Source organism: Mytilus californianus, unplaced genomic scaffold (genome assembly GCF_021869535.1).
Source record: "Mytilus californianus isolate M0D057914Y unplaced genomic scaffold, xbMytCali1.0.p SCAF_7, whole genome shotgun sequence".
Lineage (NCBI taxonomy): Eukaryota > Metazoa > Mollusca > Bivalvia > Mytilida > Mytilidae > Mytilus > Mytilus californianus.
This window is the reverse complement of record NW_026262723.1, coordinates 22,215,095-22,347,845: the sequence shown is the minus strand read 5'-3', so window position 1 is coordinate 22,347,845 and position 132,751 is coordinate 22,215,095. Positions and strand designations below refer to the sequence as shown.

The 132,751-nt window shown below is 31.8% G+C and overlaps 5 protein-coding genes across 5 annotated transcripts; 3 read left to right on the top strand and 2 right to left on the bottom strand.

Annotated features, from left to right (window-relative positions):
- The first annotated feature begins 37,921 nt into the window (after window positions 1-37,921).
- Window positions 37,922-39,017, top strand: LOC127708286 (protein CLN8-like). Its single transcript, XM_052213130.1, has one exon. It carries the CDS (start codon window positions 37,922-37,924, stop codon window positions 38,759-38,761), a length of 840 nt encoding a protein of 279 aa, XP_052069090.1. The 3' UTR covers window positions 38,762-39,017.
- An 8,822-nt stretch (window positions 39,018-47,839) lies between these two features.
- LOC127710226 (uncharacterized) lies at window positions 47,840-63,617 on the top strand. Its single transcript, XM_052215990.1, has 4 exons — window positions 47,840-48,021; window positions 50,037-50,291; window positions 51,758-52,705; window positions 54,035-63,617. Exons 1-4 carry the CDS (start codon window positions 47,949-47,951, stop codon window positions 54,262-54,264), a joined length of 1,506 nt encoding a protein of 501 aa, XP_052071950.1. The 5' UTR covers window positions 47,840-47,948; the 3' UTR covers window positions 54,265-63,617.
- A 3,186-nt stretch (window positions 63,618-66,803) lies between these two features.
- LOC127707688 (cubilin-like) lies at window positions 66,804-78,043 on the bottom strand. Its single transcript, XM_052212352.1, has 8 exons — window positions 77,879-78,043; window positions 77,455-77,624; window positions 75,082-75,232; window positions 72,923-73,107; window positions 71,435-71,591; window positions 70,944-71,027; window positions 69,908-69,983; window positions 66,804-69,626 (listed from the first exon to the last, which is right to left on the bottom strand). The coding sequence occupies exons 1-8, from the start codon at window positions 77,946-77,948 to the stop codon at window positions 69,137-69,139; spliced, it is 1,383 nt and encodes a 460-aa protein (XP_052068312.1). The 5' UTR covers window positions 77,949-78,043; the 3' UTR covers window positions 66,804-69,136.
- A 2,396-nt stretch (window positions 78,044-80,439) lies between these two features.
- LOC127707664 (4-aminobutyrate aminotransferase, mitochondrial-like) lies at window positions 80,440-94,931 on the top strand. Its single transcript, XM_052212315.1, has 13 exons — window positions 80,440-80,725; window positions 81,338-81,462; window positions 83,434-83,551; window positions 83,811-83,860; window positions 85,414-85,494; window positions 86,578-86,670; window positions 86,893-87,019; window positions 87,331-87,479; window positions 88,326-88,463; window positions 90,302-90,469; window positions 91,492-91,638; window positions 92,213-92,324; window positions 93,485-94,931. The coding sequence occupies exons 1-13, from the start codon at window positions 80,629-80,631 to the stop codon at window positions 93,604-93,606; spliced, it is 1,527 nt and encodes a 508-aa protein (XP_052068275.1). The 5' UTR covers window positions 80,440-80,628; the 3' UTR covers window positions 93,607-94,931.
- A 4,000-nt stretch (window positions 94,932-98,931) lies between these two features.
- Window positions 98,932-123,886, bottom strand: LOC127707671 (uncharacterized). Its single transcript, XM_052212325.1, has 7 exons — window positions 123,793-123,886; window positions 118,962-119,049; window positions 117,818-117,949; window positions 111,313-111,435; window positions 109,463-109,570; window positions 102,380-102,476; window positions 98,932-101,582 (listed from the first exon to the last, which is right to left on the bottom strand). Exons 1-7 carry the CDS (start codon window positions 123,799-123,801, stop codon window positions 101,147-101,149), a joined length of 993 nt encoding a protein of 330 aa, XP_052068285.1. The 5' UTR covers window positions 123,802-123,886; the 3' UTR covers window positions 98,932-101,146.
- Between the last annotated feature and the right edge of the window lie 8,865 nt (window positions 123,887-132,751).

The following is a 132,751-nucleotide window of genomic DNA, read 5'->3' as shown; positions in this document are numbered from 1 at the left end:
GAAGTTAATTCATAATGCCAACATGTAGGTACAAAGTATCATGGCATTATTTGGAATAAATAGAAATGTCAGCATTACAAATCTTGTTATCGTTATAGAGAAGTACCATAATTTTCATTGCTGTTCACTGTCATCATGAACATTATTGATGCATTTAGATAAAGCTGCATTGCATTTAAATGTCTCATCGAACTTTATTACTTTAATCTAACTTTTAGTCAAAGATCGATGTAAAAACTAGTTTAAAAAAATGACCGCCTTGAAATTATACCATGCTAACAGAAATTCAGCTGAAATCCGAAAGAATTACGTCATATGTCAGAACGTTTGTAAATTATATTTCATTAATAAGAAATTTCACACACACAAAAATATTCACATAGATGCAACACCTTTTGGTTGAGTTGAGTTGGTCTATCATTGTAAAAGACGTTGCGTATGATAATCAAAGCCCAGTGCTTCCTCAGGCAAAGTGACCTTAGATGGATCTGGCTATAAATTTTAGGTCCCTTTTAGTAATAAAGCTCTTCACTTGTTCCAGTATTTTTATATACTTGGCTTTCAAATATTTGGCTTAGAGCATTCCCGATGAAGATAAGTCCAGAAAAGCGCTTCGGACGCAAAATATTTTCAAAGTGTTATTTTCATTTTATTAAAAGTACCGTATTGACATGCGTTGCATGGTTATAAGCTTAGGATAAGTTTTGCGTCATGAATAAATACCATATCAGCACTTTTCCATTATATAAATAAAATAAAATTAATGACATAGATATAAGTTGTTATATCAGCATCATCTATCAACAAGTGGACTAGATCAGGATATTGTACGTTTATGGAATCAATATGTTGAGATTCTGACATTCTTTAATTCACAAAAGGTTAGCGTCGAATATACTCCTAGACTGGAATTGTTACATTGTGTAATGCATATTTTTGCAGTCTACTTTGTAAATCGCAAAAATAAAAAACAATCATTATAATCAACACACTGAAGGAATGGCAGTTTAAAAAAAAAACTAAGTTGATGTTATTTAAGGGGTATCTGTTAGAATATTCGGCTAAACATTGACTTCCTTAAACAGACAAAAGTAAAACTTATAGAATGTTGAACTTTAGCTGAAAACCTTGTAGAAACCAAATACAGCAATATTTGCCAGAAAGAATATATAAATATTTTTTTCGGAAGAATTTTGGTTCCTTTTTTTTTTATTAATTTTTTTTATCTATTTTCTGTTGCGTTATTACTCGCACAGTATATTTTATGCAGTTTTCATCAATCTTAAAGTATTTATAATTTGGTAACATAATCAGATATGCGATATGATATGGTTATATCCTCAATATGTATATATTCATGCTGAAAGCCATAACACAGTGAATTTAAAAAAAAATATTAAAATTTGGTCTTGCGGTTAAAGTCAGTAAATAAAAGCAACAGTAGTATACCACTTTTCGAAATTCATAAATCGATTGAGAAAAAAAAAAAAATCCGGGTTACAAACTTAAACTGAGGGAAACACATCAAATATAAGAGGAGAACAACGACACAACACTAAAATGCAACACACACAGAAACGAACTATAATATAACAATGGCCATTTTCCTGACTTGGTAAAATTGTCTCTTTTTCGTGCAAAGAAATTCTCTTGATACAAACTAGGATACACAATATGTACATATGACTAAAAATTTACGTAGTTTCATATTTGTCCCAAAAATATTATTTGATTAGTTGATGATCATTGCTAATTTCGCGTCCTAAGAGAAAAAAAAAATGAGATAACATTAGTAGTTGAATAATTACTGAATGCTAAACAAGATTTCTAACAGTACATGTAAATAACAACTTTCTTACTATCTAAACGCTTTGAGAATTGTAATTTTGTTTAAAGAGATTTAAAAAACCCCTAAGATCTATTTGTAAGCGATTTGTTGTGATTAACCTCTTACTGTTTGTTTTAAACGTTCTAATGACTAATTACTGGTACTAATCATACCTTCAGGAGAATTTAGATGCTTATCTTGTATCTGTAAATAATATTTTCAGATCATAATCAATAAAAAGTAATGAATATGGTTCCAGTCAATCACTATGACATTTTTCTGTGTACATGAATATTCATTTTTTATTTTCAATTATGGAATTGTCACCCAGCTAGTCTGTGTAAATCATTTTCTGACATTGTAATTAACAATATAATGTGTGTTTCGTGCATATTATTTTTCAGAACTGCCAGGAAGATAAGTATTGGAATTAAACTGCACAGTTATTAATGGTTCATTCAAAAGTAGACCTTTATTCATTTTATCTAAAAAAAAAAACCGTAATGTCAAGATCTGTTAATGCACCTTAGTAACCAAAGTGATCATTTTATAATAGAAACAGAACAGCCTACAATAGCCTACAATAGTGAGACAACATCCTTTAAGGGGTCAATACAGTGATTGGTGACAACATTATCAGAATGTATAATTTTAAAAAATACATTGTGGTAACATTTTGTTTGACTTAGTAGTTCACTAATCTCTAGCAATATAATTGATTGGTTTGTCCTAAACAGGATTGTCTGGCTTGCCTTGAACCTTATTTCAAGGTTGAATTGGACATACTTGTCACGTTTGTCTCTTACATAATTTTCTGGAATGTCTTGGACAGAATTTCTGGAAAACTTATGACAGGGTTTATATTCGGCCTTGGCAGGATTTAGTGGTTTGCCTAAAATAGAGATTTTTTTGGATGCTCGGACATGATTTTCATATTTGCCCTTAACATGGTTTTATTGTTTTCCTTTGAAAGGAGTTTCTGGTTTCCACCAAACATAATTTTCTGGTTCATAATCAAACCGTTTACTTGAAATAGTATATATAGAAATACTATAGAAATAAACAAAAGTATTCGACACTTGTAGCTATTACTGACTACTGGCAACAAAGTCACTGGAAAAGTATATGTACAAAAATAAACAATGAAGAAGAGTATATGATGTAGATGGTTTGAAACAGAAACCAATTTATACTTACATCTTTGCTTTTACAACGTATTGCAAGAAGATAAATTGATTTTGTTCATGTTAGTTTTAACATTAATGATTTCAAAATAGTATTATTACTTCATTGTTTAGAGAAATGTCCATCACCCTCGTGATAACACGTAACAATGTAGAAATAATCGGTAAAAAGGATGAAATGTTGATCTTCGCTAATATCTTTCCTGTTTTAGACCTAAATATAAATGACCTAAGCATAAATGCAAGAATTAAATATATCTTTTAGTAGTTTGCTTGGGTTATAAATATAAAAGAAATGAATTTTCCAAATGAAACATTCTAAATACAATTTTTGTGATAAACACGCAAATTTCACAACATTTAAAGCTGTTAGTAAGCCATTATACTACATGTTCTCGTCCTTTTATTTCAATAATACGAAATTTCATGTTTTAGAGGCATTTTTCTGTCATCCATTTCCGTAGGGAAATTTTTCAACAAAATTCAACACGAGATTGATAACTTAAAGACGTTTTCTTCAACTCTCTTTTGTATTGCTTTTTTATCGCTCATCTTGTTTAACTTATACTACCTTCTTTTTGCCTGTTTGCTAACACTAAGATTGCAACTTCATAAGGCTAAGTTGACCTTAGACTGTTTGCCCTGTTTTGTTTTGAGTCTAGTTGGTTTTAATGTTTCAAAACGATATATATGTTCAGTTCCCCCTCGTTTCTGTCACGGTCCAGTAACCCGTGTCATGCATCCTTAAATTGGTAACAATAGCAGATAGTAGTTTTCGTCCGAAAAATATGTTTTATTACTGTGCATAAGAACATTATTAACAAGGAAATTTCAGGAAATTCAAAATGTATTTTTGTCTAGACTCAGGGACACCAGTCCTGTCTATCATTGAAGACCAGTAGATGTCTTTGGATGGATTTGTGTTGAAGGCTGCTATCTAAAAAGTAAAAAAAACGAAAATACCGAACTCCAAGGAAAATTCAAAACGGAAAGTTCCTTATCAAATGGCAAAATCAAAAGCTCAAACACAACAAACAAATGGAAGACAACTGTCATATTACTGAATTTGTACAGGCATTTTCTCATGTAGAAAATGGTGGATTAAACCTGGTTTTATAGTTAGCTAAACCTCTGACTTGTATGACAGTCGCATAAATCTCCATGATATTTACAATAATGTGTCAACAAAGCAAACAGACATAATAGGAAAAATGTCAAAATTAGGTGTACAACAGTCAACATTGTGTTATTATCTTAATCTCTATAAAAACAATCAAATATGTCAACAAAGAAAAACAAAATGGCATATAGACAATTCGCATAAGCAAAAATGAAAAACAAGAATACAAAAAATGACCATAGCACAATAACACAATGGCGGGATGTATAAGTACCGAGCCACGACAAAAGGATATTACCAAAAATGGACTGAACAGTAAAGGTTAATAATTTACAAAGACAAATAAAAGAACACTATAACACAGTACCTAGAATCTATTCTTAAAGACCATCATGTATTATTTGTGAAGTTGATGCGGAATATTTATCAACAAGGTCTTAGTATCTTCCTATGAACTTTTTTTAGAAAAAGGACGAGACGTTCTTTGACATAACCCTGGTTCATCAACTTTCTGCTGAGATACTGGTGACGTTTTATAATGTCTGAGTAGCAACTGCAAGCATTTGAATACCGAATGAGTTGGAAAATGTATATCCCATATGCAGGTAAAGTTGTTATATTGCTACTACGGTGGGGGGAATCGTCTCATTTGTCATAGATTCTGGTACTAAGATGATCGCTTATGTCAAGTTCGAGGTATAAGTCTAAAAATGAGGAGGAGGAAGCCGTGTCTGTTGTTTCTTTAAATGCTATTTCTGGAGGATATATTAATGGCATACGACATATGCCCACGTCTCATTTTATTTATATTCAAGCAGCCTTTTTCATCTCACATAGGTTGAGAATCATCAGTTCAGGCTAGCAGAGTAAACACAAAGTTGCACGCGTCGTCGTGCTAAGCTTACATCATCTCTTAATTTAAAGATTTAAAGTATCGGCAAACTGGAAGTAGTTGTCTGATAAATCTGACAAGTGTTCATCTGTTACAACTCATAGATGTTAAGGTGCCGGTCAAGTACTGAGTAAGGATAAATGAAATACAAAACAAGCCAAGAATGATACATCAATAATCAAAATTGAAGTTTATACTCATAAAATTAAAATGTTTTTTTCCACACCATGGTTTTAAAATATTTTAAATTTAATTTGACTTTATTAAATGAAATGATGCTTAAAATTCTTGCTAATTAAAATATTGAGCTTTCATCCAGAAAAGCTTTTTGAACGCATTAAAGTTATAAAGTGCTATTTTCATTTTTTAGCACATGGTCGATACCGCGGCTGGGGTACTGTTAGTTCCCGAAGGTATAACCAGCACAGTAGTCAGTGCTTCGGGACTGACATGATTTATATATGTTACATACCTTTCTAAAATTCGCCTTTAGTAAATTTAAAATCTTTAAAAAACTTAAGTACTAGCTACTTTAGAAAAAAATGACCTGTTGTGGATTTAGCCAATATGTGTACGACCCTTTTGGTCATATAACTCAAGTATTTGCACATGCTTTGCTTCTTTTATGTTTTTTTATTCCTGGTGATGGTAATGCCAGTAAAGCGCTACGGAGTCACATAATTCATAAATTATTATTTTCATTTATAAGTTGAAATTAGTTAAACAATTGCGTCGTCTCTTACATTTTAATACTCGAAAATAGACAGCAACTTTTGTGTAAGTAAGCATAAACTGTCATACATTAATCAGTAGTGCTTGCTATGTATGCATCAACAGTTTCATTAACAATTAGAGGAAAAAGCCTGTGTTGCTCACCTAGGTCTATGTGCATCTTCAGCAATGGACACTCAATAACTTTGTAGACTGCAATAGAATTCACGACAAAAATATTTTTTTTTTGTTGATCTTGTATTGCTGATATTTTTTTCTGTTCACAGCTTCTCTCTGTCTTCTTTGATTTTGGCAATCACTGATCATTAAATCTACTAACTACTAGATATTGTTATTCTGATCATTTTTGCTTTTTAAAGTGTCTATCTATCTGTTATAGTTTTCAAGAAAATGAAAAACACTAAAAAATCGTAAAAATCGTCTTTAAAGAGCAATTACTCCAATAAAGAGTTGAATGGTGATTTTGGCGATTATACTCAACTGTAGATCTTGTCTTGCTGCTCATTTTTTCTATGTAAAGTGTCCATCTATCTATCATAGGTTTCAAGATATCAGGCAAAGACAGAAAAATTAGAAAAAACGATATTAAAGGGTTACAACTCCAATAAGGAGTCGTCTGACTATTTCGACCACGTTGATTCATATGAAGAGAACCACCTTAACCCAAAACCGTACTACTGTACAGCGTGGTCCATGCTAATAGAATCCGAACATTGATTGTCGGTCTGTTAAATCTTCACTATAACAGACACAAGAACCCGTTCATCTACCCTTACTTCATAATAAAGTAAAATAATTATCTATACCATATTCCTGATAAACAGTTATTAGCAACTTTTATCCCGTAACTGGTTGTATGTAGCGGTATATATGGTACACATTATTGCCATTTGATTAAGTTTTAGCTTTCCAATCGACCAATAATTAACCTACAAATCAAGTAAACGTCAAATTAGTGCAATGCACGCATGTTTACACTGCTTACAGGAAAGTGAAAATGTTCATTACAACGCTTATGGTGAAAGATAAAATATAGAATATCACCAAAGATATGCTATATACTAGAATTTATTTCCAAAATATTCATACACATTTATATAATACAAGTTATACTATGCAAACAAACATTATTCACAGGGCCTGTCTAAATACGTGATATCCATGAAATACTTAGGGCGAACAAATAATTATCCATTTTCTCCATTGCGTTTGGTATATGTGCATATCACTACTACAGAAGTAATAATATAAACAGACAAAAGAAGAATATGCTATGTTGTCCTTCAAACTTTACACGTCGAAGTAAAGAAGACGTTGCCATCACAAAAACACCAAAAAGAATTAAATTTTGAGCAATACAGCCAGCCAAAATCCGTGGTTTCACACACTCTGGAAGAGTGAGTAGTTGCTGTTTCACTTGTTCATACATAACAGGAAGATACCAAACCGTTAATGTTGATTGAGAGATGAAAACGTGATATCAGGAGAATAATACAAGAAATAGACAAATCAAAACGTGATATCAGGAGGATAATACGAGAAATAGACCAATCAAAACGTGATATCAGGAGGATAATACAAGAAATTGACAAATCAAAACGTGATATCAGGAGGATAATACGAGAAATAGACCAATCAAAACGTGATATCAGGAGGATAATACAAGAAATAGACAAATCAAAACGTGATATCAGGAGGATAATACAAGAAATAGACAAATCAAAACGTGATATCAGGAGGATAATACGAGAAATAGACCAATCAAAACGAGATATCAGGAGGATAATACAAGAAATAGACCAATCAAAACGTGATATTAGAAGGATAATACAAGAAATAGACCAATAAAAACGTGATATCAGGAGGATAATACAAGAAATAGACAAATCAAAACGTGATATCAGGAGGTCAATACAAGAAATAGACAAATCAAAACGTGATATCAGGAGGTTAATACAAGAAATAGACAAATCAAAGGCGAAGACAAACAACTCAAAGGGCAATAATAATTCCTGTAAAAAAAACTTAAAAGGCAATTCTAACTCCCGTTTCAAACACGAATGGCAATCTTACCTCCTGTTAGGAACACAAAAGCTATACTTCCTCCCGTAAAAAAAACATTAAAGGGCAATAATAAACTCGTAAAAAAACTCAAAAGATAAGACTAATTATCGTGAAAATACCTGAAAGGTCTATACTAGCGCCCGTCAAAACAGAGAGTGACATATAATGCTCCGAAAAAAGTAAAAACCGCGATTAGTGGGTGAAAATAGAAATACCCATGGTCGTCTTTTTGTAATTCCGTGCTTCTTGAAAAGAAATGAACAGTTGTCCAGACCTTTTTTCCTTAAAATATAATACTAAACTATGCATTTGTTTCACATGTTGTACAAAAAACACTTTGAAATGTAAAAGAAAATACTAAACAATACAAAACCTGATGATGTTAATTTCACATGTATGTATGTATCCTAAATTCAAAAGGAAACAAAGTGTTAGACAGCATTTTCTAAAACGAGTGTAATGGATTGTGTTTAGTGATATATAGAAAGTTAACAAACTAAAAGCATTTCTTCATGACGCATTACATTAATGATTAAAGTTTTATGATAAGAAGTGTCGATTCGGCAGATCTTTAGCTGAATTAAAAATCAAACAACTTAATTTACAGTTTAACTTCCAGACATAAGAAAAAAATAAATCTTTAATTATACATTTCTGGCGCTTTTATTGTCAAACAGCATACACTGTAAAAGTAAGTAATAATCTGATATTATTACATGGTTATTTCTGTACTGGCCATCGTATTGGTTCGAGGCTTGCTGTATTGGCCGGAGCCGAAGACGAGAACCAATAACAAAGCCAATGCAGATATAACCCTGTCATAAGATCTTTATTAATTACCTATTGTATTTATTTTTTTAGAATTTATGTTCACAAGATTTTAAAGTATTTTTTCTGAATTTTTTGCCACTTTTCAAATAAAAGTTCTAAGCGGGAGGTTTGGCTAGTCATAAAAAGTAAAATCACAAAAATACTGAACTCCGAGGAAAATTCAATCGGAAAGTCCCTAATCACATGGCAAAATCAAATGACAAAACACATCAAACGAATGGACAACAACTGTCATATTCCTGACTTGGTACAGGCATTTTCAAATGTAGAAAATGGTGGATTGAACCTGGTTTTATAGCGCTAAACCTCTCACTTGTACGACAGTCTTATCAAATTTCGTTATATTTACAACGATGCGTGAACAAAACAGACATTATAAATAAAATAGTCAAAATATGGGTACAGCAGTAGCAGATAAAACCAGGTTCAACCCACCATTTTTTTTTTAAATGTCCTATACTTATTCAGGAATATGGCAGTTGTTATCAAATAGTCCGTTTCTATGTTAGCGTTTGTTTTTGTTGCAGGTCAGTGTTTCTGTTGTTCCGTTGTTTTCCTCTTATAGTTGATGTGTTTCCCTCTGTTTTAGTTTGTAACCCGGATTTGTTTTCTCTTAATCGATTTATGACTTTTAAACAGCGATATACTACTGTTGCCTTTATCTATATCTTGAACTGGAACTATCCCAATCTGCGTTTCTTTTATAAGCTGCAATGTCAAATGATCTGGTATTGTTTACAGGTGTATTTCTTCATTTTCTGTTTATTTCGACAGGGAATTTGATCAGCCTTTTCGTTACAATTTATATTAAACCACACCACACAAATATTAACTGGAAAGGAATTGCCATTTAATGAGAGATGTAGAAGCAAAAAATAAAGAAAACTATGAGATGTCCTATGATTGCTAATGAGACACCTATCCATAGACCGACTGTCGAAAGAACACAGAATTGAAAAATTACAGGCAATCGTGTTGCTTCCAACAATTCATATGCCTGGTCTGGGTTGAAAAATAAATGACACGAATTTTCAAGAACATTAGAAGCGAAAGTAGACAAAAATCAAAGTCGAGTTAACGTTGCATCCATTATCTGTTTAAACTGTTGAAATAATTATGGGGTCGACATGAAATGAGCTTTGTGATAAACTGCAGACTACTTGTTGCCGATGTCTGAAAAAAAATTAATTTATCTGCTCACAAAAGGCTTTTGAATGAATGTGATCGTCTTTAGCCACAATAAACGCTTTGACATGATTCTGGTGTATAAATGAAAAAGCAAGACTTTTTTAATTGCCTTTAATATGGCTTTACAGTTTTCCATTTAAATGAGTTTCAGGTACTGTAAACCAACTTATTTTCGCGGATACTTTATTTCGCGTTTAGCCTTTTCTATCTCAATTCGCGGCGAATTAATTTCGCGATTTTCAAATTTACTTGATGTAGTTAGACAAGGAAAGATCCAGGTTTTTATATTTTTGCGACGATTTATATTCGCGTTATTTTTCTTCTCGCGAAAGTCGCGAAAATAAATCGCTCGCGAAAATTAATTGGTTTACAGTATCCATCTGTCAGTACTTTCTGACTTTCTTCCTACAGAACTTTCTTTTTCACAATCACACCGTTTACTTGATAATTAAAAAATATTTGACTATTACTAACAACCACGACCATTTGCTTTATTTGAATCATTTTATATTTACATTTGCTGTTACAACGTACAGCTGAAAGATAAATTGGCATAAGGTTAGTTTCAACATTAATGATTTCAAAGGTATAAGGATGTTCGCTACTCTGTTTAAAAATAAAAAGCTTTTTAAAAGACTGTAACAAATTGATAGTATATAAATACCGGAACTAAATAAAAAAGCAGAAAAACAACTTCAATGGAAGCTACTTCATAATATAATTTACACAGAAGAACAATTACAAAAAATGAATCGGTCAAACGGAAAGTGTCACTTTTGTAATGAAAAAGAATCACTTTTTCATCTTTTTATTTACTGTAAACTGCTGGAAGACGTTTGGAGGGAAATTTTTGTGAAAATATGGGAACTTTGTTCAAAATTGAGTATCGAAAAATTACAACAATCAGAAACGAGTATCATTTTGGGTGTCATAAATGCAGATACATCATATTCTCAAATTTTAGATACGGTGCTTCTTATCACGAAATGGGTTATTTGGAAAACTAGAAACATCGCAAAATATCAAAAGAAAGGGATAAGTAAATCGATGATTTTCAATATGATAAAACATGAAATGCAATTTTTGTTCAAATCCCTTAAACCAAATACGAACAATGAAGCCTTTTCTACTATGTGCGACACTTTTTGTATATAAATATATATTTTTGCGTGGTCAGGCCAGTGTAATGACCTCTTCAATACTGAATAAATTATCATGCATTACTCTCAACTCTCTTTATATACTATGTATTTTCTATTGTGTATGTAAATTGTGTATGATTATGTATATTATATACTTGTAACAAGGACAGGTTGTATCAACAGGTACATATTATAAGCAAATATTTACTTACCATATTTTTGAAATAAATCATTTTTGGGAAACAAAATCTTAAATCCAACTTTTATGAAAGAACTACTGTAACACATTAATCTTCCTTTAAGTTATTTTTTAACGAGTAGCACGTGGCAAAAGATCACTCGACCAGAAATGTAAAGTAATAGAAATTAACATAACAAAAGAACGGAGTGAAGTGCTATAAAATTGAAACTGCATAATAAATACAGGTAGCTCTTTTTTGAGAAAAAAACCCCGATAGAATGAATACTTTATTCAAGCGATTATATTTGGTGTGATATTAAAAATGTATAGATAGATTATACTACATGTACATTTGTACAAAGATAGATGATATATATAAAGATAGATGTTAATTATTAATAATGTGAGTTTTTTTTTCTCATTTGCTTTTTCCCCGACAAATGAGCCTGTAAAAATCGGGGACCCCATTGTTGCTTCCCTGGGAAACTAAGGGTTGATGTAACAGGTGATTATTAATAAAATATGTTTAAAATTTAAAAAAAAAAAAAAAAAAAAAAGCAGAAAAAATGAAGGATCGTGACTTTGTTTTCGAGATATAAGCCATTGAGAAATTGGCGGGAAATGATTCTCTCATACATTTAACAATGGCAGCTTTTTTCTTTTAAAAACTATGAAATAATAACAAGGATTTTATGAGATTTCCAAACTATTTAAACTATTTGTAATAAACTTATGAAAAGAAAAGTAGGGGTTAGCGGGCAATATATTTTTTAGTACTACATGGATAAAACCAGAGAATTCCGAATATGTGACAAAAATTCGAAAACAAGAGGAGCGAACATCCTTAACTAATATCTTCTTCGGTATGAAATATTGACCCTATCAAATATCTTCTTCATCTTCGGTATGAAATATTGACACTATCAAATATCTTCTTCGGTATGAAATATTGACCCTTTCAAATATCTTCTTCGGTATGAAATATTGACCCTATCAAATACCTTCTTCATCTTCCGTATGAAATATTGAAACTATCAAATATCTTCTTCGGTATGAAATATTGACCTTATCTTCTTCGTCTTCGGTATGAAATATTGACCCTATCAAATATCTTCTTCGTCTTCGGTATGAAATATTGACCTTATCAAATATCTTGTTCGTTTTCGGTATGAAATATTGACCTTATCAAATAACTTCTACATCTTCGGTATGAAATATTGACCCTATCAAATATCTTCTTCGGTATGAAATATTGACACTATCAAATATCTTCTTCGGTATGAAATATTGACCCTATCAAATATCTTTTTCGGTATGAAATATTGACCCTATGAAATACCTTCCTCGTCTTTGGTATGAAATATTGATCTTATCAAATATCTGCTTCGTCTTCCGTATAACATATTGACCCTATCAAATATCTTCTTTGGTATGAAATATTGACCCTATCAAATATCTGATTCGGTATGAAATATTGATCCTATCAAATATTTTCTTCGTCTTCGGTATGAAATATTAACCTGAACACGAAATTGATAACTTTCTTTTGCATTGCTTTTTTTTTTTTATCGCGTATCTTGTTTAACGTATATCACCTTCTTTTTGATCGTTTGCTAACACTAAAATTGCCACTCCCTAAGGCCAAATTTATATAAGACTGTTTACGCTATTTGTTCAGGTTTAGTTGATTTTAATGCTCCACGACGATATATCTGTTTAGTTTTCCCGCGTTACGGTCAAGGTCCAGAAACCGGTCTGGACAAGTTGAATGCACTATAGCCCCACTCCTAAAGTAGTGATATAATCATATTGAGTTGTTGAAATAAATTTGTCGCATGCTATATTTTTTATGTGTTTTTTTTTAGGAATTGTGTATATCTCACACTGAATAGAACAAGAGAATAAGTCGGACATATATATTATTTATATTTGTATTTTCAATTTTCTTCGCTTATTTCAAGCTAAGTTCATGTGCATCCTTTCGCTAAGGTATTATACTTACAGATTATCATGTATGAACTTAGTTAAGACATGGCTTTGTATTCACTCGTTACAAAATTTGCAAATTGACTGCCAAAGACGGCTATATAACGGGAAACACTTCCTAGTGCATATAATGTGTAATTCCACAAGCTTTTGCTTAAAACTTGTTTATCCTTTCAAATCTTATACAATGATAATTGTTATTTATTTCTTTAAGATTGTTTTTCTATCAGTTAAATGTGTTTTAGTGATTTCTCATCTGATCCTTCAATTTACCGTTTCCGATGTTCATCTAATTGACATTTAGAATTGTTTAAAAAAAAAAAGATTAAATACGCTTAGAGACGTCGTGTTTACACCTATTGTTGATCCATAATACAGAAACCCAACAAACTCTTGCATATATTGTATTTGATCCCCTATAATTAGAATGGATATGTCAGAATTATCTGATGTGAATGTGTTGCGTAACAAAGACAATTTTTTTCACATAAAATATTTATGATGTCATCAATTAATACTAATGGCTGTATTAACGATATAACGATACATTATTTCCAATACAACACAAAACATACATGTTAGATGTAGAATATAATGCAACAGTGAATAATAAATCAGTTATAGAAAGTACTAGATTATCAGAGTCAAACCCATAGAATTTGCAATCTGACTAAAACCAGCTGTCTTCTGATTGCTAGTCTAAAGTAAGATACTTTATTTCCAAAAGCAAAAATAGCCTATAGGATTATATGTAGTTAAAATGACAGAAGTCTAAATGCACCAAAAGTATGAACTTTAAAAAATATCATATGAATTAAACACTTTATATACTCAGTAATTACGTGTAAAACAAGCCAAAAAAGATACATCAATAAATGAAAATGAAGCTTATACTCATACAATTAAAATGTATTATTTTCAACACCATGATTTTGAAAATATATTGAAATTAATTTGATTTTATTAAATGATATGCTGCATAGAATCTGTTAATTCCAATGCTGAGCTTTCATCCAGAACAGCTATTTGGATGCACCAAATTTCTAAAGTGTTATTTTCATTTTTTTAGCACATGGTCGATACTGCACATGCGGCTGGTGAACTTCTAGTTCCCTTAGGTATCACCAGCTCAGTAGTCAGTTCTTCAGTACCGACATGATTTATGCATGTAACATACCTTTCTAAAATTCTCCATTAATATTTTTAGAAATCATTAACAAACTAAGGTTCTAACTCTCTCAGAAAAATGTGGCCTTTTATGGATTTAGCTAATCTTTGTATGTCCCTTTTGGTCATATAGCTCAAATATTTGCACCAGCATTGCTTATTTTTGTCTTTTTAAAAAAAATTATTTGAGATTACCTGGTGAAGGTAATTCTAGTAAAGCGCTACGGAGGCACATAATTCAAAAGTTGTTATTATTATATTTTAATCTTCGAAAATAGTCAGCAACTTTTATGCGCAAGTAAGGATAAAATGTCATACATTAATCAGTCGTTAATCTGCCAACAATCTGATTACATGTAATATAATTCATTCAATTACTTTTCAAAATACCTTGTAATCCTGATTACTTTTTAATTACCTTCTGATTAAAATGAGAAACAAAAATCTCAAACTGTGTTTATGGTCAATATATCATGTCTTAAATGAACATTTTTATTATTCATATTTAATAAATATATAACTTTTTAATAGTTTTGTTTACTCTAAGAATGTTAAGATATTATGAAATATGGATTTATTTTGATACCAACAAAATGTTATTTTAATGATTTGTTTAACCTTTAATCATAAACATCATTCAAATGGGTTATTTGAAATTCATTGTAATCAATTGCAACCATGATTACTTACCAAAGTAATCATTAATTTAATAAGTTACTTTGAGAAATGATGTAATTATTAATTTAATTTAATCGTACAATTGACAAAGTAATTGTAATGTAATCAATTACATTGAAAGTTATCAGACCCATCATTTTTTTCTTTTGTTTTATTCATGTTCAAAATACTCTTAAATAATTGTTATTAGTTTTAAAAATAGAATTTCTAAGTAGCGTTGGATTTTTAAGAATATGTATATATTTTGTGCAATGTGTCTCATAAGCCAAATTGATATTGCTGTGTATTGATTGTTCTATGTATGTTTTAATATTATTGTATTATATGTAAGTCAATCAATATGAGATACAATAATAAAACAGAGTTGACTGATTATTTTGGCCATTAGACTTAATTGAAGACCTTGTCTTGCTGATATTTTTCGCTATTAAAAGTGTCTATCTATCTGTTATAAAAACACAAAAATTGGCAAAAATCGTCATTAAAGTCCAATGAGGAGTCGTCTGACGATTTCGATCATGTTGATTTATATTTAGATTCTGTTGTGCTGATCATATTTTGTCTATCATTGTTTTCAAGATAATAGGCAAAAACAAAAAATGGTAAAATTCTTCATTTAAGGCCAATAACTCTTATGAGCAGTCGTCTGAGAGTTTTGATGTCACAGATAGTAGGTAGATCTCAACATTCTGAACAATTCTGCCTCTATCAGATTTTCTCTATCACTAATAGTTTTCAATATACAAATAATAGACAAAACTTGCCTTTTATCCCTTTGTTCTATTTTTAACCATATCGGCAATGTTTTTGGCAGGTAGGTTCAACCGACAAATTTTCAAAACCTGGATACTGCAATGATGATTGACCGCCTCGATTGTCTTGAAAATTGGTATTTCCTGCTTCTCCGCTTATGACGCGACATCAAAGACTGGTCTGCTCGGAGTCAGAATAATGTGTCTGGGTAGTGTGACATGCTTCCTGTTACCGTGAGAACTAGCACGTTAAAAATCCGTAAACAGGAGCTTTGTTGCCGCCAAAAAATATGGAAATCTAACCTTAATTTGCTTTTATCATCTTAAATTTGAAAGAAACAATTAATTTGCGCATACGTCTACATGAAAGATTTAAATACAATTTTCGTCTTATTGCAATTTGTGTTCTTTTAAAAGTAAGGTTTGTGACACAGCTGTGTTCAATGTAAATTCTGACAAAGTATCTAAAAAAAATCACGATTAATCGACACTTGATGTATTTTAAATTTTGAATTTCTGATTGAAAATGAATCTTCGCACTATTGTGATTTACCAACCAGTTAACCCCAAACCGTACTTCTGTACAGCTTGTTCATGCTGAAAACAAGAATCGAAACATTGATTTTTGGTCTGTTTGAACTTCACTTTAAACAACACAATATCACACAAGGGACTCGTTCTACTATCCTTACTTCATAATATAGTCAAATAATTATGTATACCATATTCCTAACAAACAGTTATTAGCAATATTTATCCCGTAACTGGTTGTATGTAGCGGTATATATGGTACGCATTATTGCCATTTGATTAAGTTACAGGTTTTCAATCGTCCAATAATTATAATAACCTTCTAATCAAGAAAACGTCAAATTATTGCATTGCATGCATTTTCCCACTGCTAGGAAGAAAGTTGGAAATGGAAATGGAAGCACGTATGCTGAAAAATAAAATATAGAATAGCACCAAAGATACACTTAATGCCCGAATTTATTTCCAAAATACTCATACTAATTTATATAGTACATGTTATAATATGCGAACAAACATTACTGAAAGGGTCAATTGAAATTTATGATAGCCATGAAATAATTAGAACGGACAAATGATTATATTCATTTTCTCCATTGCATTTGGTATTTGTGCATATCACTACTACAGGCTCAATAATATACCAACACATAAAACAGACAAAACGAAAGATTATACATTTCGGGCCTTCAAACATTACACGTCGAAGAAAGGCAGACGTTGCCATTACAAAAAGAAAATGCTAAAAAAATTAAGGTTTGAGCAATTTTTCGTAAAAAAAATTATTAAACTATGCATTTGTTAAAGTTTCAGAAGTTGTAAAAAACCTCTAAAATGAAAAAAAAATACTCGAAATTACAAAAGCTATAGATGATGTTAATTTTACATTTATGTATATGTATCTTAAATCTTCCAGGGGAAACAAAGTGTTAGATATGATTGTCTATGGATAATGGATTTTATTACGTGATATATAGAAAGTTATCTAGCTAATAGCATTTCTTCATCACGTACCTCCATTAATAATTAAAGTTTTGTGATAAGAAGCGTTGATTCGGAAGACGCTTAGCTGAATTAAAAATCAAACAACTTAATTTACAGTTTAACTTCCAGACATAAGAAAAATAAATCTAAAATAACATTTTACTGGTGCTTTTATTGTTAAATCGCCTGCACTGAAAAAGTACATAATTATTATATATTATACTGCATTTAGTTTGCAAGCAGTGTTGCCAATAACACGTGGTAAGCATACTTTTCGGTGAACATATTCTGTAAAATTGTAACTTTTTCCAGCTCTATGCCAAGCCTTGATCATTTTCATCATATTTTAGATAGTGTCACTGGCAGCTTCAAAACTGTCAACAAAAGACAGTTCACTTAGCTAATTCTCATTGAAATTAAAATGATTTAAATAGCCCGTTGATAGTTCCATTGAACTGTTTCATCGTGGTCATCCTAAATGTTATAAGATGGTTCACGCTTATCGTCCAAGGTTACATAGTAATCTATAAATGATTATTGTATCGTCTCCTTGGTCTCTAGAGTCTTTGGATGTACGTGTTATGGATAATTGAACCCATAAAGATCATTAATTCCATAATTTCTAAATTTTATAAGTTGTCCCCAATATCTTAAATTGTGAAAGTCTAGTGGGGTTTTTCGTATCATATATCTTTATCATTTAAACAACGGATCTGTATTTTTCCTTCTAAGGAACTATAAATCTTGGTATATTATAAAAAAAATAAAACAGATAGGGGTTGAGATGTATTTCTGAAAAACTAAGAAAAAAAAACTATGTTAAAATATGGGAATGTAAATTACACTCTTGCTTGCCTTTTGTATTAAAATTACAAAAAAGAGATAAAAGCGGAAATCTTAAACTCTAAACTCGTAAATACATTAGGGATATACCAATAATATAGAAGATAAAAATCTTAAGGAATCCGATAAACTCCAAAACATAGCGAAACAAGTTGTATTGATGGGGTAAGCGTCTCTTGATATGCATGTTTCACGCGCTATGGGATTTATGCATGGCAGGATAATATAGATGATAAATTAGCAGACAGCACAAACACGTGAGAAAATGCATGATTCAAGCAGTAATGTCTGAAATAAATAATGGTGTTGTTTGTATTTTTACAGATTTCACATAGGAGAGTAAATCAGTTTTAGAAAGAACATTTCTATCTGAACTTGATCTGAAACATCTAAACGACTGGAAATATGTTTCGGGTTTTAACAGGGGTTCACAAACCCCGCTTATCACCAATTCAGACCTGTTCAGACTAGTTTATTGTTTCAGGAAATGTTATACAAATACATAGTTGATTGGGTACATTAAACTCTATCTGTAAATATTTGGTGGGTGTATGCCAGGATCTGCCTATGGACATTCATTTGGTTTAAACATATTTTATTCTTGCGAAAAGAAACGCATTATATTTAAATACAATTAACAATATTATAAACATATCATGAAGTGTAACAATGAATAGAAAAAATAACAATACTGTCGAAATGTTAAGATGAAATACATTTGTCAAAGAGTGAATATTGTAAATCTCTTTATCATCGGTGAGCATCCGTTTGACTGAGTGAGGTTTATAAATATGCAATCAGTCACATCCACGTCCGATCAGACTAAATGACATAGACCCAGTGGTTGTAAAACAGAAGCGAGAGATACCAAAGGGATATTTAAACTCATACATGTATGTCGAAAAACAAACTGACAATGCCATGGCAAAAAAAACGAAGAATTACCAAAACACAACAATTATATACAAAACACAACATAAAAAACTGAGCAACACGAACCCCAACTTCGGGTGATCTCAGGTGCTCCGGAAGGGTAAGCAAATTAAGTCAGGAATACTTTTCAATTTGTAAAATTTATTGTTTTTCGAGATTGTTCAAAGAATAAGCCATCATAAGAATATTGTCATTGATTTTTTAATATGCCTCCATGTGAAGTACATAGGATATTCTCTATTCGTACCTGTCGTCGTAAAGATAATGATATTTACATGTCTGAAAGCGATTATATCTGACAAAACATAATTTACAGCAGTGCAAACATCCTGAATCACATTAGGAATAAAGCCTAAAACATGTTTTCAGACTTTTAAATCTTGTTCAGCTGCGTGTTTTCAGTTGCACTGTAACAATTTATATGATCACTCAGTGCGACCAAGAATCTACCAAGATGTCCATCACTGCATAAGTTATTGCAAAAAAACAACATTTTTAGTTCTACAGATAGCATCGGATATCATTTGATTCTATGATATGACATGATCACCAAAAGCATGAATAAATTCACAAGCAAGAGTGGGTTTGATATCAAAAGATCCGTATGTTTAAATATTTGGGAAACGTTACAAACATTATTTTTTGATAATTGATTTGAAAAATTTAAAAACAGATTTAGCAGAATATAGTTCACAGGTGTCTCCCTTTTTCAATTATTTGGCCTTTCCTAGGATTTAAAGCTATACCAACCACGTTTTTAAGTCTTTATAAGAATCTGTACTTTTGATTTGCTGAAAGCAATTGCTAGGCATTTCAATATCAAATTTAATTTCTCAGTAAAATTCAACATTCAAGGACTCGTGGATTTAACTTGATGAATTAAAACCTTACTGGATTTTTTAAAACCGTTCTAAGTATTACGAAACATTTGCCACTGGACGTCCAGCACAAAAAAAATCAATCCATATATTTTTGGCGGTGAATTTTATGATCCGCGTTTCACAAAAAATCTTACGATTGTTCAAGACTTTTCTATTTTTGTCGTCAGATATTTTTGTAAAATGAAATCCAGTACTACTATTTTTATTGATGAAGGAAGTCATGCAAGCAATTGTCATACTCTGTTTCATATATTTTTTATGCAAAGGTATAACAAATGCACCTTGCCATTTTTAAATGATAAAAACGAGTTTCGAAAACAAAACGTAGTAGAGACTAGTAATCTGTGAAGCTTGATATCGACCAACTATAAGTGTAACATTATACTGAGAATGAAAAATAAAACTACGTTGCATGCAACATTTAATGCCTTTTATAAGATTTAATGATACATTGGGCAAAATGCATTATGATTTGACGATAAAATTTCTAATTTGTAAAATTTTTATTGTATTCAATGAGGACCATGATGAAATTAAAAAGAATGTCTGATCAGAATTATAACTTTACAATAAAGCATCAATTGTTTTGCAATCTTTTTAATATACTTTACGTGTTATTTGATTCAATATACATTTAAATTTGCTTGAGTTTTTTATTGGTCTTTAATTTACAATCTGATCTTTTAAATGAAACGCATGTACAGGCAGATGATAAATTGCTTGCTTTGATTGCTTAATAAATTAAATCTCTATCAGAATTGAAATTTATTCGATAAATGTATTATTACTGAATTGTAAAAGTTGTTGATTGAACACGGATTTAAAGAGGTTTCTTTCAACTATGGAATGAACAGTGCATACAATATAGTCATAAAGGATTCATTAAGTCACTAGCAGATAGTCACGTTTAGAGATCTTATTAAGTTTTAATACACTTTTAGATGTTTGATTTTTTTTTTAAATTTCTGCATTCATTATTTTTTCATATGCAAAAAAAGTTCTATCTTTTTACACTTCTATTTTTAAGAATTTTCGCTACTCTTGTTTTTTGACTTTTTGTCCGATATTCCAAATCCACTAGTTTTATCCAGGTAGTGTTAACAACAAAAATTGCCCGCTTAAACCTATTTTTCTTTTCATAATTTTGTAACATTTAGTTTAAAATGCTATTTTTGAAAATTTTATAAAATCCTTGTTATTTTTTCATAGTTTTTGGAAGATACCAATGTTAAATGTATGAAAAATCTAGTGAAATTTTATTTCCCGCCAAGTTTTCAATTGCTTATATCTCAAAAACATGAACACGGAACTTTATTATTTTTCTGCTTTTTAAGTTCCATTATGTATATACTATCAATTCATTACAGTCTTTTTAAAAGCATGTTATTTTGAAACAGAGGAGCGAACATCCTTTACTGAAATATTGAATTACAAAACCAAAAAGTTAAAACAAACCTATTTAAACATTTTATGGTTTTCACTGTTCGACCTTTTTACTAAATGAAAAATAAAACCATCATGAAATTCTGAAGATTAGGTTATCTGTTTAAAATTTGAAATTTTTACTACTTTGCATTTTCGAGCTATTGAACGTTACATATAGCATCCGCAAATTTATAAATCGTAGAATATGAAACCAACCATTATGAAAATATCTCAATTTACCTAAAAATATATGTGGTATGGTTGCCAATGAGACAAGTCTCCACCAAAGACCAAATGAAGTATAATTCAACAACTACATGTATATGTCACCATACAACCTTCAACAATGAGCAAACCCCATAAAACATAGTAAGCTTTAAAAGGCGCCGAAATGTGTAAATGTAAAACAATTCAAACGAGAAAAATAACGGCCTAATTCATGCACAAAACAATAGATAAAAAACAAATATGATATACAGCAAAAGTGTTGATCTAAATATGCCCTTTTTGTTTTATCCTCTCAAATATGTATCAAAAATGTTGGTCTCGAACACATCTAATGAGGACTATTAGGAATTATCGTCGTGATTACAGCAATCAGTACCAAATGAACTTAGGTAATGATTCACGTCATGCAAAACGTCTATCAGCAAACTTTGCATGTAAGAAAGTCGGTAAATTCTTTACTATATACCAACACGAAAAAGGCAAGTGTAACTTGAAAATATTTCTCCGGTATCTTCTCATTAGTATAGGAACAATAATTTCGGGTCAGCAGAGGATATCTTTGTTATTGTTATGGATATTTTTTGAATACATAATTGACAGCACATATATCATATATTGCAAAGAGTTTCTTGTCTTCATATTCGGCTATAACCCTCCTTAAAAGTATACTTGTCTGATGTATTCGTATTTTATGCCTTTATAGTATACATCAGCAAGCATCTAATTGAGCATGACATGATATAATTCCTTTCCTAGAGATATTAGTATTGCCTCACAATTTCCATCGTCCTTTCTTTAATATATCGGAAAAATGTCTGATTTTCTAAGAGTTTTTTCTCTTTTTTTTGCTTCCTTTCATTTTGTTATCCGTTCTTTATCTTTTTAACTAATTTTCTAGATGGTTTTCGCTGACGTTTAAAGTCCTTATTACAAACAATCGAATACTGTCAGTCTTTTATACAACAATTTCATATATCAAAAATTTATTCATAATTCAGACGAATGCAGTCAGCCGATATTCCAATTTCTAATGAAGCATACATTTTCTACTCGACTGTTAAATAGAAGCCTGATTCAGACTCATTACAAATAATCATGCCTATTTACGATGCTTTAAATCAAACAGAACAATACATACTATTTTCATGTTGCAAATTATATTTAGTTGGACAACAAGGAGTAAAATATTACATCCGTTGTTTTTTTTTTACGTCGTGTTTATCAATTACATGGCATACTTTATCATAATGAGTAAAGACAAGCAAACTTGTTATAAATAGAATAGTAAATCAAATTCCTTTTACGCTTTAGCTTTATAAATCATTGTATGTACTTTAGTTTCTTTTTTGTTTCTTTTCGATGTTGCTGTTTTTCTTCTTTTCTATTCGAAAAAAATGTTCAAAATCATCAGTCAAGTACAATCTTTGGCGCACCACTTTCACTCTGATGAAGAGTCTCTTCACAAAGTCAGGACTATACATGGCAATCAGTCGCCAGTTCTTCTCATTAGCTTCATTAATCTGCTCACCTTCGTATAAAGTTTCATTATTGTGACTCGCAGTATTTGGTAAACCTTTCGGAATGTTTGGTCCTCAATGCTCATCAACTACGTACGTTATTTGGCTTTTTAATCTTTTTTTATTAGAGAGTTACTGATGAGTCTTTTGTAGACGTAACGGGCGTCTGGCGTGCAAAAATGTAAGCCTTGTATTTTTGGTGAGTTTATTGATGTTTTACGATATCTATAAGAAACTCTAATTATTTTTATTATAATAAGGACATTTTGTAAATTTAACTCCCCTTCTCTTATATGACAAAAATCAAGTTATAAAATTGAGATTGGAAACGGGGAATGTGTCAAAAATACAACAACCCGACCAAAGAGCAAAAAAAAAAAAAACAGTCCTAGGTCACCAATGGGTCTTCAATACAGCGAGAAAATCCCACACCCGGAGGCGGGCTTAAGTTGGCTCCTAAACAAAAATGAAGGTTTCATTTGCAGATTGGAAAAATTTCAAACCAAAATCTATAGCTTTAAAGTTCTATTGTAAAAAGCCAAAATTTATCAAATATCATTGATCCAAATAAAAATCTTAAAAGTTCTTAATTTTCCTGCCACTAATGGCCGTCAAATGATCAAAGATAGCATTCTTATAATCATATATATAATCTCTATCACATGAATTGTTATCTCTGACCATTATATGGTCATTGGATCGACTTCGATGGTCGAAATAAGTAAAAAGGTACCCTGGTTTAAATTTATTACAATCGAATGAATATTCTCTTTCATATCAAGAATATTTAAGCGATAACTGGAATATATAAGCAAAAGTGTATATTTGTTTTTCGTTTTTTTGTTTTGTCATAAATCATACTTTTATTTTCGTTTACATTGTTTCGCATTTTGTCATGTCGGGGCCATTTATAGCTGACTGAAATACGGTTTTGTGTTTGCTCTTTGTGGAAGGCAGTACGGTGCCTTTTTGACGAGAAAATCAACGTCATTTGGACTATGGTGGATAGTTATCTTATTTGAAATCAGACCACATATTCTTATTTTTATATAATACATTGAATAACATGAACATTTATCTGTAGTAGAAGTTAAAAAGATTTTATTCTCTAAAATATGATAATACTGTTTTGAAGCGTGATTATGATGTTTACCAAAAATAGCGTCCCACGAGCAATAGTTTATTTCACAATGGAACTGATTGACAACAATTCACACATTTTACAAATGACTTTACATGGAGCAATAAATCACTAGCCGTCATTCTATAATTGTTCAATTAAACAGTCCTTAAGATAGCGCTATAAGTGGTAATGATTACGCTCCTAAAGACTTTCTAATTGTCAATTTTACGGATTTACTGCATCATTCTTTAAACTGAAGAGAATTTAAGGAAACATTCTCATTTATTTAACTAACAGCTAGGTTAACATTAAGCGTATGAAGTTGACATGTACCCTTATAGGAAACTGCACTGATTGCCAATCAATGTTCTAACTCATTTGTTCTCCAAAGTTTGTAAATTGTCAGCTGGTGTTTTGACATCGTTTTCATTTTACAATCCTTTAAATTCTAAAAGCAGAAAACAAATCCTGAAAATCAGGATGTTTTCAATCCTTTAAATTTTGAAAGCAGAAAACATATATCCTAAAAAGCAGGTGACCTCTAGTTGCTAACTTCTACGTCATTTGGTGTCTGATGGACAGTTGTAGTATTAACAATCATACCACATCTTCTTATTTTATTTTTACACGAGTTCATGTAAAAATACCAGGCATTGATATAAATACAATAATTTTCAGTTAGGAGCTATTCTAAAGGAAGCAGGTAAAATTTCATAGACCTTATTTTCAAGGTGAAACTTTACATATTTTACCAAACACGTTAAAAAAAACCGATGATTTGGATATATGAATTATAGATAATTTGATTGCTCCAATTTTTGCTCCAAGATATAACTGTATTATTATCCCCTGGCAAGAAATTTGAGGATTAGATAATAGTTAACTGTTTTTTTTCGTCATTTTTTCACAGTGTTTATTCCGTTGTTATGTCAATAATTCCCAGTAGTTATTCCTTTTCTATGTTAGTTATTTCCGTTTGTTATTCCGTTTGTCTGTCAGTTATTCCAATTGTTATTCCGTATGTCTCCCAGTTTCTTCGGGGTTGTAATTCCTTTTTCAATTATTCCTAGTGGTTATCCCGTTTGTCCGTCAGTAATTCTAAGTTGTTGTTCCATATGTCCATCAATTATTGTCAGTGGTTATCCCGTTTGTCCGTCAGTAATTCTAAGTTGTTGTTCCATATGTCCATCAATTATTGTCAGTGGTTATCTCGTTTGTCCGTCAGTAATTCCAAGTTGTTGTTCCATATGTCCATCAATTATTGTCAGTGTTTATTTGTTTATCTGTTAGTTTTCCCTGGGACTAATATACTAAGACGTTACGCACGTTATTGCGTTAATGCATCGATATCGTACACACCACAATTATAAGCAACCCTTATAAAAAAAATCATAACAGATAAGCTACATAATATTCATATCTATAGACTCAGTAGGTATTGCCGTTTCTAAAAATCTATAAAACTAGATACTAGTATCATATGTTATTACTGGTTACCAATACATCAAAATCATCAAAACGTCAAATTTTGGCATGTCAGACGTAACAGACTATATGCATAATAACGTACAGGCATGCTTGCGCTCTTTTAAGGAGAAAGTAAGATTCGCGAAAATATGCAGGAATGTTCTTTGGAATATTTCATTTATGATTTCATTAGCAAATTCTTGCTGACTGAACATCGTGGTTACGGTTTTAGCAGAGGATCCAGGCTTTAAAAAGTAACAGCAAGACCATACTATCGACGAAAGTGTTTATATGATTTGTGCTGTTCGTTCGACAGAGTTTCGAAAGTTGGCGAAGGGCTCTATAACATTATGATCGAATTGAAATATGCCATTTCTTTATTAAATCTTCCGACCCGACATAAAATTGCATTTTGTTATTGTGCTGCAATATGTTTCATGTATGTATGTGTAGATCTTGAAAGTGACAACACAACTGTTGCTCCTGAAGAGTTTGATTTTGATATTATATAAGTCTGTAACTATATTAGAACAATACAATTATATTTCCCATAATTCTTTTCTTTTAAAATTTAATTTACAAAATATCAAAATTGGTAGAGTATTGATTATTTAATCGTGTTCACCTTTTAAGTATGACTCTATTCATTTGTAACAAAATCTCCGCTGCTTCATTTAAATCAAAATTGGGGGACGCTTCCTTCTTTCCGCAAAAAACAGGGAAATCATCGAGTTTTATTACATGATATGCCTTATTATCTTACTCTTACACTTAGAAGTATCAAAATTGACTACACACAACTTTGCCAATGAAAAAGGAAAAGAAAAAGAATAAACGTCCCCGATTATTGGTTGAAAACGTCAAATTACGTCGTTACCAATTGAGACGCAATACCGTGCATAACGTCTAAACGTTAATATAATAGTCCCAGGTTTTCACCAGTAGTTATTTTGTTTGTCTGTCAGTCATTCCCAGTGTTAACTAACTTTATTCCATTTGTCTGTTTTACCCCATGATTATTTTGTTTGTCGTTAATTCCACATGATTATTCCATTTTTAAGTCAGTTATTCCCAGCAGTTATTCCATTTGTCAGATATTCCCAACGGTGATAACATTTGTTTGTTTTTCCCATTGGTGATTCCATGTGTCTGTCAGTTATTCCCATTGGTAATTCCGTTTTGTCTCTGTTCTATGTTCATCAGTTATTACCAGTGGTTATTCGGTTTGTTCCTCAGTTTTCCTACTGAATGTTCCATTTGTCTATTGGTTATTCCGTTAACTGTCAGATACTTCCAGTAGTTATTCCGTTTTTCCGTCAGATATTCCAAGTGTTTATTCCGATGGTCTGTCAGTTATTCCCAGTGGTTATTCCGATTGTCTGTCAGTTATACACTGTGATTATTCCGATTTTTTGCCAGTTATTTCCAGTGGTTATTCCGATTGTCTGTCAGTTAATCCTAGTGGTTAATCCGTTTGTTCATCAGTTTTCCTACTGAATATTCCATTTGTCTATCGGTTATTCCGTTAGCTGTCAGATATTCCCAGTAGTAATTCGGTTTTTTCATCAGATATTCCCAGTGGTTATTCCGATTGTCTGTCAGTTATTTCCAGTGATTATTCCGATTGTCTGTCAGTTATTCCGTTTTTCAATTAGTCATTCCCAGTGGTTATTAAGATTGTCTGTCAGTTATTCCCAGTGGTAATTCCGATTGTCTGTCAGTTATTCCCAGTGGTAATTCCGATTGTCTATCAGTTATTCCCAGTGGTAATTCCGATTGTCTGTCAGTTATACCCAGTGGTAATTCCGATTGTCTGTCAGTTATTTCCAGTGATTATTCCGATTGTCTGTCAGTTATTCTTTTTTTCAATTAGTCATTCGCAGTGGTTATTAAGATTGTCTGTCAGCTATTCCCAGTGGTAATTCCGATTGTCTGTCAGTTATTCCGTTTTTTAATTAGTTATTCGCAGTGGTTATTAAGATTGTCTGTCAGCTATTCCCAGTGGTAATTCCGATTGTCTGTCAGTTATTCCGTTTTTTTAATTAGTCATGCGCAGTGGTTATTAAGATTGTCTGTCAGCTATTCCAAGTGATTATTCCGATTGTCTGTCAGTTATTCCGTTTTTCAAATAGTCATTCGCAGTGGTTATTCAGATTGTCTGTCAGTTATTCCCAGTGATAATTCCGATTGTCTGTCAGTTTTCCCCAGTGGTTATTAAGATTGTCTGTCAGTTATTCCGTTTTTAATTAGTCATTCGCAGTGGTTATTAAGATTGTCTGTCAGTTATTCCGTTTTTCAATTAGTCATTCGCAGTGGTTATTAAGATTGTCTGTCAGTTATTCCCAGTGGTTATTCCGATTGTCTGTCAGTTTTCCCCAGTGTTTATTCTATTTGCACTTAGTTATTCCCCGTTTGTATGTCAGTTATTATGAGTTATCATCATGCCGTTACACATAATAAGACTGAGGTTATATAGTATGTAATGATTTTCGGATACGCAACTGTCCGAATAAGTCTCTTTTGTCAATTGGGATTTACTAAAGCCTCACCTTCAGTTTCTATTGTAGTAATATCCAAAACCCACCGGCTTTACTTATTTAAGTGGCCATCACATGTAATAAAAAATAGATGTTATATTGAGATGTCATGATATCATAACTTAGTCATTTGTCTCAGGCAGTTCATCTACCATAAAACAGATTGTATTAAGATTAAATGTCAAATATTAAAGAACAAAACGTTTCGATGTATTTGTTTTCCCTGTATATGATAATAGTACATTTATTAATGATTGTAACATTAATAATCTCACCTTGGATGTCATCTTCTATACAGATTGAACATGCTAAAGTAACATTATAGTTATCTCTCAAAAGAAAATTAGGAAGTTTTTATATGTTTCATATATCGATAAAATAAATACAATGACATTTTAGACATGAATCAAACCGATGGTTTATACCCTTTTTATTATCTTAGATTCAATCATAAATATACTCGATGGCATATTATCAAGATATCAAACTTCTTACAAATAAAAAAGAGAATTACAGTTTCATAATTGTAATAAAATGTTCTTACAAAAGTCCATGTTGAAAATCTAGTTTATCTTCGAAGAATGTGTGGTTTATTGGATTCTGTTAAAGCACTGAATGAATGGTTAAAAAAAGTCTTGATCCAACTTTCCTTTTTTAGTTTGTTGTATATGAATATTAATTTTTAGCTCCCATAATTAGAAAATTGACCAAAGCTTGCATTTCTTGGAATTTGTGACATTATATAATTCATGAATTTTTATCGCAATATTGCTGATACAAACACAGAGAAGCTTCTTTCTTATAAAAGTTTCGCTGCTAGATTGACATGTTTCATTATTAAATTCACCCTAGTTTGACTTCTTGGTCTTCATCATAGATGTATATGCTGTAATTAATACTGACAACACCGTTTAGATCCAGTAGTAAGTTTTAACTATTGAGTCTGACATACTTTTTCATAGAAACGAAAGCTCTGGTATATCGATTCAACTTTAATATACATAATATTATACTGTTCTAAATATGGAAGGTGCATATTCGAATTAAATCATTTCCTTTGACGTAATTTTTAGTCCTCAAACGACTCGGTTGATTTCTATTCATTTAAGTCAAGATATGAAGGGAGCCTTAATATGATGCAGGTGTTCCTGTAAAAGAGGACGAAATCCGTTTTATGAATTTCATGTTCATTGTACTGTTGTCGTTATTATTTTTGGTAATCACATATACAATTTTTCGCGGGAAATCGCATGACTTAACAATATGACAGGGTCCTTCAACAGAACAGGAACAGGGTTAGCGCAACGGTTAGGGAAAAAAATTGAGTTCATTAGTATACAGTATTGATTTTTTTATTGACATTTCTACTGTTATTGGGGTCTCCCCATATTACTCATGATTACCTCATAACTTCAGTTTCAATGGGATAATTGTGATTAACAAGTACTCAAATTTGAATTATTGTTTTATAAATATTGAAGGGGGGTCATCTATACAGCGGAATGTGAAGTTAAAGGATAGGTCTAGCAACCTTTCCTTCTACATGAGAAGTCCCTGAATGCAGCATGCCTCATTTATATTAATTGAAATCATCCGTTCGAACATTTTACGGACACCTTCACGAGTCGGTTGACCTTTTTGATCTTTTTCACAGATGACGACGGATATGTTTCAATTATCGTTACCGTAATCTCGTCCTCTTTTCCTCGAATGTGACATACCGAATTAGACATATCACCGGGTTTGTACTTACATGATCGACCACATGCGGAGCAGGATCTGCTTACGCTTCCGGAGCACCTAAGATCGCCGACGGTTTTGGTGGGGTTCGTGTTGCTCAGTCTTTAGTCTTTCTTAATAAATAAGTCGGCAAGGACAATTGGATAACAAATGTAAGCCGACTGTCGACTGACTGTTCATAATAAAGTTCAAAAACATAACAAATACATTCATTTAATCAAACTTCCAATTTCTAGGTGATATCATTTACAGAAATTGAATATTACAGTGTTTGTCTGACAACGTATGATTTGTTCCTTCTTAAAAACCAAAGTACTATATTATTTAATCGCGCTCAATAAGTATTTCTAGAATGTCTCATCGGTTACGCACATGACAAAATGTAAGAAAAGCGAAGTTAAATTTGCTTGTGGGTACAGAAGTTTTGGCTACTTGGCGAGTGGTAACGTGGGAAAAAACAAAACATTTGTTAGCACTGTAAGAGCTAGACCAAGAAAGAATGGAGCAAAATGTGTAGAACATTATGGCTAGATTTTGATACATTTATTCAAACCAATCCGATGATTCAAAAGAGTTATTGCCCTCGTAATGTTTAGATAATAATATGATTTGTTGATTTAAGCTTCATACTGGTATGTGAAACTGGTACATGATGAAGACATGGGCTATTTTGCATATTGTTTGGAGACATTTTAAGTAAACCAGAAGTAGCCATTTTTGCACATATTTAGGCATTAAAATTCACCTAGAAACTATACATTATTGGCCAATCAAAACCGTATGTTGAAAACTACAGAATTTTTCATTGCCAGAAATAATAACGATGAAATGACAACAGTCCTCAAAACACTGCAGAGAAACCAATAGAAAAAGCAAAATACGAACCTCACCAAAAACTGGGTGTGAATTCATGTGCTCATAAGAGTTTAGCAATTCCAGCTCACCTAGTGACACCCATCGTATTACTTCTATTAAAATACGTTGAAGAGATACGTTCATTGATTATTTAATTGGTAAATATATGTCGACTTACCCTAAAACACCACCAAATTCATAACACATCGGTTAAATATAAATTCTCTAACCCTATAACACTGGACCGAATTTGAAAGTCCTAAATGAAAGCAGAGATTTGCAGGACAAAGGTTAGACACAACTGTTGCCTGTATAAACAACAGACAGCAAAAGATAAAATTGCACAAGACAGCAATTAAAGCTGAGACGCTGGAGTTTTTAAGAAACACTGATTTATTGACAGTTTCCGGCTAAGCAATGATCTATTTGCATGTAATATATCAAATAAAAGTAGCCTGATTTATAAAACGTTACAAACTTTACACAAAGCTTTTTCAATACGACGATTACATGCCATTCGTCAAAGTTCTTTGTATAGTTTTGTGATTTGCTTCTCTCAGTGATAAATCTATTATAATTTATCTTTTGATGTAAACAGTTATATAAATTCAATTTTCCAATAATCTTTCTCTCTAGACGGAAATTAATAAAATGGCACTGAAGACAAATATGACTAAAAGTCAAAACAAAACATCAAGACTGACTGATAATCAAGTATTCTTTGAATATTCATCAAACTCTGTTGTTACTTTTCTTTTTGTGACATATTGAAATTAAAGTAATCGATTGATACAGACAATCGCATAACTGAATTTGAATATTTGACAGGGATTTGTAACCATATTGTCGCCTATATGTGTTGAACTAGATTTGGTATAGTCCTAATGACTTACAAGTATACTGAATTGTCCAAGTATGACAGCAGAATATTACGTTATGCTTGTTGAATATTAGATAATTGAGATTGATGTTACAGAAAATAAGGAAGACATTGTTATAAATTTCAAAATTTCAATGTATTAAGGTGGATCTTCGAAATATATTTCCTCAGATAGAATTTTCTTATAGTTTGCCAAAATGTAGATTTAATCATGCTTTTTGTTTTTGAATATAATAAAAAGTATAGGTCACCATGCTGTTTTCCAAGCTACAAGTCATGCAAAATTTGTATAGATAATTCATAAAAAAAACTTTCTTTGTGAAAAAGAAATAATCTATGCAATAGAATTTTGAAATAAAGTATGAGAACTAGACCGATTGTGTACTGCTATTTTACAATCCAAGATGACAGTATACGATTAATCTACCTCAAAACATAATGTACTGTGCATAACAAAGACTTATAAGAATTCCAGTTAGTATTTACGTCGTCGTCTTTCAGTTTTTATTTTTGTAATGGCGTTGTCACTGTTTCCCTCGATTTTATGGTTTTGTCTGTCCGCTTTGGTATCTTCAACCTTTATTTTCATATCTTACTAAAGCTGTAAGAATACGAAAATCATCCATTGACCAAACATACTGGAACAGCATAGAAGAAATCATTGTCATAGCATATATATCCGAAGTATTTAACGAGGCATTTACTGGCATTTACTGGCCGCAACCGCGTCTTATTACGCTTTCTATCCCGTTGTCTACACCCTAGTGATTCTCACGATAAAACAAAGCCACTATAAACTTACAAGTTCGATTGTGGCTTCGTTCACGAATTTAACATATGAAAACAATGTTGTTATTTTGAACTAAGAACCGACAAAGTGGATTTATAAGAGAAAATATTCATAGTAATTAAACTGGTCGCACATTATCTTGTTGCCTTTACTTTAATTCAAATGAGACAAAGAAATTGGTTATAGAAATTAAAGGATTTCAGAAGAAATTCATCACATTTTTAAATGACAATTTCTTCATTTTTAAGATTTTATTTGATTAATGGTTTAATGTAAAAAGAATAAAAATCTTAAAATAATTTTCCAAAGCAAATCAATACGATCATTAAAGTACAAAACCATGAAAAAAAAAAATTCCAGGACCATTGATCGAAAAGAAAATAATTGCTTTATATCTTTGTAAAATTATATGTTGTTGATACATATATTTCTGTTTTAATGATGCATCTTACAAGAAAAATAATACTAGTAGATTAATTATTAAATTTCCGACAGTTTCATATAAAATTATCTCTTTCTTTTCATGTTTTTCCGGTTTCAATTTAAAAAAAAAAGCTTAGAACCACATACATCCATGTAGTTTTCATGCAGACGGCATTTCTCTATTTTAACCAATAACCGCTCTCATTGAATTCATTTTTAAATTTGATATTTCTGATCAACGTCAGATTGAGGCTCTCCTGTGGTATAACATACGTCCCTGGCGATTTTAAGCAGACAATAATTTCATTAGTTCTATAAATACGTTCACAATTGATACATATATGTTGAACTTGATTGAATTATCAGTTTTATAGTGTTGACATAAAGCATTGATTTGGCAAGTGAAAAAATCTTCACAACAAGATCTGTAAAATTATCCTCATTTTGGTCGCTCTTATTTTGATGGTAATTAATCGATTGATTGATTGATTGTTGGTTTCCAAAAGTCGAGTGGCAACATTTAATGCAGATTCCGTAAGGAGTCAACCAAACAATAAATCACTCTGGCTCCAAAAGACGTGGAAATGGAATATATAGTATGGTAAGTTTCACTGCCACTAAAGATTAAGAGCAATATCTGTGAAAGAATTGTTGAACGGGAGACCTACAGACAGCTTTGAGGATGTTATCTAAAAACAGGAAATTCGAGTTGACGTTCTGACTAGAAATCAATACTCACAACCAAACCAATACAGATGCTAACCATTGAAAGAGTATTGCTGCCAGAACGTCTAGTTATTCAAATCCTTTCGAGTAACTCTTTTACCATAACCCTTTAATTTTGATAGCATATAATTATCTTTACATAGCGGTGTTATTTGTAGCAAATATTTTAAAATTTACTTTAATTATAATTTATTTTAAATATTCTAATTAGTACTCGAAAAGCAGTCTTCTTGTCTTATCTTAGATAATCGTACAGTTTTCTGAATTATTAAAATTACAATGATAACATACGAGGGTCTGGATGGGAGGTAATTCATATCTGTTTTCTGTAAATGTTTAACGATTATGTAATGTTTCTCTATTCGGTATCTTCTTTGCCATAATCTCTATTCTTTATATATTTTTGCCATAATCTCTATTCTTTATATATTTTTGCCATAATCTCTATTCTTTATATATTTTTGCCATAATCTCTATTCTTTATATATTTTTGCCATAATCTCTATTCTTTATATATTTTTGCCATAATCTCTATTCTTTATATATTTTTGCCATAATCTCAATTCTTTATATATTTTTGCCATTATCTCTATTCTTTATATATTTTTGCCATAATCTCTATTCTTTATATATTTTTTCCATAATCTCTATTCTTTTATATATTTTTGCCATAATCTCTATATATATTATATATTTTTTGCTTGTCCATTTTCCTCTATATTTGACCTACATAGTCTCTATTCTGTAAAACTTATCAACACCCTCACACACGAAAATACATCAGAAATTACTATATTATATTTTTGCTATTCGAAGTTGTGAAAATCATTTGCTATAAGGCAAATAAAAACCAGAAATATGACAAACTTAAAGTGCATACGGTGTCAAACCGTTCCTGATAAACCTGAAAAATGGATAGCTTTGAATTCAATATTCAGACGAAATAGGAATGAAAATTGACAATTTCTAATTTTCTGATGAAAGACATGATCGATGAAAGAATTTTACTGTCTAATGGAAATATGAATAGGTTTTTTGATATTCTATAAAATTCTATCAAATAGCTATAAAACATATATTGAACATGTTAAATCTTTTCCCAAGATGATCAACCTATGATGTCATCTGTGAAATAGATAATCACGAATACATTTACTGCTAAAAGCCTTCACAAGAATTAAATTACATCTAAACTATATATACATTCTTTTTTATGGTAAATTTTTACATCTCATGAAAGCTTAGAATGAACTTCATTGAAATGAATTCGGTGAATTAGATATCAGACGAGTACATAAAAAGAGGATGGAGAGGTCACGTGAGGACTCTGCTTTTGCGTAACTGCATGAATATTTACAAGATATGCAGTTCACAGACATGAACACCTCAGTGGATGCATGTGCCGTCTAAGTTTTGTTTTATTCCAAAGGCCTGAGTTTTTAAAATCAAGAAGAGTGTATACACTTGTTTATTTAAGGAATGACTGTCTATAAAGAAATAACATGAAGAATGTGGTGCACACTGAATAACCCGCGTAGCGGGTTATTTAAAAGTGTACATCACATTGTTGAGGTTATTTCGAATAGACAGAAAAAAAAATATTACAGTCATTCTTTAAAATTTAATTCTAAATTCCATTTTTAAGGAGTAAATCATGAAAAAAAAACGTTGATGACGTCACGGTCACATGACAAAATTATGTCTATGAACTGATAGACAAAAAACTTTCAGCCAATCAGAAGACGAGTTACATCCAAATTCAAATAAGTAGCTTCCTGGTGGTAAAGAACATATACAATATATATCAACAGGTCATTTTTTTTAAAGTCTTGAATATGCATGACATACACGTATTTGCTAATGGCCGTTAATCAACCATCAATAATGAAAAACGAAACTATTCATAAGTTTCCTTAAATTTCATGAAAATTATATTTCAAGAAACTATGGTTTTAACTCCCTCAGTCAAAGTTGATCTTAACCGAGTTTGGCTTTTATTTTAGTCATTTTTGATCATAACGCTCCTATCCATTCTTCGTATTTATACACCTCTGACTTTCAAATATTTAGGTTAAAACATTTGATCGTTCATGATAAGGATGTTCGCTCCTCTGTTTCAAAATAACAAGCTTTTAAAAAGACTGTTATAAATTGATAGTATATAAATAAAGGAACTATAAAAGTAGAAAAAAATGAAGGGTCCGTGTGCTTGTTTTCGAGATATATGTCATTGAAGATTTGGCGGGAAATGATTCTCTCTAGATTTTTCTATCATTTAACATTGGCACCTTTTTTCTGTCAAAGAGAATGAAAAAATAACAAGGATTTTATAAGATTTTTAAAGATGGCATTTAAACTATATGTAATCAAATTATGAAAAGAAAAGCAGGGGTTAGTGGGCAAAATTTTTTAATGGCACTACATGGATAAAACCTGAGGATTCCGAATATCTCGCAAAAATTCAAAAACGAGAGGAGCTAACATCCTTAAATCCAGAAAAGCGCTTCGGACGCACGAAATTTATAAAGACTTAGTGTTATTTTCATTTTTATGAAACACGTGAATTATAAAAACTAAGAAACAAATAGAATTTTGTTAACTATCATTTCTTTAGTTGTATTAACTTTTTATTTATAAATCTAGTCGACCGTGGCAATTTGGGATTTTTGTCGTTTTGCAAAGAAATATAATATAATAAGAACCAATAACATCCAGAGTTCTACATTCGTCTACTTTTCTGATGTTGTCACTTGTTTAGACGTACTTTATTTCTGTGACTGTATCTTACGATCCTTTACGATAATATTTAGCTAATCGGCAATGAATACTATCTTCATGCCTAATATATCATGTACTGTGTTACAACTCTAAGATTCTACTGATGAGGAAAGGTAACACTAGGCCACCGAAAGCTGAATTATAAGTTCAGTCTAGGTGGCCGAGTGGTGTAGAGCGATGGACACAGTGGAGGCGGTGTTGTCTCGTTATCCCAATAGCATGAGTTCGAATCCCGGCGAGGGAGGAACAAAAATTTGCTTCCGCAGATTTAACATGATTGTGCTGGTATTATGAGTAGTTATGTATATATATATATATATATATATATATATATTGCATCATAATGTTTTACAATTTCCACCCTGTCTACCTAAAAAAACATGTACCTGCATTTCCGTGGAAACTTCCCTGTTGTACATGTAAAATTTAATCATATTATTTAATAAAGCCTCGAGGACGTTAAACTGTCGTCTTTATGTGGCGAAAGTAGTGTTTTATTTTTTTGTGATACGTTCATTAGAATAACAAAATATTGAAAAAGGTGAGTTAAATCTAGGTTTATAAGTTTTTATTTATCAGTATTTGCATTATTCTTACAATCACTTTTATTGTTATAGGAAATTTTCCAAAAATACGTGTTGTACGCTCGAAAAAAATAATTATAGTATTTTAAGAACATTCAGTTGAAGATAAACCATACAAATAGGAGTACATATAAAAACGTTTTATTATATTTTATAATGTTTTCTTTTTGATTGACAATGATGTCTATAAAAAGAAATGTCCAATCAATGTCCAAAAAGGCTCAAAACAAATGTAAAGCATTCATTTACTTGAATAAATCGGTCAGCAAATTGGATAGCCATTTAAACAAATTGGAAAAAGCGGAGTGAAGACATTTTTACTTTTCTTTGACAGTTATATATTTGGATTAGTGCTCGCATCTAGAGGTCAAATTACAATAAACGGGTCATGTCACAGATTTTTATCAAATTTTGAATAAAACTGCATTATGTTAAGCTTGAAATGAAAATCGGAGAAAATTAGGCATTAGTCTCTTTTCTTTGCAGAAATATTATTAAATGATTTTTTTTTTTTCAAAATAGATGTACATTAGTGTAGAAAGCACATGAAATCGTCCTAAAAAATTAGTTCCTAGTGTAGCTAGGTCATAGATATGATTTTTTCATCATAAGAGTGTACACGTTATTATAATGAAATTACTGATGGAAGATGACAAAGGTTATTGATTATGTATTTGCCATGCAGCTACTTTCAGTAAATGTTTTTGATAACTTTCATCGAATTTTAGTGTCGGTATTGACCCTTCGTGAATATTCTTCTTTCTACTTTAAATTAAATTTTCTCAAAACAGTTTAATCTTTTTATTTTCTAAATCAGCTCAAGTTATCAATTGTTGTTGTAGTCCATTTTATCATTATTTGTAATCCTGGACCTGTTTTTTTTTTTTTTTTTCTATTATTTTTTTGTTATTATTTTCAGGATCAAATCACCATGGGATGGATACGTTACATCCTTTCTGCTTTAGAAGATATAGATTATAGCCAACAGTCATCAAAACTTCTACTTGTTGTCGTCTTCTTTGTTACATACGCCATCGGTTTTGTTATTTCTGGACTATTTTCGACATCATCAACAACGTACGTCAATCTATCGAAAAAGGAACAAATATTTTGGAATTCAGGATTTGTTCGTTCGTGCTATACAATAGTCTGTGTAGGGGTCTGTTTACGGTGTTTATTTGTCGATAAAGAACTCCAAGAAAACGTAATGTACGAAACAACACCGACCAGTTTTATCATAGTTATCTCAGCTCTTGGGTTTTTTGTTTTTGAATGTACTGTTTTAACATTTTCTGACATCAGTAATAGAAAGTTTAGTTTCCTATTACAAATCCATCATTGGATAGGTTTGCTTATTTTGTTACAACTAGTTTTACATAACGTTGGCCACTTTTTCGCTGCGAGGTTGTTACTTTTGGAATTGAGTGCGCCTTTTACCTTTACATGCTGGATATTACTGAAATTTGGGAAAGGAAACACGACTATATGGAAACTAAACCAATGTTTATTAGTACACGTTTACCATTTTCGATCTTTTATAGAAATCACATTTTGCTATTACGTATTTTTCAAATACCGAAATGATCTGCTCTCCGAGTTAACAGTACCAGTGTATCTACTTAGTTGTACATATGCGTTGTTGCTTACTTTTGTGTTGACACCTTACTGGACATATAAAAAGACGACACAACTATTTATACGAAAGGATTTTGAGTTCAGTGATTCCACCAACCAAACGCAGTTAAATGGTCACGTGAAGAAATGTGCTTAATACAAGAACATTCTAAAGAGGATTTTGTTATTAACGTTGTCGGGACTGTGCTAAATGGAAAAGAATAAAAGAAAGAGATGGAAAATTTTAGAGTATTTTAAATTGAAATCTTAGTAGATCCCTGTTGCATATTTATGTTTGTTGAAGATTGATGCAATCCAAACGGACTATACCAGTTATGTCTTTAGATTTGAACTATGGAATTATTGGATTACACTAACTATAAACTGAAAGACAAAAAAAAAAAACAAAAACAAAAACAAAAAAACAAAAAACAAAAAAACAAAAAGAGGAACATCATATTCAAAGAGTATATATCGAGATTTGTTTATTTTTAAACTGACAAAATAGTTTGTTTCATGACTGATGTTTTGTACATGCGTTCCCACGTATCAGTTCAGTTATCGCTTTGGTCAACCATCATATATTTAAAAATTTATAAAAAATAAAAATTATAGATAATAAATTCTGGTATACCTATTAAACATGTTAAACGAAAGGTCTTGCAAAGTTATTTGGTCTCAAAATTAAGGTAACATATTTTTTATATGATCATTATATCTGTTGTCGGAATTTGTTTATTTGAGTACATGTGTACTTATTTTTTAGTGTCACCTCATAAATGGCCAGACAGTTTGTTATTGAAAGGAAGAAAAATTCATATGTCTATAAATTAAATTATAAAGTGAAGCGTCACCACAGAGAATATATTCACAATAAAAGTGAATGATATCAATAGACGTAATTACATCAACCCAAACCATAAATTAAAGAACCAATCGACAATCCTCGGGTGAATCCGCTACTCTCCTTCTATCCGATGAAGGTACGGAATCGGCCGAGTTGTGACGAATGGTTAAAGAACATCATCTTACGATCTTCAATGATATACACAAAATGGAAATGCAAAATTGCTTAAGTCGAATAATACATTCCCCAATATATATACATTAATTTTGATTTTGTATTCTTTTATTTTATAATTAACTTAAAAGTGTATATACAGTATATACAATTATGACTCTATTGAACCATTATTGTTTTAATAGAATAGGAAAACAAAGGATATTGGGTATTCATCCATGGCACAAAATCAGTACATGCACAGCAATAAACACACATAAAGCAAAGGAACAGCGCTTTTATGGCTGTTCTTCATCTCAAAGTCACAGTGAGGCCTCAGTGTGTTTATTATGTTACGAATAATTACATTTTAATTAATCTGCTATTCAAAGAGCACCTTGATTGGTTGATAAAATTATCTGTATCTGTACCTTTTACAAAAATCCCTATATCAGTAATGTTAATGATTTGGACAGGTTATGATACCGATGAAACGTTGTGTTTTTTTTTTAACATTGAAGTAGCTTCTGCACATGTCAACTTGCAGGCAATTAAGTCTAGATACATGATTTTTTTTAATTATTTGTTATTGGCTTTGACCTAGCTGTCAGTAACTGCGAGTACTCTCAGGTCTGTCTTTTTTGTTGTTAGGGATATATAAATAACCTGGCACGTCCGGTTGTGTGTTTGTTAGATGTATTTCTGCTCTGTATGGATCTGATGAGTTGAGCCTTTTTCAACATATTTTTATAGTTTGTTTTTATGTTGTACTGTTACACCACTGTTCCAAGTTAGGGGGAGGGTTTGGCGCCAGAAAACATGTTTAACCCCGCCATATTCTGTTCCAAGTCAGGAGCATGTAGTTCAGTGGTTGTCGTTGCTTCATGTCGGTCATAATAGTTTTTCGTAAATCTTTTTTTGTAATGAATTAGGCCGTTAGTTTTCTCAATTGAATTGTTTGAATATATTTTATGTCGGGCCTTATATAGCTGACTATACGGTATAGGTTTTTCTCATCGTTGAAGGCCGTATGGTTGCCTATAATTACTTACATCCACTTCATTTGAACTTTGGTGGATAGTTGTCTCATTGGTAATCATACCACATCTCCTTATATGTATATTTGAAAAATTGAAAACAACGTTCAAACCTAAGATCGAGTTGGATAAAAAACGCAATTTTTATACGTGTGCATGCAAAAACAAATTTCTTGATAGAGGGGTCTAAATACAGCACAAACAACATTTTCCAAAAGACCAAAAAAGTGAAAAAGTATATTTTAACAAAACGCATTTGACTAGCAGGTCGAACAACGGATGTTTTTAAATCCTGCTGACTGCCATTGGCGATTGCCAAATAAACAGATCACCAGATGTAACAAAATGGATCTTAACTATTAATCTAATACCAAACAGAAAACAATAAACTTGCGAAAAAGATGGTATACTGCAAACAAAAGGTGCAAAAATTAGTACACAATCTGCAGATTTCGACAATTAATGTCTCTTCAGTGATGTAAGGAATCGAAACGGTATTTGGAAGGCCATATAATTTACCTCAATTTAGGATAGACTCTTGAATTTTGACGAGTCGAAATAGGATGAACGGATCATTTAAACCCGATGGCAAATATAATACAAGCCCAAACGAAAAAATATAAACAAGTCTAAATTGAAAACAACGTTCAAACCTATGATTGCGTTGGATAAAAACCGCAATTTTTATAAGTGTGCATGCAAAACAAATTTCTTGGTAGAGGGGTCTAAATACAGCACAAACAACATTTTCCAAAAGACCAAAAAAAGTGAAAAAGTATATTTTAACAAAACGCATTTGACTAGCAGAAGAGGCATATAACAGACCGCAGGAAGACAAGTCACCTTACCTGGGAATCTTATTTTGATTATACGAGCCGATATGTCTTTGCTCATACTCGTAAGTGCAGCGTGCTTAGCGGAGAAGCAGCAAATGCATATCTCAAGTCCTCGGTTTGACCCGGCTGTGTATCAAATCCACGACCTTTCGTGCCACGAGACCATCGAGGCGATGCAATGTTTATAAAGTCACATGGCACACATATGTTGAACAATTCCTCTTCATGCACCTTTTCGCTTAGAGTCTCTATTTCAATGCACTCACCACTACGACAAATTCAAGAAAAGAGTGCTAAATTATGTGTTGTTTTCGAAGCGAACGTTGAATTGGGTATTTACAATTGAATCTCTGTGACTTATATGGTAAATTATTGATACCTTCGCATCATGTTGCAAATTTCATTTAGGAAAATTGCGATTTCGACAACATATTAATATCTGCAGGTATTGGTTAATTTCATTCAAAAAGTGTTTTGTTGTGTCCATAGCAAATTTAGTCAAACATTACAGTTAGTAGCAGCACAGAGGTAAATATGATACAAGAGAGGTAAATCTTAACCAAATGTACATAAAATCACCACAATACATATATTTCGAGTATAAATGAGGGACCAGAGGATGTGTGGAGGGGTCACTAGACCTGCTCTCGCCGCTTGTGACGCATGTGATTATTCTTGTTGCAAACTTTTATTTAACAAAATACCAATCAGTATATAATGTTAATGATTTAATTGAACAAACAAAAATGATTTAGGACAAACTTAAGACAAATTCGAAGTTAAATATGAATGGCATACGGTGACCTGTAATTGTTTACATCTTTGTCCTATTGGTTTTTGAATTTCTACAATCTCATTTAAATACAGATCCTAAGATCCTGTGTCCAAGCTTTGCTTACAAGGATCGATCTGAAAACGCCCCGTTCTACTTGCTGTTTTAAAGACCTTTCGAGATCCTTTGGTTTTGTCGAATCAATTCACACCTTCAAAATTTTAAGACTGACATTTCATTGGTTGATGTAATATTATTATCAGAACAGAGAGTATAAAGTAGTGTTATCAGATCCTTGTAAGCAAAGCTTGGACATAGGATCTTTATTTTAATCAGATTGTGAATTTCTATTGTTGAAGACTGTATATGTTGCCCTCTTTTGGTTATTTTTTGTCGTTGTATTGAAGTCTTATTGACGTTTACTCCCAGACCTCCTTTTATTCATATTTATATATCAGAAGCCTTTGATAGAGTCTGGCATGTATGCATTATACAAAAACTACGTTCGTATGGAATATCTAGTAAAGTATATTAGACTGGGTTAAGGACTGCATCAGCAACAGACAACGAGTTGGATTTAATTATGAACGATGAAACCACAAACTCAGGCGAAAGCAAGGCAGCAGTTCCAAATGGTTCTTTTTGGCCCTTTATTATTTTTCTGTTATAGATTACTACATTACAGAAAACCTCAATAACTTGGCACGTTTGTTTTCATGTGACGCCTCTCTTTCATATTATGGTAGAAAGAATAGAAATTGATATTTATAATGAGCTGTCGAAGATAGATCCAATTCAGATAAAACAAATATCAAGCAAAGATTAACAGACGAATTCATCCAACAATGGCACAGTCAAATCCAAAACTCATCGAGGAGGGAATATTATGGTCTTTTCAAAATCGACTTTGGATTAGAAAAATATTTAGTAAGGCTCTCATTTTGCAGATCGTAAAAATATTACTAAACTGCGATGTTGCAACCTTAAAATCCCAATAGAAACAGAAAGGTGGAATGGAATTCCTAGAGATCAAAGACAGTGTCATCTCTGCTCCTTGTCAATTGGAAATGAATTTCACTATCTATTTGAGTGCCAGTCTCTTAATGTTAGAAATATAAGAAATAAGCATATTTCAGAATATTACCACATGTATCCATGTGTCTAGAAAATGAAAGGGCTGCTTTCATTTTGCAACATTAAAGTTATGAAGAACTTATAACTTTTCATTAACAAACTAGTTAAAATATTGTAATTATACTCTCAATTATATGATTATGTTAACATTGTTCAGTAGCAACCATAAATATTATTATGTACTTTGCCTCTTGTTACACATGTATATGTAGAAATAAGAAGATGTGGTATGAGTGCCAATGAGACAGCTCTCCATCCAAGTCACAATGTGTAAAAAGTAAACAATTATAGGTAAAAGTACGGCCTTCAACACGGAGCCTTTGCTCACATCGAATAGCAAGCTATAAAGGGCTCCAAAATGACTAGTGTAAAACAATTCAAACAGGGAAACCAACGGTCTAATCTATATAAAAAACGAGAAATAATTAAGAACCACATCAACAAACGACAACCACTGAAACAGGTTCCTGAATTAGGACAGGTGCAAACAAATGCAGCGGGTTTAAACATTTTAACAGGCGCCAACCTTCACCCTAACCTGAAAATAGTTGTGTAACATTAATTACAACAAAGAAAGATATGTGTCTGAGTGTTTCAAAATAAAGTATAATTGTTATTGTTGTTGTAGTTTAAAAGTATTGGCAATAAGCATGGCTTATACATGTTATAGATTCCAACACAAAGAAAACCAAAGCAGCGGTTATCACAAATGAAGCACCAACATGAATGTTCCGAAATATTTAACAGAATGCATGCATTCCATGCTTGGACACCAGTGCATTTTTCTCAAATGCTAACCTACATTAAAATAATGTAGTGAACAATCTAAATAGGATAACCGGGTTCTCCTGTTGAATATGCTATGCATTTCTTCCTAAAATGTCCATTATATTACAATCAAAGAATATTTCTATCTAATAATCTAATAAACATTATTATACAAATCAATATTAAAACGCTTTTGTTTGGAAATGATGCATATAGTTTCGAAACCGTAACTAAAAAACGATAAAGTATTTTGTGTCACAAGGGCGATGGAGCCAAGGGTAAGAGCCCCCTCTACACATTTAGGCAACAAACGATTATTGAAAAGAAAAATGAAAACGAAAGATGACACTGTCTTACTTCTAGACTATAAGACTATGGGTTGTTTTTTGCTTGTCACTTTCAGAAGTCCAACGCTCCTCACTTTTTTGTCTATATACTCCTTCGTCACTGGTTCATTAAATCGATAAGTTTAATGTTGATGACTTTCGCCCAATCAAAGTGCTTAGTTATTGAAATGAAATATTATTTAATCAAACTAATCAAAACATAGAAAAACAAAAAAAATAACCTTATCAAAGATAGTTATATATACAAACCCTTGTCCTTATCTCGTGAGGCTTCCGGACCTGATCTCATACATGTCAAAATTTTAAAAGAGTGCAAGACATGTATGTCCAGCATTAAAAAAGGCGACAAATACGATCAAATAAACTCTTGCCCATATCATTTTAACATACAAATGAAACAACCGTTGTAGTTTCAATATTATGAAAATACCTAAAATAAAGTTCGACATGACTTCCAACATGGGTGTCGGTCATCCCGTTCCTGTGAAACACAATTAATATCATTCATTCAAGACCTTGCAAATTCAAATAATAAAAACATCCAAAATGACATCAAAATTCTGAATTTTGCAAAAGCATATGACAAAGTTTTACACCCTTGCCTCATGTATAAAACCGGCTTATATGGTATAAATCGTAATGCATTACACTGGGTTCAAAAATTTTTAAGAAGCAGAGTAGAAGTAAAATAGAAGTCCTTGAAGGAGATCTCGAAACATCAAATAACAATATTCTTGTAACATCCGGAGTACCTCAAGGCACAGTACTGGAACCTATCTTATTTTCTGTTTATATCAAAGGTTTGTCAGAATATATAAAACATAGCACACTGCGATTATTTGCAGACGATAGCATTATTTACAAACGAAAAAAAAAAACGAACGGCACTCATAAATTACAGTCGGATTTAGAAGCGGCCAACAGATGGGAGCGGTTCTGGCTCATGCATTTTCACCCTGATAAATGGAATATTCTGAGAGCAACAAAAAACGAAAACCTATATATACACAAGCAACAGCAAGTTCCATAACACCAGCTTAGTTACTAACATGGGGAAGGCCTAAACTGGTACCCACTTGAAATAAGACTATAAAGATCATTTACCAAATTATCCATCAAATCGTTGCAGTCCCTACATCCCACTAGACAATAGAACCAGACACATCAGTTCACACTCATTTAGGCAAAAAAAAAAAAAAAAACCAAACAGAGACAGCTACAAATATTCATTTTATCCACGTACAGTAACACGTACAGTATAACACAGTTGAATCAATTGCCAAAACAAATTGTTTCATGTAATACAGTAGAGGGTTTGAAGACCATGATACCATAATCTGCTATGACCCATAAGTTTTTCTACCCTTCACTTTAATGGTTATCAAATGTACATATTGTTTACATAGTGCTAATTTTCATATGTACATGCATGTTCTTTCACGGTTTTTGGGGTTTGATTTCAAAATTAGAAATACAATTTTATAGGCGACCGGTTTTTGGTGGGATTCGTGTTGTCTAGTAGTTAGTTTTCGATGTTGTTTGTATTTCGTTTTTCGATCTTGTCATGAATTTTCATGGCGTTGTCGGTTTGTCATGGACGTGTCATGGACTCGACTTATGAGTTTGAATATCCCTTTGATATCTTCCACCTCTCCTTTACTCCTCAAGTTTTTGTTCACGCATCGTTGTCAATATAATGGAATTTGATGCGACTGTCATACAAGTGAGAGGTTTAGCTAGCTATAAAACCAGGTTTAATCCAGCATTTTCTACAAAAGAAAATGCCTGTACCAAGTCAGGAATATGACAGTTGTTATCCATTCGTTTGATGTGTTTGTTTTTTTGATTTTGCCATTTGATTGGGGACTTTTCTTTTTGAATTTTCCTCGGAGTTCAGTATTTTTGTGATTTTACTTTTTACTATTCATTATATCTATGTTGTGGCACTAACTATTGCACATGCTGTCTTGTCTTTAAATTAAATTTTGAATATCATATCAGTTAAAAGATCTTAAAAATGAGTCATCATATGTTGCAATCGATTAAGGTGTGTCCATTTCCGGAAAATATAACACATAATAGTCCGGCTTTGATTTGTATTTAGACAGACTTAATCACTTCCGGTAAATTGGCGACCAAAGCTTCGCTTTGTAAATTTTCACCTGTGTTACAGGTAAAATTGCATTAAATACCTATGTACAGGTATGAAAACATAGTATAAACAACAATGAAATACTCTTTGACATATTGAATGGCTATTTTTGGAATATTTTAAGCAAATGCAATACGAAATTGTGTGCTTTCACGCGAAGCCATTTGTTTGTTTAAAATCAAGAATCTGCTACTCGATTTTAAAAATATTTACCAAGTTTTCAAAGCTAAAACTTAATTTAAAAGCGTTAATAATTCAAAATTTGAAATTTAATGATAAACTGTTGTTGTATAAACAGTAACAACATTATGTATGTGATATTTCACATATTGTCAAAGATGTTTTTAAATATGGTTAAATACAGCTTTTCTTATTTCTCTTTTCTTCGATATTTTGAATGACAAGTTCAATTAGATTTCATATTGTTTATTTTGTGAATTGCTACACATGTGCCTCATTGCCAAAAGCAATCACTACATGTAGTCACCAGTGTGTTCACAACAGTGGCTATCATCATCATTAATTTATTCAGAGAAAAAGACAATTTATTTGGAAGCAAGACAAACTCGTCCTTATGTCTACCAACTCATGTTAACCATGTCACCTCATTTATGAAAAGGGTATATACACGATAACATTCTATCATCGTCTGATGAGATTTTCTCTAGATTTTTATATTTATACATGGCAGTTAAAGTCTACATATACATGTAACATTTTTGTTCCCCTGTTAATTTATATATAACCTTTATGTAACCCCACATGAACCTCATTTTATGGACGAGTATTTGTTCCCAAACTTTATATTGTCCTGAAGAAGCCACTCTTAAGTGGTGAAACATGTTGACCACAATATAATAATTTCTTTGTAGTAACCAGGATGTTGTTTTTTTTAAAGTTTGGATTTGTGGTGTTTTAAGACAACCAAAGCATACTTCACTATCCTTCCTGATTACTCTACCAGCTTCAACCACCAGGAGGTGTAGGTTCACTTGACTTAAATACATTTTTTTCCAAAAAAAAAGGGCATATCAATTTGTAAGTTGTGGATGTAGACTGTAGTATCTCTCTGTCTGTTTGTGCTATTCTTATCTGTACATGTACAAATATGTGTTATAACATGTATAACCATTTCTCAAAATGAAATTGAATATGAATTTTATATGATTTTATATACATTACAGATAAAAAAAAAATCATGATGCTATAAATGTACAGCATATAGTCAACAGAGACAAGATTTCAACTTTCTCCTTGTGATTCTGTCGATTGATATGACTGTTTAAAAAAATTATAAAATGGAACAAGAAGTGCAAGTCCAGAGCTTGCAAAGAGTGGTGAAAAGGAGAAAAAGCAGTAAAGAAGATATTAGTAAGTACTTAAGGAAGAGAACATATATATAAATACACTCAGTTTTCTGTGTTTTCCCTGGAAAGTTTTTGAATGGTTTTAGATTGACAGGAAGAATACTAGTGGTCATGAATTTCAGAGGATCAGGGCTATATACAGTAATAGGAAATTTAAAAGGATCAGGGCTATATACACTAATAGGGAATTCTAGGGATCAGGGCTATATACAGTAATAGGGAATTCTAAAGGATCAGGGCTATATACAGTAATAGGGAGTTCTAAAGGATCAGGGCTATATACAGTAATAGGGAGTTCTAAAGGATCAGGGCTATATACAGTAATAGGGAATTCTAAAGGATCAGGGCTATATACAGTAATAGGGAATTCTAAAAGATCAGGGCTATATACAGTAATAGGGAATTCTAAAGGATCAGGGCTATATACAGTAAAAGGGAATTCCAAAGGATCAGGGCTATATACAGTAATAGGGAATTCTAAAGGATCAGGGCTATATACAGTAATTGAGAATTCTAAAGGATCAGGGCTATATACAGTAATAGGGAATTCTAAAGGATCAGGGCTATATACAGTAATAGGGAATTCTAAAGGATCAGGGCTATATATATACAGTAATAGGGAATTCTAAATGATCAGGGCTATATACAGTAATAGGGAATTCTAAAGGATCAGGGCTATGTACAGTAATTGTGAATTCTAAAGGATCAGGGCTATATACAGTAATAGGGAATACCAAAGGATCAGGGCTATATACACTAATAGGGAATTCTAGGGATCAGGGCTATATACAGTAATAGGGAATTCTAAAGGATCAGGGCTATATACAGTAATAAGGAGTTCTAAAGGATCAGGGCTATGTACAGTACTAGGGAATTCTAAAGGATCAGGGCTATATACAGTAATAAGGAGTTCTAAAGGATCAGGGCTATATGCAGTAATAGAGAATTCTAAAGGATCAGGGCTATATACAGTAATAGGGAATTCCAAAGGATCAGGGCTGTATACATACAGTAATAGGGAGTTCTAAAGGATCTGGGCTATATACAGTAATAGGGAATTCTAAAGGATCAGGGCTATATACAGTAATAGGGAATTCTAAAGGATCAGGGCTGTATACAGTAATAGGGAGTTCTAAAGGATCAGGGCTATATACAGTAATAGGGAATTCTAAAGGATCAGGGCTATAAACAGTAATAAGGAATTCTAAAGGATCTCTGCTATATACAGTAATAGGGAATTCTAAAGGATCATGGCTATATACAGTAATAAGGAGTTCTAAAGGATCAAGGCTATATACAGTAATAGGGAATTCTAAAGGATCAGGGCTATATACAGTAATAGGGAATTCTAAAGGATCAGGGCTATATACAGTAATAGGGAATTCTAAAGGATCAGGGCTATATACAGTAATAGGGAATTCTAAAGGATCAGGGCTATATATATACAGTAATAGGGAATTCTAAAGGATCAGGGCTATATACAGTAATAGGGAATTCTAAAGGATCAGGGCTATATACAGTAATAGGGAATTCTAAAAGATCAGGGCTATACAGTAATTGGGAATTCCAAAGGATCAGGGCTATATACAGTAATAGGGAATTCTAAAGGATCAGGGCTATATACAGTAATTGGGATTCTAAAGGATCAGGGCTATATACAGTAATATTTGACATTTACAGTTGACAGAAAGTTTTCCTACAGTATTTATACAATAGTTACATTTGCAGTTGGCAAACAGTTTTCCTGAAGTACTTATACAATACTAACATTTACAGTTGGCAAAAAGTTTTCCTGAAGTACTTATACAATACTTACATTTACAATTGACAGAAAGTTTGCCTGCAGTACTTATACAATACTTACATTTACAGTTGACAGAAAGTTTGCCTGCAGTACTTATACAAAACTTACATAATTTACAGTTGACAGAAAGTTTGCCTGCAGTGCTTATACAATACTTACATTTACAGTTGGCAAAATGTTTACCTGAAGTACTTATACAATACTTACATTTACAGTTGACAGAAAGTTTGCCTGCAGTACCTGTGGTAAGGCATTCAAACACAAACATCATCGTACTGAACATGAAAGACTACATACTGGTGAAAAACCTTACCATTGTGAATGGTGTGGAAAACGATTTGCCCATTCTGGCTCTTTCAGTCAACATAGAAACCAAGCATGGTGTAAAAATGCTGAAGGTAGAGATCGAGATAAGAAAAAGAGCAGAAGTAAAAGTGTGGAAGCAGAAAAGAAAAAGCCTAATGCAAAAGGTAAATTGAAAACCAAGCAGCAGTGTTCTGTAAGGTAAAAAAAAAGTTATTATTACACATGCATTGCCAAGAAATTGAACTTTTAAGCAAATCAAAAGTAAAAAATAATCATGATATGAAAGGTATGGTTTGTGACAGAATTTAAGATGTTGATTGCTAAATCCCATATTATGTACCCTCAGTTTCTACATAAATCAACCTTTAGTTTTGAAACCTAGCACTGTATAATTATTTATTTACACATGTTTTATTGAAGTTGTATGTAAACCCCCATTTTGAACAGACAAAGTTGGAAGTTCTCATTAACATTTCAGTATAACTCCAGATCCATTTTAGTCTCAAGATTCTTTGTGAAAGGAGCCCAAGTAATTTAGAATTTTTTGTCAACAGTATATCAGTTTATCAGGTGGTAAGATTGCCAATGACACAACCAGGAACAAGATATTGACAAAGATATACCCCTAAATAAAATATCTTTTTAATGAAAAACAATGAGTTTCATAAACAGAATAGTTTTCCTCATTGAACTTTAATTGATGAAGTATAATTTATATGCCCTCGCCGTAGGTGACGGGGGCATTAAGTGTTACCCTTGACCTTCCATCTATACGTCCTTTCGTCTCTCCATCCGACCAATTTTTGTTGCAAAGCTTGAGCGAGAGCATTCATGTCGTCAGACACATTCTTCTCTTATTTTCTTTTATTTTGCCCCCGCCATAGACGACGGAAGCATTAAGTCTTACCCTTGACCATCCGTCTTTCCTTCCATCCCATTTTCAGTCAGGAATATAACTCTATAGGGTTATTAGAGAAAATATCTTGCATGTGTTATTACAGATACTTTCATGAGTTATCTACTCTTTATTCCTTAAATTTTCTAAATCTGTAGTAACATATGTTTGTTATTTGTTAAATAAATCGTAGACAAAATATAATTATGTAACTATAAATGACAATTTAAGACATAAACTGAGACAAATGTTACTTTAATTGTATTTTCTTTTTTATAAAATAATTATTGTAAAAACATTATAGCGCCACGAGCGAACAAACACTTGTCTTTTAAGTCTCACCACTTCTCCCTATCAGTTTCAAAAAGAGAAGTCCCACCACCCTATCATTCTGAAGTAGAGTGAGCCCTGCCTATTATTCAAAAATCTTATTTTTAGTTATTTATTTTTTAAGGACTGTAACTATTTTGAAACATGGCAATATTATTTATTTTAGGGACTCAATGTAGCAAAAGTTCATTGCTAGCATTACTGATTTTTGGTAATCTATAAAGGTTTTTTTAAGTTTCAGTTGCATAATTGTTGCTTTTTGGGGAAGTTAAGATGAATTTTGAAATGAAGTTGTACATACTATACATGAACAGAGATGAATAAAAAAAATGAGGCTGACTCAATCTTATCTTTGTCAAATTTAAAATCCAATACATGTCTAGATTCTATTTATGTATTTTGTAGTTTTAACTGCAAGACCGACTGAGCAGACAATTGTTAATCATCCTCATCATCAAGTTGTTACTACGGAAACCATCAAAATAGAACCATCAACTAAACAGACATACCCCATTTTAAACAGTCAGCTTTCACAACAAGCATACCATCATGTACCAAGTACGACAAGTGAACAGTCCTACCAAGTTCCGAACACATCTGTTGAACAATCTTACCAGCAACCTGCCATTGAACCAAAAGATCTGTCCTATCAACAGATAGCCAAATTGTTACAAGGAGAAAATGGTGTTCAGATTCCACCAGAATTTGCACAATCTGCTTCGGCCTGGCTTGTTGATAATGCTAACATGTTAGACATACATTTAAGTAGTGTGTCTGAACAAGCAGGAGGTAGTTCTAACGTGCAATATTTGTATACAGTACCAGGAGATCAAACCACATACTGTCTTTCAGGCATTCCATACGTTAACAAAGTTATTGAGGCTCAGAATGAGGGACAGGAAGGGGAGAAAGAAACACTCAGTGGGGATGGAAGCCAGTCTGCCTATGACTGCTTCAATATCTTCAATGTACAACCGAGATCTGAAACTGAAACTATTAAAAAAGAGGGTGAGGCAAAGTCTACTAATGCTGAGGATTTCAGTGTTTTTAACGTCCAACGTAAAAATGACGCAGAAAAGGCTGCATTAGAAGCTGGGGCCTTAGAATCATCAACAGCAGTCAGTAATTTACTAGAATATGCTGCTGCCATAGAAAACAACACACGGTCACATGAAGAACAACAGTCTGTGGGAGATAATATGGTCAGTGAGATTAAAACTGAAGATGGTGCTACAGCTAAATTACCTACTTATGATGAAGCAGTGAAAAAAGAAGATGGAATCAGACTCCAGTACAGTGTCCCCATCAAAACTGAACCACATACCAGTGAAGATGATAAAAGGTTTATTCCAGGTATTATTATTAATATAAAAGTATTAACAAAAATACAGAAATTCAAGGTAAATTAACAAAAATACATAACTTCAAGGTAAATTAACAAAAAAACATAACTTCAAGGTAAATTAACAAAAATACATAACTTCAAGGTAAATTAACAAAAATACAGAACTTCAAGGTAAATTAACAAAAATACATAACTTCAAGGTAAATTAACAAAAATACAGAACTTCAAGGTAAATTCAAAAAGGGGGGGGGGGGGTTCATAAAACCTGACAAAATCAAGCATATCAACAAAATGAACGACTCATATTTTTGATTGAAGAAAATTGTGGATATAATGAAACATACATTGTACTACAGTTTGCAGCTGCCCCAGCACTTCTCTGATTTCACTTTCATTAGGAATGCTCATGACCAATTGAATTTGAAAATACTTATATGGCCAGTGAAATTGAAATGACTGCAATTGAAAAAAATAATCTTCATTGTGCGAAATTTTCTTTTCTTCACAATTTCATTTATAAAAACTATACACAAAATATTTTATTTTGTATTGACCTTATCAGGGTTCGTAATTGTCAAATTTTATCTGCAAATTTATATATAAAAAAGCATATACATGTACATTTACCAATGCAAAATTTAATAGTTGTTTTACTAAATGATTTAATTGATATGTTGCTTCCTTCACTCTCTATAAACACAAATGCACATACATATGTCTGGTTATGTATTGAATAGAGAGTAGAAGTCAAAGTTTTAGTTAACATTTTCATGTATTTATTGTACATGTATTTTATTGTTGTTTTTTACATTTCATTTGTTGCAATTATTTATGAGTGATATACATTTGTATGTGTGATTCAAATATTAGGTCAAAATATATGTGTATGTTTCAGATAACAGTACTAGTGTTTGTTTAAAAAGTTGAATTAAGGTGGTACCCAACACCTCGACTAATATTAATTCGGCTTGTTTAATTTTCATAAAATTTTGACAAAATGTTTACTTTGACCCTTTGACAAAAATATGAAAATTTCAAAAAATTTGAACCAACCACTTTCTCAGAAAAATTTCATTGGTTACATGTATATAGCAGTTTGACTAACACTTTCTTTGATCATAGAGAAGCTTAATATCTCCTTAACAATACAAGGTAATTAAAACGTTTAGCTGATTTTTACAGAGTTATCTCCCTGTAGTGTTAGGTACCACCTTAAAAAAATAAACCATGTGATGACAAAATTGATTTTTGTTAACCCTCTGACCTCCTGAATTGTCAACAACAGTTCAAAAAGAGGGGAAAAAAACCAAAATTAATGAAATTTTTGCTATTTTCAGCCATTTTACCTGTTAGCCAATCCGCAATGAACCAGAAGTTACCTTTTCCAATAAGTAACATCCAGTGTGTGCTCTGTCACGAGGAATGTGCCAATACTAATGCCTTAGTTGAGCACATTAGGAACAAACATTATTGTCAAGTAGCTGACCAGCTCTCTTCAGCAAACCACACAGAATCATTGCAAGACAAGACATCAACATCCAGTAGTGGATTCACTATGACATCATAGTTGACATTTGATGACATCATAGTTGACACTTGATGACATCATACATAGTACAAAACCATGCATTTTTTGTACATTCCTAGATATACCTTATTGTTTGTTATATGTTTGTTTTATATTGTTATAATTTTTTGTGCACGTTAACAAATGTTGAAAATAGTTTCGAAGATGTTCCTATTTTTCCTAAAATTTATTTATTTAGATACATTTAATTTCACTCTTTTTGCTTTGAAGTTATACCAGGATTAAGAAATACATAGAAAATTCTTTTTCTAATCATAGGTCAAATTTTACCGTTCATTCTCTTGGTCAGATCAGAAGAATTTTATAATCCATAATTGACAGGTATGCGTTTATTAGGTGAATTGTAGGTTAATAGGACATCTGTCAGTCACTATAGAAACTAGTTGTTATTACCATGGTTATGATTGACAAATAATATAAATTCTTAATTGTAATAAGATAAAGAAATTTTACTGGTATCTTTAAATGCAGTGTAATTGTACATAATTTTTGACATGTTGATGTTTCTTAAGAAAAATGATCTCATTTCTAAACAAAAATGCAATGTTATGTTGTCCTAGTTTAATTTTCTGTCTACTAGGACTAAAAATTTCTTGCCTGTATATACACCTCTGATCACTTGAAGACCACATAAAAACATTCAATGGATTAATCATTTGAAGTTGGATTTTGATCTGGTTCAATATAACACGACTTTTACTACTCACAAGAGGATTAAACAAATGTGTGTTGTAACAAAAATTTAATGAATCTTTTCGTAATTTCAGTTGTGTAAAAGTGTGTTGATAGTGGCACATTTTATATGAAACTTGTAAGCACTATGACTTCATACTGAAAATTTATGTTAATCACTTTATGCTTGTTTACCCTGTGAAATTTCAAAATCTTTTTTTTTAATTTACATTTCACAGTTAAAAAAGCAGAAATCTATTAGTTAAATTAAATATTTCATCTAAATTGTTCTGAAAAATTGCTACGCAATCAACACTGTTGTTGTACCATAGTGTACAGTATCAAAGGCATTGTCATGGAAACATATGCTGTCTGGGATTTGTGCTTCATTGGGAAACTAATCTTGAATATGACATTCGGATTTCTAAGATTCAATGAAAAAGACACCTTATTAAATTTTTATACTATATTAGGGAACTTTACTTGTTTTTCTGTCATATTTTTTGCAGACTTTGCTGACCACAAGTAGATTGTCTTGAGCTTATCAAATTATTAAGATACAATTATAAGTAGTATAAGAGTCAGAAAGACAGTAAAATAAAGTTTTTTTCTGAAATTTTCCGAAAAAGAGTAAACATATATATATTACCATTTAATTTGTAAAATATAGATCACCGTACCATTTGGAAAAAAAAAGGGTTCTAAATGTAATTATTAGATATGACAAAGGGGGAATTAATTCCTGGGTGAAACAAACAAACATATATATATATTTTTTTGGAGGAGTATGTATTTATATAAACCCCAATTAAGACGATATGTTTTTGAAGGAGATTTCTTTTAGGACAACCCCTGCTTTAGAATGATAAAAGGAAATTTTGGGTTTGAGTTCTTGTTTTCTTGATATATAACAAAATAGTGTAAAAACTGGGTGATTTGTAGTAATATCCAGTTAAATTGTCTCCCCTTAATTTAATACTTTTGTTACCTCTCTTCGCCAAATTCTTTACTTTTTTTTATGAATCTTCAATATTCTAGAACACACGTTTAAGAAAATGTTTAAATGCTTCAGTGATTAAATGTCCAAGAAAAAAACAATAGAATCTTTATTAGTCTCACGATTTCCAAATAAAAGAAAATATGATACTGACTAATAAAATAAGTAAGATATACATCATGATGGCATTCATAGTTGCTCATTTTAAAAGTGTCCGTTTACCGTAAACTTACGATTTAAAAAAATTTTAATATTTAAGAAAGGTGTTAATATTATGTGAAAATAAGACATCTTGCAAAGTGATCATCATGTGTTTATCTTGTTTCTATTGAAATCACCAAAATATATTTTCCATTAGAAGGAGTTTATATAATTGCTCTTTTTTAGAAAACCACAAATCAATAGTATTTGGATAAAAAACTTGATGATTTATTGAAGGAGAGGTTTTTTCAATCAGTTAAGGGCTGTATCATTTAAACATGCATGGTACTCAAGGAAGGCACTTTCAAAAGGGGTATTTACCTATAGTGGAAATTTGAAAATTGCACTTACATTTTCATTGCACTTGACACCCACCCATATTTGAAAATTCAACGTGCCTTCTTGGTATAATTTTATGGAACATCCACAACATAGATCTGTATACATATACTCAAATGAATTCTTATGTTGTTGTTTTTTTAGAAATGGTTGTGATGAACTTCATGAACAAATGTGTAAAATACACTATTAATAGATGAAGATATTTCAATCATTTATTATTGATAGTTATAATCAAACCGATGTCTGTATATATTTTTATGACTTGTTTCTTATGTTTAAAAACATGCCTCATTTTAAAGGTTTTATTTCATAATTTTGATAAATTTGTATAGCCATCTTGTAGTGCAAAATAAGAATTTGTTCATAATGGATCATGCAAATACTTTTGGGGGGTTATTTTAAAAAAAAAAGTTTTTACAAAATTCACAGAGAAATGAGTTCAAATTTTTTGATCTTTGAATCTGACTTTGATTTAGATGATATTTATGAATTTTTTACCAAGAGACATGTTTTGAGAAATGATCTACAAATTTATATATATTTTTTGTAAATGGTTAATTTGTATAGTTTTGTATTAGTAGATATGTATTGAAACAAAAAACAATAGTGATAGCCAAGCCTTCCTTTAAAAGGTAAAAAATTAATTATAGTCACTCAACTTGAATTAATCTTAATATATCATCAATAATGGAAATAATAATGATTTATAAGTTAAAATCAACCAACATTTTTTTGTAGAACTATTGCACAAATATTGTGAATATTGTTGTCAGGAGATTGTAGTTAATATTCTATGAGGAATAGTATTAACCAATATTTGTGCAATATTCCTTTACTTCAATCAAAAGTTTCAGTTGACATGAACAATATGTAACCATTATTTACATCAACACTTTCAAACAATATTGCACTAATGCAATACTGTGAATTTGACTATTGTGAAATGTGTAAGTTTCATCTCAATATTAAGAAGGGAACTTGGATCTTACGATTTACAACATAACACCATTTCATAGATTTATTTTTCATCTAAAAGAAAAAGATTATATCAGGTTTTTTATATGAGATAACATTTTTTATATTAAATCTTCAACTTTCAGATCACATTTTTTTTATGAGGTTAAAGACACACAAACTCAGTGAAAATACTATTTATCTTAAAGGTAGGGATCGAAAGTCGTGTTTTTAGTTTGCCCAACATAAACAATACAATGTATTATAAATAACATGATAGCTAAAAAAAATATTGAAAATTAAATTTGTTTTGAATGACCTTATTAAAATGTGTTTGTTTTATTTTTGTTTCTATATATTATGCAAATATATACAGTTTATACATGATTTACACTAAATTGTTGCACAAATTAATATGTATATCTTGTTTACTGCAGATTATTTTGTATATAGAATTATTTTTACATCACAGAAAATGTGCACATTGATGGTGTAATTAAGTGGTAGATATTGTTTATAGTATAATTGTAAATATTATAAATTGTATTTTTATATAAATGAATTTGTGTATGTATCGATAGATAATGCTAAGAGAGGTATATTCCCGCAACTAACACATTTTAATGAAAAGTTATAATTGTGAATTTGATCTAATATAAAATTAATCTTTAAATCCTATTATAAATTGATTGCTTTTTCATAACAGATAAAGAAAACATAATTATGCAATTAGATATAGTTGTGGAATGTTATTAATAAACAAATATGAATATAACTTTAAAAATTTACTTGTAAGACTATTTTGGAACTATTTAGCATAATTTACATGGTAGGAAATTTTAAAAGGCATTTAAATGTGGAACTATCATTTTTCAAACAGATATTTGTTTACCTCTGAACCTGCTAAAACACTCAATAATGAATCCATGCAAAATAGACCATACAAGAATTAAATGACCCTATCTTAAATGGATTAAATAGTGATGATGATCAAATTTTGAATATTTTTGAACAAATCCGTAACTGAAATTAAAGGCAGGATATAAATGTATATCTTTCTAATGGACATTTTATGTTGTTTTTTTAATTTTAAAACTAGAGAAAGGTTGTTAACATGTCATTGATGGGATCATTATGGGTCATCTTATTTTAATTTTGTTGAGTGGGAACAGATCAGGCAGATTGAAATTCGTTTGATTTCAGTTCATATTTTTCAATGTGTGAATAAAATGAATATCAGAACCTAGCCTTTCTTCATGCAAATGCAAATTTTGTAAAGTGGAAATTTCTATGATCAAAGGGAAATAACTCTAAGACAATATAAATTATATCGAATTTCCAGGTTAAACTTTATAAAGCGTTTGATTCTTCATATTTCCCTTTATAGAAGCTATATGACAGTTATGACATTAAGATAAATGTTTTGTCTGGCGTTGCATTCTAAATTTTAATTTGTGTGGTCAGTGCCGTAAGTTCAAACAAAGGGGATTAAGATTTATCTTTTCTGCCTGATATTTTTTTCACATTTTTGAAAAGAGGGATTACATTTTATCTATCAACTTAAGTTTGTCTCATTATATAAGTTTAATAAATCACAAAATGTCTCATTTAACGGTCAGTTAAAAGATAACAATTCAATTGAGCTACTAGATGCTATTCTTTGTTTCCAATGAAATAACTATATCATTACACATCATCTTGATTTAAACATTTGAGTCCGTGTAAATAAGATGCTATAATTTTACAATGCTGTTAAAATGTTCTGTTGGCTTTGAAAGATTTATTTCCTTTACATTGTTATGAACACTCTAGTGCTTATTCTATAGAATTGATTATTGTTGAGTTCAGTACAGATAAATGTCATGTCTGAAAACTTAAAAAAGGGAATGTTAAATTACTTAGAGGTTTGGTATTTGGAATTTAAGATTTTCGGTTGCTAGTTTAAAAAAAGAGGAGCAGATATACAGTTGCTTGATTGTGTTATGTTGATTCCCTTACTTTTCCAATAAGAACAATTTTCTTGAGTCAGTTTTGGTATGACTTGAGATAGTTCTAATTAGAAATTTACAAATTTAAACATGCCTTAAGGTGATCATATACATATTCACAATTTTAGAAAATAAGATTTAACAAGGAACTATTCCTTATCAGATATGAACTGGTCCATCTTATTTTTACCAATTACTTTATTCCTCACTTTGATAAATAGATCTAGTTACAAAGGTGATTGAATAGCAGCTACATTAGCATTTATTAAGGGATTATGTTTGGTAACTGTTGTTAAGGGATTATATTTGGTAACTATTTGAATAGGGATGGGAGATGGATGTTCTGCAATTGATGTTATAGTAATCAGCTCCAGTTAATAATTAGATTCTTATAGTTTGAAACACAGGAAGAGTGTTTTGTTATTATCATTTGTAATTTCCATGACTATAAATAAGCATATACTAACTTTATACAGACCTTTCATATTATAGATTGTGTATTATTATCTTTTTAACCATAATTATTCACTTGAATATAGTTTTTATGAAATTGGTATATTTCACCTGCAAACAAAAGATGGCTATATAGATTAGTCTGTCAATCCATTTTAGTTACAGCCTCCAAGAAACTTTACGTAGGAGTATTCAGATGTGCATTTGAAAACAAATAATTCTCTTCTAACACAACCTTTTAGTTGTTGCTTTTTTAAGAAGGGCAAAAAGAATACATCTACGAAATAAATCAGTTCCATTTTCAATACAAAAGCCCTGGTTTGATTTATATCCTTCGACACTACTTTACATAAATATGCTGCCCAGCACAACTTGACTAATAAGACAACTATATATTATCTTGACTGTGAGAAACCATAGAAAAACAATCACAATGTACAAAAATTAGTGAAAAGATAAAAAGAACCATATGAAAGATGTATTTATAGCACAAAATTTGATTGTTGGACTGGCAAAAGAACCTTAAATGCCTCCAAATCATTAAAAAACTAATCAAAATACAGTTTAAGATACCAAAAATCAAACTGAGAGAGAAAGTTATGTGATACATTGAAACCACAGTCAATCATTTTTGTCTTACCTTAGAGGCAGATTAAAACTTTACACAAGAGTAGTATAACAAAATGACTTCAAGCCTCATTGTGATTTACAAATAGTTATATTATGTGAACATGTTTTCATTGATTTAGGTTATATTTTGACCTTTAGATGTAAATGTTTTGGTAATGAATGTTTATTCTGACCAACCTCTTGTTCTTTTATAACTACAATCTTTTGTAAAAAAAAAGTCTTGAGTGTATTGTTTCACCTTAGTATGTTTTTATTAGAACTATTGTTTGCTACTATTAAACATTGCAAGAAGTTGGAATGTGTGACATAATTTGACCATTATTTTGGGGAGCAAAAGTCTGTTCAGATGAATAATACTAAACATTGAGGGAACAAATTAACTTAGAATATTTGTATGAAATATTTAAAGAGTCAATTTTTATTTTAGTTGGCTCTATTTTAGATCGTAAATTAACTGGGAAACAAGTAGATGTAAGAAAGTACTGGGAATTATTTTGAGGTTAGTTTGCAATAGATATATGTATATGATCTGCTAGTCTAGATCTGATAATTTTGTTTATGTTACTTTGCATTTAGTCGTTTCTACACAAATATACAGAGCTTCGATGTTGACATTTCATTTTATCACTAGTTATTCCAAGTTTTCACACGTGTAATCTGATGTCCATTTATAGATAACAAATCATTGCTTACATTATCATTTTCATTGTAAATAAATGTATCGTGTTAGATGTTTACGTTAAATTCAGTGATCAAATCTGTGTTATATCAGTGATAAAAATTTTACTTTATGAAATTATTTACATTTCTTTACTTAGCCATTTAGACAAACTTGATGGCGATATCTCCAATTTTAGAAAAAAACCTTTAATACACATGACAACTGTTAAATTGCAGTTATTCAATAAAATTGTCTCGAAAGACTATTATCATGTCCATGCTTTACTGATTTTTCCAGCTTTTTTTATTTCTGAATCAAGATAAGTAGTCTTGATAGGGCATTTTTAAAAATCCGTTTTTAGATTTGATAATTAAGCTTATAATGGTAATGTGTTTTGATGTCATCAGTCAAAGATTAAATGTTGGGAAATTAGCAGAGTAGGTTATGTTTTATTAGCATACATCAAATTAAAGATTGATGCAAAGATTGAAATACGTTACTGCTATGTTCATGCTCATGTTATTGCAAAATTAATGGAAATATTATCAATTTTTGGAATACGAAGGGAGGTAAAACATGTTTTAAATAGCCAAAGGCAAAAAAAAATACTACATTCTAAAGATGTTCCTTGTTTCTTGAATTCATTTTTTGTCGCTTCTGGGAAATAATATAAACCCTAGACTTTATGATCATTTATAAGCATAAGTGAAGAAATAGTATAATCATGGAACACTATAGGGCTAAATAAAAATTTTCAAGTATCAACAAAGTCAAAGCTTAAAAATATGTTAAAATCAACTAGACATAAAAAAAAAATTACAATACATTACTATCCCATTGGGAAAAACTTTAAAAAGACAGCTTGGAATAAGAAAATTGATAATTTGTGCCATGAAATGTTTAAAATTGTCTATCGGAATTGATGTAATAAAATTTGCTTTAAATTGACTTTAAATTAAGTGGAACTTTAAGTTGAAAACAAGTTGAACTGGTTGTTAAGCATGTATATGGAGTTGTATAACATTAAGTACAAGAAGAAAATTCTGCAATATTAATCTCAGAAATTGTACAGAATAATTGAGTGATGTTACTTTAATATCTCTTTGAAAAAGTTGTTTATACAGATTGATTTATGCCACACAGTAGGAATAATAGTGTATAATTACTATGATTTATGCCATAGTAGGAATAATATTGTATAATTACTGCAATTTATGCCATAGTAGGAATAATATTGTATAATTACTGCAATTTATGCCATAGTAGGAATAATATTGTATAATTACTATGATTTATGCCATAGTAGGAATTCTATTGTCCAATAAATACCCATAGTTTGTATTGTTCATTGTCCCACATGAGTTGTTGTGATGATTTTTTACAAATTGTACATTTATCATGTATCATAAACCATATTGAATATGTATTTGTTGTACTTAGTTCAGAATCAAACATTTTGTTTTTATATCTGTAATACTATCAAGGAAATCATTTTAGATGTGTAAAAATTGGTAGAACAATATAGTATTGGCTTGATAGACAAATTCTTGATTTTAGAGTTTACAACTATTTTTTGTTGAACATTGAAGCTTCTTCATCAGTAAAGCATTCTGGGTGAAATATTGTATTTGTAAGTTTTCAAAAGTGTTGAGGAACTGAAATGAACAAAGGATACTATACATTCATGAACAAGAGTTCTGTTTCAGGGGTTGAACTGTATATGTTAGAGATCCAGAGCATTTAAAACTTTGTAAGAATTACATTAAAGAGCTACTTCATGAGGTGGGTCTCACCATTTAAACTCTTCTTAAGTGGAGATTTGGCATAGCAAACTCTTTTGACACCAATAGTGAATCCTTATGGACAGTCATCGAACAACTGCAAATTGAGATAACATGATTATAAAGACAAATTCATTGAATGATAGGGGGAAAAAATTAGAATCAGTAAAATTTTTCTTTTGAAAGAAGAAAATATCTAATAAGAATATTTAAAAAGAAGAAACATTCAGTTGAACTCAGATTTTATAGAGCTTAAAAAGAAAGCATATGTAAATTAGTTATGTTTTTATATTCTGTTTGTTTTTCCCCCAATTTAATAATACTGAAAAGTGATCAAAATTTATAATAGTTATAATTCTTAATTTAACTAACAAAGATTTAAGAATCAGGACAAATGAATTATTGATGCTGATGTGTTTAGAATTGAACAACAGTTAAGAGAAGATTCAGTGTTCATTAGACAAAGGTTGATTTTTCATATTGATATTCAGTCTGAATTTATTTGCTTTACCAATGGAAATAACATTCCACTTTTATATTTTATCTGTTTTCCTCATTCCTTTACAAATGCTTAAAGATATACTTCTTATTGTTACATAGCTTTAGAAATTCACCTAATTTTCTACACTTGAATAAATAGTATTTTCCTAGTACTTGTTATTTTTGTTATTTGGCCAGAATTTCTGCCTTTGTTTAAGATTACTTTCAACATCTACAGTAGAGCTAGAAGTTGTACACAATATATACATAAAAAAGATTTGGTATGATTGCCAATGAGACAACTATCCACCAGAGACATAATAAATAGATGTATGCAACCATAGGTCATTGCATGGCTTTCAACAATGAGCAAAAACACAGACACTTGTCTCTGAAAAATGTTTTCCTATTTACCTTAATATAACATTTTTGTTGAGGTATATAGGAAATTTTCAGAGACATGTGCCTGTGGCAAAAAAGTACAACAAAAATACAGAACTCCAAGGCAAACCCCCAAAAAGGGGAAGTCCATAAAAACTGACAAAATCAAAAGCTATGAAGACCCATATGTATAGTAAGCTATAAACAGCCGGAAAATGACATAATGTAAAACAATTCAAAAGTGAAAACCAACAGCCTGATTAATGTACAAAAAAATAAACCAAAAACGAATATGACATAGAGCAACGAAGGACAACCACTGAATTACAGACTCCCAATTCATTATATGTGAATTTGTGCAACCCTTTCAATTTAGAAAATTTTATTGGGAACCACATGATTTACTGGAAATATATCCGGAATTTCCCAAAATATTGACTCCCAAGCAAACTACACCGGCCAACAATAACCAAATCTTCATAAAAGTTTTTTTAACGATGACAGAAAGGTAGAAATCTAAATAAATTAATTTAAACCTTGCATATATTCATGTTCCTGTCTTCAATGAATGTCTTATGTTATATCTAAAGGTTTGTCATTTGGAGAATTACGTGATGATTAATTGTTTTTTGTTCGCCAAATGTCTAGCAGTAAGTATTACATACACTTTAACATGAGAACAAATAAACTAAATAAATCAATAGGGTGGACGGGATAAAAAGCAGGAATTTCAAATACCTATTGAAATAATGGTATGTTGTAAAGGTGACAGACATTTTGCCTTGAAACAGGCCACGTACTGACATTTCAGAGAGTCGTTGCATGGGTTCTTTAATCTACAGTGAACGTGACCCTCATTATGCACAGCCAAACAGACTGACCCTATTTCTATACCCCAGTTAAACCTTTTGATGCCTGTTTAATTTATTGACATTTTTTGGGGGCTCGGTAATTTGGAGCATTTACAGTTACAAGAATTCTTTTTTGGAGAAATTATTTTAAGTTAAGGAATATATATCTCCCTCATGCAAAGCTCTGATTCCTTCCCCAATTTTGGCTATACCTTTTTGTCCTTTAGTTAAACAGATCTTCATTTTTGTCTCGCCTTCAACGAAATTCGCAGTATGCAAGATCCGGCAGCGGCGACAGCGGCGTAAGCTATTTGTATGAATCTTTATATTTCAGAAGGTAGAAGACCTGGATGCTTCATATCTTGTATGCAGATACCTTATGTTAAGAAGTTTTCGTCTGTCATATGTCCATTGTCCTTGACCTCATTTTCATGGTTCAGCGACTGCTTGAAAAAAAAATTATAGTGTTTTTGTCATGTGAATTTCTCACTTATTATGAGTAATAGGATAACTATATTTCGTATATGGGTTCCTTGCAACGTCTACATGTCAGCCAGACAGGGTTCACCTGACCTCGACCTAATTTCATGGATCAGTGATCAAGGTTAAAGTTACGTGATAAGGTTCTTTTCTCAAATACTATAAGCAGTAGGTCAACTATATGTGTTGTATGGAATAATTGCAATGGGTACATGTCAGTCTGGCAGGTTTCATCTGACCTTGACCTCATTTTCATGGTTCATTGGTCAAAGTTAAGTTTTTGTGTTTTTGTGGGTTTTTTTTTCCAAATACTATAAGCAGTAGGTCAACTAATTTGGTGTAGGGAATTCTTGTAAGGTGTACATGTTTGTCCGGCAGATTTCATCTGACCTTAACCTCATTTTCATCGTCCATTGGTCAATGTTATGTTTTTTGTGATTTGGTCAGTTTTTCAAATACTATAAGCAGTAGGTCAACTTTATTAGGTGTATGGAATGATTGTAATGGGTACATGTCAGTCTGGCAGGTTTCATCTGACCTTGACCTCATTTTCATGGTTCATTGGTCAATGTTAAGTTTTTGTGTTTTGGTCTGTTTTTCAAATGCTATACGCAGTAGGTCAATTATACTTGGTGTATGGAATGAATGGAAGGTGTACATGTCTGTCCGGCAGGTTTCATCTGACCTTGACCTCATTTTCATCGTTCATTGGCCAATGTTATGTTTTTGTGTTTTGGTCTTTTTTCAAATACTATATGCAGTAGGTCAACTATATTTGGTGTAGGGAATGATTGTAAGGTGTACATGTCTGTCTGGCAGGTATAATCAAACCTTGACCTCATTTTCATGGTTCATTGGTCAATGTTAAATTTTTGTGTTTTTGGTCTTTTTCAAATACTATAAGCAGTAGGTCAACTATATTTGGTGTAGGGAATTATTGTAAGGTGTACACGTCTGTCTGGTAGGTTTCATCTGACCTTGACATCATTTTCATGGTTCATTGGTCAATGTTAAGTTTTTGTGTTTTGGTCTGTTTTTCAATTACCATAAACAATATGTCAACTATATTTGGTATATTGAATAATAATTGTAAGGTGTACTGTACTGTCTGTCTGTCTGTCTGACAGGATTATCTGACCTTGACTGCATTGCCATTGATATTTAAAAATGTTAAGTTTTTGTGATACTTGTAGTAAAACCTTTATCTTTAAGACTTTCTACATGAAATAAATAGCAAGGAAACAGGCTAGACATTTTAGCGTGTGCACTCTTGTTTTTAATAACCTTTGGATTTTCATTTATTGTCGAAATGCGCATCTGGTGCAGAAAAATGGGTACCGTTAATGTGATTACAATAATTCTTAGATTTGGAGATTAGGGAGCTACCATTTGATTTTTAGGGGGGGGGGGGGGGGGGGGGGGCTACGATGAAATTTGAAAAAAAAGCAGGACAGGAGTTTTGAGAAAAAAAAGCAGGATGAGCAAATTGGCAAAAAAAAAAAAAAGTCAGAATAAACCCCCCTCCCCCCATAAAAATAAAATGGTAGCTCCCTTATTGTTCAAACACCAACATATGATGGTGAATTATTCCGATGCCACGTATTTGAAGAGTGTTTACTCTCTCGACAAGTTAAAGAACTATGTAAGTAAGCAAGTAAGTAAACTTTATTTAGAGTTGTCACATATGTACAACTAACGGTTTGAAAGTGTCCATGTATGAAAAAGACGCGGTATTGTAAAGTGTCGGCACATGCATGTTCAATTAACAAATGAAACATGAGCTTAAGAAAACTTACAACACACTATAAAATATATACAACACATCACATTAAGCTAAGTTCCATCAAAGAAAGTACACATAAGCATACAAATATTAGCACATATAATTATCAAATAAGATTGGCTCACAGAAGTACAAATAAAATAAAACTACAAGTTTGTAGATGGAATGTTGCAGAGTTGAATTCCGACCCCTATGTAACACCCTTGTTCAAATGACAGTCCTCATTCTCCAGTCCAAACCTTCGTATAATTTGATATATTGCTTAATTTGTATAAAGAGATGTTAAATTGTTGAAAAATATGTAAAGCATATTATATCTATACTCTAAATAGACACCTGTCTACTGTGAAAGACTGTATTTTGCTCTCTACATTTCTTTTGGTTACTTTTGTTCTGTGTTTGCCGTCCTGTTGACGTATTCGTCTGCTCTTCAGTTTATTCATATCTTTAATAGATTTCAACAACATTCTGATTTTGACTTTGTGAGGGAAACAAAAACATGGCATTTTCGCCCTACCTTTTAAGGAAATAATACATTTATTTATGATTGCCATTTACAAAGAATGTATCAAAAGATTAAAAAGAAATGTGATTCAAAATACACAGAATGACAGAAAATATGTGTTTTAGGAAAGAAAAATCGCAATTTTGTATTAGAAATCACACCGATTTAAGAGACTGGTATTATTATTAATATGACTTTGATGAATAGTAATATAGTTACGCGTCTTGTGCACGGAATTTGCGTTTCAAATACTTCTATTTTCACTTTTTAGTTGCTTTTCAACTTCTTACTTTATTTGGCCTTTTTAACTTTTTGATTCGAGCGTCACTGATGAGTCTTTTCTAGACGAAACGTGCATCTGGTGTACAAAATTTTAAGCCTACTAGTAGTATCTTTGACGAGTTTATTGTCAATTAGATTGACTTATACTTAACTGGTCCATTAACTTCTAAGTCAGAGCAAAATTTATATTCATGATAGTTGGGGTCATCAGTAGAGATCGGTTAAAAATGCTATAAACCATTTAATACTTAACCTAAAAGACTAACTTTACTTAAATGATTGTATCAATATTTCTCTAATGATATCCGTACTTATCGGACATCACATATTATTTGCTTTTTGATGACTTCTTTCCGACCAATATAAAGGTAGCAACATTCGTAGCAGGATATGTTTATCCTTCCCCAATGCGTTTCCTTCTAAATGTGTTTGTCCATCATCAGAGAAATTCACCTCGACACGATGAAAACCAATGCATATTGTTTAAAGAACTATTTAAAAATATAATCTTTGGTTAAACATTATTCGTTTGTCCGTTATATACAATTTTCAATCGACACAATCGCGAGAATGGATTTCAGTATAACTATATGACTTTTTTTTCTATATGTATTGAAGTTGTGCATTCTACAATTTGTTTCTGCATCAGACTGAATTAAAGTATTAAAAGTCAAGTTAAGACCCTGTATCGTGAAACAGTTTTTACCCCTTTTCTTGTTGTAATTACCTCAACGGTATCAATATACTACACCAGGTGCCCATTTCCACAACTAATGTCATATTAGAAATTCAAAAACTTAATATACACTTTGAAGAAGACCAAAAGTTAATCCAAAACCCGGACAAATCTAGGGTCTCGCTGTACAATGATATTTGTCTATTCAACTTTTTTTCAAACCGCTGAAAAGTTTTTTTTATGAAAACTTTACAAATTCTTTGGTTAGTGTTCTTGCGCATCCATGATTGTATTTCTGCATTGCTGAATATTTAATAGAAATTAAATAGTACAAATTCTGCTTCTCTACCAGTCATTCCAATGAATGTATTTCCACAAAATATCATGGATTATAATTAAGACTCTAACAGACCTTGCAGAAAGTGATCCAACTTAAAGCACTATGACATCAGACTATGAGCCATAGACAGCACTATCACTATGATGATATGATGTTTCTATTCCAGGCTCAAGACATGACAGACTCCATTTTTTTGTCTGATCAAGAAATTATCTTAGCAAACATTTGTTCACTGTCTGCTTATTTTGTATTTTATGACCCTTGTTTAAAGAAGTATCAAAAAGACATTGTTTAATTACTTCTGAAGGAAACTCACAATACCAAGATTTTCAATAGCTTTGAAGCGTAAGCACACAAAATATACATGAGAAGAGTTTGTATTTATTGTTTTATCTTATAGGTTGTGATGAACATCACTTATCTTCAATGTAACTCCTTCAAATATTTTATCAGATGTATCCGTGGAATGCAAACGAGAATCATCCTCAAATCCAACGTCTGCATATTCACGTGATGTTTTGCGCTCGTTTTTGTCACCCATTTTGCCAGATGTTAAAGCTTTATTTTTGGATGAGATATTTAAAACATAGTACGAGCCTTCTTCTAAAGCGTAGTCTATGTCGGCATCCCCACTATTCTTAACAGTTTGAAGATCAGCGGGTGATATACTGTCGTCGTCAAGGATACTAGGGGTAGAACTGTCAACGTTTTCAATTTTTGTTATAACGCAAGGATCCGGACTGCCTGCTACGACATAGTTTGGGTTGTAAATTATGTTTATATTTTCGTTCTGATAATCGTCTGGTGGATTTTGTTCTTTCTTCTGTAATGTGGCATACTTGTCAAGACCAGTTTCTACTTTATTTTTCTTTTGCCTGCTTCTTCTATTGAATAGAAAAACGTCCTATAAGTGTTACATTAAAAGTGTTGCACGAGAACAAAAAAACACGGTAATAAGTTGTTTATTAATTAGATATTGTATGTGTTTACTGAAATTAGATTAAAACATGTTTTGAACAAAGATAGGTCCTTAAATTTCAAATAACACATAAACAAAGATACATTTTAACATTGAAGCAAACAAAATATGCTCATACTTTTTGTATGTTTGTTATATAAATGTGAATTTAGCGTATTGGTTGATATTTGCAATAACAGTAAATACCTTTTCCAAATGATTAATCCGTTGACTACAAAGACAGTTGCAATACAAAATCCAACTGTACTTATCACATAGATAGCTGAAAAAGAATATAACACATTAACTCACGTGCTCAGATTTCTAACGACAATAGAATGAATGTGAACATATATAAACCTTCAACAATGAGCAAAACCTATACCGCACAGCAAGCTATTAAAAAGCCACAAAAGACTAAATGTAAAACAATTCAAACGAAAAGGTTATTCTGGAAACTCGTGTAACATCGGTATCATACGTATTTTAACTGTAACATCGGTATCGTACGTATTTTAACTGTAACATCGGTATCATATGTTTTTTTACTGTAACATCGGTATCATACGTTTTTTTACTGTAACATCGGTATCATATGTTTTTTTACTGTAACATCGGTATCATATCTTTTTTTACTGTAACATCGGTATCATAGGTTTTTTACTGTAACATCGGTATCATAGGTTTTTTACTGTTACATCGGTATCATACGTTTTTGGTATCAAACGTTTTTAACTGTAACATCGGTATCATACGTTTTTTTTTACTTTAACATCAATATCATACGTTTTTTTACTGTGACATCGGATTCATACGTTTTTTTTACTGCATGTACCATCGGTATCATATGTTTTTTAGTGTAGCATCGGTATCATACATTTTTTTTTACTGTAACATCGGTATCAAACATTTTTTACTGTAACATCGGCATCATACGTTTTTTACTGTTACATCGGTATCATACGTTTTTTACTGTTACATCGGTATCATACGTTTTTTACTGTTACATCTGCATCATACGTTTTTTACTGTTACATCGGCATCATACATGTTTAACTGTAACATCGGCACGTTATGTTATTTTACTGTGATACCGTTTTCATACGTTTTTTACTGTGACATCGGTATCATACGTTTTTTTACTGTAAAATCGGCATCATACGTTTTTTACTGTAACATCGGTATCATACGTTTTTTACTGTAGCATTGGTAGCATACGTTTTTAGTGTTATAGTTCACATACCTGTCCTTGATGTTGTTTCTTCGACATATTTTCCCTTTCCTTCCAGAACTTGACTAGGAATTGGTAAGGATTGCGTACTATTCTCTAGATAAATAACATGTAGTGATGATTTTCAGATGAATAAATCTCGGTATTTGTTTTAATTCTATTTTAAATTTAAAAAGAAAACACAAAATTGACAACAATATACTCTTACACTGATTTAAAAGACATTTTGGATATACGCCTGTTCATTCAGAAAGCTACCATTAAACACAATTAGCCAAGGAACATCTAGAGAGAAACAAATATCTTTAATAAAAGACAAGTGTATACCATATTTCACATTCTGAATTGTCCGCGGACTTGACAACCTTTACATTATTGAGACTTCAACCTTCAGTATTTTTTAGAGGACAAGAGCATTATTTCAAAATAGACTAAAACTAAATCTGCAAATGAAATTGCAATAGGTGTTAACTTATTACAGTAACAGTAAAACAATATAATACCTTCGTAGAAATAAGCAGTAAATCCATGATTTCCGTAAGGTTCTTCTGTGTGATATACGACAGAAAATTGTCCTGGAGTTAGAACAATAGGTTTTGGTATGTCTTGCCCACAGTATGTGCCTACTTCCGGAGAGTTATAACTAGTTCCTTGTTTGATCTGTTTCAAAAAGAGATAGAAAAAAAAAATGTTAAAGCGAAAGATTTATCAACTAATAAGAAGGCAAACGGAAGTTAAAACTTAAGGTCCACGATAAATTCAGTGTTTATGTGGCAGAATATGCTGGTCGTTACGTAGAATTACTCTTAAATAGTGTGTCAGAATAAGCATGCCGTTACGTGGAATTACTCTTGATTTATGTGTCAGAATATGCTGGCCGTTACGTGGAATTACTCTTGATTTGTGTGTCAGAATATGCTGGCCGTTACGTGGAATTACTCTTGATTTGTGTGTCAGAATATGCTGGCCGTTACGTGGAATTACTCTTGATTTGTGTGTCAGAATATGCTGGCCGTTACGTGGAATAACTCTTGATTTGTGTGTCAGAATATGTTGGCCGTTATGTGGAATTACTCTTGATTTGTATGTCAGAATATGCTGGCCGTTACGTGTAATTACTCTTGATTTGTGTGTTAGAATATGCTGGCCGTTACGTAGAATTACTCTTGATTTGTGTGTCAGAATATGCTGGCCGTTACGTGGAATTACTCCTGGTTTGTGTGTCAGAATATGCTGGCCGTGGAATTACTCTTGATTAGTGTGTCAGAATAAGCTGGCCGTTACGTGGAATTACTCTTGATTTATGTGTCAGAATATGCTGGCCGTTACGTGGAATTACTCTTGATTTGTGTGTTAGAATATGCTGGCCGTTACGTGGAATTACTCTTGATTTGTGTGTTAGAATAAGCTGGCCGTTACGTGGAATTACTCTTGATTTGTGTGTCAGAATATGCTTGCCGTTACGTGGAATTACTCTTGATTTGTGTGTCAGAATATGCTGGCCGTTACGTGGAATTACTCCTGGTTTGTGTGTCAGAATATGCTGGCCGTGGAATTACTCTTGGTTTGTGTGTCAGAATATGCTGGCCGTTACTTGGAATTACTCTTGATGGCTTTATCTTCAATTCTGTTTGATAGTTATTCATGTCTTAGTTTGTTTTTTAGGATGTTTGGAAAATGTTGTTAGTTCGCAATTTCTTTTTGTCAAAGTCTATTTGGTACCTTTCATCCGGGTTACCGGGATGAAGAATTTTATCCATGTATCCAAAAACGGATTATTACATATGTATGACACAAGCGATACACCTTTTCTTCTTGGAACTTGAAAAATATCAGGTTAGAAATTAGATATCATATAGATATCCGCTTCAATCGAAATTAACAAAGCTATTTGTACCAGTATATTTATAGTCAATGAAAGCTTTTTGGTTTTGTTTGATAATATTTTGGATTAAGTTAGATAATTGTAAAATTATGAACTTTACACATACCTGAACATATTCAAATGTACATCCTTTACTTTCGTCCAAGTTAATAGATGTGAACTTCAGTATAACTGGACGATCATTTTCAATAAGATAAACAAAATCTGTGATTGACGGGTCTCTGTTGGGATCAGAGACATAATCTAATTGTTGATCTGTACTGTTGATCCTCTTTATACAATCCGAACAGCCTACATATATAAGATCAACGTGGTTATTGAAAATAATATAAACTGTGAAAAAGAACTTTAACATGGAATTTCAGAACGACGACAGATTAAAATAGTAACGAGATTATGGTAAATTTAAGACATCTTCAACGTTTTAAGTAAGTAACAACTTCCACTAGGTAAGTTATGTATAACTTCGGCAAAATAAACCAGAAATAATACAAACAATTTCAACCAACGCCACTTACAAAATACAAGAAAATACACATTGTATCAATTGATAAAATAATCGAATAACAAAGGGTGCAGTCGGCATCAATACACTATATCAAGAGTTCGTAATGGAATTAGAGATCGTCAAGCTTTAAAGTCTTATGCTTTTTATATTAAAAAGAATACAACTCTTACTGTGTAAGATGAATCATAGTTCTACAATAAACCTTTTTACTAGCTCACCGGGACCGAAGGCCCAAGTGAGCTTTTCTCATCACTTGGCGTCCGTCGTCCGTCGTCTGTTAACTTTTACAAAAATCTTCTCTGAAACTACTGGGCCAAATTTAACAAAACTTGGCCACAATCATTATTTGGGTATCTAATTTAAAAATTGTGTCCAAAGTTGGCCGACATGGCTAAAAATAGAACATAGGGTTAAATGCAAGTTTTGTCTATTATTTTGAAAACCGTTATATATAGAGAAAATCTGACAAGGGCAAAAATGTTCATAATGTTGAGCTCTAGTCTACCAATTGTTCAAAACTGTCAGACGACTTCTTATAGGAGTTATTGCCCTTAAATGACAAATTTTACCATTTTTTTTCATTTTTGCCTTCTTGAAAACTAAAATAGATAGAGAGAAACTTAAAATTTCAAAAATGATCAGCAAGACAAGATATACAGATAAGAGTCATGGTCGAAATCGTCAGTCGATTCCTTACAGAGTTATTGCCCATTGATGATGATTTTTACCAATTTTTTGCGTTTTTGCCTTTTATCTTAAAAATTATAATAAATAGATAGAAACTTAAATAAGCAAAAATGATCAACAAGACAAGATCTACAATTAAGAAAATATGGAGGAAATCGTCTGACGACTCCTTATTGGAGTTATTGCCGTCTAATGACAATTTTTACCATTTTTTTAGCATTTTGTCTGATAGGATATGATAAAAATTTTAATAGATAGATAGACCCTTTAAATCACAAAAATGATCAGCAAGGCAAGATCTATTAACAAGTAAAATTTTTCCAATATAGTTAGTAGACTGTCACTCTTTAAAGGAGTGATTGTCCTTAAATGAGGATTTTCTTTTTACCCTGTTTTGTGTTCTGAGCAAAAAACTGAAGAAGATAGAGAGAAACTAAACAGACTAAATGATCAGCAATACAAGATCAACAAAACAGATTTTTGTCATTAATTATATTCTCGTCTACAATGTTGGAGAGTGTCCTTTGTTGAATATGCAAATAAACCAAGGTGAGCGACACAGACTCTTTAGGGCCTCTAGTTTGAGATAAATCCAGAGAAAGTTCATTGGAACCTTATATCCCGATCATATCTTACCAGATCAGAAATTTATACTCTATAAAAACAAGCAAAGTAATATTAACCAACCAATAAGCGGAATATTCACAAAAGGAAAGTAAAAGTTACCTATTCAGTTGTCATGCGTTCTTGTATGAAGATCCCCGTGACTTAACCAACTGAGCATATAATAGAACAGAAAGGAGATGGGATATCCATCCATGACACAAAATCGGTACATGCACAGCAAAAAACCACAAAAAGCAAAATAACAGCGCTTGTATTGCTGTTCCTCATCTCAAAGTCACAATGAGGCCTTCAACACGGAGCAAAATCTCTCACCTCACTGCATGTTTAATACGGTTCCTATTTGTTAAAGGAATTCGCATTCCATCATCTAGAAATGATTAGTAGACTTTCCATATTGTTGTACTACGTTGATCATTATAAATTCTTCTGATATTTGTACTTACTGTAAAACTCTGCCTTAAATGTGTTAGAGTCGACAGGCGCTTTGGATACTAATGTAAGTGTCAAAACTCCTGAGACTGCAAAAATAGGTCTTGGGATAGAATTTCCACAAATTCTTACTGGCTTATATGTGTCTTCTGTATCATCTTTAACCTTAAAGAAAAGTAAATAATTCATAACATAGACACAGGCCAAATAAATTACATAAATACAGGTCAAATGAGTAACATAGATAAAGGTCAAGCGAATGGCTAGGATAATATTCCTGATATACTAGAAGACACACGTGTGAAGAGGATTGTTATGTCATTTTTCAATACTAGTATTTGCATTAAAAATTAAGTAATAATGACTTTTGAAGGATTCGATGAATACTATTTTTTTCCAGCAAATACTGTTTCGTGACGTTTGTTGTAGTTTCAATAAGTTCTTTTTTCCTCACTTAATATTCGTGGGTTGCCCGACACGTTTTGTTTATTTAGTTTGTAGACAGATTGCAGTGAGGTTAAAGTTGCTCATTCTGTAGTTTGATTAAACTTGCGTTCTACTTGTACTGGCTTGTAATTATGTTTACAAAATTGTATGGTCCAACCCACTTTTATTTGGATAAACGTACACAGTGTTGTGTTTTCGTTCGTAACCTATTTGTTACGTTTTTAGTCCAATGTTAGTTCACCTAGATACGAGGGGTGGACAGGGGTATGGGAACATGGGAATGAGGTGGCGGAATGCGGGAGTCAGGGGAAGAGGTGGAGTGAAAATAGGGATATGCTGGAAATATTTTTTTTACCGATTTTCTTCAGGGATCCGGAGTAAGGGGGAGGGAAGTGGGGGTAAAAAAAAAAGGTGGGGGGGGGGGGGGGGTAGTAGAAGAGGAAATTAGGAGTTGGGGTAGGAAAGTTTGATTGGATTTTTTTGTGTTTGAATTATGATCGTTATGCATGCGTTAGAAAAGTATAAGAAAATTAAATTCTTCAATTGTTTTCGTCTATTCGTCGTCGTCGTTTTTAAAAATCTACCATTTTAAAATATCAAAAGAAGACGTTGAACGACGTTGAAATAATCATGAATTGTTTGAAGTCACGACCAACTATAAACCTTATATTCGACGTTGATGAAGACGTCATGTGTGAGGGTGTGGATGGGGTTTCACAGAATAGAGAATAATGTGCAAAATTATAAAGAATAGGGAAAAATGGATCCAAAAAAAAATAAAGAATAGAGAATAATGAGGTGCTAAAATATAAAGAATAGAGAATAATGGGCAAAAAGTATAAAGAATAGAGAAAAATAGCGTAAAAAAAATTAAAGAATACAAAAATAAAGGACCCCCATCCATACCCTCATGTGTTAACTGGACAATTTAAACATTATTAATTTATTAGAGAATGCTAGCGAAATGTCCATACTGTTGTTAATATATCAATAAGCTTTTAAAATATGTACTGTTAGTAAGGTCACATCAATCTTATTAACGAATAACGGACGATGGCAGTACTTCAAATATCTATTCAAATGCAAAAGTAGTAAAATGTAAAAAAAAAAAAAGAAAAGAAAAATGATTCCAACCGTGAAATAGACGGCAGACATCATCCAATCGTCTATCATATTGCAGTAAAATTTTAGTGCTATTTATATGGATCTCCGGATTAAAAAAAAATGTTATATTGAACAAACTTTGTTTTTAATAACCTTTATCTTCTTATTCAAATATATACAAGAACAAATTACAGTGGCGGATCCAGGAGGGGGTTTCCGGGGGTTGGAACCCCCTTTTGTTTGACGATCAATGCTTTTGAATGGGGACATATTGTTGGACCCCCTCCCTTTATCCTGGGTTGGAACCCCCCTTTTATAAATGGCTGGATTAACAATTAATACAATAAGTAGCGTCAGCGAGATAGGTCGACGGGGATGTAGGGCGGGAAATTTGAATTGTCATCGGAGAGTGTTTGCAAGGGTTCTTTAACGTACATATAGCGTGGCACTCACATCACGCTTTATGCGAAATGATGGGAAAGAGAACGATCTTGGAAATATCTTGATATACAATTTTCTCCCTTATCCTTAAAAAGTATCGTTAAGATCGCGAAGAGATTTGTCTGAAGTCACCGAGTCCTATTAAATTTTATATGCTTGCAAAAGTGTGCAAATCTGTCAGGGAGCCTCTTTAAATCTATTGCAAATTATGTTATATGATTCATGGTTAAAACAGAGGCGTGCAACTGCTTATCATTCTTCTTTCACAATGACGCATTATAATCATAGTTGTATCCCGTGCGTAGTATAGTTTTCCTTGTAACATGTTTGTTTTTACATAATATCTTCCTAATAAATAGTCACTCTTACAAAAAGACAAACTGAAGATATTTTACCTCTATATAATCCTTTACACATCCTGGTGTTTTTTGAATGTTGATGTTAAGAAACCTTAATATGACTGGATCTCCTGAAGGGGAATTTATCACATATGTACAATTTATATTCCTTCGATCTTTAGGTGGCTGAATTGTTCCTAATGATGAGTTTATTTGTTGGCTGCATACTGGAAAATTCAAAATAACATTCGATATACATTCTTATGAAAAGGTTTTTAGTTTATTTGTAGACTTCGAAATAAGTTGCGTTTAGATTGTTGTCCATGGTCGAAGACAATTCATTTAAGACGGGCCTACTGCAGAGATGTAAATAGGCATAAGAGCAATTAAGATTTTCATTCAAAAACTGCACAATTATGTTTTTTTTTGGTAAAATGTTAACTTAAATTCGTTTAAGGTCATGCAAAATCGAAAAGCTTACCGCTGACGCCCTCTTCTACGCAGTATAATAAAAGACCCGTTACAACCAAAACAGAAAACAGCCTATCCATGTTTACCCCAACTAGACGTTACACATCCTATTTGCAAGTAAAATATTTAGTGAAAATCTGTCAAGCCAAGTTGATCGGATATAGTCAAGTGTTTGGCGATTAGTTATTATCAATCATTTTTCAAAACAGAAGGAAAACCGGAAAATAGGAACATATGTCGGATATTGTTCACGTTGTTAAATACACGTAGGATCGTTTAACCTTAAAAATATTTCATAAAAAAAAAATAATAATGGTATGTACAATATATTTGAACTACACCAACAGACGTATAATGCAGACATCATGTGTCCATATAATTCGCGGCAAGACTAAAAGATTTTGTATTTGGAACATTCTTTTTAACATAAATCAAAATAAAGAAATAGTCACATGTTTGTTGTAAATATGTATTAAAATGCAATTCAAGTTTATATTTAATCGCCCAGTATCACAATGATAGGGAATTGATTTAAACTAAATTAAAACCATATATACAAACGATTCAGTTGACCATTGCCAGTCATGCTTATTATTTTTTTGACCTGGTTCATAATAATTATACACTTTACAAGTTAGTTGTGGACTAATAAAATATTACAGTAATGTTTCATTAACTCTATCATTCATTTGAATACAATATGATAAGTTGGTCCTAAGGTGTATGTGGCTATTCTTTTTAGGACCGTTTATTCATGTATAGCATCTGAAGTATTCAAATATGTGTACATCTTTGACTTTCAATTTTTTGAGTTTTGAGCGTTCCCGATGTTAATCCAGGAAAGTGTTTCGGCCGCATCAAATTCATCAAGTGTTATTTTTTTTAACTACTGGTATACTATTTTTTTTTCTCTATTTTCAATAATTATATTATATAATTTACTTCGATTGGTCGTTACATGTATTCAAATATATATCGGTTCTAATAATGATTTTGTATTTGATAAATTGAAACATATTTAAACATATATGAAGACTGTACGGTGACCTATAGTTGTTAACTTCTATGTCATGTGGTCTGTTGTTAAGAGTTGTCTCATTAATAATTATACCACATCTTCTATTTCATATGTACTGTATCGTGTCGATAAAATGAGTAATGCCGTTTGCAACTGATTTTCATAGTTTGTTCTATTGTGCTAAATCACTGCTGTCCAGGTTAGGGGAGGGTTGCGAGCTCACAGACATGTTTAAACTCGCCACATTCTCTAGGTGCCTGTCTAAAGTCAGTCGTCTGTTATTCAGTGGTTGTCATGGGTTGCTGTCTGTCAAATATGTTTTTCGTTAATTGTTTTGTCATAAATTACTGACAGGCTGTTGTTTTTTTCGTTTGAATTGTTTCACATTTTGTTACGTCGGCGCCTTTTACACCTGAGTATAAAGTATGGGGTTTTCACATTCTTGAAAACCATGCGGTGACCTATAATTTTTAAATCCGCTTCGTTTGGACTCTGTTGGATCGTTGTTTCAATACCACAAAATGGTGGCACATCTCCATTTTTTATAGTGCAAATTATCCAACTACGTGATACTTACCATCAACGAACATGGAAATCATGCTGCAAAATCGAATATTTTGTAGTCGTTTGGTTTGTCCGTTCCCAAAGCTTTCGGAAAAGCAACACATGCCAAATATGTTGTGTGATTACTACTTGAAGGAAAACAAATCGCATTTTTCATCTTAAAATTAAAGAAATGATAGAAAGCAGCGGCATTTTTAAATAAATTAGAGTTCAGATGATGATGGTGATGATTTTAACATCCAATGGCAAATATTACATGCATTTAGGCCAATAATAGGCTAAATGTGATATGACCGTTAACCCTCCTCTGTACTCGACTGACAAGTTTGTCAGAGTTTTAGCATTATTTTCATAAGGAACCCGAGCACATTTTTGTGACCCCGAGCCGACCAGTTTTTGCTCTTACTCATCAATCATTTGTAAATGCCGCGTGCTTAGCTTAGAAGCAGCAAAATGCTAATTTATAATGCACAATTTTCAAGTCTTTTATTTGACATGAAAGGGGATCAAACCCACTTCCTACCGCACTCGATAAATAGATACCTGGAATGGAATGAGCATACATATTATCTAGAAGTTTACCTTGAACCATAAAAACAACAACAACAAAAAACGAAATTCAATATTTTTGGTAGATTTTTATATAAAAAAAAGTTATTTTCACCCTAAGGGTGAATGGGGGATAGAAATATGTTCACTTTGGCCTCCATCTGACCGGCAATAACACCCTTGCCAAGTCAGGCGTCCGTTTAGTTGTGCGTAGGGATATATAAGTACGCAGTCACGTCCGGTCAGAATGGGGACGATAAATCCGATGCCATGTGAAAAGAGAGTGCCGCGCTCTCTATACGTTAAAAACCCTTGCAACAACTAGATCTTTGATGGGCCCTATGTAGCTTGTTGCAAGGAAACATTTCTGTCCATATCAAGTATACCTTTATTTTCCAGTGGCAGCCCAAATTTCCTCGGCCTTCAACCTGGACGGCCGGCCTCTATAAAAGGACCTTCATATTGTATTTATTATTAATGAACATACATGACATATTTACCACTGGACGTTAAGCAAACAGCAAATCAATCAATATAAGTTATTTAAGTTCTGCGGGACTTAAATGTAATCTATCTATTCGTGTAAATGACCTGATAATAAGATACTTGTTCAACAGAAACAAACATGGATGTGTACACATAAGCTTAACCCATTTTACGAGATGCATTGCTATACTAAAAATTGCCTTTCTTTCATTAGGTTTAATCCACTCAGAAGTTCACAAGGTGAGTGATATTTTTCTTTTATTTTCATCTGTTTATTGATTTGTTGTTGATGTCGAATTGTAGAGAAAGAAATAAATGACATGTGTGTAAACATGGTACCGTAAACAAAATCACAGTCTTTTTCGTCAATCGTGAAAATGTAATTTTATTAATTAAAGCGTAAAATAATCTTTGTTCAAAACATTAATGAAATTGATTTCTGTCGCAAGCAACTCTCAAGATTAAGGTCATTTAGATACATGTACATGTACAATTTGTGTAATTTTGGTGACATTATCATAACCCTGATTGAATGTAGGAAAAATACGATGAGCCGTGTGAGACAACCCCTAATTAATAATAAATATACAGTAGCTTCATTTCAAAACGAGAATAACATATACATCTCGTTCGTCCGAAGCGCTTACATACAACTAAAAAGCAAAAAGTACACAGTCTTAATATTAACAGTGTACCAGAGACCCTATGACCAGATAATCATTTCACTGCACTTTTTCTTGACAGTGAACATGATTCATTGAATAGTTAACTATGTACATATGAACTATATCAAATATATACTAACAGTATGTATACACATGTTGTATTGTACCATCTACAAACTTTTTTCAGCTTTTCATAGACCAGCTTATTGTTCACAAAAAATTGCAACAACTGAGCCATCGTCTCCTAACGTTCGAACAGAAATTCCTGGACCAAAGTCTCGACAACTGTTAAAAGAATTGGATCGTATTCAGGTTTGTTCAAGGTGTTATATTTCTTCAAAATATGGTGTGTTAGCGTCGTTGAAATATTCTGCATCAGTTTGGGATACATGTGTTTTCTCCTTAACCGGGTTTTGGTGCCTCGAATAACATTTTCAACTTTTAAAACCTCGTGTAAATATACTACTACTTTTTTAAAATTTTGTTTCTAATCAAGTTTTGTTTTAAAACCTCATGAATGAGATAAATATTTACACTGCATCATCATGTTTTACAATCTCTTGTAAAATACAATTTAATTAAAACTTAGATATCCGCACTTGCTCACTTTCTATGCTAAGTCACTGTGTGGGCTTTCTGCGACGAAACATAATAGCAAGAACGGATCGAGGTCTATTTTTAATTAGATTGTGTAAAATATGGCATTAGGATCTTATACAGGGAAACTAACCTATCCGATAAGGAAATAATCCTGTCCGTTGCTTTCAATAACCAAGAAGACAATATCAGATTATTCGAGAATCAATTTTTTAGATGCTAGTAACATAAAATGTAAACAAATGACAAAGTAAACATACATCCAATATTATTTAGGGTATTTGGAATTATCGATACGAGCCTGAGAGAACGAAGAAAGTGTTACTAAATTGGTTAATGTGATCAATGTCATCACAAAGGAATTCACAAGGACGATCAAGACAAACAATTAATACCCTTTTTCATTTGAGGAGCAATGTTTAAAATTTTTTTTTTGTAGATTACGTGTAGGGTGTAAGGTGTAAGGAGACTTTGAGGTTAGATGATTTCCGTTTGCTTAACGTCCAATGGCAAATATCTCATGTATTTTCATGAAAGTTTAACAATCAATAAGATAGATAGGTTCTGTAAAGTAGTTCTATCTTGATGCACTACTATGAATTTCTACTGCCACTGAAAAAAAGTAAAACAACAAAAATATCGAACTCCAAGGAAAATTCAAAACGAAAAGTCCCTTGACAATGACAATTAGAGTATATTGGATTTGGGCTGAAATTATGCCTCTATCAGGCGATCTACGGACCCATTAGTGTTCTTGCAAGGGCTCTTTAACGTGCACACACAGAATGTGGCACTCTCTGCAAAAGAGGTATCGGAATCAACGTCTTTATTCTGAGCGGACGTATTATTTGTATTTGTATTATTTGTATTTTTCTCCATCTGATGAGTTAAGCCTTTTTCAACTGATTTTTATAGTTCGTTCTTAGTTGTACTGTTACACCACTTTCCCAGGTTAGGGGGAGTGTTGGGGTCCCGCTAACATGTTAACCCCGCCACATTCTGTATGTATGTGCCTGTCCCAAGTCAGGAGCCTGTAATTCAGTGGTTGTCGTTTGTTTATGTGTTACATATTTGTTTTTCGTTCATAATTTGTACATAAATTAGGCCGTTAGTTTTCTTGTTTGAATTGTTTTACATTGTCATTTCGGGGCCTTTTATAGCTGACTGTGCGGTCTGGGCTTTGCTCATTGTTGAAGGCCGTACGGTGACCTATAGTTGTTAATTTCTGTGTCATTTGGTCTCTTGTGGAGAGTTGTCTCATTGGCAATCATACCACATCTTCTTTTTTTATATATAGTAGATGCGTATAGATACATCCCTGACAGCCGAACGGACGCCCGTTATCAATAGTTTTACTGCTGAACGAGTGATGCCCAAAGGAAGACCATATTTCTACACCCTTGTCAACCTTTTGAATAGAGAAATAAAAGAAAAAACATGCGTTCACGACATTAACAATTAAAAAAATCACTGTTTCAGCAGCAAAAAAGTTTCCTTAAAATATTTAGAATATGGATATATCTTTTAATTTTCAATTTTAACATCAGTTCTAACTAAATGGCTAACAGAAATTAAAAAAAAGGTCGTTTAAGAGACACCAACCTTGCAATACAAGTGACCTAGATTTCACCATATTGGTTTCAAGGATTATTTATTATTTATATTTATGAATGATTATCATTACAGAATACAGGAGCGGTACAGTTCTTTGCTGACTATGACAAGAGTTACGGGAACTACCTTGTTGACGTTGACGATAATTGTTTGTTGGATCTGTACACACAGATTGCTTCTATTCCCATAGGTATGTACCATTTTACACAAAAGGGTAGTTATGAATGAGTATGTTCCACCTATTACAATAGGTATGCCACCATTCTCCACAAAGAGTAGTCCGAGATAGCTCTGACGTCTGACCACCGTTTGCAAGTCCAAAACACCCATCAGACGTCAGCCTTCACATTGGTATCTTCTTCACCTTTTTGACTATAAATCATATTAAACTGGTTTTTATCATAAGGCATGAAAACTATAACATCGATTTGTATTTTCCTTTTCCTCAGGCTATAACCACCAGAGTTTGATTGATGCTGTGAAGAATGAAGACAATTTGGTATGTTTGTATTATAAAACAGTACCATTTAGACTCTTCCTGCTTTTTATTACTTATTATTATTTTTATTCGTTCCAACTTGTCGATCTTAAAAAAAAGAATAGTCGTGTAGCATGGCGGATTCGCATGGCCGATGTTGCATGTCTAGCCGGAGGGGCCTTTTCCTGTCGACGCAGACGGACTCGCTCCTTATTGAGTTCATGCGATTCCCTCAGTTGTTTCTGATGGACTTGTATATTCTGTTGGATTTACGAATTTAGGTTGCTGTTGCCTCTCAATTATTAAGCACATCATTTAATGATGATTGTACAACTTCGATAGTGAATGTTTAAAAAACCTTCCTCTTTTTATATGAGGGTTTTAGAATTTAAATGACACGCGCTTGGAAAGAAGAGTGATTTTTGGTCATGCTGGTTTTTTTTATTGGCAATTTGGTACCATTTTATAATTTTCTTTTTTTATTTTTGTTTCGCTGATTTTCATTGTATCGGACTTAGAGATGTGTTCGACTCACAGAAATAAATACAATACTCAACCTTGTATGTTTTATAATAAAAATATTTTGCTTCAAATTCAAATCAATGTTTACTGCTGCAAGTCATAATTTTAAATAACTGAGGATGCTTTTTAATAGTCAGGTTTGGTATCCTTGAAATTTCTCGAATTTTTGTGTTTTGTGTATATCTATATGATTGGCGGTTATACACTGTATTTCTAAACTGAAACAATGCTCTTCAACTTTATACTTGTTTGGCTTTTTAACTATTTTGATCTGAGCGTCACTGATGAGTCTTATGTAGACGTAACGCGCATCTGGCGTATCAAATTATAATCCTGGTACCTTTGATAACTATTATGAGGCCAACTTTTGTTTTTAAAGAAAAATAACTACAGTGCAGTTATAGAAATTTGAATAATAATATATATTTAGAATTATAAAAGCTTATCAAACATCGAAATTTCATGATACTAAGTAAATTACTTTGACAAAGAAACAATTTTTATTATTGCTTATAGAACCATTTAAAAAAGAAACAGAAAAAGAAGACTTTAACATCAATAGAATATTCCTGTGAAATAGCAGAGTTATTGTATTCCAATATAGTTGGCTCTACATGATTTAGAATAAATAGAAAGACAATTATATTCATCGCTGTCTGTAACATTCTTGTTGAAAAAGTGTTAGATTCTTTTTAATAACATGTACACATGGCAATCAATTTCCTTTCGCGTATATCATGTAAAAGTCTATGAATTCAATCTAATGTCATCGATTTTTGGCGTAATCTTCGAAAAATATATCTTTTCCTGTTTGACATTTGATGTTATTGACGGGTTAAGGTCGAACGTTGGATTTTTTTACTCTCATTTAGCGGACATTGATAACTTACTTACAAATTACAGAAATATTTTTTGAATAAAAATATTTTTCTCTTTGTTCTTAAAATTTTTCAGGATTCTGCTGCATGTTTTTGATGTTTTATTTTTCAGTCCACTTTTGTAAACCGACCAGCAATAGGATGTTACCCACCACAAGCTTTTTTATTTTTCAGTCCACTTTTGTAAACCGACCAGCACTAGGATGTTACCCACCCCGAGATTGGATCACAAGATTACAAACATCACTGTTAGCGGTACGTATTTATTCAGAACACTAATTTGAAAGTGTCATAATTGAAACCAAAGTTAATTTCTAAATTTATATATGTGATAGTTATTCTATTCTCTGAGACTATAGTTATTATGTTAAGAAAGGAAAAGATTAAACTTGAATCAAGAATAGAAAATATCAAAATAAAACCTAGCAAATTTGCTGCGTCCAAATTTATTTTTTGAATTAACCTTCTTCATGAACGTTCGAAACCCAATGTTTATAAAGTGTAAGATATATGTGAAGAGCTGTGTAATCAAAACTGCATACAAAGAATAACCAAAACTGTGCGAGTCCAACTGTATCAGAAGGGGTTAAAAATTACAAAGTAACAAAATTGATTAATTGAGCATTTGTCAAAATTTATACTGTTGGAAATGAAACAAAAACAGAATGAAAATGAAAACACGAGTTAGCTATAACATGTAAACATCAATTTGTACAAAGAACTTCTTAAGTAATTGAGCGTACATAGATGACAGGGTGACTACATTGAGACCTAATATTTCATATCAACTGAACTGTATTATTGTTAAAAAAACGCATTGTTTATGTAACTGTCGGTTTTGTATAGTAGTTTGCATACACAACCAATAGGTTACATTGAATTACTTTTCCATATTAACATAAAGAACGGATTTTTTTTGTGTCCGTCTGTCCGTTACCTTTGTAACGTAATAGCCGTCTTTTTTAACAAGGATTATTATATACTATATTTATAGCGATTGATTTAATATTTAATCCGGAACTGTACAATGTTAAGTGCTACGGTGTGAGAGATTTTCAGGTGAGAAGTCATTTTCTGCTAGAAGTATGGAAGAAACATTGATTTTTTATTATACCAGCGACTGGCAATGGATTCTTTCGTCAATGTCTAATAACGAGGGGGGTATTGTCTGAACGTCATCACATGAAATATATTGTTCAACCATCCAAAACGAGGTAAAGTTTTCGAGTATGTAATATATGATTTTGTATGGATTTGCATTCTAAAAACCTTCATGTAAATGTTGCTGATACATAGCAAGGTAAGCATAGTATTAATGAACTTCAATTGTTTATATAGGTTGCACCGCCTGGTCTTTCTGAAGTACAGACCATGGCATGTGGAGCATGCTCAGTTGAACATGCACAGAAGGCAATGTTCATTGCTTTTCAGGTAAAATATTAATTACGAATGATTATTTTTAACAGTTGATCGAAATGCCAATGGTGTCTTCATTTCTTTACATTATATCTTGTGAAGTTTCCGTAATATATTATATTTTTTTCAAGGAGACACGCACGTTGAAATTTTCACTTTTATAACTTGACAAATTAGAAAAATGTCATTTCTGTAAGCAACCTACTTTTACTTCGCACGTCTTTTTTTGAATTGTAGAGAAGAAAACGAGGAGGCGCTCCACCAACACAAGAGGAACTTCAATCGTGTAAAACAAATGAACTTCCAGGCACCCCTAATTTGTCTGTATTGTCTTTTAAAAATGCTTTTCATGGGCGTACTATGGGTATGTAGGATCAGTGTTTGATAATTCAAGAAGGCTTATTTCTTATAGTAAATTTGTAACATTTTATACCACACGTTGCTATAGGGTGTTTCCATATTAAAAGAAACATATTTCTGGGTCTAACGCCTTAAAATAGATTACGCCTTGTTTTTCATTACTTAGTATAGCATTTAGACAACTACATGGTAGTTGTATCGAAACATTGAAACGAAGTTATCATTTTTCTACATTTTTTCTATTGCACCTAAATTGCCGTTGTCTTTCTTTTTTATTTAATTTTAAGAAAAAACACAATTAATCTAACTTTGTAGGTGCATTAGCTCTTACACATACTAAACCGATGCATAAACTAGATTTACCACAACCTAAATGGCCTATTGCTACTTTTCCAATGTTAAAGTATCCTTTAGAGGACAACGTCAGGGAGAATCAAGCCGAGGAGAAACGATGCCTTGAAGAGGTAGTATATTGTACTCTATTGTTATGGAAATATACAATCTTCGCTTTAAACACAATAATTTTTTTATAACTTTGTTTTTATTTTGGTACATCATACCAAAAAAATAAAAAGTAAATAAAGATGTTTTTCTCCACGGTTTAGATTAGTTTTATCCTATAAAGAATAGATTTTTTTTTATGTCATGATTATTATTATAATATATATTTTATTTATAAATGTTTGTAATTATGAACAGAAATAAAATCAAATATGGGCTTAATGTGCATAAGAAAGTTTAAGTTTAATCTTTGTTGTATATATTAGCTGATTTGTTTCGTATTATTATGCGTATTACACTAAAGTTGTGAATTCGAGTCCCGCACTTGGCAGGTGCATTCGACTCAAGTCTTAATTGACTGGGATTGTCAGTTTTCATACCGGTGGTCGGTGGTTCTCTCCGGGCACTCCGGTTTCTTCCACCAATAAAAACTGGCCGCCACAAAAGAGCCAACAGTGCTGAAAGTGGCGTTAAATACAAATCAATCTTATTATTCTGGGGGAATAATGTCTAACTTATGTATAACATAAGTCTTATTTCGCTAAACAGCTGAAGTTTTTTTCAAATCCACACGTATTTGCATTAAAATGTCTGAAAATTTCACTGATACATACGCTCTTTCGTTTTCATAGTAATTTGATTTAGGTATTTAACAAAATTTCATAAAAATAAAAGATGTAATTTACATGTGCAAGCACGTTTTATGCAAAAGCTTTATCGGACGTATGGCCTTTTATTTAATTAATGATTAAGAAATTTAGAATTACCTTATGTGTCTTACTAATTCAATTTATGTATATCATTTTAAGGTTGAAGATTTAATTGAAACGTGGAAGAAAAAGAGTGAACCGATTGTTGGGATTGTTATAGAGCCAATACAGGGAGAGGGAGGAGATAACTTTGCCTCACCACAATTTTTTCAAGGTTTACAAGATATATGTATTAAGGTATTTCTTCCTTCATAATTTTAAGTTTTGATAAGAGTATGTCCTAGCTGTTTTCCAGGAACAATAGAGGGCCGTTTGTAAAACAAAACAAGAGATCTTAAAATATAAAGAACGAGATTGCATGTAATGAATATTTGTTTTGGCGGACTTTGGCGAATGCAATTACTTGAAATGAAGAAAAAAAAAAGATACTCAAGTAATAAACTAATTGTTTACTTCACCAACTTCACCTGCATATGGGATATACATTTCCCAACTCATTCGGTATCCAGGAGCTTGCAGCTCTAGTCAGGCTTTATAAAACGTCACCAGTGTCTGAGCAGAAAGTTGATGAACCAGGGTTATGTCAAAGAACGTCTCGTTCTTTTTCTAAAAAAGTTCATCGGAAGATACCAGTGTTCTTTTTATTTGTCTTTGTATATTTTAACATTTTTGCGTATGTGTTTTGTCTATAGAGTGTCTACATGCCATTTTGGTTTTCTTTATTGACATAGTTGTTTGTTTATTATAACACAATGTTGATTGCTGTACCCCAATTTTAGACATTTTTACCTATTATGTCTGTTTGTTTTGCTCACACATTGTTGTCAATATAATGGAATGTTATGCGACTGTCATACAAGTGAGAGGATTAGCTAGTTATAAAACCAGGTTTAATCCACCATTATCTACATAAGGAAATGCCTGCACCAAGTCAGGAATATGACTGTTGTTTTCCATTTGTTTGATGTGTTTAAGCTTTTGATTTTGCCATTTGTTAAGGGACTTATCGTTTTGAATTTTCCTTGGAGTTCTGTATTAATGTTATTTTCATGTTTTACTAGTAATTTCTGTGACGTTGTGGTTTGCATTCTAAAGATCAAACGACATATATCGCACGATTATTTAGAATTATACATACAAAAATGAGGATATGTGATATGATTGCCACTGAGATAACTATACACCAGAGTTTTTTTTCATATGATAACACCTGCCAGTCCGATATGCTGAATTGAAATTTAAACGCGCTTATTCACACAAGATAAGCGGACTTGGTTCACAAGGTAGCTAATGTATTTATGTGAACGCTTTATTTCGACCTTTACTCGTAAATAGCTTATGTTATTTTCGCCCCCATTCTAATACTTGCTTTAGCATTTTACCGGATACAATCAACTGCGTAAAATATGTTCCCAATTTCCATTCTCAATTTTATCGTATTGGATTCCAGCAAGTACCGATTATTTACCACACATGTTCAGATATTCTGTATTTAAGTAAAAATAAATAACTATGCAATAGTTTTCCTTTATAGAAAAGAGGTGTTGCCTTAACGTCTACTAGCAAATATGGGATGCATATCTAGGACAAGAATAAGTTAACAATTTACCCAAGAAAGTGGATCGACCGAGATGAAGGACACGAAATTTCGCCTTCTCCTAAAAAAGGAGTGGTTACGTTGGACATGTACAGAATTTTTTCTTACAACAGGCCGCCTTTAGAGTTGTTTCACAATTCCTCATGAAATTTTAGATTAAACGTCCCCATTCCGACAGGGTGTATCTGGGTATTAATGCATGCACACATCCAAACGGACGACCAATGCGTTGGAATCGTACCCGTCATACAGAGAAATAGGTACTAACTACTATTCTTCGTGATTTCGTTTGAGGGGGGTCATTGATTGACTCACTTTTTATATAATTAATTTGTCAAACATTGTTTATATCCTATAAGATGTACTTGCTTTTGGAATAAAGTATTATTATTATTATGTATTCGCTGTAAAATTTGGAGAGAAAAAATGTAACATAGCTAGCTTCTAGCTCCTCTTTACATTTTTCGTCTTATTTCAGAATGATATCTGTTTTAATTTAGACGAAGTACAAACCGGTTGTGGTGTTACAGGTCTATTCTGGGCTCATGAACATTTCAATCTTAAACAACCACCTGATATTGTTACATTTAGTAAAAAGATGTTAACTGGAGGATTTTTCTACAGGTCTGAATACAGACCACAAGAGGTAATAATTACATTATGTAGAAGTTTCACACGATTTCGTAATTTTGATGGGTGAGGCATTCAAGAAGTTAAATGTATTTCCGTATAAAATGCAACATCGATGACTGCACGTGCTATGTGTGACTACACTGAAGCAATGCACAGAAAAACAAACGAAATGCTTGATTTAACTCGTAACTTAATAGATGTAGCAGAAAAATGTAAATATAAGAATTGAATGGCTTCTTTTTGTAATTTTTATAAGGTTTTAAAAGGGTTGAACGTGTGCACATGTATTTCGTTCAATGCCTTTACACCCTAATGAAATTACGAAATGAAGCATTCAATTCTTGTATAAAGTTGTTTCCATTACTCATTTTTTTTTTATCTTTTTGGATCTTACCTTTAACACGAAAAAATGCAAATCTCTAAACAGTTTCTAGTTTGAAAAAAAAAACATACGTCCGTTATGTTTTGATGCAATGTAGTTCTGATAATTTTTATCAAAATGTAGCAAATAACATTTGAAAGGAATGCATCGTGTCCAAACTTTAAGTGAAACAGGAGGCCAGGAAAGCACTTCTATATTTCATTAATTTTATAATTCCTATTATCGGCATAATTTTGTCTGAAGCTATTTTCTAAGGCATTTCTGAATGATTTTTCTTTTATTTATATGACAGAAAAAGGTTTTTGTTTTTTAACAGACATGTAATCGCTTTACATTTGACTTATGAATCTTGGGAGTCTCGGTGTACTTGATGCAGGCTATTCAAGAATCATGTGTCTTGCTCACCGAAATTCGTGTTTAACGTTTAATTTACTCTTTATCAAAGTACCATATCAATCAGTACGGTCAAGTGAAGGTTCTTTTTGGCGTTTGTAGCATTGGAGATATTTCCTCAATCCTGATTTTGAGGATAATTATTTTGTATCATAAAAAGATTTTAATACTTTTATTTTTTTTCCCAAGTCGATGAATGTCAGTACTACAATTTTTTTTTATTTGACCCTGAACTAAGATTCGCGCCATTTTATTTTAAGGCTTTCAGAATATTTAACACATGGGTTGGAGACCCATCAAAGGTTGTTTTACTGGAAGCTGTAATTAAAGTCATAAAGCGGGAAAATCTTCTCAATCGAGTTTCAGAAATTGGAAATTATCTGTGGCCCGAGGTAGAAAGAATTCAGGTGAGTTTAAAACATTTATTATTTTGGTATTCTTCAATTTCATTCAAACTTATATTACCTTGTGTATTGGTATATATCTTGATATTTTCTGCTCAAGATATTAACAATGTCTAAAACCTATTAAAATCGAATTTAAATCAGAAACATCTAATTCTAGCGACTTTTAAATAGAAATAGTGAAGAAAATCAAATTTAGGTTGTAGATATCGACGACTATTGGTGAAATTTGGTGAGAGATACGATATTTTGCATTCTTACTGAATAAACAAGATAGAGGCCATAAACAACATGAATGAACATTGTCATCGTAATGCAATTGACGTACTTTAAATCAGTCAATAGCAGTATTTGTCACCTGACATGAAATTATTGTTTAATTCTTTATTAAACACGGACTTCCGAATTTTGGAAGATGTTCCACTATAATGAGGTTGATTTTAATCAAACTAAAACATTGTATTCTCCAAAATGTATTATTTCTATTTTGTAAATAGTTCATACATTTATAAGGAAAACTTATACTACTTCTTAAACCATGATAATGTTCTTATACTCGCACAAACCATCATTTCAGGAGCAATATCCAGATTTGATTAGCAGAGTACGAGGTTTAGGCATAACGGGAGCAGTAGATTTTCCAAATCTAGATGATAGAAATAAAGCAATATCCAAGTTATTATCAAAAGGTATACTGTATACTTAATAATCGTCAACAAAATATGACCAGTATTGTAAATCAGTTTATAAATAAAGGATATGTGAGGAATGCGTTAATGAAAAACAACCCAATGACACGAAAACCAAATATTTCTTGAAATTACATACGGTTTCAACAATACCCTAGCGTTTGGGCAATGTGTCGATATATATGATAAAAGAGAGGCGAAAAATACCAAAGAGACATTGAAACTGATAAGTCGAAAATAAACTAACAACTCCATGGCTAAAAGAGAAAAAGATCAACAGACAAACAATAGTACACAAAACACAACATAGAAAACTAAAGACTGAGCAACACGAACACCACCAAAAACTGGGGGTGATCTCAGGTGCTCCGGAAGGGTAAGCAGATCCTACTCCACATGTGACACCCGTCGTGTTACTCTTATAAAATACGTTGATAAGCTATTTCAAGTGATAACCCATCACGCAATAGTGGATTGGTAATATACTGTTATCTAACCCTGAGACATTACCATATTCTAATCCATCGGTCATGTAAAATTGTCTAACCCTGAAACTTAAACGAATGTGAAATTTTGAAATTGAGACGTTTTTCAATACAAAGGATCGACAAGACTGTACCAGCATAAACAACACAAACATTGAAAAAATAAAAAAACACAAAGAACAACACTATCACTAAAGCAAGAGTAACACGAACCCATTTTTAAAAAACAAAACTAGGGTGGTCTCAGGTGCTCCGGAAGGGTAAGCAGATCTTGCTCCACATGTGGACCAGTCGTGTTGCTCATGTTTAATTGAGCTGAACATTTTGAAGGGGGAAACGAAATCAGGGACAACGAACGTAAAGTTACAATGGACTAATGTTTTGTCTTGGGTCGTGTGAGATGAATGTACAAGGACATACTTTTAGACTGAGTAACTCATAATAAAAAAATACAGCTTCGAATCTCAACATGTTGTTTCTTTCATATTAAAAATGCTCTCAAAGTTAAATGTCTGGAAAACTTTTCATACAATTGTATGACACTATTTGATACATTTATATATCAAAGATATTAAATAAAATGAAATACATGATAAAAAAATGTTTTAATCAAAAGAGCAATAATTGTACATTTAAAAACATCATATTAAACTTATTACCGGTATATTGTTATAGGTGTTAATACCGGTGCCTGTGGAGAAAGCTCTCTCAGACTGAGACCCACTCTTACTTTACAGAAACAGCACGTGGACATTTTTCTGGACAGGTTAAATTCAGTTTGCCAAGAAATGAGCTAACTACTGATCTCAATTTATTCCTCTTTATCTACACTTGCAATATAGAATTATTTTATTCAAGACAATTATAAATTTAGAAAAAAGTAGCAATATTTCTGAAATATTGAAATCTTTTCTAGAAAATATCCAAAATGCATTGGAGTACGTTCACATGTGTTTTTCAATTTATTTTAACCATCAAATATCATGTTTAAATATCGCCAGCCCAGGAATCAGCACTTGTGTGTTGATATGAATGATAATTGATAATCTTCAAAGATAAGAAAAGTTAACTTTGAACTTTAGTAAATTTTGTTCTTTTAAAATCAAGTATTATTAGATGCAATAAAATCTGATATAAAAGTTAAAATATTTTATAAAAACATTTGTCACTACAGCAATAAGACAGTCATTTACTGATTCTAAATTCTGCCACCATAATTCTTGTAATATTCTGCAAAATAGCTTTGCCTATATATCAGCGGAAAATTTGTGAATGTAAACAATCTAATGAATTTTCTAAACTAAGTGTTTATATTCTGTGTTTCCTAACTATGTGGTTATTGTTAACATGTTCCTAAATTAAAATTTACCAATAACTGAACGTTTTTTATATTTTCATACCCGACCAGTTTCATAATTTAATATCACCACGTTTTGATAATGTAGAACTACCTATAATTTCATACGCTTATAAACGTTATACAGGATGTCTTGTGTCTAAGTATTCGTCATAAACATAAGACGTTACTACTGATGATAATTATCCGAAAAAAATAAAACAAATTGATTATACCATATATCTATTACCCCTGTGGTTATATCGCTACCGTTTAATTATGGATATCATTCAAGACCAAGAGGTGAAGACATCCGTCTTAAGTGACCAAAATATTGTCCGCTTTCTAAAATATTTAGGAACTGGATTTTGAATAGTATAAATAAGAATTCCAATTTCTACTAGTAGATATTTGAATTCCGACTTGTTCTGGCAGGATTTTCTGGATCCTACTGAATTCCCATTTGTACTGTAACATATATATATATATATATATAATTATATTAAATGACTGAATAATAGCCAACGATAAATCTTACGGTGCGATGGATCATATAAATATGATACAGTACACTACAAAATATAATATATAACCAGTCTAAAAGGGTACAACATCACCAACAAATGACAATAAACGAACAAATGTAACTATAAATATTTCGGATAACAGATATCCTTCATCAGTATGAGCACGATGTAAAATGAATCAGATCAATCTATTCTGATTATTAAACTATAGCAATCTTGAATTCTATACAATAAAAAAAGTGAAACAGTTTCACCCGAACATCATATGTAGAGATGCTAATAAATTTTTAAATTTTCAAAAAAAACGACTCAAAGACATGCCTAAAATGAAAATAGTAATTAGAGATATGAACTGGCACAACTCTAAAATTCCAAAATGACGTCAGTTAAGATGTTACAACAACTGCGTGTAAATACATCCCCCCCTCCAAAAAAAAACAGCACTGATCGATATAAGCTGGTAAAATATGTCAAACAGAGGCTGCGTATTTATCATCCCAAATAAATAGCAGTTTTATAATGAAAAGAACAAATAATAGTAAATTTGGGCTAAGGTTAAAAAATTGGACGTGGATGTGTACTTGTACATCCCTACCAAATGCAAAAGAACCCTTGTATTTAAACTAGTAAAATTCAAAACATTCCAAAAGAATCCTTAAAACTGTAAGAGTCAAGTAAGGAAGCCGGAGTAACTGGAAACAAATGATGTCAAGAAAATGAGTGATGGTAGGGAAAATAAGTGACTCATTCTATGTTTTTTCATTTATGCCCTCTGGGGAAACTGTACTTAGCTTTCTTATCCAAAACCTTTCCCGAGCAAGTCTTTTGGCCCTTGACCAACCCTCGTTGTGGTCTATGATTGTGATTGTAAGGTTTTTGAGATCAGCTTGGGCGTGTCCAGGTGATCTCAAATGACGACTTACGGGTAGGTCAGGCTTGCAGGTGTAGTCACTTCGATGACCATTCATGCGTTTGTTGAATGGCTGTTGCATGCAGTATATTGGCGAGACAGAACAGCCATTCAACAAACGCATGAATGGTCATCGAAGTGACTACACCTGCAAGCCTGACCTACCCGTAAGTCGTCATTTGAGATCACCTGGGCACGCCCAAGCTGATCTCAAAAACCTTATAATCACAATCATAGACCACAACGAGGGTTGGTCAAGGGCCAAAAGACTTGCTCGGGAAAGGTTTTGGATAAGAAAGCTAAGTACAGTTTCCCCAGAGGGCATAAATGAAAAAACATAGAATGAGTCACTTATTTTCCCTACCATCACTCATTTTCTTGACATCATTTGTTTCCAGTTACTCCGGCTTCCTTACTTGACTCTTACAGTTTTAAGGATTCTTTTGGAATGTTTTGAATTTTACTAGTTTAAATACAAGGGTTCTTTTGCATTTGGTAGGGATGTACAAGTACGCATCCACGTCCAATTTTTTAACCTTAGACCAAATTTACTATTATTTGTTCTTTTCATTATAAAACTGCTATTTATTTGGGATGATAAATACGCAGCCTCTGTTTGACATATTTTACCAGCTTATATCGATCAGTGCTGTTTTTTTTTTGGAGGGGGGGGGGATGTATTTACACGCAGTTGTTGTAACATCTTAACTGACGTCATTTTGGAATTTTAGAGTTGTGCCAGTTCATATCTCTAATTACTATTTTCATTTTAGGCATGTCTTTGAGTCGTTTTTTTGAAAATTTAAAAATTTATTAGCATCTCTACATATGATGTTCGGGTGAAACTGTTTCACTTTTTTTATTGTATAGAATTCAAGATTGCTATAGTTTAATAATCAGAATAGATTGATCTGATTCATTTTACATCGTGCTCATACTGATGAAGGATATCTGTTATCCGAAATATTTATAGTTACATTTGTTCGTTTATTGTCATTTGTTGGTGATGTTGTACCCTTTTAGACTGGTTATATATATAATCATATATATACAAACCTCTACTGTAAACCTACCGATAAACATCAGTACCTTTCTCCCCAAAGCTGTCACCCAAACACTGTACAAAAAGTATCCCGTACAGTCAAGCTCTCAGAGTAAAGCGAATTTGCTCCTCTGAGGAAGCTGTCACTAAACGTTTACAGGAACTTCGCGGATTTTTGACCCAACGAAGATATAAGAAATGGGACATAGATAAGGGGTTTGCTCGTTCCGCAATGACCTATTACAGTACAAACAGAAAAGGCGTATCGAAAAAGTTCCGTTTGTTTTAACATACAATCCCGCCTTTACTAACCTTTCCCATTTCATCCGTGCCAATTGGCAGGATATTGCCAAACACTCAAAATTATCTTAAGATCTTTCCCAAACCTCCTGTCTTAGCTTTTCGGAGACCCAAAAGTCTGAAAGACTTATTTGTGAGAGCTGATGTCTCCCCTTATAAAAGCTCTTCAACTGCAGGATGGTGCAAGTCGTGTGGTAACAGACGATGTCTGACTTGCCAACAAATACTGAATACTAAAACATTTACTCGCCACTCCACTGGGTCCGTATCGTATACACTATATATTGCAATGTAACTTGCAAAACCCACAGTGATGTATACCTTCTTCAGTGTCGATGTGGCATGCAGTATCTTGGCGAGACAGAACAGCCATTCAACAAACGCATGAATGGTCATCGAAGTAACTACACCTGCAAGCCTGACCTCCCCCTAAGTCATCATTTGAAATCACCTGGGCATGCCCAAGCTGATCTAAAAATCCTTACCATCACTATCATAGACCACAACGAGGATTGTCAAGGGACGACAGACTTGTTCGGGAAAGTTTTTGAATTAGAAAGTAAAGGACAGTTTCCCCAGAGGGCATTAATGAAAAAAAAAACATTAAATGAGTCGTTTCCATCACTTGTTTCCTTTAACTCAGGCTTCAGTACAGGACTCTCACAGTTTTAAGGAATTTATTCCTCCCCCCAAACATCAATATTGAAAAAATTTACCAGCGTATTAATTCGTGATAATTTGTATGACATTCAAGATTATTATTTCAGTTCGACTACCACATGTCAAGATAAGAATCATTTGACATCTTACTGATGAAGGATATTAGTTATCAGAAATATTTAATATTTGTTCAGGATTTTACTATTTTTTGGTGTTGTTATACCCTTTTAGACTTGCTTATTATATATTATATTTTGTAGTGTACTGTATCATATTTATATGATCCATCGCCTCGTAAGATTTATCGTTGGCTATTATTCAGACATTCAATTATATATATATATATATATATAAATACGTAAACAATTTTGAAACCGTGTTCAGAATTATATAAATATGTAGAAAATGGTGGATTGAACCTAGTTTTATAGCTAGCTAAACATCTCACTTGTATGACAGTCGCATCAAATTCCATTATATTGACAACGATGCATGAACAAAACAAACAGACACAATAGGTAAAAATGTCAAAATTAGGGGCACAGCAGTCAACATTGTGTTATCATCTTAATCACTATAAAAACAAACAAATGTAACGAAGAAGCACAAAAAGGCATACATCAAATTTAATATCCTTATTTTGCTTATATTATACGATTTTATGTATCTATGTAAAATCCACCCATAAAGGATGGAAGGTTTTAAGTACTTGCGTAAAATCGCGCGTTTGAAATTCGCACAGGTAGACATAAAATAATTTTGTCGTTCAAAGTATGACGGGATATATAAATACAGAGTCACGTAAAATGGATATCACAAAAAACAGACTTAACAGTAAAAGTAATATTAATAAATAAAATAATTGTGTGGTTCAAATTATGACGAGATACATAAGTACAGAGTCACGTCAAATGTATATCACAAAAAACAGACTTAACAGTAAAAGTAATATTAATAAATAAAATAATTTTGTCGTTCAAAGTATGACGGGATACATAAGCACAGAGTCACGTCAAATGGATATCTCAAAAACAGACTTAACAATAAAAGTATTATTAATAAAGATAAATAAAAGAATACTATAACACGTTATTAAGATGATAAACAACGTCAGTACGCAAAATCTATACTTCAAGACCATCGTGTATTATTTGTGAAGTTGATACGGAATATGTATCAACAAGTTCTTGGTACCTTCCGATGAACTTTTTTAGAAAAAGGACGAGACGTTCTTTGACATACCCCTGGTTCATCAACTTTCTGCTCAGACACTGGTGACGTTTTACAAAGTCTGAGTAGGAGCTGCAAGCTCTTGAATACCGAATAATTTGGGAAATGTATATCCGAGGTATAAGTCTAAAAATGAGGCGGAGGAAGCCGTGTCTGTTGTTTAATTAATTTCTAGCTCTGGTGGATATCTTAATGAAACCCAATCAGAAAAGTTCGGATTGTTAATGGAAAGAACATCATCAATATATCTGAAAGTGAAATTAAATAACCTGGCTTCTTTGATCTTCTTGTTTTTGACAACTGTCTGAAGGAACTCCGATTCATATGAAAATAAGAAGAGGTCGGCAAGGAGAGGCGCACAGTTCGTTCATATAGAAATGCCGACAATTTGTTGAAAAATAAATTCCTCTACAGAAAAGTCCATAGAGTCGAAAAAGGAATGTTTAAATATTAAGGAGATCATGCAAATTTCTTAGTTTACGGAAAAGCTATGCACGCTCTCTAATCAAAACAGGATACACCTACAAAAATTTGTTGATAACACAGGTTTACGGAATGTTTATTTGCCGTTTATCTTTGAGGCAAATATTTTAATAATTTTTTTCTCTAATTTCTTTCTATACGACATAGTCTTGACAAGTCCCAAGATGGCTGAAAGTGCTAGACAAAACAGTAATGTAAAAATTTTACTTTTTTTTTAATTTTGATATATATATAGATATATGTGTTATGAAAGAAGGTAAAAATAATTACACAATTTTACACAAGTATAAACTAAAATCATAGATATGTTTTTCGCTGCTTCGAATATAAAAACTGTTACGTACCTGTATTCTAAAATTTATAGGAATTTATGGCAAGTGTCTAGAAAAAAAACAGCAAAAAAGAACAAGACAATGGAACACACGTAATGCTTGTTTGTTGACAAACTAGCTATTCACAAGTAATCAAATAACAAATAAATGCATGTTAAAATAAACAATTAATTAACTTAACATAACATAACAAAAACTAGTAAAACCTTTTAGTACTATTAATAATTTGTAAAGTAGTAGTAATTATGTTTACATTTTCCTCTACAGAAAAGTCCATAGAGTCGAAAAAGGAATGTTTAAATATTAAGGAGATCATGAAAATTTCTTAGTTTACGGAAAAGCTATGCACGCTCTCTAATCAAAAGAGGATACACCTACAAAAAATGAAAACTGTCCTCAATGTTTTCCCACATGCACATACGGAACTCTTAAATAGAGCAAACAGTAGTTAAATTTTGTCTTTGGGAAGGTTTTGTATGAAATCTAATTCAAGTTCAAAAACAAGTCGACAAGTAGGGGGCCAAAATTAATATCCATTGGAATACCAAATGTTTGTTGAAATGGCAATCAATCAAGCGTTACAAATATTGTGTTGATAGAAGCTACATCATTTTGATCTTGCCACTTTTTCGTACTTATTTTTTTTCTTTTTAATCCGCGCGGTTTTTTCATAAGATTTAAACAAGAAATTTGTATCTACGATTCCTATTTTTAGAAAAAGCTCTGTTAAATGAGACCGACAAAGGTTATGATTAAAGTTAATATCTTCATTTCGAAGCCGTCATTAGACAAATTTGTATTTATATAGGTTTCCTTATTTTACAATTATTAAACAAAAGATATAAAAGCGCTAATGGCTGTTTCAAAAATAAAGGAGTTTCTAAACATATTGTGATCTTCTGAATTCTTGTGTGATATCACCTGTTCAGAAATGTAGTTTGAAAGGTATCCATAAGCGTTACACGTATCAAATATAAAACAGAGGATATGTAGTATGATTTCCAATGACACAATTATCAAACAAAGTTCAAATGAAGTAGATTTAAGCAACCATAGGTCACCGTATGGCCATCAATAATGAGTAAAGCCCATACCGTATCAAAGTATATTTCTGTATCAATATAGGTCTTTGCATTGAATCTCCATGGTGTACTTCAATTCTTGTACAATTTGTAAATCGAAGGTGAAACTTTAAAAAAAATTGTTATTTAAAATTATCATAAATGTCAATAAAGGTTTAGTAAGCTTGACCATCAACTATAAAAAAAAGTATAGGAAAATGTCTTAATCATTTTCGTCAGACAGTGATAAAAATTGTTATGATTCCTCCTTTACATCGAAACCTTTACTTTATTTAGATTTCACATTACCTATTATAGATAATCCTTCATTGTCAGTAAAACAATGACAAAGAATCTTAGTAGACATAAGGGTCCATGTAAAAAATATATATGATACATACGAGCGTTATATAGATATTTATGCCAGTACTTTTGTTTTCCCGTTGCTTTCATTGTCTACTGTGATGTTACATTGCAGTATGTATTGTCATATACTAATGGACCTATATTTATTGTCTGATCATTATGGTAAATAACTGTATCACTTACATCTTCTATTTGCCTCTGTTGGTGATCCTCCTGTATATGTTTTGAGAGTTCGATTTTATCTTCATCAATTTCATAGTAAAAGTTTTCGTCACCCTCTGCAACATTGAACCTTGTAACCTCTGGTAAGACTTGACTGTTCAAGACTTTATCATATTTAGTAACGGACGGATCGAGAACAAAGTACTCGCCTTCTGCCTCCTCAGTATCCAATGGTTTGTTTGTAGAAAGAATATTGTTCCCTTCCTTTTTCGTTCTAGACGGACCACTTTTAAGATTTGCCATTTCAGTACTTTGGTCGGAAGACTGTATTCTTGTCAGTTGTTTTTTCTTCTTTTTCTTTGATCTGTTAAACAAATATGTAATAATTGGTAATTAGAATAATGGTGAAATGAGAACTAAGAACAATTGTTTCAATAGTTTCCTTGATTTCTTATTCTCTTTTTATAAAACATATTACATTCATCCAAACCTTTCAGACAAGGTATACCATGTCGTTTTTCAACACCATTTAAAGTAAACTATTTGATAATTGGTCAGCACGTTGAAATTTTCACCCGGGCCGGACTTATCAACATGTCATGATGTTTGACCCGACACTGATGAGACTTTGTAGTCATTGTAAAACAAACACTATTGCCTCTTTTATAAAAAAAAAAACAACAACATAAGCACAGTCTATCATTAGATTTTCATCAATTCGATATTATAAAATAGTAGATGTTCGACAAAATATGAACCCTTTTTAACTCGTTCTCTGCGCTAACACGACGAAGAGCTTCATATTGTTACTCACAATTGTTATTTTACAGTAAAAATATGCAGAAAGCCTGATAATCGATAATTATTGTCAGGAATTGATGATGTACTTTGCAGATGTTCAGTCAAGGTAGAAGTGTCGTGACTCGGTAGATCATGCTCATGAATTATCAAAAATAAAAAGCTTTGAGAACGAGGATACAAGAGTACAACCTAATAAAGCAGAAGCGGAGAAGAAACCAAAGGAAAAATCAGAGGTCAAATAGAGGAAAAAAAGCAAAGCCGACGAAAAGACAAACATCACTATACAAATCACAAAATATAATAAAGCTGATCTTTCAATTGTATTTTTAAAGTTGGTGTTACAAACAAAAATAAATTTACCTTCGTCTGCATACAAACAAAGTAATCAGTATCAATAGTATGATTGTGCCTGTTATTCCAACAGAGATATGAACTATCGCTCCATGTTTGAATATCTCTGAAAAAGATAGACACTATTCACAAGTTGCACGCATGTATGAACTGAAATTTTGAAGAAAAATATATTAAATAATTTCATACGTATGATATTAATTTATCAATGTATCTGTAAAAAGAATAAAGACCTGTCTAAGCATAATGAACCCTACAACATGGTAGAAACTTCGTACCTCCAAGATATATATGACTAAAAGCTATGACACCCATATATTAAAAACATTCCATACATTTACATCAATTTATGTTTTTTTACGTTGACGCAATATCTTTGATATTTGACTTTTCTAGGTTAGCATGCACCCAATAACAAAAGAACTGACATCAACTCGGTTTATTATGCACATTTTGATTAATTCTCGGCTGATTGTTTCTCATGGTTATACTTCGCTCCCAATATATTCGTACCCAGTAGAGATTAGTCAAGAAATGCAGTTAAAGCAAATTTAATATTGCAACAAACATTTAGAGCTGAATGCTTGAAAAAGGCAAATGATTTTGAATAAAATACACAGGAACGGTATCTTTTGAAGCGGCAAAAAATTCCCTTTACGTTTTTCTTTTTTTTTTAGTTTTATTAAGTTAATTGTGTGTTTGTTTTACTCGATTATATTTGTGTGTTCGCTTAGAAATAAATGATCACATCAAAGGATTGGCAGTGCAATGTGGATTATTTGGTGTGCTTCTCGTATTGCTTTATAAAAATAAATAAAGTTTGGGGCTAAACGCCATAAAGGTGGCACGGTAGTATTTCCTGACCCATAAGGGATAATGATAGCCATTTTAGAATTTTCACCACTTTCTAACACTGCTAAAAATTCTACATTCACATTTAACTGAAGTACTTTCATTTTACTATTCAGAAATGAATTTGAATATGTATCATGACCGTTTACTTTTTTTGCTATCTTTAAGAACCTAAGGCAACTAGTGCTTTTAGGTCTTTTATCGTGCAGTGAATACAAAATTTAAAAAAATTCTCAAAAATTCATTTTCATCTGTATGTAAAATTATTTCATATTTTTCTGCACCTGATTCATCCCTCAGTTTGGAAAAGTATGTTCAGCTGATACTGTATTTTCTGTCCAATCATAATGTTCAGATACATTGACTTAAGTAGGGTACACAAAAGAGCAACCTAAATTCTGGAATGCAAATACTACCGTGCTACCTTAACCAAGACATTTCAAACTTGAAATCAGTCATGACACCTATGATGCATAGCCTTCTTATTATGTAACATATTACAATAAGGAATACTAGTCTGCACTTATTTCTTACCAAAAAAAAATGAAAGATTACACATCTACCCCAGCTGGCAGATTTTCACTTTTTTATCATCTTACCATTTTTACTTAAGGAGTGAACAAAATCCAAATATATGATGTTTCAAATCAACACAGAAGTCAAACATGGTGATACAGGAGGAATTATTGGATTGCCAACTCTATTTATAGTTAATCTGACAGAAAGAAACAGTTTAAGCACCAAATCATGAAAAATGATATTAAAGTCCATTCCACATTTTACAGCATGCCTTACATTACTTTAAGCATTCTCAGATTATGAAGGCAGCACAACAAGATTCTTTAGATGGCAGTTAACTATTATTCTAAAATCTTTTTGACAATATATGTACTAGAATATATCTCTAAGTTGACTGTTTGTCTATTTCTCATGTATGCATTAAGTTAAATTATGTCCCCTTACATAATCATTTTACCTTTATTGTGCTTTTCATTGTCAGAAAATCAAAACAATTAATGACATTTGCATGGAAAATGAATAAACTATTTAATCTTGCTGATAAACAGTCATAATTACATTCTTTGTCAAAAGAAAATGTCTTGTCAGTGTAAAGAAACCCCTATTGCTATCTCTATTTCAGCCAAATATGAGGGCTAAATGAATAAGTAAGGACCCCTTAACCACTTGCTGGTTCCAAAAAAGCTCATACTGGTGTCATGTTACCACAGAACTACAAATTAAATCTAAAGAAAACTAGTAAAGCTGTACTAGTGTGGAAAAAAATAAGAAATTATGCAATTTATTTATTTCGGTGAAAATAATAGGATGTACAGGCAAAAAAAATGTCGCGTCTCAAATTCCAGTGGTTGCACATGTGTCAGACACTGCGAAAAATTAAAGCGAGCATTTATAATTAAAAATGTATTGCAAGTTACATAAAAATAATGAAGTTCTACTTTCTAGGTAAATTTTTACTTTATTACCCAAAGATCAGGCAAAATTTGCTGAATCAGCAATTTTCACTCCCAGGGGTGGAATTTAAGGGCTGTTTTTATCATAGTTGCCCTTAATCAACTTTTTATTGATAAACTTACAAATTGCATAGGTAAAAAAAAATCCTTCATTGATTTAGTGTAAACATGTATACCCCCCTTAAGGTGGCACGGTAGTATTTTCTGACCCATAAGGGATAATGATAGCCTTTTTAGAATTTTCACCACTTTCTAACACTGCTAAAAATTCTACATTCACAGTTAACTGAAGTACTTTCATTTTACTATTCAGAAATGAATTTGAATATGTATCATGACCGTTTACTTTTTTTGCTATCTTTAAGAACCTAAGGCCACTAGTGCTTTTAGGTCTTTTATCGTGCAGTGAATACAAAATTTAAAAAAATTCTCAAAAATTCATTTTCATCTGTATGTAAAATTATTTCATATTTTTCTACACCTGATTCATCCCTCAGTTTGGGAAAGTATGTTCAGTTGATACTGTATTTTCTGTCCAATCATAATGTTCAGATACATTGACTTAAGTAGGGTACACAAAAGAGCAACCTAAATTCTGGAATGCAAATACTACCGTGCTACCTAAAGATCCCACGGTGTACCACTTGATACATACAAGTCTAAATTGAAAACAACGTTCAAACCTATGATTGCGTTAGATAAAAACCGCAATTTTTATACGTGTGTATGCAAAACAAATTTCTTGATAGAGGGGTCTAATAACAGCACAAACAACATTTTCCAAAAGACCAAAAAAGTTTTTAAAAAGGATATTTTAACAAAACGCATTTGACTAACAGATCGAACAACAGATGTTCTTAAACCCTGTTGACTGCTATTGGCGATTGCCAAATAAACGGATCACAAGATGTTACAAAATGGATCTTTTAAAATTATTAATTTAATACCATACAGAAAAGAATAAGATGGTATACCGCAAACAAAAGGTGCAAAAATTAGTACACCATATCAGGATTTCGACAATTAAAGTCTCTTCAGTGATGTTAGGGATCGAAACGGTATTTGGAAGGCCATATAATTTACCTCAATTTAGGATAGACTCTTGAATTTTGAAGAGTCGAAATAAAATATTAGAACTTGATATATATATATATATATATATATATATATATAAGTCTAGAGATTTGCACAACGATACTAATATAAGATGGTATTATACGAAGATGTTGTTAATAAATCGTGTTGACAAACATTTCGGCTTAACAAATAGCCTTCTTCGGTGTCAATTATTTTAACAATACAGTATTGTTAAAATAATTGACACCGAAGAAGGCTATTTGTTAAGCCGAAATATTTGTCAACACGATTTATTAACAACATCTTCGTATAATACCATCTTATATTAGTATCGTTGTGCAAATCTCTAGACTTATATAATTTTTTTTCCTTATCTGCACAGTATCGTCTATTCTAGACGATCCGGTACATAGTAAATTTGCTGGTTGGTCCTTTTTATAGACTTATATATATATATAACCAGTCTAAAAGGGTACAACATCACAAAAAAATGACAATAAACGAACAAATGTAACTATAAATATTTCGGATAACAGATATTCTTCATCAGTATGAGCACGATGTAAAATGAATCAGATCAATCTATTCTGATTTTTAAACTATAGCAATCTTGAATTCTATACAATAAAAAAAGTGAAACAGTTTCACCCGAACATCATATGTAGAGACGCTAATGAATTTTTTTAATTTCCAAAAAACGACTCAAAGACATGCCTTAAATGAAAATAGTAATTAGAGATGTGAACTGGCACAACTCTAAAATTCCAAAATGACGTCAATTAAGATGTAACAACAACTGCGTGTAAATACATTCCCCAAAAAACAGCACTGATCGATATAAGCTGGTAAAATATGTCAAACAGATGCTGCGTATTTATCATCCCAAATAAATAGCAGTTTTATAATGAAAAGAAAAAATAATAGTAAATTTGGGCTAAGGTTAAAAAATTGGACGTGGATGCGTACTTGTACATCCCTACCAAATGAAAAGAACCCTGGTATTTAAACTAGTAAAATTAAAAAAATTCCAAAAGAATCCTTAAAACTGTAAGGGTCAAGTAAGGAAGCCGGAGTGACTGGAAACAAATGATGTCAGGAAAATGTACACTATATTTTGTAATGTAACTTGCAAAACACAGAATGTTGTATACCTTCTTCAGTGTCGATGTGGCATGCAGTATATTGGCGAGACAGAACAGCCATTCAACAAACGCATGAATGGTCATCGAAGTGACTACACCTGCAAGCCCGACCTCCCCGTAAGTCGTCATTTGAGATCACCTGGGCACGCCCAAGCTGATCTCAAAAACCTTACAATCACAATCATAGACCACAACGAGGGTTGGTCAAGGGCCGAAAGACTTGCTCGGGAAAGGTTTTGGCTAAGAAAGCTAAGGACAGTTTCCCCAGAGGGCATAAATGAAAAAAACATAGAATGAGTCACTCATTTTCCCTACCATCACTCATTTTCCTGACATCATTTGTTTCCAGTTACTCCGGCTTCCTTACTTGACCCTTACAGTTTTAAGGATTCTTTTGGAATTTTTTTAATTTTACTAGTTTAAATACCAGGGTTCTTTTCATTTGGTAGGGATGTACAAGTACGCATCCACGTCCAATTTTTTAACCTTAGCCCTTATTTACTATTATTTTTTCTTTTCATTATAAAACTGCTATTTATTTGGGATGATAAAGACGCAGCATCTGTTTGACATATTTTACCAGCTTATATCGATCAGTGCTGTTTTTTGGGGAATGTATTTACACGCAGTTGTTGTTACATCTTAATTGACGTCATTTTGGAATTTTAGAGTTGTGCCAGTTCATATCTCTAATTACTATTTTCATTTTAGGCATGTCTTTGAGTCGTTTTTTGGAAATTTAAAAAATTTATTAGCGTCTTTACATATGATGTTCGGGTGAAACTGTTTCACTTTTTTTATTGTATAGAAATCAAGATTGCTATAGTTAAATAATCAGAATAGATTGATCTGATTCATATTACATCGTGCTCATACTGATGAAGGATATCTGTTATCCGAAATATTTATAGTTACATTTGTTCGTTTATTGTCATTTTTTGGTGATGTTGTACCCTTTTAGACTGGTTATATATTATATTTTGTAGTGTACTGTATCATATTTATATGATCCATCGACCCGTAAGATTTGTCGTTGGCTATTATTCAGTCATATATATATATATATATATATATATATATATATATAAACAACACCTACAGATATTAAGGTGATTAATTGTCTCTTAACTTGCCTAATGCTGCCGATTTTTCTAAATTTACGAAAAGTATTTATCAAACACGTTATAAAAGAGGGACGAAAGATACCAGAGGGACAGTCAAACTCATAAGTGGTTATAAAAGAGGGACGAAAGATACCAGAGGGACAGTCAAATTCATAAATCTCGGAAAAAGAAATTTCAGCGGAAACATAATGGTTAATTTATAACAACTTATTTTTTTCCTAATTGGTATTATCCTTTTCGTAATGAGGATATTTTGTCTACTCCATCTTATAGAGTTTACATTTCTAATTGGTTCAATACCCATGTGTTTGCAGTGAAATCTCATATTGAAATGAATGGAATGTATATTCATTGTTTAAACAAAAAATTAATACATAAATACAGATATGTTAAAGCTTTAACAACATTTAATCACACATATAGGGAATTATTGTGGTGGTAAGATATTACTTTTATCAATTTCCAAAAAAAGGTCTTTCATTCCTAGCTCTTAATGACAAGAGTATCTATAAAAGAAATAGGCACAATAAGATTGTCCTTCCAATTTTTATTTGTTAAATAGACTTTTTGATAAGTCTTTTAAAAGGATATATGAGTATACTTTTGTTGTGAAATCATCGCATCTTCTATTTCTAGGTATTAACCTCGATTCTTCAAAATTGGCTTTGAGCAATGCAAAAGATTGTTCTTGTCTGTTAATGAAGATACTCTTTTCATATCTAAATTGAAGTACAGCGGTTTCTTTAAGTGTCTAAGGAGGGCCGTTCTATATAAGGATAGTTTAAGTACTTTGTCGAAATGCGTATCTGGTACAATATATTTGGTACCGTTAACATGGTTAACAATGTCGATGTTATCTACTATGTACATTTTAAGAAAGAGTACAATAAATTACATTTGAAAAAACTAGGGTGGACGCAAAATATGTAGCCTTCTAATTCTTATTTGTAAGAAAAAAAGTAATTTCTATCTGAATTATATTCTAAGGTTAATTATACAAAAAAGAAATCATTAAAAAAGACAAATCTTTTAAATTACAAAACAAATATACCTTTTAACTGACTTTATTAAAAGAAACAGATCGAACATGGTTGTGAGCGCTTAACTCCACCATTAACCTAGAACAGTTGTTTTACAGTACAATAATAACAAAACTATATAAAGCAGTTGAAAAAGGCTTGACTCATTTGATAGGTTCTAAGCACAAAAACAAAATAAGAAAGACACAAAATACCGATCAAAGAGTACTCTCAGTTGCTAAAAGCTAGTACAAAGTTCAATTCCAACTAATAAATAAATCTTGTTTTCTAAGACTAAAAAGGCAATCAGTACAAGTGCTTTACTACTTTTGAACTATTAAAAGCTCGCTTTGATCCTTCATAATCGATATTCCGGGACTATGTAAATGTGTTATATCTGTCTTACCCTTCATAGTATCATTGTTTCTATTAAGATTGTCATTTTGTTTAATCTTTGTTGTTACTTCGGCACCATTTTTTCCACTTTTCTTTAATCTTTGTTCGCGCATACTTTCTGCAATAAAAATTACCAACAAAGCTTAAAAAAAATAATTTAAAAAGCAAATCATAGACGGATATATGATAAGAACCATCATGTGGCCCCCGAAATTGCAAAAGTATTAAGATTAGTAGTATTTAAGACTTTCAAAATTATGTTTATTTCATTGATAAATTAATAGATTAATATAATATGGACATAGTACACAAAATGCACTGGTTATGTCACTGTGACGTCATATACATGTTCAAATTTGCCTAAAAATGGCTTTGAACACAATGGATATTAAGCTTTACCGAAAAAGAAAGATTTCACACACACTGACATGTTTATAAAAAACATGCTGTAGCAAAATTTTTTTTGGTTAAAGGCTTTGCTCATATTTGAATATCAATAACAAGATCTAGGAAAGAGGCTATTTCTACCGTTTTTCAGTTTTGCATTAAATTCAATAAGTTTGAATCCGTAATACTTATAGGTGAGACAAAATTTGAAACTATGAATACCAATATCTATCAGATTAATGTTTTTAAAACACATTAAAAATGCTATTTGGTAGATTTATTTAAGTGTTTTTTTTCGAATTCAAGAGACCAAAGAGACCTTTGTATACATTCGACCTTTGTATTAATTCTTTTTTATGTTATTCTTTAAGACCTATCAGGACCAACAACAGCATAAAAAGAACTCTAATTTGACACTGTTGTGGTTAAAAAACATTCTAATTTTATCCTATACAAGGCTATAACATAAGTCATTTACTTGTCTTTACACAGCCATTATATATTTGAGCAGTTCTGATATAGACGTGTCATACTGCTTTTTATAAATACGACTCCTGTTTCTACAATACAATATGAAAAAGTAAACCCAAATTCAGGGCACAGTAGTTTACCAATTTTCAAATTCTCGTAAATCGATTCGGAAGAGACAAATTAAGGTAACAAATAAAAGGGAATTGAACTGAAATCTAAAAGAGAGGCGAAAGAAACCAGAGGGGCATTCAGACTCATAAGTCGAAAATAAACTTACAACGCCGTGACAAAAACAGAAAAATGACCAAAAGACATACAATAGTACACAAAAAACAACATAGAAAACTAAAGACTAAGCAACAAGAACACCACCAAAAACTGGGGATGATCTCAGGTGCTCCGGAAGGGTAAGCCATTCCTGCTCTACATGTGGCACCTGTCGTGTTGCTAATGTTAGTACAAACCCGGTAATAAATCTAATTCGGTAGGTCACAATAGGGAAAAGGGGACAAGATTGTAGTTACGACATTAGGAACATATCCGCTATCATCTATGAAACGGATATTCCATAACGGCCAACGAACTCGTGATGGCTCGTAAAAGGATCTAGACCGGTAGTGTCGTCAGGATAAGTGTCTCCTATCCAAAATATATAAAAGGAAAAACACAAATGGCCACAATTGTCTATGTTCAAGAAATCCTGTCTAAAATTTTACATACGTTAAAAAGTGGTACTGAATGCGTTTGATACAATGCATACTAGTAGAAACGTAGGTAAAGGGTTAATTTAAAGAATACAACACTTCAATTTAACCAAAATGTGTTGAAACGAAGCATTTTTGACTTTTAAAAAGAAAAAAAAACCTGTAATACTTTTTGACAGAAATAGCTTTTTTTTTTTACTTTTTACGTCCAAGTCGAGGGTGGTATATTTGATACAAACTATGAATATATTTGCTCACATTACAATAAGATGTGAAGATTGGTTCAATGTGAACTTACCTGTACAAAAAAACAACAATGTTTTGCACGTTTCTTTCGTACAGTTTTTGTTTTCATAACCATTTTTACATGGAAACTTTGAATGCTCCACCAAACATTGATTAGTTGGACTGTCATACCAGGCTAGATATTATGAAATCATATGAAAGGAAAAATAAATTTATATTACTCATAGAATGATTATTTTCTGGCTAGGACGACATTAGTTTTTTTCCAAAACCTTCCCCAATCACTTTTTATTTTAAGTGATTTTAAAACTACCATATGAATAAACAGTGGAAACAAGTACAACCAAGACGTCTGTCTTTAACTTCTTTTTACCACAGTAAGTGTTGACTATTAATTGTAGGTCGAAAACTATACTATATATACTATCCATTTTGTATGTTACATCAACTGATTGATTGTTGGTGTTTAAACCCTAACAGAAAAAAAAAATAATGAAGGATATTAAATGAACATGCAATGAAAATAATTAACCAAAGGATCTGGATAAATGGATGGAGCAGGACCTGCTTACCCTTTCGGAGCACTTAAGATCATCCCCTGTTTTTGGTTGGGTTCGGGTTTAGTTTTCCATGTTGGTTTTTGTAAACAGTTGTTTGTCTTTTGGTCGTTTTTCGTTATTAGCCTGGTATTGTCAATTCGTGAGTTTGGATATCCCTTTGGTATCTTCCGCCTCTTTTTTTTAACACAAGGAGCACAAACTGTGACTCCCGCAAGAAATATATTGAGAATGGGGAAAAGGTACAGCCTAGTTCACTAAAGGTCATCTTTGCATGACTAAGTTGAAACATAAGTTATAAAATAATTTCCTAAGTTATCAAAGTGGAATTTTAAATTGTTTTTAAAATCTTTTCAGTACAGACGCACTGAATACTGAGCTCTTTGACCAACACTCCAATATACCAAAAGTATAGATCCAGTACTAGTAAATGAAATTAACACTATATAAATTGCATGCGTACGAAGTGCTTTTCTGGATGTTTTTCATTAAGAAACACTCAAACTTTAACATTTTAAAGCCAGGGAGTTATAAAAACGTAGAAAAAATATGAGCTATCTGACCAAAAAGGACATATCAGGGATTAATCTAAGGTCAACTTTGCCTAATTCTTAAATTCTGAATAATTTCTTTATTTATCAAAGGGAGTATTTATAAAATTGTTGAAAACATGTCAATACCAAAAAGAAGAACAACAAAAATACTGAACTCCAAGGAAAATTCAAAACGGAATGTCCCTTAACAATTGCCAAACTCAAAAGCTCAAACACATCAAACGAATGGAAAACAACTGTTATATTCCTGACTTGGTACAAGCATTTCCTTATGTAGAAAATGGTGGATTAAAAAGCACTGACTACTGAGCTGAGATCAGCTGATGATTCCCACGGGTAACTTTCATTAAAAGTCAATGTACAATGTATAAAAGTCAATGTACAATGTATGATTTTTTAACTGAAAAACTGCATACTGAAAAGACGGTTATCTTGACTATACATTGGTTTTTAAGGATGGTACAATCTCATAGATCATACGACCAGAATTCAGAAATTTATACGGATTATTTTAACATTTGTAAAAAATAATTATTCTGCACATTCAAGCTCAAATTCATACAAATCTTTTACTTTAAACAGAAAAGAGAAAAAGTTGATATTTCTGTACAACCGTCATGGATCTTATAGGTCTTATAAAAAATTAATAAGCATATGACGTTTTCTCTTTAATTAGCAAGAACAATGGAACAAATTTCATTGTTTATATCTTGAAAAAGAACGAAACAACAAATTCAAACTGTGTCGAACTTTCAGATGTTTAATACACAACCAAAATTAACTCCATTAACGATCATTGAAATTCATCTTAAAAGATTTGCAAACTATATTAAAGCATAATAGTCGATACGGTTTATTCTCGTAGTTCGGTTCTCTAACCATCTTCCGGACAAAATAAAATTCAGTAACAGGGTATCTTTAAATAGAAGACAAAAAATAACAAACTATAAATTTGATATGGACAAAACCCAAACTTTTAAGGCCGCGGATGTATAAAAATGCTTAAGGACTTATATTAACAAACAAAGAACATACAGAAATTGCCAAACCATCTAATGTCAGCCTTTGCTTGAGAGATTTTAAGCCTTAGTTTCTTAATAATGTCTAAACATTTCACCGGAAGATAAAACGAGGCAATATCGTAAACGTTAATGTGGATATAATTTAAGACAAAGAGGTTAAGACATTCCTTCTCAAACGACTCTATCTAAAATGAATACGAAAGTTTGTTGGAATAACTAAAAAGAAGAGACCATATTTTGACCAGTAAGGTCGAGCACAGATTTTACTTGATAAGACTCGACATTATCTCGAAAGTACTTAACTGTACTCGACTTTGGTCTCGACTTTACTTAATAAGTCTGATTCAGTATTTGATAATCTTGGTGTAGTCTGTAATGGTCTCGACAAAGGCTCGACCAATCCCGAACTGTCTCGACCAGTCTTGACTCAGTCTCGACAAATCTCGATCTGTCTTTACCAGTCTTCACCTGTCTCGACCAGTCTTGACCTGTCTCGACCAGTCTTTACCTTCAAATCTAGTCTTGACTGGTCTGAATCATCCCATCTAACTCAATTATATATTGATCTTACACAATTTAAGGTAACTTGGTAGTTTGGTTCATTGTTGTTAAATTAAAGGATTTAATTCATAGGTAAAAAAGCAAGAATTTTCAGTTTTGATTAAACTCAGATAGTCATTTTCAATTATTTCTATAACTTTTTCAAATCAACTTTGATTTTCATAAAACTCTAAAGCTATCTCAATTAAATGTTGATCTTACAGAATGCTAGGTTGTTTGGTAGTTTGTATTTTGGTGTATTACTGTCAAATTTCAGGACTTAGTTAATAGGTACAAAAAAGCTAAAATTTTTAATTTTGACTAAATTCAGATAGATACTTATAATTTAAATACTTAAATTTGACAGCAATAAACAAAATTACCAAATAACCTGGTATTTTGTAAGATAAAAATATAATGGAGATAGCTGTAGATTTTGATGAAAATCCAAGTTGCTTTGAAATAGTTAAAAAAAAATTTAAAGATGACTATCTGAATGTAGTCCGAACTGAAAATTCTAGCTTTTTTTACCTTGATTAATTAAATCCTTAAATTTGACAGCAATATGCCAAACAACATAACAACCTACGATTCAGTAAGATCAATATATAACTGAGATTGCTGTTTAGTTTTATGAAAATCCAAGTTAATTTCAAAAAGTATTAAACAAATTTAAATGTGACTATCAGAATTCAGTCCGAACTGAAAATTCTAGCTTATTTAAAATTACCTATCAATTATATCCTTATTTTTTTCAGCAATTAACCAAAGTACCAAACAAGAATGCATTCACTAAGGTCAATATATAACTGAGATAGCTGTATAGTTTAATGAAAATTCAAGCTGATTTGAAAAAGTTATAAAAAAATTTAAAAATGACTATTTGAATTTAGTCCGAACTGAAATTCTAGCTTTTTTTTACCTAGATTAATTAAATCCTTAAATTTGACAGCAATACACCAAACTACATAACAACCTGGAATTCAGTATGATCAATATATAACTGAGATAGCTGTATTTTTTTAAGAAAATCCAAGTTAATTTGAAAAGGTAATAAACAAATTTAAAGGTGACTATCTTAAATCAGTCCAAACTGAAAATTCTAGCTTTTTTTACCCGTTAATTAAATCCTGGAATTTGACAGCTTAAACCAAACTCTCAAACAACCTGGCATTCTGTAAGATCAATGTATAATTGAGATAGCTGTAGAGTTTTATGAAAATACAAGTTGATTTAAAAACGTCATAGAAATAATTAAAGATAACTATCTGAGTTTAATCAAAACTGAAAATTCTTGCTTATTTTACGTATTAATTAAATCCTTTAATTTGACAACAATGAACCAAACTACCAAATAACCTGGAATTTTGTAAGATCAATATATAATTGAGACAGATGGGCTGATTTAGACCAGTCAAGACTAAATTTGAAGGTCGAAACTGGTCGAGCCTTTGTAGATACCATTTCAGACTACACCAAGATTATGAAATACTGAATCAGACTTATTAAGTAAAGTCGAAACCTAAGTCGAGTACAGTTAATTACAGTTAAGTACTGTCGAGATAATGTCGAGTCTTATCAAGTAAAATCAGTGCAAAATATGGTCTTTTCAGACTGTGAGCAGTTTGTAGTGTCTATATTTATAAGTGCTGCTAATGAGAAAGAACTGATAAGCACACTAAATTTATTAAAAAAATGAAAAATTCAAATAATTGACAACGCAAAAATTCTATAGAAATTAGTTTAAAGTTTAAAAAAAAAACCCAACCCAAATGCTCTCTGTATTAAGAATACTATTGGAACTAAAATCTTAAATATCAAAATATACTCTAGTATCAGCTAGTTTTTTTATTGTTTGTTTTACTATAACGACGTATGGTCTAGGTCGGTAAAGGGTGAGGTTTGTGGGCTCTTATACTGGTTTAATCACACAACATGTTCCGTCTGTTCGAAATCAAACTATCGCGACAATGATTTGTTCTTTTTTTGTTTTTACGGCTAGTTTCTTTGAAGAGCAGCATGTTGGTGATTGGTGTGGTCTTTTGTTCTTTAAAATTTAAGTATGTCCTGTGATCCTCTTTTATGCATTATATCATTTAAACAGTATTAGTCCAAACGAGAACTATATTATCTCGTGTCTAGGATATCCTTGTTTACACACAATTGCACTTGATATTGTGTGACTTTAAAGCGTCAGCAGTAGGAGAAATTATTCCTTTGGCGTGAATTCACTTTAAAACGAATAGACCCAAAAAATGACCGGATATAGATATTTGGTCATGTAGGACTTCTCCTGACAGACGGGAAAACCATTGACGAAATGAGGCGTCCATTTGACTGTGATGGATGTATAAATTCGCAGCCACGCGTGTAAGAATGGAAACGTTAAATTGTATGCCTCACAAAGAGAAAGTGCCACGCTCTCTGCACGTCAAAGACCTCTTGCACCAACCGTTTGAGGGGTCCGTAGGTGGCCTGTTGAACTGCAAACATTTTTCCCTTATCCAACATACTTTTTCCCCCAGTGGCAGTACAAATGTCCAGCCCTTCTTCCCACATCGCAAAATCTACCTATTGCATTTTTTGTTAATAGTTTCACTTCATAAATATTCATGAAAAATAATTCCCACTGGACGTTAAGCGATCATCAACCAATCAGTCATTCAATCAATACGAATACAGGGACAAAGAGATGCGGCCAATTTCCCCGGAATTTATTTCACACAAGGCCTTTTTTCTAAAAGTCCTTTCTATTCCTAAATTCACAGCAGGATATTTTGAGCAACACCAATATGCTATCAAAGGTAAAGCTTTGTCTTATGAATAAAAGCAGATATGGAATATATGTCAATGAGACAGCAACCCTAACATGCATAAGACACTTAGTGTCTTTCAGATTCAAATTTGTTCATTTTGGTTAAGGATTCCTTCGGTGCAATTTTACAAGAAATGTACAATTTATAATTTTGTTCTGAAATAGTCATCCACGGTAATGTGTAACATTGAAACGACTTTGTTTTTATGAAAAACCTATTTAATACAGTATATTTTATACTCTCTGTAATATATTGATAACAGAGAGTTTTAAAAACGTTTCGATTTCGACCCGGTGAGTGAAAGAAATTCAGTGTAAATTGATACCAACCGTTCGTAAGGAATGCATACAATTTCCGTTAGAATGCCCACCATGTTTTGGAATATCGAACTAAACAATTACATTATGAATATTAATATCCAGTATATACTTGTCAACAAAAGTAACGATACACAAGTTTGAACTCCAATTTATCATAAAATATGATGAATAGGAAAACTGTTAAATTATCCAATGAAAAACATTCATTTGCTAAGCAAATGAATATGATTAAAAAAATCTGAGCAGACCATGTTGAAGTTTAAAGTTTTAGGTTCTAATATCAATTTTTGAATTTTTGGGTGAAAATACGATTTTTGAAATAAAACAAATTGCAAAAAAATCGTGTATTTGCCTTAAATCAATGGTTTTGATAAGAAAATAACACTGTAAATATAAAACCAATTGGGCAATTATTTACCTTGGTACAGTGTATCAAATTTGATTATATATGGAAAATGCATTGCCTTGTATCGTTTCTTTTGTTGACTAGTATATTAACTACCTTAATATATATGCGCCTAGCTTGCTATTCATATCTGTGTTTGTTTCTTCTCTCTTACGGAAACTAGATAGATAAATGTCAATTGTTTTGAATGGAATTTGGCGGAACAATCGGCAGACTCTGCACTACATCGCTCTTAAAAGTACTCTTGTGTCATTCCATTTGTATGTATATTTTTGTACGTATGTACTGTCAAATCAAATATAAATGGTTATAACTATAAACAGTTATCAGTAATATGCTTACCTCTTTGCATAAATTTCTTTATAATTTTCATACAGCCTTTTTCTTTATGGTATTTTTCATAAAAGCACGAAAACAACCCCTCGCTGTTATAATGTCCTTTGCAATCCACTCTTTCTTCGTTAGCTCTTTGTGCTAATTTTGAAATAAAAATGTGAAATTATTCCAAATAGACAATATATGAATATTTGATTATCAACCATTAATGAAATTATTCCGGAACAACTGTTTTCCCCTAAGATTCCATAGATCCATATGGAACGTCTGCTTAATTGTTCTGGTAAAGCCCATTTGTGAAACAAAAGAAAAAAACTCCATAAAAACAGAAGAAAAAGTCTTTGCTACTTAGGAAACAACAACATAATAAATAAAAGTAAGAATTAGTATAAACAGCTTAGTATTAGTACGATATAATTTATATTGACAAGAAATGTTTTATGTTATTGAAAACAAAACTTTCGGAATTGTACAAAGTATTTTTTTTTATAACAAAGTTCCTCAATTAGAACAAGATCATAGAATTTATCAAAAACAGGCGAAATTGCTTTACTACACAAAAATATTTGTCTTTTCCCGAACTCTAATGTCCAAGAATGTCTTTCTTCGTTTAAAAATTGTCCTCTCGAAGGTGAGTTACTTTACATGTTATAGTCACAATGCTTTAAGTGTTTTCTGGGCCCGTAGTAATCTCTCTTCTGTTATTTTATTTGCTTTTGAGATCTCGTAGTGTTTTGTGTTTTTCTGTATGAAAATTTATTTCCCATTGCCACACAATATGTACTTAAAAAATGTGTGTTGCGCAGTATTCAGACATGTTTAAATCATTTAAGACAAGCATTCTGTATGTGCCTGTACTACGTCAGGAGCCTGTATTTCAGTGGTTGTCGTTTTGTTTCTGTGTATCATATTTGTTTTTCTTTCATTATTTTGTACATAAATTAGGCCGTTAGTTTTCTCGTTTGAATTGTTTTACATTCATCATTTCGGGGCCTTTTATATCTGACTATGCGTTATGGGTATTGCTCATTGTTGAAGGCCGTACGGTGACCTATAGTAACTAATTTCTGCGTCATTTGGTCTCTTGTGGAGGGTTGTCTTGTTTGCAATTATACCACATCTTTTTTTATATTATAGTTCATTCACTCACCATTTCCATGACATTCAGTCAATATCCGGAAAATGATAACCAAGTAAAGACTGTCCATTTCAGAAGATGAACCTAGGAGAATAACTCTCTGTAATTAAACATAAAACATATTGATAAAATGCAAATATAATTTGTACTATGTGCTTTTCAAATTTCCGCAAAATTTAATTCATGGGAAAGTGCAGGTTTAAAACAATCATGAAGTATTTTTTCTAACGCGGAAATAAAGATTTATTAAAATAGTTATCCTGGAGATTATAGTTAAACCCATTTCAACGAAACAAAAAATATCACCATACTTGAACAAAACTTTTTATGATTTTTTTTATGATAGATCAACAATATTTTCTTCTTCATGGAAACGATATTATTTTTTGATCTGTCACCACAACTTAACCAAAATATGCAAGACGTCTTTTGGCTGACATATTAACCACATATCCTTTTAATCATATTATCCAGTCACTTGAAGTACTCTCATTATATTTACTATACTATATATAAAAAAAAATGTTGGGTCGGCAAATACAACAAAAAATTCAAGATTAGGGAGAGACATACAAATCATGTGAATACACCGAACCCCGATCCAATCCTCCTAATGCTAAAAGAGTTCATTATTCCATGTTTTATATCTACTAAACGCATTCTATTTTACCATAATTTCCATTTTGTCTGCGAATATCTGCATCAAAATAGATTTGGTCAAAATTAAAATTCCGCTGATTGGTTGATATTTTAGAAATATAAGTGACAACGCTTGATAACCATGTTTTATTCTATTAACTTGAACAACCTTGAGTTGTAATGGCTTAACAGCATTTTCAGATATAATGAATAAACTTTTCATGTTCTCGGAAACTGAATTGTGTATTATACTCACCTATATAAAACTAAAGAGATATGGTATGATCGTCAACTATCCACTCGAAGCCAAATGACGAGGATATAAGCAATTATAGATCACTGTACGGTTTATATAATGTGCAAAAGTATATAAAAATCTCTACATGAAAAAATGTGAAACAGTTCAAACGAGAAAACCAACACAATTAACTGACGAACAGCAACAAGCGACAACCTCTGAATTACAGGCTCCTGACTTGGCACAGACACATGAGTAAAATCCCGTGTTTCAACATAATGTGGGCACTCAACTTTTCTCCCTAACCTGTGACATTAGTGTATCAACAGACAATAAAAACAAATAGTAAATTCAGGTCGGAAATTGAATTGTGTAATATATTCAACTCTATAAAATAAAAGAGATATGATATGATTGTTAACAATCCACTCAAAGCTAAACAGCTATACTGACAGCTAGTTCAAATAACATTAACGTTACTAAATTTATTCCATTATCTAAAATCGTTTCGAAATGTTATAACAGCAAACTTAAAGAGAACGATATCCGTATGTTCATGATTATACTCTCGGTCAAGCCATTTACAACTAAGAAATAAATTACGTTCTCCAAGATTAAAATTCGTTCGGTACACATCCAAAGGATTTATTATAAAGACTTCATAAACAGTCGAAGAAAATTATAACCATATGAATTGCCAAAATATTAGAAGAAAAAAAAATATTATAGACAGGATTTTGGACAATACGTTTTCATATGTTCAACTTTAAAATATGGGTATTAGTAGATAGTGTATTTCGTATCCAATCGTCGGCTTCTGATTCATTGATGCAAGAAAAATTCTTCTGTTCCGAATAATTCAAGCCTAATTAGGTAGTTGGAGTTAATCATGTAAAAAGGAATATTTCCTGTATTTAAATGTCAATCTGACTATGAGTCAAAGTGCGCAGTTCAAAGTTTTCTGGGTTGTTTTTTCCTTCCTTTTAGCAATAATTTGGATTTCATATCATTCTTCATAATATTTCTACAAAAAGGGCGAGGATGGAAGAAGCATTTTATTCTGTGTAAATTACTTACATACAAATCAATTTGTTTTTTCGGTCATGTGCTGGGCTTATATACAATTGTTTTAAACTGGCCAGTTTGTTATGTCTTTGCACTAAATACGTGTATAAAAAGTCACATGATATTTTGGATATGGTAATCACATGATAACCAAATTTGAATAGGATAATTAAATCGATAATTAACACTTCGATGCATGTTCTGTATTGCCTTTACAGAAACTGTTTTGAGGGTTTTAACTCTGGCAAAGCACTAAAACATATATTTCAAAATTAAAGTTCTAGGAGGTGGTCGTTAAATTTAAATGTAAAATGCTTAAAGTTTGAATAACATTGATAATATATAATCTGGATTTGGTGGAAAAAGGGGGGGGGGGGGGGTTATTCATTATTGTTTTCTTATATTTTTTAGGATGCTTTTTTTCTAAATCCTTTATCTAATTTGAGCATTTTCTCTTTTCTTAGTTTTTTTGATTTTTTTTTTCTGATCGTTTCGTTTTTGGCCCATCTATGTGCGATTTTGATCCACTATGCTTACATTTATTCTGTAAACGCCTTCCATACCCTCAGAAAAGGACTGCTTATATTTTGAATCCTACATTTCAGCTTCGAACTGTATATTGTTGCTGATTCTGAATACAAAAGTGCTTACCATTTACTTTTAAAAACTCCAGTTCCCTACACAAGTGCTTATAGCGATTACGATAATAAGTTCAGCAGGAAATACTAAAATTGCTTACCATTTTACTTTGATAAGTTTTGTAAACTGCACAACATAAATTTTTATATTCCTTTAGAAATAGATATGAGATAAGCACTAGCTTTAATAGTTTTTATGACAATTATACTGAAGGTTTTTTGTTAAATAACGGAACAAAAAACCATTTAGAATGTTTATATGCGATTGGTGCAAAATTTTAAGTGGTATTTCATATATTTCCTCATTGCTATATTTGATCATACTAAACTGTCAAGTAGGATCAAAGTTTTTTTGCTGTGTTTTAACTATATTGCATAACAATTTATAGAAGGAACATTGTAATTATAATTTACTTTACACAATACTAGCTCTATCATGTCTGTCCCACTGGAGACTTTCAGTCCCATAGAGTATTATTTGCTCATCAGTTAATGTTTCGCCAGGATTTAATGCTACAAATTTCAGGTAAAACTTTTATGTTATGAATTATTCGATGACCTAAAACTGAAATTTTTAATCAACTCCATCAGGCAATGCTAATCTTAGGTTTTGATGCTCCTAAATGGATCAAGCGAGGGGCGATAGATACCAGAGGGATAGTCAAACTCATAGATCGAAAAATAAACTGACAACGCCATGACTAAAAAATAAAAAAAGACAAACAGACAAATAATAGTACACAAGACACAACATAGAAAACTTAAAAACTAAGCAACACGAACCTCACCAAAAACTGGGGGTGATCTCAGGTGTTCAGGAAGGGTAAGCAAGTATTCCAAAAATAATTGGTATAACCCAACCGTCGTGGTTACTGAAATCGATATCATATGTTAACCTAAGTAAATGGTATTTTTTGGCACGCCTTAAAACCAATTCAGGTGGAACAAATAGAAGACAATCCTTTCTGACATGTATGATACGGGAACAGTTAAAATTAATTTCTATAACACATTTTGCTTAAATGATCTCATTAGGAATTACTACTCGTCCTTTTGCATTGTCTGCATCGTCATTGTAGTGAACAAGATTTTTAGCAAGTAATACCGTAAAGCAACATAATAAAAAAGGGTCAATCTAAGATAATAGTTGTTTGTTTACTTTTATCACAGGGTTGTGTGATATTGAAAATCATTTTGTAAAATCAAACTGTAACCTAACCGCCCAATTGAAACGATATTAGTGGTTCGAGATTTGATTTTTTTTAAAAGAAATCGACCTTTTCTTCGTAATTGACATCAGATGTTGGAGGAGGCCATGGTTGCTCAATAAACAAGGTTATTCAAGCGACTGAACGATACAGCTTTCAAACAAAATATGATCAGCTAAAAAAATATATACCTCTACTGGTGGACTGTTAGTCCTCGAGGGTATCACCAGCAGAGTAGCAGGTACTTTGGTAGTGGCATGGACAAAGGGTTATTGTTTTAATAAAATTTGTTGTTATTATGATATCATATTCTGTAAATCATGTAGAATTAATAAATGTCTCTCCCTCATGCATATCTCTAATACCTTGTCCGTGTTCGACTTTCTTTTGGTTCTTTGCTTCTCTCAGCTCTTTAACTTTTGTAGTATGTTTTTGAACTTTCAAATAATTTTGCTTCGAGAATCACCGAAGAAACATTAATTGTCGAAAAGCACATTTAGTGCAGAAAATTCGGGAACGTTAATGTAATTAATTTGATTGGTATCAGATATTGTAATATGTGTTTTCTGGGCCCGAAGTTTCCCGTACCCCTAGTAATCTCTCTTCTGTTATTTTATTTGCTTTTGAGATCTCGTAGTGTTTTGTGTTTTTCTGTATGAAAATTTATTTCCCATTGCCACACAATATGTACTTAAAAATGTGTGTTGAGCAGTAGTCAGACATGTTTAAATCATTTAAGATAAGCATTCTGTATGTGCCTGTACTACGTCAGGAGCCTGTAATTCAGTGGTTGTCGTTTTGTTTCTGTGTATCATATTTGTTTTTCTTTCATTATTTTGTACATAATTAGGCCGTTAGTTTTCTCGTTTGAATTGTTTTACATTTGTCATTTCGGGGCCTTTTATATCTGACTATGCGTTATGGGTTTTGCTCATTGTTGAAGGCCGTACGGTGACCTATAGTAACTAATTTCTGCGTCATTTGGTCTCTTGTGGAGGGTTGTCTTGTTTGCAATTATACCACATCTTTTTTTATATTATAGTTCATTCACTCACCATTTCCATGACATTCAGTCAATATGCGGAAAATGATAACCAAGTAAAGACTGTCCATTTCAGAAGATGAACCTAGGAGAATAACTCTCTGTAATTAAACATAAAACATATTGATAAAATGCAAATATAATTTGTACTATGTGCTTTTCAAATTTCCGCAAAATTTAATTCATGGGAAAGTGCAGGTTTAAAACAATCATGAAGTACTTTGTCTAACGCGGAAATAAACATTTATTAAAATAGTTATCCTGGAGATTATAGTTCAACCCATTTCCTCAACACAAAAAATATCACCATACTTCATCAAAATTTTTATAATTTTTTTATGATAGATCAACAATATTTTCTTCATGGAAACGATATTATTTTTTGATCTGTCACCACAACTTAACCAAAATATGCAAGACGTCTTTTGGCAGACATGTTAACCACATATCCTTTTACTCATATTATGCAGTCACTTGAAGTACTCTCATTATATTTACTATACTACATATAAAAGTAAATGTTGGGTCGGAAAATACAACCAAAACATTCAAGAGTAGGGAGGGACATACAAATCATGTGAATACACCGAACCCCGATCCAATCCTCCTTATGCTAAAAGAGTTCATTATTAATAAAATTGAGAATGGAAATGGGGAATATGTCAAAGAGACAACAACCTGACCAAAGAGCAGACAACAGCCGAAGGCCACCAATGGGTCTTCAATGCAGCGAAAAAATCCCGCACCCGGAGGTGGTCCTCAGCTGGCCCCTAACTAAAATTGTGTGCTAGTTCAGTGAAAATGGACGTCACACTAAACTCCAAAACATATAAATGAACTAAAATTAAAAAACATACTAGACTAACAAAGGCCAGAGGCTTTTGACTTGGAACAGGCGCAAAAATGCGGTGGGGTTAAAGATGTTTTGTGAGATCTCAACCCTCCCCTATACCTTTAGCCAATGTAGAATAAAGAAACACATAGCAATACGCACAGTACAACTCAGTTTAAAAGAAGTCCGAGTCCGATGTCAAAATAGGTAACAAAAGAAACTAAGCAAAATGACAATAATACATAAATGAACAAAGGACTGAAACCAGTTACTGAAATGCCAGCTCCAGACCTCAATTAAACTGATTGAAAGATTATGTCTTCATCATATGAAAATGAAGTACAATCCCTCCCGTAAGGGGTTTAGTATCATACCATCATAAAATATATGAGAAGAACATAACCCGTATCATGCCAACAACTGGTTTTAGAATAAATGTGTTTATTTCCGATGAATCAATATTTATACCTAAATATGCAATCCTTAATGACTTGACAACAGTATTGTAACTATATCCTTTCCGGAAAAGTCTGTTTAATGGTTTGGTTAGCTTTTGAGGTGAATGCCGACATTTTTGTGCTTTGTAAAGAATATTACCATGTTTTATATCTACTAAACGCATTCTATTTTACCATAATTTCCATTTTAGTCTGCGAATATCTGCATCAAAAATAGATTTGGTCAAAATTAAAATTCCGCTGATTGGTTGATATTTTAGAAATATAAGTGACAACGCTTGATAACCATGATTTTATTCTATTAACCTTGAGTTGTAATAGCTTAACAGCATTTTCAGATATAATGAATAAAATGTTCATGTTCTCGGAAACTGAATTGTGTATTTTACTCACCTATATAAAATTAAATAGATATGGTATGATCGTCAACTATCCACTCGAAGCCAAATGACGAGGATATAAGCAATTATAGATCACTGTACGGTTTATATAATGTGCAAAAGTATATAAAAATCTCTACATGAAAAAATGTGAAACAGTTCAAACGGGAAAAACCAACAAAATTAATTGACGAACAGCAACAAGCGACAACCTTTGAATTACAGGCTCCTGACTTGGGACAGATACATGAGTAAAATTCCGTGTTTCAACATAATGTAAGCACTCATCTTTTCTCCCTAACCTGTGACATTGGTGTAACAACAGACAATAAAAACAAATAGTAAATTCAGGTCGGAAATTGAATTGTGTATTATATTCAATTATATAAAATAAAAGAGATATTATATGATTGTTAACAATCCACTCAAAGCTAAACAGCTATACTGACAGCTAGTTCATATAACATTAACGTTACCAAATTTATTCCATAATTTAAAATTGTTACGAAATGTTATAACAGCAAACTTAAAAAGAACGATATCCGTATGTTCATGCCTGGGCTGATTATACTCTCGGTCAAGCCATTTACAACTAAGAAATGAATTATGTTCTCCAAGATTAAAAGTCGTTCGGTACACATCCAAAGGATTTATTATAAAGACTTCATAAACAGTCGAAGAAAATTATAACCATATGAATTGCCAAAATATTAGAAGAAAAAAATATATTACACAAGATGTTGGACAATACGTTTTCATATGTTCAACTTTAAAATATGGGTATTAGTAGATTGTGTATTTCGTATCCAATCGTCGGCTTCTGATTAATTGATGCAAGAAAAATTCTTCTGTTCCGATTAATTCAAGCCTAATTAGACATTTGAAGTTAATCATGTAAAAAGGAATATTTCATGTATTGACACATTACATCCTGTATTTAAATGTCAATCTGACTATGAGTCAAAGTGCGCAGTTCAACGTTTTCTGGGTTGTTTTTTCATTCTTTTTAGCAATAATTTGGATTTCATATCATTCTTCATAATATTTCTATAAAAAAGGGCGAGGATGGAAGAAGCATTTTATTCTGTGTAAATTACTTATATACAAATCAATTCGTTTTTTTTTTGTCATGTGCTGGGCTTATATACAATTGTTTTAAACTGGCCAGTTTTTTATGTCTTTCCGATCAATTGATCAGAACACTAAATACGTCTTAAAAAAACTCACATGATATGTTGAATATGGTAATCACATGATAACCAAATTTGAATAGGACAATTAAATCAATAAATAACTCTTCGATGCATGTTCTGTATTGCCTTAACAGAAACTGTTGTGAGGGTTTTAAGCTCTGGCAAAGCACTAAAACATATATTCCAAAATTAAAGTTCTAGGAGGTGGTCGTTTAATTTAAATGTAAAATGCTTAAAGTTTGAATAACATTGATATTATTGTCTGGATTTGGTGGAAAAAAAGGAGGGTATTCATTTCTGTATTCTTATATTTTTTAGGATATTTTTTTCTCTATCCTTTATCTATTTTGAGCATTTTCTCTTTTCTAATTTTTTGGGGTAATTTTTTCTTATTGTTTTGTTTTTGGCCCATCTATGTACGATTTTGATCCACTATGCCTACATTTTTTCTGTAAACGCCTTCCATGTCCTCAGAAAAGGACTGCTTATATTTTGAATCCTACATTTCAGCTTCGAATTGTATACTGTTGCTGATTCTAAATACAAAAGTGCTTACCATTTACTTTTAAAAACTCCCGTTCCCTTAACAAGTGCTTATTGCGTTTACGATAATAAGTTCAGCAGGAAATACAAAATTGCTTACCATTTTACCATTAACCTTTAAAAACTCACATGTGAAATACTAAAGTGCTTACCTTTTACTTTGATCAGTTCAGTACGAATTACAAAACTGCACAACATAATGTGTTATATTCATTTCGAAATAGATATGAGATAAACACTTGCTATACTAGTTTTTATGACAATTATACTAAGGTTTTTTGTTTAATAAGGGAACAAAAAACCATTTAGAATGTTTATATGCGATTGGTGCAAAACTTTAAGTGGTATTTCATATATTTCCTCATTGCTATATATGATCATACTAAACTGTCAAGTAGGATCAAAGTTTTTTATGTGTTTTAACTATATTGCAAAACAGTTTATAGGAGGAATATTGTGATTATAATTTACTTAACACAATACTAGCTCCATCATGTCTGTCCCACTGGAGACTTTCAGTCCCATAGAGTATTATTTGCTCATCAGTTAATGTTTCGCCAGTGTCAGGATTTAATGCTACAAATTTAAGGTAAAACTTTTATGTTATGAATTATTCGATGACCTAAAACTAAGATTTTCAATCAACTCCATCAGGCAATGCTAATCTTAGGTTTTGATGCTCCTAAATGGATCAAGAGAGGGGCGATAGATACCAGAGGGACAGTCAAACTCATAGATCGAAAATAAACTGACAACGCCATGGCTAAAAAATAAAAAGACAAACAGACAAATAATAGTACACAAGACACAACATAGAAAACTAAAGACTAAGCAACACGAACCCAACCAAAAATTGGGGGTGATCTCAGGTACTCCGAAAGGGTAAGCAAGTATTCCAAAAATAATTCGTGGTTACGGAAATCGATATCATATGTTAACCTTAGTCAATGGTATTCTTTGGCACGCCTTAAAACCAATTAAGGTGGAACAAATAAAAGACGATCCTTTCTGACATGTATGATACGGGAATAGTTAAAAATAATTTCTACGACACATTGTGCTTAAATGATCTCATTAGGAATTACTACTCGTCCTTTTGCATTGTCTGCGTCGTCATTGTAGTGAACAAAATTTTTTAGCAAATAATACCGTAAAGCAACACAATAAAAAAGGTTCAATCTAAGATAATAGTTGTTTGTTTACCTTTATCACAGGGTTGTGTGATATTGAAAATCATTTTGTAAAATCAAACTGTAACCTGAACGGCCAATAGAAACGATATTAGTGGTTCGAGTTTTTGATTTTTTTAAAAAAGAAATCGACCTTTTGTTCTCAATTGACATCAGATGTTGTAAAGGAGGAGGCCGTGGTTGCTCAATAAACAAGTTTATTCAAGCGACTGAAAACACAGCTTTCAAATAAAATATGATCAGCTAAAAATATATACCTCTACTGGTGGACTGTTAGTCCTCGAGGGTATCACCAGCAGAGTAGCAGGTACTTTGAAAGTGGCATGGACAAAGGTTATTGTTTTAATAAAATTTGTTGTTATTATGATATCATATTCTGTAAATCATGTAGAATTAATAAATGTCTCTCCCTCATGCTTATCTCTGATACCTTCCTTTTGGTTCTTTGCTTCTATCAGCTCTCTAACTTTTGTAGTAAGTTTTTGAACTTTCAAATAATTTTGCTTCGAGAATCACTGAAGGAACATTAATTGTCGAAAAGCGCTTTTAGTGTAGAAAATTTGGTAACGTTAATGTCATTAATTTTATTGGTATCAGATATTGTAATATCGTTGCTAGAAATATTACGTATTTGTTGAGTATCGGAAGACTAGGCATGGTTTAGATAATAAGCTAAATATATGATCAATAAATTCTGTATATGCAATATTCCATTTCGGCCCTGATATCATCCCTTGAACAATATTGAAACATTGAGCGAAAGTCCTCGGTTCATTATTGGGACATCGGGATATGGCTTCGGCACCGTAGCTCTTAAGTCCTTATGATATGTTTTTGACGGACCAAAGAGATACGGATTTTTCCCGTTTCAAAACGTTCGGAATTGCGACCAAAGTTCAGGTCGCAGTTATTTCCAAAAGTTTTATTGTGTATCGCCCATGCAAAGCTTTTTAATGTATATAGTTCGTTTCGTTAGATATTTTTCCATGATATGACGTACCGAATTATTTTTTAATATTCATTTCCTTGAAACTATTATCTAATTATTTCCTTTTTTATACGTCTCCGCCTATTCCGTTCAGCCATTATGAATCTCGCCATGACGTCATAAAAAACAACTTAAAGCCTCTTCCGAACATTTGAAAGTCCCTACTATGTACTGGTTACCTAAATTGCACAAAAAACCATTTAAATTCCGTTTCATCTCCGCATCTAGTAAGTGTTCTGCTACTAATCTATCAGTGCTTCTAACTACCTCCCTTACTATTAGAACTTGTTATTAACTTTTGTAATAAAGCTTATGAAAATAATGGTATTAATTATTTTTGGAGTGTTAAAAATTCTTTAGAGGTTTTAGATAAAATACATGCTTTTGATGGTCCTTTTAATTCTGTTGACAGTTATGATTTTTCTACTCTCTATACTACACTTCAACACAATCTTATCAAAAAAAAGTTTTCATATTTAATTAAATGGTCTTTTAAAAAATCTCATTACAAATTTATTTGCTGTAACTCGTTTAAAGCCTTTTTCTGAAACGAAAAAGGAAAGTATGCTAGATACACATACTGGAAATGTGAAGATATGATTGAAGCTTTAAATTTTCTCCTGGACAACATATATGTACGTTTCGGCGATAGAGTGTATCGACAAGTAGTAGGTATTCCTATGGCCACTAACTGCGCCCCTTTAATAGCAGATTTATTCCTGTATTGCTATGAATCTCAGTTTATGACCAAACTCAGTAAAGACACGTCATTGTTACATTTGGTTGATACATTCAACAATACCTTCCGTTATCTAGATGATATTTTTTTGTTAAATAATCCAGAGTTCTCTAAATATACTACCGAAATTTACCCAATAGAACTTACTTTAACTAAATCTAACATAAACAGCAGTAGTTGTCCTTTTCTGGATTTGGACATTTCAATCTCTAAAGGAAACAACAAAATTATTTTCATTTACCTGTGTTTAAAGTTATTGCAAATGGCTGATATTTTTGTTCGAGCATATTGTTTTTCTTTAATTGTTTAACATTTCTTACCGATATAACATGTTACTTTTATTATTTTTCCCTTAGTTTATTTATTTTGTATTTACATTGTGTCATAGGTCAAATTTATTTGTTCAGTGTATGTTCAATGATGTTAATATGTCCTTTGATTGAGTTAAGCTATTTCAGTTGATATTTTATAGTGTGTCTTTCTATGTTGTGATGTTACACTATTGTTTCAGAAAAAGGGTGAAGGTTTGGTACCATTAAAACGTTTAAACCCGCTGCATTTGTTTGCACCTGTCCTAAGTCAGGAATCTGATGTTCAGTAGTTGTCGTTTGTTGATGTGGTTCATAAGTGTTTCTCGTTTTTTATATAGATTAGACCGTTGGTTTTCCCGTTTGAATGGTTTTACACTAGTAATTGTTTGGGGCCCTTTATAGCATACTGTTCGGTGTGAGACAATGCTCCGTGTTGAAGACCGTACTGTGACCTATAATGGTTTACTTTTATAAATTTTGACTTGGATGGAGAGTTGTCTCATTGGCACTCATACCACATCTTCTTATATCTAAGAACAGATAACTCTAATATCCTCGATCTCCTACATTGGAGGCAAGGAACACATACAGAATAGGAAAACACGTGTTGATTTGTTTACGTTTTACCTAGCGAGATTCGTGTGTTTTCATGCTTTGGAACAATAATTACCACGAACTTTCTGCAGTACAGGGAAGAATTATTATTTCCGTTTGTATTAATGATTGATAAAATGTTCTTTCATTCAAATAGTCATAAAATAGAATAAAAGAAAACGTAATCGTAAAAAAACCAACACGTGTTTTTCTAATACAGTTATTTTTTACTTTTTTAATGACGTCAAAACGAGATTCAAAATGGTTGAACGAAATAGGCGGAGACGTATACAAACAGAAATGATTAGATTATAGTGTCAACAAAAAATGATTTTTCAAACATAAATATGTCCGTCATATCATAGAAAAATATCTAACGAAACACACTAAATACATTGATAAGCTACGCACGTGCGATAAACAACGACATTTTTGGAAATAAGTGTGACCTGAACCTGTGTCGCAATTCAGAACGTTTTAAATAGGAAAAATTCTGAGCTCTATGGTCTGCAAATTGTCAACAAATATCATAAGGACCTAAGAGCTACTGTTCCGCAGCTAATCGGGATAATACCAGGACAATAAGAAAATGCCAATAATCTATAATTAATGACCGAAAATCTTGCGACTCATTCAGACACAGTTTTCCAAAGCGTCATTGTCTAAATTTCTTTTATTTAACATAATGTTAGAAACGATTCTGAATAGCAAATACACTTCTAAAAGATATGCGTTCGATCTATTACGTTAACTCTGCATTTGTTTAGCAAATACATCTTGAAAAGATATGCGATAGATGTATTAGTTTAATTCTGCATCATTTTAGTTATTTTTTCAATGTATGCACATGACGTAATTTATTTCTTGTATAATATGCAACTAAACGCAGGTGTACACAGATTATCATACAAAACAAAATTAACTGTCAAGAAAGTTTTAGAAGCCTTTACCATCAAGTCTTAAATAAAGAATAGGAAAATGGTTCTATTATTTTTGTCTGACAATGATAAAAATCCGCCAAACAAATAGGATTTTCAAAAGTGTATTCTACTTTGTTAACAAAACCTATTGAATATGGTCTTTGATTGTCATTTTTAGTAAAAAATATCAAGGAACCTTAGAATTAATATAGACAAAGTAAACATTTTATATGATACATATGAACATATGTATATATTTGTGTCAGTACTTTTGTTTCTTAGTAGATTTTATCGTCTACCTCTGATGTTACATGGTAAGATAAATTGTCAAACCCTGGTTGGGCTTCATTGTTGCTCTTTATTTTCTAGTTCATGGTGTTATTCTTTAAAATTTATCGTGTACTTTTTTAAAATTTTCGTTTATCTAAATATTTGAAAGTGAGCCAATGTATGAAGATATCACTTTATATCATGTATATATACAAAAATAAAATAAACATGTACAACAGTTTACAAAACACTACATAGAAACAGCTGATATTTTAATGTCATTTTTTAAGGTGGCGAAACATAGAAATATCAATTTACCGTTTTCTGCATACGGAAATAGAAATCAGTATAATTAAAATGTATGTATGTATGTATGTATGTATGTATGTATGTATGTATGTATGTATGTATGTAATGTAAATTAATTTTGAAGAATAAATATTGAATTATTTTATACTTATGATAAAAATTTACAAATTTAACCGTAAACCGATAAAATCAATTACTTGCACGATATGGCAGTACGGATAAGATCAATATTATTCAAAACTTAG

Bases quoted from the DNA above. Each gene is read 5' to 3' on its own strand.
- LOC127707688 (XM_052212352.1), bottom strand. From the start codon at position 77,948: ATGGATAGGCTGTTTTCTGTTTTGGTTGTAACGGGTCTTTTATTATAC. The intron at 75,233-77,454 runs GTAAAATATCTT...CTTTTCTTTAAG, and splicing joins GTGTAAAGGATTATATAGAG to GTTAAAGATGATACAGAAGA. The intron at 73,108-75,081 runs GTAAGTACAAAT...TTATATATGTAG, and splicing joins ATTTAAGGCAGAGTTTTACA to GCTGTTCGGATTGTATAAAG.
- LOC127707671 (XM_052212325.1), bottom strand. The intron at 109,571-111,312 runs GTAAGTTCACAT...TTTTTATTGCAG, and splicing joins ATTGTTGTTTTTTTGTACAG to AAAGTATGCGCGAACAAAGA. The intron at 102,477-109,462 runs GTAAGACAGATA...TATCTTTTTCAG, and splicing joins AAACAATGATACTATGAAGG to AGATATTCAAACATGGAGCG.
- LOC127707664 (XM_052212315.1), top strand. From the start codon at position 80,629: ATGTGTACACATAAGCTTAACCCATTTTACGAGATGCATTGCTATACT. The intron at 83,861-85,413 runs GTATGTTTGTAT...TTTATTTTTCAG, and splicing joins TGAAGAATGAAGACAATTTG to TCCACTTTTGTAAACCGACC. The intron at 87,020-87,330 runs GTATGTAGGATC...CTAACTTTGTAG, and splicing joins TTTTCATGGGCGTACTATGG to GTGCATTAGCTCTTACACAT.
- LOC127710226 (XM_052215990.1), top strand. From the start codon at position 47,949: ATGGAACAAGAAGTGCAAGTCCAGAGCTTGCAAAGAGTGGTGAAAAGG. The intron at 48,022-50,036 runs GTAAGTACTTAA...TTACATTTACAG, and splicing joins AAGCAGTAAAGAAGATATTA to TTGACAGAAAGTTTGCCTGC. The intron at 50,292-51,757 runs GTAAATTGAAAA...TGTATTTTGTAG, and splicing joins GAAAAAGCCTAATGCAAAAG to TTTTAACTGCAAGACCGACT.
- LOC127708286 (XM_052213130.1), top strand. From the start codon at position 37,922: ATGGGATGGATACGTTACATCCTTTCTGCTTTAGAAGATATAGATTAT.